Raw genomic sequence first — 121,896 nt, 5'->3', positions numbered from 1 at the left:
ATGGGTACCCACAAATTTGTAAATGTGCAAATAGCTACTGTTTCTAAACTTTATATTTTGTTCTCACTTCAGAAATACATAGGTGACTTTCATACCAATTTTTCTTTGTTTATATTTTTCCAAATCAATTGCTATATACCCGGTACACAATGAAAAAACATTGCAAGACGCTGCTCAGTTATTGGCTCTGGGTTCCTCGGGTTCTTGGTGAACCTACAAGTCCAATATATCCCCACAACCAGAAGGGCCGAACAAATGTTACAGTGTATTGATTTTAAACATCTGTCATACTTAGTAGAAGTGACAGGTGAAAACGTTGGCACAAATGGCTGTTTTTTGTAACTAATTTTCAATTTTTTTCTACTATCAACTGTTAGTTTCTATACAAAAACCTTGAAGGATATACACAAATGACCCCTTGCTGAATTCAAAATGTTGTCTACCTTTCAGAAATGTATAGCTTTCCAGGATCCATCATTGCTTTCATACCCATTTTTACCATTAACTAGAAGGAGGTTAAAAAATTGAAAAGATAGGCTATGTCCTAGAAAAATGGCAAAACTGTGTAACAAATGTTGTTTTTCTGACAAATGTCTGCTTGTCCCTGAAAGCTAGGATGATTGTGATCTCAGCACCACTACCCCTTTGTTGATACCATTTGCAGGGACAAAACAGACGCTTTCATCTGTAGCACTTTTTTGCTGTATTTTGGCTAATTTCTGGGTCCCCCCCAGGGGAATCCACAAACCCTGGGTACCTTCCGAATCCCTGTGATGTTGGAAGGAAAGGACACACATTGGGCGTGGATACCTTATCTGGTCAAAAAGTTACAGGGGCCTAAGCGTGAACTACCCCAAATAGCAAAAAAAGGCTTAGCCCGGGGGGGGGGGGATGTCCTAGCAGTGAAGGGGTTAAGAGATTGATAAAGAAAGAAGCATAATGTGAAAAATACATTTTTTAAATGTTCTGTAAGGTGAAAGAATTTTAAAATGAAGGATTGATTTTTGGGAGCAGTGCAAGTATATCAAACAGAATATAGTGGGGACAATGAGTGGCTTTAATTGAATTTAAGAAACATTCCATCATTTCATTATAATTAATATGTTGTGTGACAAAAGCTTATTTCTGTATTTTTTGTGCGTTGTTTTGTGGTTCAAATCAGAGAAAACGCTTAGACTGGAGTCCCTGGCTTCCAGTAATAACTTAGTGGAGATTCCCGGATTCCTATAATGATACAGTGGGGTGCCTGAGTATCAGTAATGATTAAGTGGGGTCCTCAGAAGTCAAAATGTTAAGAACCACTGTATTAGATGACACACATTCATTTTGCAGATAAGACATCAAGCAAATTTAGGACCCCACCTGGTGGCAATGAGAAGTTACTCCAAAATTACTGAAAAATATTATTTTAAGTGTAAGCGGAATACATGCTCCAACAGGAAACTTCTATTTTGATTGAAAAGCTGGAAACCCTGTTCCTACGTTTTCTTTTAGAATCACTGAGATGGAAATATCTGAATCCACCCTTAGCTGCCACATCCTGGAATGAACAGGTGCTCTCAGAATGGTGCCAAAATATTGTTTTGAGAGCCCTCCAGTCTGTTAACATAATTCATGCTAAAACAACACTCCTTCTAAGAACTGGATTTGATGATATTGTTCAATGGCATCCTGTGATCTATCCCTGGGGCAAGTTTTAAGGTTTCTTTGCACAATCAGGAAATTACCAAACAGGATCTATGGTAACTATATAACCTTCAGTAACCCAAAAGCACCAAACCATCAGAACAGAATCTTTCTGAAGGAACAAGACATCTCACCACTAACCCGGCTATCAAACAGTGAGTAGTAACGTTTAAAAAGTTATTTGTGAAATACTGGTGTGTGGATGTTGTGTATTATATATGAATTGGATTTTTGGCAGAATTTTTTTAATGCTGCTCAGTACTCAGAACATTTGAGAAAGTGGATGGGCTCAATGTTTTTTTAAATAAAATATGTATAGCCCAAATAGGAGATTTCTTAGATTGTGTTAAAACTTTTAACAATACTCAGATTTAATATGAAGTATACATAAAAGTGATGAATAGAATGCTTGAATTAATCTCAGCCCCTGGTAATTACTCAGCCGTATCCCAGTCCATCGTTGATTTTGCACACCCTTTGCCAGGTCCTCCCTGTCAGGTCCTCCCTGAAATGCAACACAAGCAACCCAATTAGTACCAGTGATCAATAGTCGCTAAGATTAATTCAAGAATTTCATCACTTATTTGTATTCTTTAGTTTGTCAGTCTAAGTGGGACGGCTATACTCAGACGTGGTTCCTGTGCACACTGTATCACTGGAACCAAGCTATACCTAGATGATGATTCCTAATCAGGGCAAAACCGGTCCTGGGCTGCTTGTGTTCCATTTCAAGAAGGACCGGTCTGGCTTTTCAAGCTTGACTGTTCCAACTGGAGCAGAGTCAATACTGATTTGCATATTACCAAGTCCAAACTGAGGTGGCATGGTGTGCAGAATAATGATGGCTTGGCATATTGCCCAAATTAATTACAAATTAATTCAAGCATTCCATCCATCATTTAAAATGTTTAATTTCTCTTTATTTTTTAAATTGCCTTTAATTAATGCACCATATGGCGCACATACTTTTTTACTCCATTTCCCATGTTTGAGCCTGGGGACATACAGTACATGCAATTATTACTCAATGTAAGCTTTTATCAACACTCTCATGATTAAATACATCAGTTCCATGAACTTAGGGCCTGATTTAGATCTTGGCGTGCGGGTTACTTCGTCGCAACGGTGACGGATATCCCGTCCGCCGAAATATAAATCCCATTATATCGTGTGGTATTTTTATTTTGTCTGATGGGATATCCGTCACGGTTGTGACGGAGTAACCCATCCCCCAGGATCAAAATCAGGCTCAAAGACATGTTCTGGATGGTTGCACTCTATCTAATTCAAAAACATAAATCAACACTTAAGTATAAATGTAAGAACCTATAGGTTATTACGTTTCAAGGGATACGTATATGTAATGCTTAACTTAGTCACTTAGAGAAGCTAGAAATTTCCTGCAAAGCTTAGGTCAAATGTACCACGTTAGCCAAATGCAGGAGCCAAATGCAGGAGCATTTGTTCAAAGAATCATCTATTTACAAATGTAGTTTGTGAGCACTCAAACTTCTAATGTAAGACATAGTCTCCCCAACAGTTTGAGGGTTTCTGATGTCTTAAATATTTGAGGAGCTGGAACAGAGCTATTTTACCAATTTGGACGGTGGTAAAGTACAAAAACCTACACTACACATAACCACCACAGCAAAATACCACACAACGAGTATGCACCCACATTCTTATCACACACAATCACCTCTGGAGATCTGCTTCCATAATACAGTGGTAAAAGGTGCTTACACCAAGCATTGCCTTACCTTACCACAAGGGATGTCAAATAGTGAAAGTGAAGCAGACACAGCAGTATTATTTAAGAAATGTTTCTGCCACAGTTTTGGGATGACTGGTATCTTTACTAGCTGGAGACCTGGAACAGTGGTATTTTACCAACTCAGACAGTGGTAAATGGTTGCTTGTCACTGGAACTTTAAGAAATGTCCTACTTGTGGCTTGAAGTGTAGCAGTATTTGTTGAGATCTGTAAAGTGATTACAGACCACATAGAACCAAGTCATACATAACATATAAATAATAACAATAATAGTAAAAGTAATTCCAATGTCTATAATGCTAATAATATTGATCCTAATACTATTACTACTACTGCTACTTTTACTAATTATAATAATAACAACAATAATAAAGAGACTTTTGAAAAACAACATTTTATAACAGGAGCAGAACTCAAGGCAAATCCATGAAAGAAACTGAAGTCTCTGAGCTTTTATAGATGCTTCAGTGATACTATCTAAACTAAAAAGAATTGTGAATTTTGCAGCAAGGTATGAAAATAACTTTTGGGAAACATTTTCGAGAGGGTGCTAACTTGTTTATGAAATATTGTGATTTATACCCTAGGGGGTGATTTGAATCAAGTGCATAATTAGTCCAAGGGCACGCATAGGGCCCTATTCACAGGCAAAGATAGAAAAGTAAGGACGGAGAGTCAGGTCTCTGTTTGAGTGTATTTTTCAATGTTTTACCTTTTTATAAATATTCACAGAAGTAGTCCTCAAAAGCTGATCTATGTGCATGTTTCTAGATGTATTCCAGGAATGTCAAGTGACTGCTACCCCTATGTAGAATTCTCCATTGAAGTGGAGTATGCAAATAGTGAATGCAGCCATGTGGGACAACTCACACATGTTGTCCTCTGCAGGGAAAAAGTTCCCCTTTGGAGAATGCTCTTTCCCTTCACTTCCACTAAATTCGGATATAATCTGTGCTCCATACCTTCCTGGAAGGGGAATCATGTCAAACCTATTCTGGAGTAAATCTTTGATCATTAACACATTTAGGATTAGAGGGGATCTGAGGAAGCCAGAGGGTACTAATCCCTCAAAAAGAACAATTCTTATCACACAAAGTACTCCCGGCTATACGTGAAAAAGAGAAGAAGAAAATAGAGGTAGTGTAATGTTTATGTGATCTAGGGATTTATCGGTTTAATCCCTAGCACTCTTCCTTTTTATCGTGTCCTTGTGACCACCCAATAAAATTCTGTTGATCCAGAGAGGCACTTTTAAATCACTCACTAATTTTACTTTGCACTCTGCCCCTCGTTCACCTATACTTTTATACGCTCAACTTTGAGAAAACACCTCAGCTCCTACCCTCGGGGAGCCGTAGCCCACACCACGCTGTGAGGAGGGAATCCATATGATGAAGCATGTCACCCAACGGTGAGTGAAGGTTCCTGTCCTGAAGGAAATTTCTCCTTCCATCTTTTCCATAAACAATACACTACCTCTATCTTCTTCTTCTCTTTTTCACGCATAGCCCGGCGTACTTTGTGTGATAAGAGGAGTAAATCTTTAACCATTACTGAGATGGAAAGGAGTCCGTTTGGGGTTTGAGAATGAACATAAATGTAAATATTTGTGTGCATCCTCCACTTTCAAGGTAAACTGGATTCTCCCAGATAAAATATAGGTAAAATGGGCTGCTTAGTGGATTGGAAACCTAGTCCTTTTTAAAGTGCCCATAATTCGAGACCTGGTTTTGCATGGCTCAGTGACAGCAAACAGTTCTATAAATGCTTTGCTCATGTAGTAAAAGAAATGCAAGCCTGAAATAAGTTGTAAACGTTCCTGAAAGTCTCTTACAACACATGACATTGTTGGCCCTATTACATACTGTCTAGTACCCAGAATGTGGCATCACAACAGAAGTATTGCAGGACTGTCATATAAACTTTACACTTTGACGTTACAAAAGTATCTTTGCATTTGCTGGAACACTGCTCACCGCTGGGGATCCTATGGGGGTTCACTCACTGAAGGGAGTTTCCTGTTTTACAAGATGGCAAGCTTCATGCAAAACATGCACTTCCTCGGACACAAACCTCACCATGTGACATTTATCCAGGAAAGAAAAAAATACTTTGGGTTGGACATAATTTGTCTCCCTAGAAGTGGCTTTAGAATGGGTCTGTGAGGGGAAACTTAAGATTTCACCTCCTGCCACTGAGCCCTAAGGATACTGTCGCTCTGATATATGAAACTCTGTTTATAAACCAGAAGATTTAAATTGCAAACAGGGCTGTGTTTTGCGATGCTGCTGATATAGTAATCAGGAGCACTAAAGTCTATATGGGTAGACGTTTGCAAAACCTTAATCCTTGTGAAAATTGAATCGACAAGATGCATCTTGTGTCCTCTCTGAATGGCTGCAAATGCAGAACTGTTGTCTTGCAAGGGACAGCATACCTCTGTCCCTGACTTCACATTCTCTGTCTGGAAACACATTGTTTTGTTTGAAAATTAGCCTTTGCTCTTTCAAGGAACATGAGCTGCTTTCAATAAAACAATTACTTCAGACAGGAAAGATATCTGGGGCCTATGTGACTCTCAAATATGAGGTAGATGCCTCCTTGACACTATTTGCAATTCTGAAAGAAGTTATTAGTTGGAAACACTGGCCCTTAAATAAGCAGGCTTAGAGCCTCCAGCACAGATTCAGATTGTAATGCCCCTAGGGGTTTCACCTTGATCTGCATGGCAATATACCAGTCACTCAAGGGGCAAGAAGGACCTCACCAGTTTGAATGCAGTCAACGAATAAACTCACTCTTGCTTGGTTCTCCCGGACACAATACACAGCCGGAATGTAGGGAAGAGCTCCATCACACTGTCAGGTTGTGGCATTTGAACCACAATTTCCTATGGGCATTCTCAGGAGCACCCATGCTCACTTAAATAGTGTGTCTATATGGCCACAACTAGGATGTGTTTTATGTCTTAAGGTGCACAGTCAGGAGTTTGCACCTTGGGGAGGTCTATGGTATTGCTAGTGATTCCAGTTCAAAGAATGGTGAAACCATGCACATTAATGGCCCAACAGAAGAAACATAAAAAAATTTAACTTGATGATTTTCAAATAGTAAACAAACTGTTGATCTCCTTTTCAGAAATGAATACGCTACTGCTAGCAGTGATTCTGGCTTTGGGACTGCATTGCTCTACTGCAGAGGTAAGAAAAATAAATATTATTTAAGGTGTGATCAAAGAAAAGGAAACACTTCAGAGCACATAAACTCACTGAACTAATCACAAAGCTACAACTAAGCAGAGTCCTGCGTTGTTTAGGGATATATCTGGTGTTTCTAGTTTTCAGACCTGGTATTTCAGATAAAACAACCCCAAAGGATTCTTTTAGCTTTTTAGGAACAACTGAAAAGCACTGACATTCACTGTATTTGTAATCTTTGGTACTATCTGTTTTCAAAACAGTATTAGTGCAGGCCTTTTTCTAAGCATCTTTCTGTGATGGATGCTGCTCCAATGATCTACTTTGGCCATTGCAAATCACTTAGAATGCAATTGTGACCATCCACAAGGTGCCTGGACCTCCATGCCCTACTTCCTTTCCAAATTGTAAGTCTTGGTCACCTCATATGGCTTTAGTTCGCTGTTCACTTCATGTTTCTGGATAGTTGTTCACAGCTGAACTCAGAGCAAACCCTCAATCTAAGTCAAGGGGCACTATCATTATCATAGAGTTTTACTTTCTGAAACTCAGATATCAGGATTGTGGAAAACAAACATCATTGTGCTTATTGATGCCTTCAGAATCAATGTCCTTCAATAAAGAGCTGCACCAAAGACACCTGTTCTTAGTTTGACACTGTTTTAGTGTTAAACACATGCCAATGCTTTGCTTCATACTGGAGGGTCAAGCACCTTATCAAAAATATCTCCTGTGTCCCATGCGGATGCCTCAAAGGGTTCTGTATGCCAGTTAACTGAAATGTATGCACTGCATTTGGTGAATACATTTACTCAGAAAATCCACAAGTTAGAGTACATGCTGCTGACCCCATAATTTCAACCAGAGCAATGGCACAGGCACCTTCTGAGCTTATGCAGCGCCATGAAGTTTCCATCTTGACTGCTTTTGTATACACCAGAACTGTTTGTAATAATGAAATAGGGTGAATTCGGCAGGAATAGTACATTTATTACCACTGTCATTTCTTGGTGTCTCAAGATAAAAAACAAGGCAGTGTGACACTGACTTGCAATAACAAAATACTAAGCACCCACAATATATATTTAAGATAGAAACTTTGCCTTTTTTCTGAAAAATAGAGCAGCAGGAAGATGGTTAAATATCCACCAATAACATTGTATCTGCAGCAATAACATGTTAATGAGGTGCAAATACTTCTCAATCCATGCACATCCTTGACATTGGGTTGGAGCTGGGAAAATGAGCTTGAATAAAAGAGAAATGAGACAGGCAGGGAGGTGAAATAAATAATGAAAGGTTACCAGCGTTAGAAGCTGAAAGGAAGTGACAAAAGGAATAAATGAGGGAAGAAATTAAATAGAGGCAAAATCCTTTATAAACACTGAAAAAATCTATTTAAAAATGTTCAAAACTAATGGCCCGTTCCGGTCAGCTCCTATCCAGAAAGTTTGGGGGTGATTCATCAAGCGGGGGACGAGAAAAAAGGGGGTCCCAAAACACATTTTCCCCATGTTATTTCTCATAGGAAAGTTTAGACACGGCTACAGCCCGAACTGCTGAATGGAATTACACCAAATTTTACAAAAAGGTAGCCCTTGGTTCAGAAAGCGCCCTTTTTTTAAATGGTGTAAACCTGTTCAGTAGTTCCTGAGAAATTCAAAAAAGAGTGGTGAAAAATCATTTTCCCATAGTAAACTTTAGACAATGTTATAGCAAAAACTGCTGAACGGAATTACACCAAATTTGGCAAAAGGGTACTGCTTGGCTCAGAAAGCGACCTTCTTAAAAATGGTGTAAATCCGTTCAGCAGCTTTTGAGAAATTAAGAAATAAAGATAGTGATATCTAGAGACACGGAGGATCCCCGCACCCTCCCGATCACGATCTTAATGCTAATTGGCTATCAACAGTCCAAACCAGAAAGTGTTGGCAGCCATCTTGTGCCTCGGTAGAACCAAGGTACAAGAAAAGAGAAAAACAAATGCGCAAAACACAAAAAGGGTACAGAGTAGAAACACCCTGACCCCCTAGGCCTGCTCAGGGGGTCCCACAAGGACCCAGCCCCCAAAAAAGCATTTTTTTTTATTTCGGGGAAATACGTGGAGCATCATTTAATTGAGGCCCCCGGGTGGGACAGGTCCCAGGGGCATTTGCTAAAAATGTATGCAGGGGTTAGCGGGGGCCCCCGCAGTCCCAGGGACCGTGACCCCCCGGGGCTTGATTACAGAGTTGCGGGGGCCAACAAGCCCACCAGGTACTTCCAGTAAGCGCCATGGAGCTGCGTTGCAGAGTGTTGTAAAAAGGGGCGTTACCTCTGAACACTTCTCTGCAACGCAGTTCCCTGGCACATACTGGAGGTACCTGGTGGGCTAGTTGTCTCCCAGGGAGCCTCAGGATTGAAGAGGAATTAATTCCCCAACTTAAAACGCGCCACAGGGCGTGTTTGCAGACATGTTACCTCAGGCCCCACCCCCTTCCTTCACCATTGTGCAAACCCGCCCCCTGGCGAGTTGTAAGTCGGAGAATTAATTCCACTTCAATCCTGAGGGCCCCTGGGGGCCAACTAGCCCACCATGTGCTTCCAGTAAGCGTTGCAAAGAGGTGGTCCAGGCAGTGCCCCTTTTTACACCTCTCTGCAATGCATCTCTGTGGCGCTCACTGGAGGTTCCTTGTGGGCTAGTTGGACCCTAGGGACCCTCAGGATTCAAGGGGACTTAATCTCCCAACTTAAAACGGCCACAGGGCGTGTTTACACAGTGGTGAAGGGAGGGGACCGGGCCTGAGGTGACGTGTGCAAACACGCCCTGTGGCGCATTTTAAGTTGGGGAAATAATTCCCCTTCAATCATGAGGGCCCCTGGGTGCCAACTAGCCCATCAGGTGCTTCCAGTAAGCGCCACTGCGCTGCGTTGTAGAGAGGTGGTCCAGGCCATGCCTCTTTTTACACCTCTCTGCAACGCAGCTCTGTGGCGCTTACTGGAAGTACCTACTGGGCTAGTTGGACCCTAGGGACCCTCAGGATTCAAGGGGACTTAATCTCCCAACTTAAAATGGCCACAGGGCGTGTTTACACAATGGTGAAGGGAGGGGGCTGGGCCTGAGGTGACGTGTGCAAACACACCCTGTGGCGCGTTTTAAGTTGGGGAATTAAGTCCCCTCTGATCCCGAGAGTCCCTGGGTCCAACTAGCCCACCAGGTATCTCCAGTAAGCGCCACAGACCTGCGTTGCAGAGAGGTGGTCCAGGCAAAGCCCCTTTTTACACCTCTCTGCAACGCAGCTCTGTGGCGCTTACTGGAGGTACCTGGTGGGCTAGTTGGACCCCACAGACACTCAGGATTCGAGGGGACTTAATCCCCCAACTTAAAATGTGCCATGGCGTGTGTTTACACAGTGGTGAAGAGAAGGGGCGGGGCCTGAGTTGACGTGTGTAAAGACACCATGTGGCACATTTTAAGATGGGGAATTAATTCCTCTTCAATCCTCAGGGCCCCTGATGGCCAACTAGCCCACCAGGTGCTTCCAGTAAGTGCCACTGCGCTGCACTGCAGAGAGGTGGCCCAGGCCAAGCACTTTTTACACCTCTCTGCAACGCAGCTCTGTGGCGCTTACTGGAGGTACCTGGTGGGCTAGTTGGACCTCAGGGACCCTCAGGATTCAAGGGGACTTCATCCCCCAACTTAAAACGTGCCACAAGGCTTGTTTGCATACATGTCACCTCAGGCCCCCCCTTCACGACTGTGCAAACCCGCCTTGTGGCACATTTTAATAGGTAGTTTTAATCCCCCTGCCCTAATATGTACTAGGGTCTTACAGAGGAGGTCATGCTAATCACAGGGGTACCCCAACGCATAGTGTTCCCTAGAGTATGTAGGTGTTTTCACTGTATTCTAAGCGTCATAGCCCTGGCTCTAGGCCTGGCTAGTCAGTCAGTTAACACCAGTACCCGTTTGAAAAAGTTGTGGGCACAGGATGATTTTGCAACAAGGCCTCTCTCTGCTCCTCTGTTGGTTCTTTCTGCACGTCTTGCTTCTTCCTGCAATTTTCTTTGTCTTTGTGGACTTCTGTTGCCTCTTTCTGCATTTCTTTTGCTTCTTTCTATGCGTTTTTTCTTCTTTCTTCACATGTCCTACCTCTGTAGGCATAGTTAGAAACTAGCATTTAGAAAACCTATGAAATTCACTGAAAAAACCATAGGTTTCAGGCACGTTATAGTTAGAAATTAGCATTTAAAAAAACGTCGAAATTCACTAAAAAAAACATAGGTTTTAGGGAAAGTTATAGTTAGTTGGACATTTCACTTGTACAAAACTATAGAAATTCCCGCCTTATAGTTATAGTTAGTTCAGCTAACTATAACTCGCGCCCCCGCAATGCACTGCTGATGACATCACATATTACATCACTGATGACATCACAGATGACATCTCAAATGACTTCACTGACAACAGCACTGATGACATCATCCATGTGATAAATTGATGCATCGTCTCACACCCTAATATAACCTTTGATACACTCACTCTAAATTACAGACTGTCATTCTCAAAACCATAGACACTCCAACACCAATAACTACATACTCACTCACTGATTCTTAGGTTTACACACACATCCACTCACTCACCCATACAATCACTCATACTTATGGTAACTCAGTACACGACTATCATATGCACTAATACACCTATATAGAAACTCACACACCACCATTCATCCATGGAGGTACTCACACACCTAGTCAGTCATGCAAATAATTAATCACACTGCCATTTACTCACGTATACAGTATACACACACCAGCTCACTTACTCATACAAATACTAGCACATACTTACGCTCTTATACAATCACTGGTACAAGCACAGACTCATCCATACAGCCACTCTCACAATCACACACTCTCACTTATAGCCATTTATATACTCCAACACACATATATACTGACTTTCACATATGTAGTTACTAACACATATACAACTGAGATATACATTCACTCAGTAACACACCCGTACACACACTCACCCACCCATACAGTCCATCACTGATAAACTCTTGAAACCATGCACCCAGTGAATCACCCACTCACACATCTATGTACAGAGTCACACACACCCCACCCACACAAACACTCAGGCACCCATAGAGATACTCAGACAACCAATCAATAACCCATATCGACACTCAAGTAGCTATTCGCAAAGCCATGCAGCCGCTTACACACCAACAGATAGATGGATACAGACATTCACACAGTTTACTCACTAACCCATGCATTCAGTAAGATAAGTTTAATCACTCACTTATAGAGTCAGTCACGCACCTACTAAATCATCCATTCAGACACTTATACACCCACTCATTCTTCAATACGCCTTTCCCTATATATATTAAACATATCTAAACTTTACAGAAAGACACAATCACTGGATGATGTCATCAGTGATGTAATTTGAGATGTCATCAGTGATGTCACTGACCATGTCATGAGTGATGTAATATGTGACGTCATCAGCAGTGCATTGCGGGGGCACGAGTTATAGTTACCTGAACTAACTATAACGGGGGGATTTCTATGGTTTTGTACGAGTGAAATATGCAACTAACTATAACTTTCCCTAAAACCTATGGTTTTTTCAGTGAATTTCTAAGGTTTTTTAAATGCTAATTTCTAACTATAACGTGCCTGAAACCCATGGTTTTTCAATGAATATATATATAGTATTTCTTTACCAGAAACTGGGCTAAAAGCCAACGAAGCACTGTACAGGATCAAAGAGAAGTATAAAGTAATCGAGTTACAGGATCAGTAGCTAGCATGGGGATGGTTAATGCATTGTGATTAAGGGCCTGATTACGAGTTTGGCAGACTGGTTACTCCATCACAAACATTACAGATATCCCATCCGCCGTATTACGAGTTCCAATATATTTCATTGGATATGATGGAACTCGTAATACGGCGGACAGAATATCTGTCACATTTGTGATGGAGCAACCCGCACTCCAAACTCGTAATCAGGCCCTTAGTGTTCTTTAAAAAATTGAGCTTTCAAATCTTTCAAAAATTGGAGCAGCTTAGGGGCAGACCAGTTGGATATGGGGATGTTGTTACTGATCCTGGGTACATAGATGGAAAAGGCCTTCTGGATTGTTTTTTCTCTTTTTACACTTCATAATTTGCAATCTCATGGTGTCTTGGATGTGGGTGTGCCTGTGCCTAGAGTCACTAAAGATGGTGAGCGTGTCTGCAAGATAAGCAGTGGTGCCAGTCGTGATGGCCTTTTAAATGATGTAGCTAGTTTTGAAGATGGTGCAGGCCAACATAGGAAGCAGTTGGAGCTCCATCAGGATGGGGAAGGACGTGATTATATTTGTCCAGGCCTTGGATGAGACATTCTGTGCTCTGTAGAATGTCTTTAAGGGTTGCTATTGTGGTGCCTGCAAGGGCATGATGATGATATACATATAAAAAAAGATCAGGCACGGATTACATATTCAGAGCACTGTCTCTGTATGCATTGGATTGCCTCTCTAACTCAATGCACTTGGAGCAGTCCAGAACAGCTTGCTCTGTTGCGCTAAAAAATAAATTGTTCTCAGGGCTAGTGCAACCATTGACAGTTTGTGCCTGTGCTAAGGTGAGCTTGTTAGTGGGAGGCAGAGTCTGGTTTGAAACTAGAACTCTGACTTTCAGTGGAGACAGATGAGCTCCTGTTTGAAGAGGGGGTCGGTATCCACCTATCTAGAAGGGTATTTGAAAATCTCTCTGGTGGCAGCCCATCCCTTCCTTAGGATGTCCATTGGGTGCACACTGATCGTGTGCCAACCCTAAGTGCCGCTCAGTCAGCACACCTTCCAACACCTTCTTTGCCTCTGGTTCCGTGTCTGAATTGTGGTGCAAAAAGTAAATGGGGGAACACCCCATTGTAGTAACTCTTTTTCAATATGTGTGCCAGTGTGATTCATATTATAGAAGGGGCAAAACAAGTGTCTGTGGAACCTCCTATAATGCAAAAGTATCTGAGGCACAAAATGAGGGTGCCAATGTGAGTTGTAGCCCCTCAGCACTTTCTCTGTTTGATGGATTTGTGCAGATGAATTTATCTTAGATTTGTCGTTTTTATGTTCATTGAGTCGCTTTTCCCAATGGTGCAATAACCGTAGGTCTTAGCCTGCCTCATACATGCTAGCAACACAGTTTTACAGCTTCTGTAAGTGGGCTCTATGTATCCTGCTGGACTGTAATACTTTTTTGGGCCTCTCTGTCTCTGCCTTGTTGTTTTCTTTCTTGCTCTTGGCATTCTCTGAGCCTCTGTAAAATGTATCAAGCCTAGCTCAAATTAGGAGTCGCATACACAGAAACAGGCGTGCTTGTGTCAGGGTTACTATTGTTATGCAGACTTTAACCTCATTAAGTGGTCACAGTCAGAATCTATTTAAGGAATGTTCCAACTGATCATGGCAAAGTAAACAAACATCTCTACACCCAAGGATTCCTTGCAACAATATTTTAAATATTACGCTACCAGGGTTTCTTTTTAAGGATCCTGGTCAATAGCCATTAGGGTATGGTCCCTCCGAGGTATCAGCTATTCAATTCCTAGAACCCTAACCGCTAGCCCTGTGCTAGACTTCGGTAGTAGCATGAAGTTCAACCCTGGAGTATCCTGCAGGCAGTACTTAATTTCATTGCTGCAGCATTAATCCCCTTTCCCTCTTTATATTAAACCTGTTAAAGATATAGCTTGCCCCTTCCTGAATATTGTGTGTCCATCTCACTTTTTAGGCCACTTGATGATGGAGCAGACGAGAGACCTCTTCCTCAGAGGCACAATCAGGACTCAGCGGTTTGCGTCTATTTAAAAACAACCTGCAATAAATGAGCAAAAACATATTATAACCTTAAAGCTGATGTAGCAGTCTCTACCTGCCATTGAAGGAGTGCTCCAGCGTTATCAAGGGAGTGGGCCTTGAATGGCCGATAGAGCCCGCTACGGAGGCCTCCAAAACTATGAGAACATTCTGCCCCTAGAGGGCAGAATGTTTTAATTTGTAAAACAAAAGCCTCATAGAGTCCTTGGGGGTTGAAATCCCCTCAGGCTCCATGAGGCCTTTGTTCGCAGCAACATTGGAATGTTGATGCTCCGGGCTTCTATGAGCCATTTGAAGCCCAGAGCACTCCATTGTCTTCGAAGAAGCGATCAACATTCCAATGTTCTAATGTAGGCAGGAACCTAGATGAATGGACAAACAGGACGAATAGAGAAAAGGAAATAGGTGGGCAAGGCAAGCATACTGTGAAGACCCCGGGAGTAACTTAGACAAACCAATACCTACTCACTCTCTGCTAAGCACTCAAAAATGAAAGCAATACACACCTCTCTGTCCTTGGCGTAAACACAATATTTACAGCATCAGTACAATAAATTACAAATGATAACCCCACCTTAAAATTCTCCTGTTACCATTAACTGCACAGTCAAGAACGGCTTGATAGTTGCACTCGTGCTTCTCAATGCAGCTAGTCATGTTTCATTTGGAAACCCACAGAACATTGCCAGATAAAGAAATAAACGTACAAATAGCCAAATTATCTACTGGCGGTCGCCAGTAGATAGTTATAGTTAGGACCGTGTTTCCATAGGAAATCCGCAACATTCTATTTAGAATAACTTTGGCGCCGGTTGACGAATCCTCGCGAAATTTTCAAAATAGGTGTGGCGCTCCGCTCCGCTCCGCTCCTACCCTGAGAGTCTCGGGGGGATTCGTCAAGCGGGGGCTGAGAAAAAAGGGGGGTCCCAAAACGCATTTTCCCCATGCAATTTTCCATAGGGACCTTTAGTCCAAGGTACAGCCCGAACGGCTGAACAGAATTACTTGAAATTTGGCAGAGAGGTAGTCCTCAGGTCAGGGATGTGCCTTTTGCAGGTCTGGTGTCAATCTGTTCAGTAGTTCCTGAGAAAATCAAAAGTAAAATCATATATATATGTGGGCGGAGCCTAACCACACATCTCATCCTGAGATCTGATTGGCTGTCAGCACTTCATCCAAGAAGTGTTGGCAGCCATCTTGGGACCAATATACATGATAGCACCTCATTAAAAAGCATTGCAGTTAATAGAAGGTTTTAAGACTTTAGTTACATTATAAATCATTTGTTGATGGTACCATACTCATTTTAGGAATTGTGGTATGTTCTAAGGTGATTTCACCATGTGAAAAAGCCTTCTGCTGGGATATCATGATTGAGAGAAAAATATTTTCTCATGCTTTTCCCACAGAGGTTTGGAAGGTGATCTATAAGCTAAACTGAGAGCTTATTGTCTGTAAATTCACATTATCTTCCTCAGTCATGTGAGAATGAAGTCTGACATTCTCAGTAAAACATGTACATCCAACAAGGGCAGAGACTGTCAGTTGATTCCTTTGTGTTCTACTGCAGCTTCCCAGAGTGTTCCAAAGAACAACTAGAGCGCTAACAGTCCTACTTATGATAAACGTATGGCACACCTGAAGCCATCTTGCTTGGATTAAAGTGGTAACTCTTAAAACATTTAAATTAAAAAGGAACAAAATGAGGGGGTTCATTTTTCCATAAAAAGTATGATTAGTGCTGCAGAAAGAAAAATTAGGGCACATTTTGAGTGACTTCTCAAATCCTCTTCTATTTCATTAAAAATTCTGACATGCAGACTGAAACATGCACTTTCAATACCAGCAGCAGTTTTCCCTGGTGAGCAGTAGCTTTACTACAGTGATCTAATGAGCAAAAAGAGTGCTAACATTATGAATTTATGGCAAATGTGTGACACATCTGAATGCCTTTGGAATCAAAGTAAAAAACTGAAAGTATTTCCTACTGAGGAGACTGCAGTAAATGAGGAAATTAGGAAACTTCATAACAAATAAGTCTGCCAAGATGGCCACCGGAGACAAAAGAGCCCAAATGTAGCCCAAAATCACCCAGATGTAGGCCAAATATAGCCCAATGACAGAAGTGTGCAAAACACTTATTATTTTGTGTTTTTGCAGTGTTAAATCGTGCAGACTTGTCAGGTATTGGAGTGCTTTACATGAGCATTGGTTACATCACACAAGAACAAATTCATTTTGGTTGTAGACATGGGGAGACTAAGTGATTTGACCAGAATCACAGAATGTCGAGCTGAAGCCGAAACTCCAACCTGGTTCCCCAGTTGCAAAGTCTGCAGTTCTGGAAGTAACACCACATCCTATCCCCTAAGTGCAACATTTAATCAAGTGGTCAACTGGATAAAAAAACATAAAGGTAACAAATAATTTAAAAGTGCTTTCTTGCTATTTGAAAACTCAGAAAATATGTCCTTATTTTAGTCTTTTAGAGCACTAACCATAATTTTGATGCCAATAAGACCCTCTCATATATGTAATTTCTAAAGGAAATGCTCTAGGTATTACAGTTTTGATTACATCAAGATGACGTCAGGCGTTCCACACTTTTGTAATAAATATAGAATGTTAGCAATCTAGTTGTTCATTAGGATACTGTTGAGAGGCAGAGGCCAGGGGCACGGACTCTGAAAATTGAAGGCAGGTAGGAGGGTGCAAAGGCAACAATTTAACCACACTGAGAAGGCAGGAAGGGCCGTGGCAGCACAACAGACTATGGAGGGCAGTGGAAAGGGGGGCAGGGGCAACAAACCAACAATACAGGACTTGCAAGAGAGGCTGTGGCAATGTAATAGACCATTGTGGGCAGAAGGAAGAGGCAATGGTAGTACAACCATACATGCCAACAGACCCGATTCAGCCAGGAAACGTCCAATGTTTTTAAGCTCAAATGGGCTTTATGTTATCTGTCTCCTGTCTACAATTTCCTCTTTTTCAATGTAACTCAAAGGGGAAAATCAAAACCCCAGTTTTTTTTCAAAATCTCCCTCTTACCAAGTTCAAAATGTTCGCAAGTATGGTACATTGGATCATGGAAGGAAATGGGGTAGGGACATGGACTTGGATAACAGAGGACAGGAGGGACATGGAGAGGTGCACCAAACTGACCCTGCAGGGCAGGCATCAGGGTTTGCAGCAGCACAATACACCACACAGGGCATGCGGGACGGGAGTGCAGCACAACAATCCATAGAAAGCAAGAGGGAGGGGACAGGACCATGCACATGGACAACAGAGAACAGAGGGGCAAGAGGCAGGACCATAATGGACAGACAGGGGAGAAAGCTGCAGCATAACAGACCATAAAGGGCAGGAGGGATGGATCAGGGGCATTACATTGGAACAGACAAGCCAGGAGGGAGGGAGTAGGGGTCTGCACATGTAAACAGAGGGCTGGGGGCAAGGGGGCAGGGCTGGAGCAGCAAGATAGCCATGGAGGTCAGGCAGGATGGGCACTAGAAGCAAGACACACCATGAAGAGCAACAGTGAGACTGTGATGGCATACACACAGACCATGGAGGGAAGGTGGGAGGGGTTCAGGGGCAGCTAACTGACCACACAGGGAAGGTGGGAGGGGCCATGGCAGCACAGAAGACCATGCATGGCAAGTGGGAGGGTTAGTGGTAGCACAATGGCTATGATGGGCAAGAAGGAGGGTGCAGGGGCATGCACAAAGGACGATGGAGGATAGAGGGGAGGGTCAGGACCTGTGCACAGACAAGAAAGTTCAGGGGAAGGGGCCTCACAACAGACCGCACGGGGCAGGCAGGAGGAGCAGTTGCAGCACAACAGACCAGGGAGGGCAGAAGGGTGTGGCAGTACAATGGACCATGTAGGACAGGAGGAAGAGGATAGGGGTATGGCATGTGGACAGGCAGGGTGGAGGTGGCAGGGACAGGTTACAGTCATCTGACAATGCTAGGCAGGTGGGAGGGGAGTGGCAGCTCAACAGATCCATGGAACATGGTGGGCAAAAAGGATGGAGCAGGGGCATACACAAAGACATCGGAGGGCAGGGGGAAGGAGAATAGGGGCAGCAAGCTAAGCACAGAGTTTAAGCAGGAGGTCAATGATAGGGCATAGAATTGGGCAATGGAGGGCAGGAGGAGTGGACTGGTACATCATACTAAATTGAGGGCAGTGGCAGCACATCAGACCATGCATGGCAGGCGGGAGGAGGCTAGTCCATGGATTCACACAACAGAGGATAGGGAGGAGGGGGATGGGGCAGCAAGCTAACTGTTCAGAGAAGGCGGGTATTAGGAACTTTATTGTTTTTAAAACGTGTGTCTGTGCGAACTACTTAAAATATGAACAAGTATGCAGCATAATCTCACTTTTATTCAGGAAGAAGAGGACGTTTGTGACTGTGACTCCGGGCTCACTTGGCAGAAACACCCCCTGACCCTCCACCCCCTATCGCAAAATGTAATGCCCGTGAAAAGGGTAGTTGAACACAGTGTTATATAGAACATAGTCCTGAGAGCACGATTGAAAATGAAAACTAGATATAGTGTATGGTATAAACTATGCACCAAAAAGTGTGATATAAGATGAACCGGGCGTGAAATATAATATGCAATACATTGTGCGCAATGACAGATTCATTGGAGAGCGCAAGATAGCACAGGCACTAGCGCGTGCTATGCGATATGCGCCTTGGAGTGTAATAGGCACAGGGCAGTGTTGTGTAACCTAACTAGTCTCTAAAGTTGTAATATAAGATATGTGCTGGGGAGTGTAACGTTGCATATGCACTGTGACATAGATATGGATCCCAGATTGTAATATGTATGGCATAGCACTATGCGTTATAACATAGGCATCGAGGAAGGCACGTTAGATGGGGCAATATAACCCGTGCGAAGACAAGTGTGGCATGACATATTCACGGGGTGGTGTTACAGTGCACATGGGCTAGAGAGTGTCATAGCATATGCACTAGCTAGTGGAATACAACACAGAGGTGTGTGGCACTCAGCAGGCAATGGTGGGTGTAACACAGCATTGGGCTCTGCCAGGAGCGCGCTGTGACTCTCAAGTGATGTTCGTCCCCTTTCCAGAGAGTAAAATAAAAAGTATTACACATCCGGCAGTGGATGTGTGTTTTATTAACCTTGAGGGGGGTTTCTTGTATAGTTTTGGTCGAATTTTTGTCGAATCCCCTTTCAATGGCTTGGTGTGCATGTGTATTAAATGTGCCCGTCAATAGCTACCCATGTTTGTATAAATTAACGACAAGGGTGTCTACCGGGATTAGGCACGGTAGGGCATCAGACATGTCAGAGCTTCACTAGTGGTGTAAATACATTCCACGTGGATTCATTGTATGCATAGTCGCCTTTTAATGAATATCATGAAAATCTTCATGGTGATAGGTATGTACGGTTTGTCCAGCATGTCCTAGGTGTGTCTATAAATATATTTTTTTTTAAAATAATAAAAAACAGTGGCCGGCCCTGGGGATTGGGGTCAAAAAAATATAATTAGGAGACAGGCCCTGGGGGATGGGGTCATCAGGGCCAATAAATTAGAATAAGAAGGGGAACCACACAGCCCCCCTTCTTAAAAAATTAAAATAAATAAAAGACTGGCATCGTGCCGGAGGCCACGCCCCCTCCTTGCAGCACTCTGCAAACGCGCCCCCTGGCGAGTTGTAAGTTGGGGAATTAATTCCTCTTCAATATTGAGGGTCCCTGAGGGCCAACTAGCCCAACAGGCATCTCCAGTATGCACCAGGGAGCTGCGCTGCAGACAGGTGTTCTGAGGCCAAGCCCCTTTTTACACCTCTCTGCAACGCAGCTCTGTGGCGCTTACTGGAGGTACCTAGTGGTCTAGTTTGACCCTAGGGACCCTTAGGATTCAAGGGGACTTAATCTCTCAAATTAGAACAGCCACAGGGTGCGTTTACACAGTGGTGAAGGGAGGGGACGGGGCCTGAGGTGACGTGTGCAAACACGCACTATGGCACGTTTTAAATTGGGGATATAATTTTTCTTCAATACTGAGGGCCCCTGGGGGCTAACTAGCCCACCAAGTGCTTCCAGTAAGCGCCACTGAGCTGCATTGCAGAGAGGTGGTCCAGGCCGTGCCACTTTTTACACCTCTCTGCAACGCAGCTCTGTGGCACTTACTGGAGGTACCTAGTGGGCTGGTTGGACCCTAGGGACCCTCAGGATTCAAATGAACTTAATCTCCCAACTAAAAACGGACACAGGGCGTGTTTACACAGTGGTGAAGGGAGGGGACGGGGCCTGAGTTAACGTGTGCAAAAACGCCCTGTGGCCTGTTTTAAGAGGTAGTTTTATCCCCCTGCCCTATTATATACTAGGGGCTTACAGAGGAGGTCATGCTAATAACAGGGGGACCCCAACGCATAATGTTCCCTAGTGTATGTAGGTGTTTTCACTGTATTCTAAGTGTCTTTTAACATAGCACTGGCTCTAGGACTGGTTAGTCAGACTCAGTTACCAGCCACCAGTATCCGTCTGAAAAAGTTGAGGGTACAGGATGATTTTGCAACAAGGCTTCTTTCTGCTCTTATTTTTGTTCTTTCTGCACGTTATCTTTCTTCCTGCACTTTTCTTCGTCTTTGAGGACTTCTGTTGCTTCTTTCTGCACTTCTTTTTTTTCTTTCTGTGCATTTTTTCTTCTTTCTTCACATGTCCTATCTCTGTAGGCATAGTTAGAAATTAGCATTTAAAAAACCTTTGAAATTCACAGAAAAAACCAAAGGTTTCAGGCACGTTATAGTTAGGAATTAGCATTTAAAAAACCTCAGAAATTCAATGAAAAAACCATAGGTTTCAGGGGTGTTATAGTTAGCTGGACTTTTCACTTGTACAAAACCATTGAAATTCCCCCGTTATAGTTAGTTCAGCTAACTATAACTCGCGCGCCCGCAATGCACTGCTGATGACGTCACTTATTACATCACTCATGACATGGTCAGTAACATCACTGATGACATCACTGATGACATCTCAAATGACATCACTGATGACATCACTGATGACATCATCCTTGTGATAGAGTGGCAGACCTCCTCTCACCCTAATATAACCTTTGATACACACATTCAAAAATAGAGACTAAACTTTTCAAAACAATGGACATACCAATACCAGTTACAACAACCTCTTCAGTAATTCTAAGATCCACATACACATCCACTCATTCACCAACAGTCCTATACAGTCACTCATACATGTATTCACTCATCATATGTACTCATACACCTATATATCCTGTTACACAATGTCACTCATCCATAGAGTTACTCACACACATAGTCACTCATGCTAATAAAGAATCAAACATACATTTATTTGCATATACAGTTATACGCACACCACCACACTTACTTCTACGGAAACTTACACATACTTAGTCTTGTAAACAAACACTTATAGAAACACATACTTATTCATGAAGGAACTCTTTCAATCTCTCACTCTCACATATACTCACTTATATACACCAATAGTCACATATACTAGTTTAAAACATATGAAGTTACTCATAAACACACTATTGAGACAGTCATTCACTCACTAACACACCCATACACACACTCATCCACCCATACAGTCCTGCACACATGCTGTCTTCAACACATACAAACAGTGAGTCACTCATTCATGCAACTATGCACTACGTAATACCCCCCACCGAACCATGCAGACACTCAGACTGATACTCAAAAAAACAACTAATAACCTATATAGACACCCATGTAGCTACTCACCAACCCATGCAGCCACTTATACACAAAGTGAGAGACTGATACAGATATTTACATATTTAAACATTACTCACTAAGCCATGTATTCACTATGATACACTTAATCAGTCAGTTACACAATCAATTTTTCAAAAACAAATCATCCATTTAGACACTTATATACCCATTTATTCTTCCATCGACCTTGAGATATACATATATAAAACATATTTAATTTTCAGAAAAACACACATTCACTGGATGATGTCATCAGTGATGTCATTTGAGATGTCATCAGTGATGTCATGAGTGATGTCACTGACCATGTCATGAGTGATGTAATATGTGACGTCATCAGCAGTGCATTGCGGGCGCGCGAGTTATAGTTAGCTGAACTAACTATAACGGGGGAATTTCAATGGTTTTGTACAAGTGAAAAGTCCAGCTAACTATAACACCCCTGAAACCTATGGTTTTTTCAGTGAATATATATATATATATATATATATTCACTGAAAAAACCATAGGTTTCACACATGTTATAGTTAGCTGGACATTTCACTCGTGAAAAACCATTGAAATTCCCCCGTTATAGTTAGTGCAGGCAACTATAACTCACGCGACCGCAATCCTCAGCTGATGACGTCAGATATTACATCACTGTATTTAGACACTTATTTACTCATGTCTTCTTCCATTAATTTTTAGCTATACATATATTACAAATATTTTTTTTCAGAAAGACACATATGTCATCAGTAATGTAATATCTGACGTCATCAGCAGAGGATTGCGGTCGCGTGAGTTATAGTTGCCTGCATTAACTATAACGGGGGAATTTCAATGGTTTTTCACGAGTGAAATGTCCAGCTAACTATAACATGTGTGAAACCTATGGTTTTTTAAGTGAATATATACATCGATAGACATCTTTCACATGAGGGACTATGGCCAATTATAAACTGGCTTGCAAACCACTGTTCATATTATGTGGTACGTAAGGCTTTGTAAAAAATACTGCCCGTGATAAGGGATTTGTAGCACTGACAGAGTGGATGCCCACAAAGCCACCATTGTCTTGTTTTGATTGGACCAGATTTTGAGCCTCATGTCTTCACAACCTGTGAGTGAACTTTAAAGGGGCTAACCTGTGAAAGATGTCAAAGCCCAAACAGACATCATCAAACAAAGGAACATTCTGCAATGCCTATTGTTGGTGATATCCACAAATGCAGGACTGGATAAGGGGAACTGTATTTCTTCGGTACACTTTATGTGGTTGACAAAACCTCATCTCAGCATTCTAAACTGTATGCATGCTGTTCTCACTGCATGTTTCAACAGTGCATGCTATTTGGAAGCATAAGATCAATTATTTACATTGATTATATTTTCAGAGCTTTGTTCCTGGACTGGAAACTGATAATGCTGGCATTCAAAAGGCGATTTGCGACAAACACAATGAATTGAGGCAAAGCGTTGACCCACCTGCCAGCGACATGCAAAAAATAGTGAGATACATTTTACATTCAATATTTAAATTAACAAATAGGGATGAAATGTTAATTTCATGGATGTAAAGGAAAATATATTCACCTTCAGTATTTCTAACCTTATAGCAAATGAAATTCTTAATGTCCCTAGTGCATATCTCTAAAGGAGGCTGTTTGATATATTTATTGTAAGCGTTAGACATTTATACAATCCCACATTGAACGTGGATACCCATGCATGCCTGTTCATCTAATATTCTGAGAACACCAAAACCTGTTCTAGCTACACCATAACCAGTAGAGAAAGATTTCTGGTTGGGTAATGGAAAATCATTTAATTTGGTGGAAGTGACAAATTCTATGTCTGAAGATTCCCATTGAGTGAAAAATCCACCACATGGAATTAAATATGCCAAACCTTTGCTCTAGCATATTGTCTATCAAATGAAAATCTTCTCTTATTCAGGCCCTTCTTATCCAATTAAAGTAGTTCCCAGGGGTTAAACATATGTCGGTAGATAAGCCAAACTTCTACTTACCCCTGTGTCGTCAGACCCCACGCCAGACACTGAATGCCCCAAAATACTCCTCTTATCTTTATTTGACCTAAAAAGTTATAAAAGTACAGATTCAAAATTAAATACATTCATCATTAGAATATGTATCATTTGACATATTGTATGCAAAAAAGGAAAAAATTCATAAACCTTTTCAAGTAGAAACCTTGTCACCATATATTACAATTGGAAAAAAAACTTAAGGTTTCAATATAGTTCATCCTGTTGTTAGTGGTCTGCTTTGCCATGAAACTTCCTTGTCTCCAAAGCACTTTGAATAACACTAATTGCAGCTAGATAGCACTTTTCTGATAGAAGTTGCTTTAGTGCCTTCAGCTCTGACCGGCATTGTTTAATGTTAAATGATCTTCAAAGTCAGAAATAGATTATGTTTCCAAGCAGCAGAAAATAATGTGCCAAAATAAAAAACAGAGCAATGTCCTTTGCTTTGAAGGGTCATTGAATTGCCATAGAGTGCGGTTTCTAGAGGTGTGGACAGTACAAGAAAACAAAACAAGGTGGTGTATGTTGTTCAGTCTGAGACGTGTCATGTAAAACCTATGCTGAGGATTTTTTACAAAAAGGAGATAGGTTTCTCGTCCCTTAAATGTCAGTAAATCACTGTTAGAGAGCACAGATGTTTTTCACAACCCCGGGCTCACATTTTCACTATGATTGAGATACAGCTGTTTAACCTTCTCTTTGGTTTAGGCCCCATAGATTCCGGGTCTGAAAAGAGCACTGGAACTCCCAAGATCTAAAAAAATTATTTTATGCAACCCAACAACAGGGACAAACATTCTATTAGCATAGCTTGTGAAAAGTTTGTCCCCTGAATAGCACATATAGAGATCTCCAATAAAAGAGATTGGATTTTAATTTAATCCATGAGATGAGGAAGACCCTGCTCACTGTAGTAGACAAAGGTGGACCACCCACCAGGAACCGAGAGCAACCATTTCCAAAAATTGTTTTCCGCTCTCTGCAGGAGCTCAATCCCTGAGTGCCCCAGAACCCTGCTCCTTACAATACCAGAGATTCACATTTACTAATATGAGTGGGTAGCTTTTCTTTTATCAGCTTGTTCCTCACTTTGAAAGCAAATCTAAAAAGGGACGCAATCGATCTACAAAACTGCTGATGCCATAAGGTGTAAAAGTTACCCCATTTAAGAGAAGAATGGAATGGGACTACCAGATTAGTGAAGATTTGCACCTGCCTAACATGAGTCTTGTCAATATAACAGGCACGCTTTCTTGCGTTTTTTGTTCCACATATCATTGTGCATGACTTAGTTAGATTAGTGGTTAAATCCTGGTCCCTCGGAAAACCTGTAAACCATCCTGAAAGCTCTGGAGACCATTGGCAGTTCTAGTCAATAGGACTGAAGCATCCACATATTTTAGGACAGGAATTGGGAGATTGGAGTACAACTTTCCCAATGCTCACCAGATATTTCTCAAGCTGGTTAATTCACAGTGTGAATAGAAGTTCTGCCAGCACACAGCCTTAGCGCACCCCTTTTTCAGATTTAACAGGTCCCATGCTGTGACATCAGTGTGCATGGCTCAAAGTTGGAAAATGTCATACTCCTTCACCTCCATGATGAATCAGATCTTTGATCTGCTGACTGTATCAAAGGTGCAGTTCAGACCTATAAATGCCAAGTATACCCCACCTCCCTCTGCTTTTGTGTATTTTCTAATCAGAGTATAATTATAAATTGAGATAATGTTCAAAAGTCTGCATCCCCTGGCAAAAGTCAAGCTGGACCTCTGGAGGAATTAAATTGTCTGTGTCTCAAGATTCCAGTCTGGCTATGAATACTCTCTCTAAACTCATTATAGTCCATTTAAGCTAGCAGATTGACCAATAGTAGGTGTGAGCGCCCCTGTTACCTTTTCTATTTACAAATTGGGATAATCGTGGTCTTGGACTAGAATGGGGGGATTCCATTTGCCATGGCAGCCCTAACAAAATTTGTTAACATCAGGGCTCACAAAGGAATGTTATGTTTGGGAAGCCATTTGTTCCAGGAGCTATTCCAATGGTGTTTTTTTACGGTAAGAACAATCACAGAAACCTCAATGAGAGGGTTTAAAATGGTTGTAAGATGTATCTTCCAGGGCACCCTTAAACCCATCTTCATGAGATGCAGCGTAGACCTTGATAAAATGGTCCATCCAGATAACTTTAAGCATCTACATTTAATGACTGCAGTCCTTTAAAAGGAGGGGGTTGACAATCTTCCAGAATGCCCACTATCCCTGCTTTTGCTTGCGGTCATTAAATAATTGCAAGCTTTTTCGTTGATATCACTCTTTCTACAATCCAGTACCTCCTTATGCAATCTCCTGAAACCTCGTACTTCATTGCTCACACATAGCTTTTCTAGGGCTACCTTTACAGTTTTGTAAGCTGATAAACATGAGCTATCAAACCACTGAGGTGTTTTTGGGCCAAGTGCGGTACTTATATGTCATCAAATTTGTTAGGGAGGTGTATATGGATGCAAACGAGTTTAAAATCCTTCAGGTTCTTCCCTGATGTGTAAACAAGAAACATAGGCTTTAGAATTTGAATGAAACAGGTCCAGAGGTAGATGAGTTAGTGCTATTTTACTCCAACGTTTGTTCGGTATGCAATTTATTTCTGCCCCTTCATCTTTCCTTTGCTGGTGACAAACCATGTTCATCCTTTCTTCTGCCACACTAATCTCCCTAATAATTGCCCCCATGGTGCTTCTGCGGTAGCTGCTGATGGATGCTGAAGCCTTAGTAGGTTTTCCTTTCCCCTTGGATGTTTGTAGATTACCTCTTCCCATTCTTGTGCCAAGTCAAAAATCCCACATGCTTTCTATGAATATTAAGGATCGGTACTGAGGGAGGGCCCAAAACAGATTCTTTCAGCCTCAGACTGGCATGTCCCACGTGCGTCTGGGAGTGATGACCACACTTTACAAGGACATTTGCCCCTACTCCTTAGGGGCAGAGTGGGAAACTAGACCATGTAGTCTGCCAAAGCAGACTCCTTGTCTCACTCATTGCGAGAGCAGTGATCACGCTTTCAAGCCTTTTTCTCAAGGAAAGTCTACTTTATTGGCAAAAAGGGGGCTCCTTTAGTCGCTCTAGTCAATCTACTTATTTTAGGGCACTTGTTCAGTTTAATCCCCTGTACAACCATATTACTACCACAGTTGTCATGCCATGCATCCTCCCCAGCCCAGGCTCCCAGTGGAGGACAGACTCAGTGGCGACGAAGTTGTAACTAAGGCTCAGGGGAGTGATACTAGGTCCAACTAGGTTCAACAGAAAGTGTAGGAATCCTTAATTAATTTGGCAGTGGCTGTGGTATAGTCCACAGATGTCCCTTCCTCCTGCAGGCTAAATGGAGACCGTGCTACTAGAAGTAGTAGGATAGGAGGCTCCACGAGCACTGAAATTACCCTCTACAACATCCGGGCCATAAAACCACGAGCTCGAGGCTTATGACGCAACAAGGAATAGAAGGAACAAAACGCCAAATTCTGTGCTCTGAGGCTGGCCAGGTGTCGGGAATTGGGTAATCCAACTTGAGAGAATCAAACGGTGTCAGATGCTAGACACTGATATGATGCGGGTAGGTATGAGCACTGATTTAAGTGGCACATGTAATGTGAAGGAATATTCAAAAATACTCAAAATACATTGTTTTAGTTATGGGAGCATCACTCTCTGAGCTCTAGCCCTTTCAATATGGCCCTTCTTGAGGAACACACATTGACAGGCCTAAGCTCATCTCTGGACATCAATCTAGTAGGCAGTGGGGCAATGTTTTGCAGCTTCTCCACACAGGAAATCCCCACTAGGCAGCAATCAGTTTTCTGTATACATCAACCCTCGACCTGAGGACAGAAATTGCTGAGCCGGATGCATGGCTAATGACAATCAGAGTGATTTCTCCACCTTTTTGAGCTTAGAGACATGGTAGGTGATTCCAGGTCATAGTTGTCTGCTCTGCCAGATCACAAAAGTAATAAAGACCAAAATATATAAGCAAGTTGTCTGCTCTACCACAGCCCAACAAGAAACAGTGCTGGTGGCATTGGTGCAATGTCAAGAAGTCCCTGTAGACCTTGCATTTTGGGCTGGGTCCAGGACTAATACGTTTAGCCCCAGTCCTGTCTGCAGCTGCAACAATGAGCTGAAACATGGATGTGTGGGATGGGTGTGTTCTTTTAAAGTTGTAAATCAAGGAACTTGTGCCCCTAAGTTAAATTTAGGTGTCCAAATGTGTTTGTGACTTAGCCCCACAGTTTGAATCTTCTTCTTCACATAGTAATGTAATTGGGGATGGTCCTTTAATTGCTTCTCCCCACGTAGCAATGTAATTGAGGACCCACCCGGGATCGTATCTTCTACTAACCTCTTGAATGCTGGTAAGCCCGCCCTTTGTAATATCGTTTCATGGAATATTGCGGGTATCTCCTCCAAATTAGGCAGCCACCAATGGTGGGATTTTCTTTCAAGGTATGAGGTTATGTGCTGCCAAGAAACATTGACCAAGGAGGCCACTCATCTAAATGGGTTCAGGATGTTTCACACCCCAGCATTTGTTGGTCTGTTTGGTAAGGGTAAGGTTGGATAAGCACATACATATCGTGCACTATGAATGTAAAAAACATAACAATGCTTGCTAGTGAACATTATTTCCAACCAGTTAATTTGGACATCAACGCTAAACACTCTATTGTCTTGACTAACTTTTATATTAACATGCCTACAGAGCAAATAGGAACTGTTGTTCATAACATGTTGCAATTGTTGAAATCTGTGGGTAGCAATTTGGTAAGAGACATGACGTTAATATTAGTAGGGGATTTTAATCGCGCGCTATGTGCCAATGCTGGGAAGAATTTATGCGGAGCCCTAAATGAAGAAGGGGCATGCATTTCACACTTCCGGCATTCAACTTTAGGGGAGAATTTTAATGAATTAATCTTTAGCCTTGACTTAAACTTTGTTAATGAACTATGCCCAGCACCCATCCCCATGCCCTGGACATTTAATGGTAGAGGGTTTTTTTTCTACTATTGATTATGTTTTAATATCTAGTTGTCAGGCACACTGGTTACACTCCTTCTATGTCTCAGACAATTCTCTTCGTGACCATTTCCCTCTATGCTTGGCTATCAAACTACCTTCTAGCAAAATTAACGTGTCTAACAATAAGGATCAATTGTTAGAAAATCTAGCCATTGGGAGTGTTAATGGGTTTTCCCTGTGCTGGAATATGATAGATCAAGAAGCACTAATTACGACAGTGGTGAATAAGTGTAAGCTTGCTATAGAGACATGCCTGAGTGAAACAGCCGCTCCAGTCCACATCTTAGCCTCGTTCTCCATGATTTCCAATGCAGTAAGAGAGTCCCCCCTCAGACGGAAAAGTAATAATAGGAATCCAAAGGGATGGTTTGACTCGAGGTGTACTCAAGCCTATTCGCACCTAAAAAAAGAGCTGCATTAGATCCCGAGAAATCTGACTATGATAAGGTTGGCCAGAGCAATCAGGGACAGATAAACCACTCTGAAAAAGGAGGCGTGGGAGGCATTACACACAGCCTCTTTGGCTAAAGACAGTGCAGCATTTGGGAGAGCAGTCAAGGCACCATTCCTGCATGGTGAGAATGGCCCTTCCCTCGAAATTGCAATTAGTGAGGAACAATGGATTAACCATTTCTCACAAGTATATAATGGTGAGGTAAACTCGGTTGAGATGGATAAATATGTATGGGAGGATTACATTTTGGAGGCCTTACCCCAGCATCACGACCTACTATTTACTCTGGATGAGGTGGGGCAGGCACTTTCTGTTAGAAAGAGTGGTAAGGCTCCTGGACCAGATGGAAGCCTTGTAGACTTGTTTAAAGCAAATACTTCTCTGCTATAGTTCAGGTGCTTACTGCTAGCTGCAGCATTGCTTACCTGGGATGAATCCACGATTGTGCCCATTTTTAAAAAGGGGGATAGACAGGATCCAGGGTGCTACAGGCCAATATCCCTACTAGATGCAATAACCAAAGTAGCGGGCAGAATAATTTTAGAAGGCGTCCAGGATTAGGCCAAGGAGAACTCTGTTTTATCTGACCTGCAATACGGCTTTTGTTCCGGATTGGGGACGGTGGAGCAGGGTTTAAATGTGTCCATCCTGGTGGGGAAATACACGAGGGCTAAGAAGGTGACCCTGTTTTTAGCATTTGTTGACCTCACAGCCGCGTTTGACTGCATGGTTCACAGCAAGCTCTGGTCAATTTTAGAAGATATTGGAGTTGATGTTCAGATAATTTTTTTTTTAAATGTTTTGATTGCGATGCCAAGGCACGCGTGCGTTGTGGTTTGAAGGGCGAGTGCTCGGCTGCTTTCCCGATCAGGAGCGGAGTCAGGCAAGGCTGTGTCCTGGCCCCGTTCCTTTTAACCTTTATATCAATGGATTGGGGGAGGCCCTTCTTAAAGATAACCGCTGCTCCCCTCAAGTGGCCAGATGCCCAATACCTGCACTCTTGTTTGCGGACGACGCAGTGCTGATGTCCCGCACACAAGTAGGTCTCCAAAGAGTGCTTGATAGTTTTTCTATATGTATGAATGATCTTGGTCTAAGCATAAATTCTTCCAAGACTTTCATTATGCGTTGTGGCCCTGGCATCAAGAAACCTAGAGACATGTTTGTGTCAGGACAGAAGATTGGGGTAGCCAAGAGTTTTTCATATCTGGGTATTTTGTTTGCCCAAACGATAACTGGGCTCATAAAGTTGCAGCTAAAAAATTAGTACTCCTACAAACTACATCCGCCCTCACTACCCTTGCTAGGAAACTGGGCAAAAGACCACCAGTGGAGCTTATCGCTATGTATGAGGCAAAGTGTGTTTCAGCTGTAGTTTGTGGGGCAGGAGTCTGGGGGTTTACTGACATGCTCTCTATCCAACGTGCAGAAAATTCTTTCCTACGATACATTCTAACCATCCCTAATGGTACTTCAGCTTGTATATGCCATGCGGAGTTGGGGCTCCCCATCATCTCTGATTTAATAAAACTTGAGCCCGTGCTATTATGGCATAGGCTCTGGAGCAAAGAAGAGGCAAAACTGAACAGAGATATCGTTTTGGATACCCTGAAACTAGAAAGGGCTTCGAGGATCCCATGGATAAGATATGTCCGTAATTCTTTTTAAGATCTGGGCTATCTACAGTATTTTACTAACCCTAGTACCATTCGGTCAATAACCAGGAAGAAATTAAGAAAAGAGGGTATTTTGCTGTTGGACTCCATTAGAATGTCAGCGGAGATATTAAAACCCACAGTCCTGCACAACCAAATGATTTTAACTTCTTTTAACATCCAACCCTATTTAACCTTTGTACCAGGAGCGCATGACAGGTTCCTTTTAACCTGATTCAGGATGATTTTTTGACAGATTAGTCACCTATCCTAAGATGAACAATTGGGCTCAAGACCTCCAACCATGTCCCTGCGATAACACTTCTGCCCAATCCACGATTCATGTTGTTCTTTTTTGTAAATTTTATTCCTACGTCAGGAGTATTTATTTAGTACCTGTCTTAAAGTGGTTCGGCCTTCGACAGTGTCGACCAGGTTTTTTGGCATCACAACACTTGGACAACGAGCATAGTGTTTTTAGGATAGCAATTTTCTTGGGAAAGTGCTGAGTCAAAGGAAATGTATGCTCATTTAATGCCATATGAAAGAGGCTTATGCTAGCTTACCCCGTCCTAATTAATATTCTTATTGAATTGCGTGTAACGAAGAAATGCATTTTGTCTTTCCGCAATGTGTTTTTAAGACTGTTAGGTATGAGGAAAGTGATGAGATAAAGGAAATATATTCCCGCTTAATTGTTTTATATGAAAGAGGGCTATGTTAGTTTAATAGTGTTTTAACTAATATCTTAACTGAACTATTATTGTATGTAGTGAAATTTTTTTTATTTTTAACTTGCTTTTATGATTGTCTGATATAACAATCGAATAAAGCCTTCTTTTGATTTTTGATTTGATTTGAATAGTCCAAGTGTGACAACAGGAAATGTAGCCAGCAAGACAAGGACTCTATAGAAAAACAAGCAGCTGTTTGAAAGCAGAGACTTGCCATGCATCATAGATGTATTTGAGTCCACTGTTCATCATGACTGGCAGCACAAACAATGAAATAGCACTCTGTGGCTTTTGCCATGTCTTTTTCTTGCAAGCTTTGTTAAGTTCTACTGGAAACTTTTCAACTTTGAAAAGGTACAATCTATGATGTTGCAGAAGGAGAACCAGCACAGACAATTCTGTATTCATGTTGCATTGTATATAAGAAACTCTGCAAAAGTAAACCTACAGATACAAATTATGCATACATTCTCCATAGCGACTATCATAGAAATTACCTAGCAAGGCAGAGAAAATAATGGCACAGACAAGCTTAAAATAGGAATGCTTGCAACACTTCTAAATAGAGAAAATGGACGGTCTCAAAGCTTTTTTGCAAAGAAAAAAACATTGGCAAAGCTAGGTATAAGCCATATGTTTTGGATCTGCCAATCCAATGCTTGTTAGAAATGCATTTGTCAAACTAGCACAGGATACATGTGCTATAATCCTATTGCAATTTTATTGCCAATATTACACCAGCCCAATAAACAATCACGTTGCCACTAATATATGTAAGGATTTGGTTCCTCCTTAGCGTTTGTGCTGCCAGTCATTTTAACCCATTACCACACACTCATTGACTCACTGTAAAATTGTAAAAAATTGTAAATTGATACTTGTATAGCGCTCTACTCACCCGCAAGGGTCTCAAGGTGCTTGTACGAATACCACTGTGGAACCCATCCTGGCTTTCCCTGTGAGGCGTCCACTCCTGGGCACCCCCAAGGTGGAGGCCAGGCATCCTTAGCGTTGTGGGGGCCGTTGTGGAGATTAAGCTAGCTATTGCCCAGAGTTGCAGAGTAGGACTCCATGATTGGAATGGCACCGAGGCGAGAATTATCAGGTCCGTGCAATTTTGAGCCCAAGACCCGCCGAGGTGGGGAATTGAACCCTGGTCCCGGGCTAGACCTCTGCATCAGGGTCTGCCGCTCTAATCATTGAGCCACACTTCTCCACTGTCACACTAACTAACGTCTCACAATAGCTCACTCAGGCCCTGCACTAAGGCTAACTCATACATTCACTCACTGTCTCACACCAGCTAACTCAGTATGCTCACTTGCAGCAAGAAACTCATGCACTCACTCACTCTCAATAACCTCCCACTCACAGAGGCTCACCCTAGAACCTTACTCATGCACTCACGCACATCAACACACATGCATGATTCAAATTTGAAATGTATTTATTCATGCACAAATAATTAAAATCTTTGCATGACAGTCCATACTAATTCTAAAAAATGATATGTTAACACATTTTCACTCAATTTATAAAACTCACAAGGTTTAAAAATCATGGAATGCTAAGTATGACATATTTTATTCTGTGATTTTAATATCTGAATAAACAGGGCCTTTCAGTGATTGGGTTCAGTCTTTTTTCTGCATGTGTTAAAATTGTTCAATTATTACAAACAGGATCATTGGGATTTAGAAAAATGAATAATGGCCTGCTGCATGCCCTGATATTCCATTGATTAAAGGGCTATTGCAGCAGTGTTATTTCATTAGAGAGGACAGGACAAATGCATGACCAAATGAGCATGCTCACTGTAGCTGAGCTTAAACCAGCTCACATATGACCTGCCCTGAAATTACCACATTAATGCACCAGGTTGGCAAGTTTTCAGAGTGCTCCTTGTTTGCAGTGTGCCTAGGTTTGACGCTTCGTTTCTTTTATATGAAGTCTTGAGTGGCACAAAATTGCCCCAGCAATGGAATTCCCTTCCATATTAAAAACAAATGCCCCATCATTATAATCAATAAATCCACAAGAAACAAGCTTATGCTAAACAAATGGAGCCTTTCAATGCAAAGCAGAACTGACCCCAAAAATAGATGGCGTTGCCTCAGCTGATAACCTGCCTAGTAGGCATTGTGCCAGTAGCAATAACCCACAGTCAGTGATGTTACAAAGCATGATGGGGCTCCCATGCAGAAAGTGGTGAAGGCATCCTGAGACTCCCATATCTTACGGTTATACAAGACATTTGTTTGAAACAAGTTCATCTGAAGAGTTGTGGTCCCGTTCACCGCAGAGGGTGCAGGAACCAGCATTATGCCCTTGGCCACAGTGCAGCCTTTCTCATTGCCATGAAAGTGCTGAAAACCCTGTTCTTATGATGGATGAGGTGTTTTTTTGCTCCAGGCTCATGTAACACTTTCCATCTTTTTCCTCCCCTCAGCCTTCTGCTGAAACCACCCACCCTAGGCTTTTATTACGTTCTACTTACTTGGTTCAGCTGCTTGCAGTATAAGTGTCATTAGGATCATCCCTCACTCCTGGTCCTAGCTCATATATGGCCCTATCCCAACTGACTCCTGTAGCATCACCTTGTTGTTTGCTCCTGTAGTAGTCCCTGCTTCCTACCTGGCTCAATAAAGTGCCCTTCCCCACTTTTTTGTGAGGCACTCTACCCTGCAGCCCTGTAATGCTTTCTGTCTCTAGGCTCCATGCTCTCTTCCTTTCTCTAGCCTCAAGCATTGCCCTCTCATCCCTCTGGCTTGGATTATTTACTATATGATGCCGTATTGCCTTCTAGCCACACCCATTAATGTAGTAGGTAAAAAGAACCCCCACACATATCCTGTTTCTTTGTATCTGCTATGACATTTTGTGAATGTGGACCAAGGCATTTGAGATACCATTCTGCACTAGTCCTGCAAGACTGTCTACGGCAAAGGTCTAAACCACGCTTGAAGAGGCGGTAGCTAAGGTTTTGACTACAAGCGTAATAAGCAGGAAAAATCCTATAAACAAAAAGACAAGTCAGTATCCTCATACTTTTATAGTGAATCTGCTACAGACATGGGGGCATATCTACAAGGCGGCGATAGAAAATTATCACCGCTTTTGCGGCCGTTTTCAGCCGAAAAGCAACGATAATTTTATCGCCTAATCAGCAAGGTCACGCTATTGCGTGAAATCTTGCATTAGCGCACAAATTCTTAACATCCAGCTTTGCATCTCTAATGAAATGCAAAGTGGGCGTTCCTGACCTGACATGACTGGAGAAACTCCTATCATCAAGCCCCACGCTATGAAGCATAGCGGCAGGAAAAGTAGGGATAACCCCTGTTATCTCTACTTTCCTTAAGCCTGCTTCAGGACTGACTTAGCCATGATATCCTATGGAAGGTGGATATCATGGCTAAGTATGTGAGGCCCTATCATCAAGCTAACGCCAAACTTTGGCAGTTAGCGCTAGGATTTTTATCGCTTTTGAGATAAGCGTTGCTAATAGCACGCTATCTTAGCGATAAAAATCCACGCTAGCCGGCGATAATTATCCTAGCACTAAGTGCGTTTAGCGATAATTATCGCCGGTTGTTGCTGATATGCCCCATGATGAGTACTTTCTGATCTGGGAAGTATATTGTGAGAGAGGATTTGTCCCAACGTCTTTTTCATTTTGGGGAGTACTTTTTTTTTTACATTTCTTATTTATTAAAGACAATGTATCACAGGCAAAATACATTCCACAAGCATTTCTATCTGTATTTCACCCATCAACAGTGTTCCCACTAAGTACACAGTTCGCTAACAAGATGAACACAGTGCACCTCCTGACAAGCTAGTAGCATGCTATTCTGACTCGTGACAATGTCTAAACAGTGGCGGGTCACAGATCTCTCCCCTGTAGCTGTTCCACTTATTCCACACTTGAGTTCACTTGTTGGGGCAGCCTCTTGAGATATACTGTTTTTTCAGTGAACATACATTGACCCATATCATTTTCCCACAGTCTCAAGAACTGCAGTTCCTGCGCCCCCCACATTGTTGTGATATTACTCTTTGCAATCATCATCCCCAAAGACACCCATATTTTCTCTTTGGTATTTAAGTCAGTGGGGTTCCATTTATTTAAAAGACACAGCTTTATATTGCAATCAGTCGTAACGCCCATCACTTCTGTCATACACCTTTTCATCCTTGCCCAGTATTTCTGGATTGCTTGACATTCCCAGAGCATGTGTATGAATGTGCCATTCTGCCCACATCCCCTGGTACAGTCTGCATCAGTCCTATAGCCCATCTTCACTAGGGTCGGCCAGAGAGGTATATTCTATGAAGTTAAATGAGCCTGAGCCTGGAAGAAATAGCTGTTTCTCTAAGAGAGGCAAGAGCCTCTAGCCATTCCCCATCATCCAGCCCACTACATCATGGTCCCACTTGGTTCTGAGACGGAGGAGGGAGTCAGGCATGTTGTTAAGAAGCTTCTTGTAGTTTAGTGATATTGCCTTTTCGGGAAGGTGTCCATCCAGAATCCTATCCTCTAGAGGGGATGACTCTGGTGGGGTCTCTCCCCTAGGTATTGTCGTCTGTAGCGCATGTTGATAAGCCTAATAAGTCCCACTGGTCAAATCCTTTGGTAAATCTGAGACTACCTAGTTGCACTGTGTCCCAGAGTGAGGTGGCCAATGTAATTTTGTCATTCCAACCCATACTAGTCGTGGTAGTCTGCCACACCCCATGCGGTATGTCAAGTGGGACCGTCAGCTTCAATTTAGAGGGGTTGGCGTACAGCACACCCTTAAAACTCCCACCAGGGAGTAACCACCTATCCATGTTGAATGCCATATCAGTCTGTGGGCCATATGTACAGTGATTTACTGCGGTGAGTTGTGCTGCCCAGTAATATTTTTTTATGTCTGGGAGGGCTATACCCCCATCATACCATTGATATTCGAGGTGGCTTTCCCTTCCATAGGAGCTCTCTCAGGGCACTGTCAATAGATTTGAAATAATCCGCTTTCACCAGTCTGGCATATTCTGCAAGGCGTAAAGAAAAAAGGAAGGGACATCATTTTGAATAAGGCTGCATGCCCCAACAGGGACAGTGGAAGCTTCTTCCAATGAGTGACGTCGCTTCTGAGTCTTTGCAGAGGGGGAGAATATTTTGATCGTGAAAAAGTGTTGAGTCTTTGGACATGTGGATCCCCAGGTATTTGAAGCCCGTTATGGCTTCAGAAATAGTAAACCCCTTGGGTAAGATTGGTGACTGGCCACTAAGGACATAGAGAACCGATTTAGACCGATTGATAGTGTAGCTGGAAAATTCTGCAAAGACTATGAATATGTGCAGTACTCTCTTTAGGGAGGTCGCCGGCGAAGCCAGGTATAGTAAAATATCATCCACATATTGCGATATGTGGTCCTCCCAATTCTCAGTCCATCTTAGCCCTCTAATAATCGGGTCTTTCCGTATCCACATTTCCAGGGGTTCTAGCATGAGGGCGAAAAGCAGTGGGGAGAGTGGACAACCCTGCTGAGTGCCTCTTCCAAGCATGAACGTTGAGGATGCACAGTTGTTAACCACAATTTGAGCCTCCAGGCCGTGTACAGGAGGTGTATCCAGCGTAGAAAGCCAGGACCAACCCCTATCTTCCTCAGTACAGCAAACATGTACTGCCATTCGATTGTGTCGAACACAATGGCTGCGTCAAGAGACACCAAAACGGCATCTTCTCATATCGTGTCAGCCCGAGCGAGCACCCCGTGCAATCTTTGCAAGTTAAGAGAGGTATTCCTGGCTGGCATGAAGCCAGATTGATCGGGGTATACTAGCTTAGTGATCAAAGGCAGCAAACGGGTGGCAAGTAATTTGGCCAGTATCTTGGCTTCTGCATTTAGCACTGAGATCGGTCTGTAGGAGGGGCAGGGATGTTTAGGTTTACTACTCTTGTGGATGACCACAATTGTGGCCAGATTCTGATCTACTGGGTGCGATCCTGCCTCGCAACTTCCGTGGAACATGTTTATCAGATGTGGTGCAAGTTTACTGGGGGTGAGCTTGCCCAGTTCAATAGGCAGGCCATTCGGGCCTGATGCCTTGCCCGAAAGCAGGTCTTGGATAGCTTTCTCTAATTCCAAGATTTCAAGGTCTTTTTCTAGGTCTAAGCGCACGTCATCAGAGAGCTTCGATAAGGGGATATCTTGCAACATCGAGAGTGCTTCTGTTTCAATGTATGTCGTTTGCGACATCTATACCCTGCAGTAGTGATCATGGAACTCATTCACAATGTCTTGCAGATCTGAAATAGTTTGGCCAGACCCCGTTGTGAGTTCCACCACTACTCTGTTTGCCTGCTCTCTGCGATCGAGCCAGGCAAGCAGCTTCTCTGCTTTGTCGCCCACTTTGTACACTCTGCTGAGTGTCGCCCTGTGTTGAGCCTTGGCAGCATCCGTGGCTACCATTAAATAAGCCTTTGTTTCGTGTCGAAGTTCACGCCTTGTCTCATCGGAGCTAGCCCCTTGTAGTTTCCCTTCCAGGTCTAAGATGTTGGTTTTGAGTCTCAGCAGCTCTTTTTTTTCTCTCTCTTAGTGTTGGCAATCTGGGAGAGCCGTCCCTCTCATAACCGCCTTATAGGCCTCCCATAGCACCCGTAACAAATCTATCGAGTGTTTGTTTTCAAGGAAGTAGTGTTCCGAGTTGTTAACAATCTTTTCGTGGATTGTGGGGATTTTAAGGTACCAAAGGTTTATAGGGGCTATCCTTCACCTGTGTGGCTCCCCCACCTCGACCCGTGCCCAGAGTGTAATAAATCTCATGAACTCTCAATTGATCCCCTTTTGGGATCAGATCTTCATTGGAGCAAGATTTCTGACAGATCCTAGAATAGTGACTCTATCAGACAGGAAAAAAGTGAACATTAAGACCAGTTCTCGAAGCTGTTGACAATGGACTACCCAAAGGTGGCAGCTTGGGTATAAATTCAAGGGAACTTAGCTACAAGAGAGTTATTAGTCTGTGGGCAAGATGCCATCTGAACAAATGGATCAGACACATCCTTCAGCACTGGTCTCCTATTTCCCAGGACTTGTCAATCGGGAACTTCTGTGGTGGATGAATTCCGAGAACACATATTAAAAAGTATTTCTGTATGTCCACTGATTCCAGTGAAAGAGGCTGTGCTGCATGGCCTATGCCCAGTAAGGCCAGTGATCCAACAGGAAGGAGCCAGACGTGATCTGGCTGCCTCACCTGGCATTCAGTCTTCGGCTGTGGGAGAAACTGGTGGTAATCAGAACAGACAATATGAAGACCAAATCACATATCAACCATAAGTAGGAAAGAAAATCACTTTCATTTTAAAAGATTACAGAGCAGATTTCTGCCTGGGCCCAAGGCAAGATCAGCTCTCAAGCAACAGGTTACATCAATATAGTGATAAGGAGATAAGGAGGTGGTATTGGGCATAGTAAAGGCGCAAAGAAAATATTCACTAGCAATTAGATTAGTCACACTATTTGGGGACGGTGCTATAAGGAGGAGAGAACCACCAACTACTCCTAATCTGCAGCCAAGGCTGCAACCAGAAACAATACAAACAATCCTTAGCACACGTCAATAATACATAAAGTCCAGTTCAATCAGTAGAGTTCACAAGATAGAGTACAAGTCCATAATCAACATTAGACAGCAGGTTCTTCTTGATATTCTTCACTCTTTAATCCATATGATGATTCATTATTTTTGGTAACTATTTCACGTAGCTGGTCCAAACTTCCAACGTACAAAGCCCAAAGCCAACACGTGTTTTGTCGATTTTACTTTTTAGTACTTGCGACTTTTTCAAGGCTGAAAAGATACAAAGTCATGAAGTTGGCAAGAGTAATACGTTCCAAAATGGTAGCAAGGTGTGCAATGCAGCAGAACAGTAATTCAAAAGTAGCCACAGGGTCCGTGTACAGATCAAAAATAAGTATTCAGCATGATAAGTAAGTCCTTTCTTCTATTCAAAAGTCTGCCACAGCACGACCGGTAATCTTGAGTGCGAGAAAGACAGGCTTTACTCTATCTTGTGAACTCTACTGATTGAACTGGACTTTATTTATTATTGACGTGTGCTAAGGATTGTTTGTATACATCAATGTAGTGACATACAAATTGAGCATGGAGATTCCGTCATCTTGGAAGTTCTGTCTCTTTCCCCAAATAATTGTTCAGATTTGTCAGATATGAGGTCTCCCAGCAATAGATTTGTTTGCATCAGTTTGAAACTCTCTTCTTCATCGATTTTGTTCAAAAGCAAAAGAGACCAAGTCTTTGACCATTAATGCCCCCTTACACCCATAGCCAGTCTCCTCTATACCTTCCCTCTGTTTCCTTTGATCCTCCGATATCTTGTCAGAATGAGGAGAGAGGGTGATCTTGATTGCTTCAGTTTGGCATACTCTTCTTAGTTTCATATACCAATAACAATGAAGACAGAACAAGAATGGCTTCCATTGATTGTGCTGGCCCCTTTAGTTCTCCCTCTTCTCCAGACCGAAGTATTAAAAAGTTTCAGGGTGATTGCCTAAGAGAATAAAATGGCAGGGTCGAGCATAAAGAGGATGTCTGATTCAGTAGATAGTTCTGTTCAGGCTTCGAGGAGACCTTCAACTTTGTGCTTCTATTCTAAGCACTGGTCAACTTTTAGGAAGCGGTGCTCTGCTAGGCAGCTACTTCCACACTCCATGGGTGTAGCACAGACTCTGAACATTCTTCAGGGTGGCGTCTCACTTGGGAAAAGAGTTTCAATCTTAAATATACATATGGAAGCAGTAATGGCCTTCAGAGCTTCCCAGGGTAATCTGAAGGATGACCAGGGGTTGATGTAGAGTCTATTCAAGGTTTTTTTAACATCTGTCTCTGAGTACCCCTTCTCTTTCCAACTTGCAAGCTCTCAATTATTCTACACCCCTGAGAGGCCCTTCTGTTGTGCCCCTTCAGTCTATCAGCATCAGAATCCCAACCCTAAAGGTGCTCTTTTGAGTAGTCATCATATAAGCAAAGAGATTAGGTGAGCTAGGCTAACTCTTTTATCAACCTTCTCCTTTAGGAAATTCGAGAACAATATTTTGCTTTGTCCTGGACAGTCACTGATCCCTAAAATTAACTCTCCTTTCCATCTTCAGCAGGAGTTTATTCTCCTGCTGTTATATCCCATTCCAGAAACAGCAAAGGAAATTAGCCTTCACTCCTTGCACATAAAAAGAGCAGTTCTTGCCTATCTCAAAAGTGTAGAAGAGTTTAGGCTATCTTCATCATTTGTTTATCAATTTTGGCCCAGCCGAAAGACAGTTAAAGTCTTCTGTTCTATCTTTCAGCTGGTGTATTTGTCCTCTAATTTCCTTAGCATACAAGGAATCAGGTGTTCCATTACTACTAGGAGCCCAGGATAGATTAACCTGGGTATGTCAGCATATCTGGTGAGTGGTGAGGGGACATCCTTGACTGAAATTTTCAGAGCAGCCACTTGGGCTCTTTCCGCAGCTTTTATTGGACATTAGAGGATAATAGAATCTCCATAGACGGTGGGGGAATTTGTTTGAAAGTTCTTTTTCTGTGACATGAACATGAAAATTATTATCTGAATATATGCTGGTTTCTTTTAGCAGGGGTGTACGTTTGTCCTGGTATGAATTAACTTAGGTATGTCTCACATAGTTATTAATTCGTTGAACCTGTTCAGTCCAATTGTACTTTTTTGTGCTCGATACAGTGACATTTTAACTCAGCATGAAAAATGCGTTTAATCTCAATGTCTGCTTGTTAAGGTTTTTATTAACCGTACAATAAACATTCTTCTTCTATTATCCAATATGTGTCTGCTCTCGCAGAGGGAAGCAGCCTCACTGGCCTGTAGCATCCTTCCATTAGTGCATCAACATAGTGAGGGCCAATACATGCTTCCCTATCCTACTTTTGATCACAGTACTTACCTAGGTGACTCATACCCTAGTTAGAGAATCACAAGGGGATTCTCCTGGCTGTAGAAGCGTATGGATCAGTGTTTTGTAGTTCACTGCAGTGTTGATGAATCTTTTGTGAGAATGCCCTGTCTTCCCTTCTAATGTTTTAGAATAAGACACTTTTAACAGACTGCTGTGACCTCTTCTCTGCAACTCTTACCACTCTGGCTGTGTCTATAAAAAGGGTCTAATGGTACATCTATAAATGCAAGAAAGGTAGGGGACTGTCCAGGTTCTCACACACACTCATAGCATTGGCATTTCTGCTTGATGACCCAGAGGTCTTGCTCTCCTACCGGCTGGGTCTGGTGGCTCAGTGGACTGATGCATCCACTGTAGGGACCTGTGTTCGACCTCATGGTCACAGGTTCAAATCCCAGTGGATCCACTCAGCCTATTGTCCATGTGAGGTTGATAAAATGAGTACTTTTGTCTAACAATAAACATCTGTTATTCAGCGCCTTGATACCCTTGGGTGATATGTGCGCTTTACAAATACATGTGTTATGCCCCATTCTGGAATAGGATCCGAATCAATCTACAAGAGCATCAGCATATCAGGTCACATAAGGTGACCATCTTCCAGCAGCTCATGAAGGACCTTGTGTCCTACTAGGTTTAGCCCAGCCTTTCTAGGCAGAGAGCGTTCCCAGAATAAAGTTTACCTTGATGGCTGAATCAGCAGGCTGCCTGGAAGCCTTTTATATCTCAGGCAAACTGCACCAGACTAACTACTCAAATACTCAATCCACGTTCCCAATCCCAGGCTGTTCTGTTTATGTCAGAAGTCGATTAATTTCTTTATCTGCGATCATATGGTTTGGTGTGAAAAAGAACGATTGGTTGGAAAGTTACCCTAGCAATTGCCCATTGTTAGACAATTTGCCAGCATTCCTCTGTTCACCTTTTGTGTGTTTTGAATAGAACATGAATAAATTACCATAGAAGTAAAGCTTTTGAAAATACATTTATGTGATATGTTAGGATTAGAGTACATGCTGTACATTTATAGCATACTCCACATCTGTCGGTCCCGGATGGATCTCTGCTTTGTAAGTCTCGTCACCCTAGTTCTGTGCTGCTTTGTGTGATGACATGAGGTCAGCCTGATAGCTAAGCTGTCTAAGGCAGAGCTAAAAATGTGCACTGCTGTTGAATAACAATTGTACCAGAATAAAGATTCCTGCCATATATGTGCTTGCCCTTTCTTTCTTTAGCTTCTTGTGGTTTGTACGGAAGGTATTACTCAGTTTTGGTTTTAGTACCATTGTGACCTATATTTGAGATTCAAATGAATTGTTTGCTAATCATTTATAAACTATGAGGCATTTAGTTTCAATACCCCAACTACATAAAACACAATGTGCATTATATTTCATTGCAGGTATGGAGCAAAGAAATTGCAGCGAATGCTAAAAATGTTGCTGCGAAATGCATTTTCAAACACAGTTCTGATGAGGAACGTATAATTGACGGTAAGTCCTAAATTATTACTCCGTACGGCATATTCTTATTTTTATTGCACTTAAAATTTTAACAGAACTCTGCACGCCATAGTAGCTTCTTCTAAGCGCTTTGGATAATTACTGCCACAAGGTTTTCTAAGAGGTCCGGAGAGAAGAGAAAACAAAGAGAATCATGTTGTTATATATTTTCCTATGGGATGATGATTCTGTTTTGAGGTTTTTCTTCAATGTTGACCTGCCCAGTAGCACAGAAAATATAGTGTTAAAGTAGAGAAGGCCATAGTATGGGATCCCAATGTACACAATGAGTGGATATGCAATGGGCCTAACCAAACTTTGATGGAGGTACCTTTGGGCTCAGTTCAGCTACACCTACAGATTCAAAATACACGAGTCATCAGCCAAAATGGCGGTAGAAAATGGGGGTGTGACATAGTGAATGGGACTACAGTAAATCCAGAAAGTCTCAAAGTTACCTATGCAAGGATTGTATAGACTCTCAAAGTCCTCAAAAACTGCCAGTGTAGTTCGGATAGTACATGAAAGAAGTGTTCCAGTTGTAAACTTTAAAGAAAAGTAATTGATAAAGAAGCTCTGTTTTGATGGAGTACCTGGTGATCTAGACTCAAAATATCCCTCAATGAGACAGATGAAAGGGTTATTCTGAACCCTATTTTACACTCTATAACTGATATGTTTCATCCACCACTCATAGAACAAGTAAAGAATGTAAAAGGAGACTCCCAATGCTTACCAAAAAAAAGAAACTATATAAAATCTGTGAAAATGAAAAATGGTAACAGCAAACTCAAAAGGATGAATTTGAGTTTCAATCGATGAGCTACTCCCAGGAAATGTTTCTCTTTCACTAATGTTCTATATTAAGTGCCAGAAAAGGGCAACAGTTTGATAATTGCAGTTTGGATGACCTCAAAAGGGGGTCTCTCACTGCATTACTGTTTTCGGCTATATAAAAAATGTGCAAAGGCAAATATCCCCTTAGTAGACATAATCTATTTGAATTATTCACAAAATGATTTATCTAATTGTTAGATATAGCTTTATTGCCTTAGATAAAGGAATCAGTTAACGCCTCAACTACAAAGGTACATTTTAACCTAGAACTGACTGAAACTGTTATCCTAAGGTTATGCTTCTCTAAGAATTTTCGGCTTGGTGATGTATCTGCCTTCTGAGACTGAAGTTGATGTTAATTAAACTCATATTATAGAAAGGCATTGTTCTGTCCCTTAACCGTAATGTCCTAAAGAACAATCCAGTCATTACTTTTTTCCTCCAATTTAGGTGAAAACTGGTCTGGGGTTCCTTATGTCACATTCAGAGGGTACCTGGCTTGGAAGTTCAGCTGGACTGCTGATTTGCATTGGCCGGGTTATCTCTGAGGTAACATGTCCCCAGACACTAAATTCTGATCCAACTAGACGCTATCCTAATCAATGTTTAGTAAATTTGCTAAAGCAAGGCAGGATACATATAGACACACAGACATAACTATCAGCAACAGGAGGAGCAGTACAAATATGCCCTGCAGAGGTCTTCACTCCAATTTTCCATATTCCACAAGAGAGCTAGTATACACACAGCCCTGTGGTCTTACGTTGGACCACCAGGCTGTGTGTAACTTGCTGACATCATTCTATCAACATGTATTGCTTCAATAAAGAAGCATTCCATTGACCTCCAGACGTTTGCACCCTAATTCTCTAAAGACAGAGGTCTATATAAGGCATTTATCTACTCTCTCCAGTTATGGACGAACACCGCTCAGGAACTCTGATTGGTTCAGATCCAATTACAATAATATAATTTGAAGATCAGAGCGATCATGTGTACTGATATGCAGGTCTAAAAAGTACCAAGTACCTTAAATGACAGATAAAGACCTCAGTATGACATATTGCAGTTCAAATTATAGAAAAGGGACTGGCATGTAACTTTAGTCCTGGTGTATATCCTTAACTCGTAGTCACAGCTATGTTGTATCAACCGTTACAACATATCTGAGGCTGCTGGGATATTTTCATACTGAAGATGCCTCAGGCACAAGTCCTTGTTCATGCAGATTGGCAGGCAGCCACGCTTCTTGAGTAGCAGCCAAAGCAACTTGAACAGTTGCCAAAGTACCAGTGTAAAACCTCAGAAAGAAACATATGCATGCTGAGTTAATCTGACTTCTGCGTGTGAGGAGCAATGAAGTGTGGTTATAATTTCTGAACTACTTCTTGTTCTAAGTATTCACTTCCATTATTATTTTAACCACGCTCCTTCGTAGGTTAGTAGAGCACACTTCACACACACACACACACACACACACACACACACACACACACACACACACACACACACACGCATACACGCACGCACACACACACGCACACACACACATTAGCACAAGATTAAAACTTAGATTGTATTTGTTTGGTGATAGGGCAAGCTTTGCCATAACATGAACAATTTAATTAGTGGTGCACACACATTGTGCTCATAAAGATCAAAATGGATGTCGCCTTGGTGATGCAGCAATCTTGGAAAAGCCTAGTTTCATTATGGCAATTGAACAGACTGAGATTGACATAAAGGTCTCTAACACTGTTGCTATCTGGTTGCCAGACATTAAAAAAAAGGGTGGAGGGTTGATTAGAATGAATATCTACCCGCACCTGTTTTGAGGGGGAAAACTACATTGCTTAATAAACAGTTTGAAGGACAACCTGGCAACAAATTAAGCTCTCTTTTCCTTCAATGCTGTTGCTGTTGGGGGTGGGGAGGAAAGGACTGGAATGTAGGATTAATAGAGTAAACTGAAATAGATATTAGGGTTGAGGCTATGAAGGATTCCTTTTTTCTTCCACTTTTTTGGCTTTTATATAAATCATATTATATAGGATACATTTTGATGCAGTTGTGGAAGGAGTTTCATCTTTGTGTTTTTAATGGCTGCTTTGAATCTAATAGACCAGCAGATCATATATTTGTAGCTGTAGTACTTACTGCCTAATTGATTTCCATGCTAATATCTATGAGGACTTTATCAACTTTAGGGATTGTAAACTCCTACCATAGACACAAGTGGCTATTTCACCATCTTTATTGCTTGATGGTAGTAAACTGCTCTTAAGTAGTAGCAGTTTTGTAGATAAGCAGCTGTCAAAGAAGGGAAGATACAATGTACAGCCAAAAATTATAGCAACAATCATCAGATTGCTCCTGATAACAAATTTGATTTTAAAACTGATGATTAAATTCTGAATGTGTTAATTATTGATGAATTATGTTTTGGTCAACTAAGCCATTTTGATCCATCCAGGCTTGTTGAAGACTGTCTGAAATGTAAACACTTTCTGCAAACACCTCTTCATGACTGGCAAAGAGAACATTCTGACAAGCATCCCTCAATGTAGGAATACAAATAATGTTAATTATATCATTGGAATTTAATAGAGGATGTGATTCAGTAGCCTGTTGAGGGTTTTTGTTTACTGATTGCACAAGGTACTTTGAATGTTTTAACCACCCCTGACTCTGATATCCCAGAAAGTATCTGGGTTGATAATGTAGCTAAGCCTTTTGCAGGAAATATGCCTGATGGTTCAACAGTGCTACAAGAGGTTGTATGTCAGAATTTCATAGTCACACATACTGACCTACAAACTGTAGAATATTGACTACCACTTTGTCATTAAGGTAGGTATGTAAAGATCATTAGAGATTTACTATTCTTAACTCCACATCTATCTTCTTTAAAGATGCATATATCTTTATTGAATGTAGATGTGAAGTTAAGAATACTAATTGCATTAATGACTTAGTGGTAGCTGGTATTCTGTAGTTGACATTTTTGTAGGGTGATATGAATAACTTAGTATTCTGGTAGTACAACAACCCACATCTGGATGATAATTTATTAAAACATTTGACAAATGATATAACAAAAAATAATGAAGTTTCTCAAATCTAGTTATGCTTCTAACGCAAACTGAATAATCAGCATTGTGATACAGTATCTTCAAAGTTAGTGGGATTGTTGTTCCTTTATTTAAGTCCATTGTGACTGCTTAGCTCCACCTTGGAGGGTTTGCATTATAAGACCTCTATTTAAAATAAAAGGAAGTTGTAAGTCATAATAAAAAAATTCAGGCCACATCTTGTTTACAGTCTTGGAGTATGTTTCCTGCTCCTTCAGGGGACAGATTCAAGCTTTCTGCGCCTGCTTCTGTACTTTCCTCTTGATGGTGCACATAACTTCTTGAAGTCAAAAGGTGAATTCTTATGCCTGTTTTCAGACAGCCAGCTCACGTTTAGAAGTAGTGACAGGTAAGGACCAACCAAGTAACCCCCTAGATTCAAAGCCAGCTTCCTTAAATGTGCAGTCACTCCGGTGTCCTTGGTGAACGTAGACAACCCATATTATCCCCTGTAATCTTTTTCTGCCTGGACATCTGCAAAGCAGTCTGTGTCCTTTTTTGTCAGAGCTGGACATATGAAGAGGCAGGTGAACAGGCAGAACACCCTTTTTGAAAACGTTTTTTGCAGTGGCCTTGTCCTTTGCCACATTTTAATGTTCATGAGTCTATATATTGATCTACTGAAATGAAAGGGAGTTCCTATCAGACACAAAAATGGTATACAATGGCTGATACAGGGAGGGGTCACAGGAGAAAGAACTGCAGAAGGAAATGCAGGAAAGGGGACCTGCCTATTTGATACCTGTTGCCTCTGTCCAGCCCAACCCACTTTTTATGAAGAAAAGACTGATATCAACACTGAATCTGCTGTTAGGTGTGATCCAGCAGAAGTGGTGTAAATGTTACATTCATTCACAATGTCCTCATTACACCATAAACTAAATTTAGATTATTTACTATACCAGAGAGTTTGGGACTATAGAAAGTCTATAACCACTCACAAACATAAGGTCCTCCGATAGATCCTTGTATGAGGTAATAGGGACTCAGATAATTAGAGACAGATGCTATTACCTTCATGAGTACCTGTAATGAAGAAAATGCCTAACTAACAACAATAGTCAAAAATATGTATCATGTCAATAGTACATTTCAAAATAAAGACAAACTCTGTATACTTATCTAGGTACTTTTATCTAAATCATCAAAATATGAATGCTCAATACACAAAACAATGTAAGATTGTCATTTCAAATGTTACAGGTAAAATCACAATAAGAGATACAGTTCATGGTAAATACATCATAAAATCAATAGCTAGCATGAGAGGAGAGAAAGAGAGACACAATATATATATATTGCAATATCAATATGCAATTCAAGATTCATATGAACCTAGGATCAGTGAGCCAATGCACAGTGAGCAATAGTCAGAAAAAGCCAACCCTTCGGCCGAAAAGGTATAGCTTGAGCAACATCACCAGCCAATGAAGTGCAACATATCAGGATAGTTCAGTTCAGGGGAAATTCAAAGTTTGGACTGACAGTATGTCTCGCACAGGATTGCAAGGATATAGCCAGCCAGAGGAGCATTGAGAGTGCAGCAGCAATAAGATCTCCCACTTGTGCTTTTCCCACGGAATAATCTATACCCCAAGATGCTCAGAATTTCAATCTCCAACAGTTTTTTTTTCACAGTTTACACAATTCTACTGGTTAGGATCCATGAAGTGATCATTATCCAGCCTAAATAATCCTTATGTTCAAGAATGTTTTTATTGATACGAGTAAAGGTGTCTGTACATAGTACATAGTCTTAACCCCTTCAGTGCCCGCCCCTTTCCCCGCCCAGTGCCGGCCGTTGCATTAGCGGGCGGGGTCTATGACGAGCTGGACTCGTCATGGGCACAGCGCCACCGCGGCCCATGACGAGTCCAGCTCGTCATGGGCACTGAAGGGGACACATATCATTACATTAGAAGACTGCTACAATCAATTTACATGAATCGGACTTACTAATCAAAAATAAAAAGAACAAATCAATATAAGTAAAACATGATTATCAATAGACTATAGAAATTCTTAGGAACATTTGCGGGAGTCAAGGAGGTTTAAGAACTTCTTGCTGAGATGGCTGTAGCTGGGAACAACGTTTGGCACTTACATCGAGAAATATTGTAACGGGCGACCACAAATCTAAACATTTTGTTGCCATGTGTATAGGGTATACAAAGGAGGTTTCTAGCCTATGATTATGGCAAACAGCATACCACCAGGCCTTATAACACATTTTTGTGGAGTCTTTCCAATTTATGGTAATTTGCTGAAGAGCAACCGCTAATAACAAATCAATAATTTTGACATTGAGCGTAACATTTTCCCAAATAGATGAGAGACTTCCTAAGAAGATAAGAATAAAGCAAAGAGGAAATTTAGTTTAAAAAACCAGGTTCATTTGGGACCATACTTGTTTCCAGAAGTTATGAACAGATGGACAGGAGAATAATATATGAAATAAATCAGCATTAGAGGATGAACACGTCTAGCAAGTATCTGGTACAGTCGTAAACCTTTTACTCAAAGCACTCGGTGTTAGCAAAAGTTTATTGTATATGAAAAACAATGTTTGCGTTATGTTAGCTGCTCTGGAAGCATCTTGATCCATATGTTCTTCCATTGAGACAATGGCCAAGATGTCATAAAATCAAGTTCCCATGCCTCTTCTATTTTAGATTTCTGCCTGACAATATCGTTACCTTGTAAGTAGCTGTATATGGTGGAAGCTTTGTATATGTTTTTTTAACAAAGTGTGAAGTTGTGAAGAGGTGTCCAAAGTGATAGGAATATCAGGTGTAGTAGGCAGTTGGATGTATGTATCCATCACAGCTTTCTTGAGTAGATTATATTTATGATTAAATGAGGCGGGCAAATTAAATAATTGGCTGAGTGAAGAAAAGGGTAAAAAGTCTGATTGTGAGAATAACTGCTGGACCCATAGTATTCCCTTTTGTCTCCAGGTCTTCCAGCAGAAGGGCTTATTCCGAATAAGCAAGTTTTTATTGTGCCAAATTGTTGAATTAAGGAAGGAATTTTTAGTATTGTGAGTAGAAGGATAAATTGACTCAAGAAGTTTGGAGGTCAATTTAATTATGGGAATGGAGAGGGCCTGTGGTTTATGTGAGAAGGAAAGATACTCATGAAAGGAAAAGGGAGATAAAAAAAGATGCTCAATTGAGGTCCATAAAGGGCAATCTACTGTGGAATCAAGCAACCAAAGAGAAGCCTGACACAAAAGAAATGCTTTCTGATATGCCTGAAAGTTGGGAAAATTAACTCCACCTTCTGTTTTAGGGCGTGTTAGTTTTAGCATGGACATTCGGGGCTTCTTATTGTTCCATAGAAAAGAAGAAAGGATGGAGGTAACTTTCTTATATAGTTTAGCGGGAATGGGGACTAGAATATTAGAAATAGTATATAAAACTATGAGCGATAGCATCATTTTTATAGTGTCTAAACGGCCCCACCGGGACAAGTAAAGGGGATGCCATATAGTGGTTAGGTCTGAGATCTTTTGAATGCATTTGTTCATGCATTATGCTACTGTTTCTGAGATTGAAGAAGTGATGTGTAATCCTAGATATTTAATATGATTAGGACTCCATGTAAAATTGGAGGCGCTAAAATCTGATTTAAAAGTGTATTTGGGTAAGGGCAAAATCTCACATTTGTCATTATTCAGTTTGTAGCCATAAATAAGGGAGTATGACTTCACTTCAGCTAAGAAGGCAGGAATTGAGTCATCTGGTTTTGGCATAAAAAGCAGAATATCATCGGCGTATGCTGTAATTTTAATATGGGAATTTAATGTTTGGAAACCATGTAAATTTGGTTTTTGACATCATTTAGAAAGAAAAGGTACCAAAGCCAAATTGAATAGGAAGGAAGAAAGAGGGCATCCTTGACGCACACCTCTGCCTAAATCTAATAGTGCGGAGATCAAACCATTGGTGCAAACTGCAGCGCGAGGGTTAGAATAAAGGAGAGATATTAAGGATATAAATTTAGGGCCCAAACTGAACCACCTGAGGGTATGAAACAAATAAGTCCATTCAACTCTATCAAATGCTTTTTCTGCGTCTAATGGTATTGCCGCAAGGGGTTGTTTTAGGTGGGAAGATTTAGATAAAACGTTAAAAAAAGTTGGGAATTATCTGTTATGACTCGTCCCTTAACAAAGCCAGATTGTTCTTTTCCCAACAATTTTGGAAAATAGGAATCTAATCGTATAGCCAGCATATTGGAAAAGATTTTGTAGTCAATGTTAACCAGGGATATAGGCCTGTAATTTTTACAATATTTAGAATCTTTGCATTCCTTGGGAATAAGGCAAAGATGCGCTTCTGAAAAAGAGCCAGAGGAGCTATTTAAGGAGCAAAAGGAGTCAATTAGGGAGTGTATTTTGGGCAATAAGAGTTTGGAGAAATGGAGATAAAATTTGACGGTAAAACCATTCGGGCCCGGTGCTTTATCTTTTTTAAGGTGTTGAAGAGCCTTTAAGAGTTCTTGTTGTGTTAGGTCTGACTCCAAAGAAGACAAATCCAGAGGAGTAAGTTGGGGTTTTTGGATGTTAGAAAAGAAATGCGACAGGGAGTGGTCTGTGGGTTGTGTTTCGAATTTATATAATGATTTGTAAAAGAGAGAGAATTCATTCAAAATTTCAGTATCTTTAAATTTTAAATCGGAGTTCTCATCATAGATAGATTTTTAATTTGTTGTGGCTAACTTTTAAATAGTTGGGCAGTATTTTTCCTGCTTTATTTTTACCCCAATAAAATTTTGCACTACGTTTTAACAAGTATAATGAGGCATCATCTCTCGATTTCTTGTTGAATTGCAATTTGGCATTTATAAGAGCTGCTAAACAATCTTTCGAGTGAGAAGTGTAATAAGAGTGCTCCAGTCTATTAATGTCATGAAGAAGATCATTGGCAAGTTTACGCACATTTTTTCATTTCTTGGCTACAAAACCAATAATGAAGTCCCTTGCTGAGGCTTTAAAAACATCCCATATAATTGAGAACGGCATGGATTGTGTTTGATTTGTTTCAAAATACTCATTAAAAAAAGTGGTGAAGGATGCTGTAAATTCTGGATTTAAAAGGGGAGCATTATTAAAACACCACTTTCTAGGAACAGTCATTTTAGGTAAGGTGTCAAGGCGAATTGAGACAGGGGAATGGTCTGAAAGTAAAATGGGACCAATTTCTGCATACGAGAGAGTTTGCAAAATGTTATGAGAGACAAAAATATAATCAATTCTTGACTGAGTTTGGTGGGCTGGGGAGTACAAAGTGTACTCTCTAGTGGACGAATTGCATAGACCCCAAACATCAAGAAGTTTATGCTGAACTATAGTATGAACAAAAGATTTATGAGGTTTATTGGGGACAAAAGAAAATTTGGAATTCCTGTCAATAAATGGGTCAAAAATCTGATTACAGTCACCAGCTAATATAAAATTATCTTCAATGCAATGCATAATTTGCTTGGCCATTGTAACCCAAAAAGAGGGTTCGCCACACGTAGGGGCATAGACATTGAGGAAAGAGACTGGAACACCCCTTAGTGACAATTTAACATTGAGCAATCTACCATCATCATCTGGCTCCTGCGACATGAGTGTAATTGGAAGTGATTTACGACACAGTATCATTACTCCATTACGTTTACCATCTCCCTGAGAGAAGAAAACTTCCCCTACCCAACCTCTCTTTAATTGTAATGATTTGACATCTGTAAGATGGGTTTCTTGCAAAAATACTATATCCGCATGTAATTTACCTAAATGAGTTAAAACTCTCTGTCTTTTGATGGGAGAGTTTAATCCCCTAACGTTCCATGAAATCAGTTTTAATGACATAAATTATCAAAATCAAATTGATCTGGGAATACCAAGCAAAAATCCAATTCATGAACACAACAATAGATAATGTAAAAGGAAAATAGAAGGAAGTGAATGGTTGATTCAATCCCATGACAGAATAAAATGGAAAAATCAGATAGCTGAAGCCGGGAGTGAAAGTCGAGTATAGCAGTACAAAAGAAGATAAGTAAAGTAGAGAACTGGTAAAAGGATAGAGAGACAATGATATTTAGAGTTGGAGTGACAAGTAGAGATGTGAGAATGAGACACCAAAATAGAGAAGAGTAAGAAAATGCAAGGCAAAAAAAAACCAAAAGACAAAACGAATAACATACCTGCAAAAAGGGAACATGGATGTGGGGATGGGTGGATCCACTTGGAACAGACGAGACGTCTAATGAGGACTGGACTGAACTGGGGGAGGATCATGCCATAACGTAAACAAAACTGTGGAAGCAAAAAGTAGAATATTTAAAACTAGTTTATAGATTGAGCGATGAACATGAGAAGAACAACACCAAGTAACATAAACTAGGATTATCAAAGATAACACTGAACTGTAAATGTATTAAAGGTAAGTAACCGCATAAAACCTGCATTCAAAGACAAAATGGCATCTTATATATAAATATTAGGACAGTCAAGTAATGTGTGAAGAGGAAGATCTTAAAGAATAAATTTGATCCGTCTTGTGCTAGTTGATGAAACTTTGCAAACGTACTGGACTTTCATATGTTGTTGTTCTGTTGTTATAAGTGACTTTAAATATACATGGATGAAAAAGACCGTATCTGGCTCCCAGGAGCGGAGGTCGGGTCTCATGTCGAGGAAGGCTTTACTTCTGGCTGCAGTAACTTTTGAATAATCTTGTGCAAAGAATAATGTGGAATCAGACCAAGATATTTGTTGAATGGCTTTAGCGGCTGCCAGCACTTTCAACAAATCACTCCAGAAAGTAAAGGATAATTCCTCTTGGTCGTTGTGGAAATGAAGCATTGGTGGAAACACGACCCAGTCTGTGGGCGCGTTGTATATTTAGTGTGGTGTCTTCCGGCAAATGTAGAATCTTGGGAAGGAAGGACTTGAAGAAAGTAATGGAGTCCGTACCTTCAGCCCCTTCTGCCAGGCCAGAAATGTGCATATTGTATCTCCTATTACAATTTTCAAGGTCTTTGACATGCTTATGGAGTGTGGAAACTTGAGAGTGTAAGAAAGTAACACTCTTGGTGGTGTCATTAAAGGAGGAAACATTTTGCTCTACTACTGTGAGTCTCGTATCAAGCTATGACCAATTATCTGAAAGGATTTGCAGTTTGGAGTTGGTTTCTTCAACCAAGGGTCTGAGGGCTCTTATTTCCTGTAGTAAGAGCTCCAAAGAAACAGGAGAAGCCTGTTTGGATGGTGAAGGGGGATCCTTTTTCAAGCGTTTAACGTTTGACTTCCCTGGTGTTGGTAGTGTGGAGTCCATTCTTATGTTGCTGCTTTCTATATCCAGAAATCCTGAATTTTCCAGTTTGGAGAGCTCTGAGAAAACCGTTGAGTTCTTGACAAAAACGCATTTTGACTTTGATGCAATAAAGAGAGACCCCTTTGTTCTGTCCATCCACTCATAGGGTGAGTGAAATAGAGAAAGACTTGAAGGCGGGTTCAAAACTTAATGGTGCAAGAGCTAGCAGTTGAAGAAATAGGGTCAGCTTAAAAGTAAACACAATAAGACAAAACGATATTTCCAAGATGAATTATTAGGTATATTACAGTCCAGGAGGTAATTGGAGACTCTTTACATCAAGAACCACAATAGCCGCTTTTGCAAAGTGGAATTTTATACTTCTTGGTGCGTCTTCATCCTCATATTAAATATATATTCACTGAAAAAACCATAGGTTTCAGGGGTGTTATAGTTAGCTGGACATTTCCCTCGTACAAAACCATTGAAATTCCCCCGTTATAGTTAGTTCAGCTAACTACAACTCGCGTGCCCGCAATCCACTGCTGATGACGTCACATATTACATCACTGATGACATGGTCAGTGACATCACTCATGACATCACTGATAACATCTCAAGTGTGGGACCCCCTAAGCAGGTCTAGAGGGTCAGAGTATTTCTACCCTGCCCCCTTTATATGTTTTAAACACTTATTCCACAGACTTCTTCAGCCTCGCTTCAACCGAGGCACAAAATGGCTGCCAACAGTTCCTGGTTTCAAATGTTGACAACCACTTGACAGCCAATTAGCATGCAGCGCGTGATTGGGAGGGTACATGCAGGGTGCGCTCACAGTGCGCATAGGGTGCACGGATCCTCCGAGGCCATAGAGATATATGTACTTTTAACTGTAATTTTCTCAGGAACTACTCAACAGATTAACACCATTTAAGCAAAAGGCACGAGTCTGAACTGCCAAATTTGGTGTAATTCCGTTCAGCAGTTCGGGCTGTAGCTGCGGCTAAAGGTCCTATGGGAAAATGCATGGGGAAAACGCGTTTTGGGACCCCCTTTTTTCTCGGACCCCGCTTGATGAATCACCCTGAGACTTTCAGGATAGGAGCGGACTGGGGCTGGCCAAAAGTTTGGAAAATTTCGAGAAGATTCGTCAACCGGCGCCAGACTTATTGGGAATAGAATAGAATGTTGCGGATTTCCTATGGAAAATAGGTCCTAACTATAACTACCTACTGGCGACTGCCAGTAGGTAATATAGCTCTTAAAACATGACGCAGAGGCAGGGAAGTAGTGAATGTAAGAGATGTGCCTCAATGAAACCTTAAGCAGAGTGAAAAGCACATGAAGCAGGTGCGCTCTTTGTAAGTGCTCAGATGATCATCATATTAAGCGCATTGGTATTCCACAAAATGGCGACCGCAACCGCATCTCTTCAGAACATGTCAAAAGGGGAGGTGAAACTGGGTTGCTGCATCGCTATGCATCCCTACTGGAGGGAGGTGTTGATACTATGCTGTGCAATAATGTCTGGGGCACTCTTTAGAGGAAGTCCATTTTCGCCACTTGTTATGAAAAGTAAGCGCTCGCAAAGCGCTTCAGGTAAACAAAATGGCGGCCGTAATAGCGCGGTTTTGAAGTTGGGCGTATACCTTGAAATGCGGTCATCTATTGTTCCAAAAAGCAGCAGAAAAGCTCACATCCTTGTAAGTATCTTCTCTGACAGGGATTTCTCTGAGCAGCTTCCCGTGTAATGCCTTCTGAGCGTGTTTCCGCCCCGCCAGTCCGGGGAGTTTCACGCCAACGCCGCCATGTTCGCTGGGCGCCTAGCCACGCCCCCCATCCTAATTCATCCTGAACGTCTACAAAATAGTCTTTTGTTCAACTGCAAGATGTCAAGCCACCTTGGAAGTAGGAAACAATTGAAACGTCTCAATATACGCACGCTCCCTTCCACATTGGCTTTAATTCATAGAGAGACATACTCTAACCATAGGAAGGAAACTCTATGGATATGATGTGTACAACTAAAGCTAATAAATCAACAGTTTTTGGAAATAATGAATGACAAACTACATTCCCTCTGAGGCCTACGTTACAAAAAGAAAATAACACTAACCTTCGCAAAGAAATCATAATATCGTAGTTTTTCTAAGAATAAAAAACACTCTCATTAATAATGTATAAGAAAATAGAGAAAATGCACAAGAAAACGATATACTGAAATCATCATTTTATTTAAACTCATAAGTATAGTCTAGTTTTTGAATTATAGGTTTTCACTTTCTTAATATGCAAGAGAAAACATAATCAAACACTTTTTACTTTAAGCATTTTTCATTCTCAGATTTTCAACAATTCTACTTGTAAGACACTTAGTACATTCATTAAGTTTCTCGTTCGTTTCATAATTATTTCTCAAAACACTAGTTTTCAACCCTTCTGCATGCTTTTCATTGCAGCGTTTGATTACTAAATGTGTCGTGTCTTTTCTTGCACGTTTTCACGTTGCACTTTAGAAACTCCCACATTAATAATTTTCTACACTGTTAGATATGTTTATTAAAACACACTTAATGAGTAGACTTGATCAAGAAGAATTATTCTCAAATAATCATGCTCCATCAGGTGAGAGTAGGCCTGATTACCTGCCAAACCCCTTCATCCTGAGTTCTTCTTCTGACCTCCGCATGGTTTACTTCACCCCGTTTATGGTGGGCCCTGAGGGAGAGGTGTTTTATAAATCCATATAAACTCAAAATTAAGAGGATAACTTAATAAAATACAGAAGGGGTCTGATCAGAACTTTGCTGAAAAGTTGGGTACATTTAATTAAGGGTTAACACTGTGGGAAGCCTAGGTGGTTGGAAGGCAAGCTATATCCTAGGCACTTGGGGAAAAAAAGAGCTAATGTATACAACTGAATCAGAAATCCTTAAAATGGAGAATTCCTGTAACACTGCTATGTCAAATCCATTTAGAGATTTAAGGAATGGATACACTGTCTTGAATTACTGGCTCTACAATTGGTTGAGAGAGAGAGAGACCTGCTATCCTCCAGAAACCAAGCATCTGGTGTTTTCATTCATGCACTGTTAGAAAGAAAATTAAATCAGGGAAATCAAGAAATCGAAAATATACAGTTCCTTGAGATTAACACTGTCCTTTAGGAAATGTCCGTGGTTTTATGTACCGGACCCTTCATGCTTGCAGTGAAGTGCACACAGGATGCTGGGGACAGCGAATGAAAATAGGTGGATCTTTTATATTTTAATGTCGAGTGAGAGATCCCAAAAAAGCAGGGAAACATAAAAGTAGCAAGACAAAGAAGTCCGAAAATGTTGGATATCATAAAGAGGAGTTGTTTTATTAGGCAAAGTAGGTCCCACAAAATCAGAGAAGTCCACTGGTCGATAATTACTTCACTGGCTGAGGAGGCTCATTGCAACAGAAAGAGACAGCGCCACATTTGAGGAGGAAATACACACGTGAGGTACGAGGATATTTCTGTATTATTGAGCCAGATGGCGCAATGTCAGCTTTAAAATAAGATGCAATAATATATTGTATTTTTCACGGAGCTGACTTTTGAAACTACTTTGCTCTGTATTCCATCAAATTCTGCTTCTGTACCTAAGTCAATGGTTTCAACAAACAGAGATGGTTGCAGAAGCAACCTTTGCACAGCTGATTCTCGTGGGAGTTGATGTGTAACAAGTCCCCTAAGAACCACACCCACCAAAGATGCTAATGGCTGATGACGCAGCCTGCATATAGGCACTGGAGCATTTTAATACCTAAGATGAGAAAATGTGCAATTCAATTGACTCCATTAATTGCAGGTATGTCAGATGTCTCCGTGGAGCCTGGGTCAAAAATGTCGTTCTGTGCTGACAAGCCAGTGTCTAATGCTTTAAGCCATGTTAAATGCTAGGAACAGGCAGTATCCATAAATAGACCTTGCAGCAATAAAGCAGGGCCTTGAAAAAGCGAAGTGACCAGTGAACACGGGCCCCTGTAACGGCCTGACTTATTAATTGTAAACTGTTAAAAGAGGCCCTATCGAGTACCCTTTGAAGTTGATAGAAATGGTATAATCCACTCAGACCCATTCTATGAATACAATCCAAGCTTTCAGGTAATTGCAAGAAGGCACAGGCTGTGACGTATGAATGCCATTCCTACTGGTTCCTGTTTCAGCCCTATATGGCCGGCCCTACATTGAGCAATGCATTGTTTACATCAATTACATCAAATTTTGAATGTAAAATGTACATTGGTAGTGGTAGTTGAGGTAACTGTGCGTGTTTTTATTAACGCTGTCATGTTTCAGCTACCGCATGTGGGGAGAACTTATACAAGTCAACAAAACCGCAGCCGTGGGAGCATATTATTCAAGCCTGGTTCAACGAGAACAAGAATTTCAAGTATGGCACTGGTGCAATAAACCCAGATAAGATGGTTGGACATTACACCCAGGTATGCAAACCTTGTGCTCTTTATTTGCTTCTCTATTGGAGTAACTTTGATCTGTTCTTTCCTCAGAAATAAATGTAAGCCAGATTGACTATGGACGCGTGCTTAGTATTTCAATGTTTTCAGCAGTTAATATTGGCACTATATTCTGTATTGCTTTAAAAACTCACAATAATACAATACAAAAATACACATAGTTAATTTGTTTTAAAAAAAAATTGCCAGGGACCTCATCAAGATGCCACTGCAGCTTGCACCACTCACTGTCCCCGCCAGTGCCGCCAGTGCCTGTAACAACACAACTATTAACCATCACACTCCTACAGGTGTGCTAATTCAGACTATTCCAGATCTCCAAAGCTAAAATAAGGGCTTGAGCAGCATGTATTAGTCGTTTTGTATATTGAATTAATAAACTACTGGTGTTGTTCTCATCTCCAAATTACACAAACAACACCACCATGTGTCAGGCTGTCATAAGTGCAGATGTTGAAGTGCCAGTGCTGAGCACCTGAAACCACTAGCTCAAATTAAGCACTGCATATAATAGTGTTTAAGGCACACAGTTTCAGAACACAGGGAGAACTCTGTGTATGTCAGTGCATATTATTATGGAACAGCACACCATTTATCATTGGTGTTTCTGATTCATTAAAAGCCTAACAGAGAACCACTCGAGGCTTGTCTGTGGAAGAGGTGTATGTTGAACCAGACTAATAAAAAGTGTGCACAAGATTTGGCTTGACAGTGCCAGTGCTTAATTGGAGCAGGTTGATGGGGTGGGAGCCACCGCCACTTATGTTTCCGTGTCGAACATTTACTGAAAGCGGTAGATGGAAAAAAACGCAAGCCAGAAAGACACAAGAAGAGAAAGATGGAAAAAACTTTGCAAAGGTAGAAAGCAGGATTCTGCAAGAGTGAGATAACAGAACAGGGAGTGTCTGGTGGTGGATTGAAGAGGCATGAAGTGGATTGAAATCTTGCATACTTGGTATTAGGTTTGCCGATGTTTCATTGCACCAGCTGCAGGCCTATGAGCAGAGAAGAGCTCCACCACTGGCCCTCTGGTGCAGATTTACAAGCCCCTTGTGCCACTGGTACGTCACCTTTTGTGTCGTACCGGTGGTGCATTTTCCTGCTCCATATTTACAAGGACGGGAATAGCCACCCTGCGTGACTTTTCTTGTCCTTGTAAATATGGCCCCTTTGCACGCAGCACTTTGCGTGAAAGGGGTGTTCCATGGGTGTTGCTGTGGATGTTACCACGCAACACCCATGGTACAAGACACATTTCCAGAATGACGAGGAATCGTAAATCTGGAAATGCGTGTGAATGCTACGCCACTGCAGGAGAGGCTTAGGGAGGCGCAGTGAGGAGAAATGTAGTAATTTCTCCTCATTTTCTTTTCCTCTTTCTATGTGTGCTGCAGAACCTCTAATGATTGTTTTTTTGTTCAGAAAGGGTTTCCTTCCTGCACATAAACAATCATTGAAACAGTGACGTTTTTCAACTTTTATGTGTGCTATTGCAGCACACATAGAAGTTGAAAAGCCGCATTTCAGATTGTCTTTGTGCAGGAAGGAAACCCTTCCTGAACAAAAGCAATCTCCCCACCACGCAGCCATCCTTGCCCCAATGTGCAAGGGTGCCTGCACCGGCACATGGCAGCAGTTTGTGCGCCAGCGCAGGGGGAAGCACAGAGATTGTAGTAAATATGTCGCATCCCTGTGCTTTGAAAGTGACTCAGGACGGTGCAGCCAAATGGCTTGTGTTTGGCACTGAGTCACTTCCATTGTAAATCTGCCCCTCTAAATCTAAGAAAATTATCATAGAGCAACCGATAGCCAGTACTGTAATCCCGTGTAAAAAGCAGTCTTCTTTGACAAGAATTACTAGATTTATAATCAGAACAAGAAATCTTGTTGACTCACTGCATAATAAATTCCAATCTGAACTTGGGTAAGACAATTACATTTGCTAATAAACATCTATTCAATTGATACATATTTATTGTGGAGATAGTGATGTGGAAGGGAGGCGGGGGGGTTCATTGTTCTCTCGGCCTGCCCTTACGGGCCTTAGGAAATTGGGTTACTGGTTGGGGGGGGGGATTTTCTTCAGGGTGAAACATGAGCAAACTAGGCCTTGGTGGAGTTTGCGAAGTTCTGCTATGCAGAACTCTGCCAAGTGACCCAAAATCTCCGCCACGCTAAGCGGAGTTCCGCCAGCGGGCGGAATAAGAGTAGCCATTCTCCTGTTATAATTGCAATTAGAAAAATGTAGACCTCAAAGCTGGTGCACTTACTTATTTATGTTCATCCTGCAGCGGAGGGATGCCCCCAGGGCCCTGTTGGTGCTGGTACTGCTGGTTGTAAAGGTTCTGCTTCTGGTTCTGGATGGACCTCAGAGAAGCCAAAAGCATTGTTTGCCGAGAGCAGCTGCAGCTCCTCTGAGTAGAGCTGCAGCAGTGTGTGTGGCTAAGCCAGCTCGGGCCCTGCCTGTGCTGCTGTGGGGAAGCCGGAGAAGCTGAGGCTGGGAATACAGCTAGCGGGGTGATCAGGTTGCCCAGCTCATGGTGACCTGCCAAGAAGCCGAAGGCATTGTTGGCAGAGAGAAGTTGCAGCTCCTTTCTATAGAGCTGCGACAGCAGGGGCGGCAGCATGTGAGGCTGGGCTGGTTCGCACCCAGCCCAGGCCATGGTGGGGAAGCCGTAGAAGCTGAGGCTGGAGGCACAGAGGCTAGCCGTAGCCTCTCTGCTGGGTGCTGCTGAAGTCTCCGCGGGAAGGAGAGGCTGGCTCGGCCTGGTGCCTTTCCTCGGCAATGTGGATGAAGTGGCAGCACGACCTGTAGTGGCATAGCCCACTGTGTCAAAAAACTGCCACACCTCCACCATTTTGTACTTGGGGTGACGTGTGAGGCTGTGCAGCTCTTGGTAGTGGCACAGCTCCAAGTCAAGTTGATCTACGCCACCTGCAGCCATGTGTGTCTTGCTCTTCTGAACAGCAGGACTTCTGGTGTCTGTGTCAGTGTGAAGGGTGAGGGCCAGCCTGTGCCGGTAAACTCCGCTATGCAGCGGTGGGACAGTTTTTGCCACACTTCACACTCCAAGCGCAGCGCAGAGTAACAAAAACTCTATGAACTCTGCCAGCAGAGAGGAGTTTACCTTTCACACCTAAATCAAACCGTAAATTCACCTGTGTTAATCCTCTCGTAGCTTGGCACAAAAGCAGTCAGGCTTAACTTACAGGCAATGTGTAAAGTATTTATGCAGCACACAAACAGTAATAAAGTAAAAACACAACACAAACTAATTTCACACTAATGTAGACAAATAGATTAAAATGTAATAAAGAATTTGACAGCAAAAGAACAAAAATACAATCAGAAGAACCAGAGATATGCAACTTTAGAGGTTTAGGGAAAAATAGTGCTTAGCAGCACAAAGCAAATTCAGGCCGCTCATAATAGAGCACGGGCCAGATACAGGGACCAAGTTAGTCCAGCTGGGAAATGAACCTTAAATTCTGGTAATGGAGCATTGTGCTGCACAGCAGCAATCCAGAGGAGCAATGTGAGGTCTACGTTGAGGAAGCACAGTGCAGCAGCAGTTCCCATAAGCTCAGATAGCAGCAGTACAGGCTTGCATCATGGCTGCATCAAGCTGCAACTGTACCGATGAGGTGCTGCGAAGAGCTGCGTCAGGTTTGAGTTACACTACATCAATTCTGGTAGAGACCACAGCTGGGTCCAGGGGCAGAGGTCTGGATGAATGGAGACTTTTCTGTACCAGAGGTTCTGATCAGGAGGCCATCCAACTAGCCCTTGTAGTCATGCTGGTTGCCCTGGGTTCAAAATACTGGCCCAGTCCTTCTGCAGGGCCACTGAGTTGCAGGGCATCAGGGCAATCCTTCTTGAAGCAGAACAGCACAGCTATCCTTCTCCTGAGTCTTCCACAGCTCCAGATGTGTACTGAAGAATTGAGTCTGAGGGTCAACTACTTATACCTGTTGCCCACTTTGAAGTGGAGACGCTTCTAGAGTCCTCCCCTACGGCGGTGACTGGATTTTCTATCCTCCCTACCCTCGACCCAGCTTGTCTAGAGGCACAGAAGAGTAGTGTGAAATACCTTGTGGGTGTGCTAAGGCAGAGTCTTTGTGATGTGCAAGTGTGGTAGGATATCAATCCTTTCCCTCATCCTGACAGAGATAGCCCACCTTTACAACATCCTTTCTCTTGCTATCTGGGAGTAATGCACAAAGACCAACTGCCAGCTACACATAGTCATGTGACCCAGTATACAGGCTGCAGGCACCAAATGATTGGGACATGACAATGTCAACTTTTTAAAAGTGGAATTTTTAGAATTACAACTTAAAATCCAACTTTACCATTGAAGAGAGTTTTAAATTAGAATTTCTATAGACCAAATTCAGCTCCCCTCCACTACCTGCTCCAAATTGAAAGTTATCACTAAATGTAATACCTTTGACCCACCTGTTTATTTGCCGATACAGAACTACTGCTACGCCCCCTTCCATGGCAGGATATTTTAACAAAGAAACAGCGCCAAAGGCAAGCCCTTCTTCGCCCATCCGTGCCCGGATTGTGCCTAAGGTCCATCCCCCTGCTGGTTCTGTTTCAGATTGTACTCCCAGATTCTTTTATACCAGAAATGAACTTTTAGCCCACAATGTCTTAGGTAAGGGCACAGGCAGCATACACTTAGACGTAAACTCTAGGTCTGCTTGCTCCATGTTCTCTTGTAAGGACTGTAAGCTTCATATAGCTAAGGAGGGGAGTGGGAGGAAGAGGTACCTTCAGGACAATTCCTCCCTTGGCACTACTCAGACCTCTAGTTCTAATAAATGGTGTTGGGCCTTAATTAATGCTGGATCCCTGATCAAGCATAAGCTCGAAGTTGCTGACTTGATTGAGTCCCAAGCGCTAGACATCTTGTTCATAACAGTAACCTGGGCCAACCAGTCTTCTGGCCCAGATTTTGTCACCACGACACCCCCAAGCTAGCAATCATTTATCGATCCCACATTAAAGCTGCTTTTCTTCCTGTTCAACTCACACATTGTGAGACTCCTTCAGTATTGAGCTTACTAACTGTAATTCCTTTAATGGGTCACCTGGCCCTAGGCAAATCTTTTTCCAGGACCTCAGCACTATCTTGGAATGTTCTGCTAGTACACCAGACCTTACCTTGCTGGGAGACTTTAATTTCTTTCTGGTGGATCCTACTGATAATGACACAAATATTTTTCTTGAAATGACAGCCAGTCTTGATCTTTCCCAGATAATTCTAAGATCCACTCTTTCTGCTGGGTACTATCTTGATGCTATATTTATCAACAATTCTTCTATATTAGTTATCTCAACTTTACCATTACTCTGGACAGACCACCTAGCAGTGAGATTTGAGCTGTTTCTAGCGCAACCCCTTCAACATGGTAGAACACTCCCAAGGAATTGCTTTGGCATCCTTGGCATAATATACATCCCGAAAAATTGAATCAGGCACTGACAGCTTTCTTGCCCTTAATATCTGAGGACCTCGATGCAACATAGGCCACTATGTTTCGTGGCTATCCTCAGCCGTCAAGTCTATAGCCCCAGCAAAGGCCTCCATTAGCAAGAGACACCTTCCCTTAGCTCCTTCGTTTATCGAGGGCCTTAGAACCCAAAAACAAAAATGCAGTAGGCAAGAAAGTATCTAGAGGAAAGAGTATCTTGATTTAGAAAAGATCAGATATAAGCATTAATACGCGCCCTTCGAAGCATTGATAGTGAGAGAGAAGTCTTCCTACTTTACACAAAAATCGAGTCCGCCAAGAATTCAGTTAAATAACCTTTGCTTACGGTAAAGAAACTTGCAACTATAGAAGCAGAGACAGCCAATCTTAGTAAGACTTCTGTAGCAACTTGGCAGGCTTCTTTCAAAATAAAGTTAAAGAAATATACAACAGGTTTTCTTCCATCAAAGTCCCTGCTCGGACAGCACTACCAGTTCTCCCTAAGCATGCTGACACCACCTTCTTCTGTAAATTCAATGATCCAACCATAGAGCAGGTTACCTATATTTTGAAATCCACTAAATCCGGCTCTCTCCTGGATCCCTACCCACCTTCGGTGACCAAGCAGGAACCATAAATAATTGCCTAATCTCTCACAACTATCTTCCACCATATGTTTACCAGTGGTGTGTTTCCTTCCTAATGGAAGGTGGTGCCGAGATTGCCCGTTCAAAAGAAACCTTTGCTTAGTCCTACAACTATCGGCCCATCTCAAGAATACCTCTACCCACTAAAATTGTGGAAACAATAATGAACTTTCCGCTTGCCACATTCATACAATAATTGGTTGGACCCCACTCAATATGGATTCAGAAGTGGGCATAGCACGGAGATGGCTTGATCAAAGAGACAGAAGAAATCAGAGAGACTCTGGATCAGAGAGGTAAAGCAGCCCTCATTCCACACGACCTGTCAGCCAATGTTGATACGGTGAATCATGAGATGCTGGACGGTCGACAATTTGACATCGGAATTGAAGGGGAAGCTCTGACATGGTTAAAATCCTACTTGGTCAGGCGTAAACAATATGTGTCACTAAATGAAAACAACCTCGGATCCCTTCTCACATCCTTGTGGGATGCCGTAGGGCTCTTCATTAAGCCCAACTTTATTTAATGTTTATGTGTCTAATCTGGCTGATCTGATCAGACAGTTCGAATTTCAACTCACTTCTTATACTGATGACACTCAAATCGTTGTTTCCTTGTCAGAAAAAGATGTTGATGCTGACTCTAGGTTTTGGGACGGTATGCTGGCAATTAATACCTGGATGGCCAACAATTGCCTAAATCTAAACTTAGGGAAAAGTGAGGTCATTATATTTGTGAAATCATCTTCATTCTGGTCCCATTCCCGGTGGCCACCTGAGCTTGGAACCCTTCCCACCCCAGCAATCTGGGAGTGATCATGGACTAGAAACTTACCGAAGGTGATCATGTAAACGCCGTCTCCTCATCCGTCTTCTTTACCACAAAAATGCAAAAAAAAAGGTACTTCCTTTCCTTCCATACACCCTGCAAAAAACTGTTGTCACGTCTATGATATTGTCAACTTGATTATTGTAACAGCCCATATTCTAACCTACAACAACATCTTAGCAAACTACAGATTTTGCAGAATCCAGCTGCATGCCTCCTCCTAGGCATTCCCAAATTCAAATTGGTTGCCAGGGGACTAAAGCAGCTAGATTGGCTGCCAATAAGACAGAGAGTGGTGTTTAAGGTCCTCTACATAGTTTTTAAAGCCTTGCATGTCAGTGGACCTCATTACCTCAAGAAGAAATTTACCTGGTATAGGACATCGAGAATCTTGTGATCATCTGCAGCAAACAATGTAATTGCTCCCAAATTCAGTCTTCTTTCTAGGGGAGGCAGAAGTTTTGTGAACAGCACATCACGTTCCTGGAACGCTCTGCCACCTCATCTAAAATACATGAATAATATCTTGGCATTTAGGAAAGCCTAAATAACCTATTTATTTAGCTCTGCTTGAATCTAACAACTTATAGCTATGGCCATTACATTAATTGAGCCTAAATCAGGTTGCTTTTCTAGCTAGCACCAAGACACCTCCGGGTAAACAAGTGACTTATAAGATTATTTAACATAACATTCATAACATAACAGAAGGTAAAACAATGTTATCCTATGGGAGAGGTAGGCATTGCAGTAGTGGAAAAAAAACGTAAGAATTTTTCACTAGTTAGACTTTTTTAAAACACTTCAGCCTGCCTTATGGGCTGTTTAGGTCCTGCCCTAAGGGTGGCATATATGTATTAAAAGGAAGGTTTAGACCTGGCAAAAGGTTTATTTTGCCAGGTCAAAATGGCAGATTAAAAATGCACATGGCAAGCCTGAGACATGTTTAAAAGGTTACTTAAGTGGGTGGCACAATAAGTGCTGCAGGCTTACCTGCAGCATTTAATTAACAGGCCCTGGTACAGGTACTACCACTTTCCTAGGGACTTATAAGTAAATTAAATGTGCCAACTGGGTGGAAGCCAATGTTTCCATGGTTGAGGGAGAGAACACAAGCACCTTAGCGCTGGTTTGCAGTGGTAAAGTGCAGAGAATCCTAAAAGCCAACAAAATGGGATCAGAAAACAGGAGTGTGAAGGCAAAAGGTTTGAGGGTGACCCTGCAGAGAGGGCCAAGTCCAACAAGGGCCCTATGCTCCTTCTGCAACTTTCATTTAGAGATTTCGACAAGGCAGCTCACACCATTAATACCACTAGATACTTGATCTGCCATGTTTTCTCTTTCCCTATAGGACGGACATCTTAAGGTCTTGGCTATGACAAGCAAAACACACAAGATGATGGGCGGAGTGTTGCACATTGGCAAAACATTCACCCCCAGCCACAAATCTGGGTTTAATCCATAGTTATTTTTCTCACCACGCCACCCCAGTTCAGACATGGCCATATGCAAATCAGTCTTGACCCTGTGCCTCATGGGAACAGTCCAGCCCGAACTGCCAAGCCATGTCTTCCCTGGACCGGAATCAAGCATCCTAGGACCGGTTTTGGGGTTTCACCCCTTTTCAGCCAGGATAGCTTGATTCCAGTGGCGTAGTGAGCACGGGACCCACGTCTGGGGATACCCTTCCCACATAGGGCGAACAGCAAAACACACAAGATGATGGACGGATTGTTGCACATTGGCAAAACATTCACCCCCAGTCACAGATCTGGATTTAATCCATTGTTATTTTGCTCACCACGCCACCCCAGTTCAGACATGGCCATATGCAAATCAGTCTTGACCTTGTGCCTCATGGGAACAGTCCAGCCCGAACCGCCAAGCCATGTCTTCCCCGGACCGGAATCAAGCATCCTAGGACCAGTTTTGGGGTTTCACCCCTCTTCAGCCAGGATAGCTTGACTCCTGTGGCGTAGTGAGCACGGGACCCACGTCTGGGCATACCCTTCCCACATAGGGCGAACAGCAAAACACACAAGATGATGGACGGATTGTTGCACATTGGCAAAACATTCACCCCCAGTCACAGATCTGGATTTAATCCATTGTTATTTTGCTCACCACGCCACCCCAGTTCAGACATGGCCATATGCAAATCAGTCTTGACCCTGTGCCTCATGGCAACAGTTCAGCCCGAACTGCCAAGCCACGCCTTCCCTGGACCGGAATCAAGCATCCTGGGACCAGTTTCTGGGTAACACCCTTCATCAGCCAGGCTAACTTGAATCCAGTGGCAAAGTGAGCAAGGGACCCACGTCTGGGCATACCGTGCCAACTTAGGGCGAACAAAACAAATACAAGAGGATGATGAACGAGTGCTGAAACTTTTCAGACACTCACCCCTAGTCACAGATCTGGCTTGAATTCATCATCATTCTTTAGCTCACGTCACCACCTCAGTTCAGACCCAGCTATACGCAAATCAGTCTTGACCCTGTGCCTCATGGGAACAGTCCAGCCCGAACTGCCAAGCCAGGTCTTCACTGAACCGGAAACAAGCATCCAGGGACCAGTTTCAGGGTAACAACCTTCATCAGGCAGACTAGCTTGAATCCAGTGTCAAAGTGAGCAAGGGACCCACGTCTGGGCATACCATGCCAACTTAGGGCGAACAAAGCAAACACAAGAGGATGATGAACGGATCGCTGAAACTTTTCAGACACTCACCCCCAGTCACAGATCTGGGTTGATTCCATCATCATTCTTTAGCTCACGTCACCATCTGAGTTCAGACCCAGCTATATGCAAATCAGTCTTGACCCTGTGCCTCATGGGAACAGTCCCGCCCGAACTGCCAAGCCAGGTCTTCCCTGGACCGGAATCAAGCATCCTAGGACCGGTTTTGGGGTTTCACCCCTTTTCAGCCAGGATAGCTTGATTCCAGTGGCGTAGTGAGCACGGGACCCACGTCTGGGCATACCCTTCCCACATAGGGCGAACAGCAAAACACACAAGATGATGGACGGAATGTTGCACATTTGCAAAACATTCACCCCCAGTCACAGATCTGGATTTAATCCATCGTTATTTTGCTCACCACGCCACCCCAGTTCAGACATGGCCATATGCAAATCAGTCTTGACCCTGTGCCTCACGAGAACAGTCCAGCCCGAACTGCAAAGCCATGTCTTCCCTGGACCGGAATCAAGCATCCTAGGACCAGTTTCGGGGTTTCACCCCTCTTCAGCCAGGATAGCTTGACTCCTGTGGCGTAGTGGGCACTGGACCCACGTCTGGGCATACCCTTCCCACATAGGGCGAACAGCAAAAACACACAAGATGATGGACGGAATGTTGCACATTGGCAAAACATTCACCCCCAGTCACAGATCTGGGTTTAATACATCGTTATTTTGCTCACCACGCCATCCCAGTTCAGACATGGCCATATGCAAATCAGTCTTGACCCTGTGCCTCATGGCAACAGTCCAGCCCGAACTGCCAAGCCACGTCTTCCCTGGACCGGAATCAAGCATCCTGGGACCAGTTTCTGGGTAACACCCTTCATCAGCCAGGCTAACTTGAATCCAGTGGCAAAGTGAGCAAGGGACCCACGTCTGGGCATACCCTGCCAGCTTAGGGTGAACAAAACAAATACAAGAGGATGATGAACGAGTGCTGAAACTTTTCAGACACTCACCCCTAGTCACAGATCTGGCTTGAATTCATCATCATTCTTTAGCTCACGTCACCACCTCAGTTCAGACCCAGCTATACGCAAATCAGTCTTGACCCTGTGCCTCATGGTAACAGTCCAGCCCGAACTGCCAAGCAAGGTCTTCACTGAACCGGAAACAAGCATCCTGGGACCAGTTTCAGGGTAACAACCTTCATCAGGCAGACTAGCTTGAATCCAGTGTCAAAGTGAGCAAGGGACCCACGTCTGGGCAGACCATGCCTACTTAGGGCGAACAAAGCAAACACAAGAGGATGATGAACGGATCGCTGAAACTTTTCAGACACTCACCCCCTGTCACAGATCTGGGTTGATTCCATCATCATTCTTTAGCTCACGTCACCATCTGAGTTCAGACCCAGCTATATGCAAATCGGTCTTGACCCTGTGCCTCATGGGAACAGTCCAGCCCGAACTGCCAAGCCAGGTCTTCCCCGAACCGGAAACAAGCTCCCTGGGACCGGTTTCTGGGTAACAACCTTCATCAGCCAGGCTAGCTTGAATCCAGTGGCCAAGTGAGCAAGAGACGCACGTCTGGGCATACCACGCCAACTTAGGGCGAACAAAGCAAACACAAGAGGATGATGAACGGATCGCTGAAACTTTTCAGACACTCACCCCCAGTCACAGATCTGGGTTGATTCCATCATCATTCTTTAGCTCACGTCACCATCTGAGTTCAGACCCAGCTATATGCAAATCGGTCTTGACCCTGTGCCTCATGGGAACAATAGGGTTAAAAAAGTCCAGCCCGAACTGCCAAGCCAGGTCTTCCCCGAACCGGAAACAAGCTCCCTGGGACCGGTTTCTGGGTAACAACCTTCATCAGCCAGGCTAGCTTGAATCCAGTTTCAAAGTGAGCAAGAGACCCACGTCTGGGCATACCCTCCAACTGGGTATTGTGACGTGGAAACGCAGTTGGTGATGAATAACAAAACTTTGCTCAGAAACTTCCCACTGAATTATTGCTAATGAAAACTGCAGACCCACAACTTGCTGCTTCTGTTTACAGTCAATTTTTCTCGATAGTTTGCTTAGTCAGTTTGCAGCATCCTGCAGGACAGGAGTGCGACTGCTGGGTTTACAATTGTTTCCTGCTCCAATAAATAACCCTGACGAGTTTCACATTAAAGGAGGGAAGCCAATAAGTGGTGCTTCGGGAACAGTGTGCTCGAGAAGGGAGCGAGGCAATCAAAAGCACGTCCCATTCGACCACTTTGCATAAATAAATAAATCACTGCGCAGGATGAAATGGAGCTACTCTGAGGGGAAAAAAGACCTCTCCTGCTCATGTGCAATCCACACTCCGGAGAGGGTGAGTCATGTGGTTTCCCGGGGGATCTAAGGGTGCAGGAGGGTCCCAGGTTACGGAAACATAAAAAAATGGTGACACCATGGTGACACAAAAAATAAGTAGCCCCTTGACATAACCCATGAATGCTTAGAGCGTAATTAGACTGTAGTTGGTCGGTGCTGCTTCCGATAAAACGGAAGGGATGCATTGGGAGCAACAACCATTAAGGAGCCAGGCATTAAGAGTAGCTCAGGACTTAACCAATGGGCAAGCAGCAGGCGGGATTACACTCGCTATACTGCTTACTTCAGGTCTTACAGACAGCGCATGCACTGCCTAGGTTCGACCTAAAAATGAAAGCAACATTTTTTCCTCTTTGTCACAGACCTTTATGGAACCCACAGAATGTCAGAGTGCTGAACCATCAGACAGGAGATGTTGAAATCTATATTATTCAACTGTGTAATTCTATTTGGAATAGCACCAACAACTTGTTTCCTTTTGCATACGCCTAGAACGTTCTATAGCTGCAGATTTCTCTGCTCCGTGGCTGAATTTCGTAAGCCACACAGTTATTTAATTTGCAACTAAAACTGCTTTATTTAATGCACGGGAAAACATGCTTTGTAAATATATCAGTCCATGTTTCTATATAGTGTTTAGCCTGTTTCAAGCACACCCAGTTTTAGAGGGTAAAGTAATCTTAGCACAAGGAAACTTGAAGAGGAGCAAACCTGTGATCAAGTGGGTAAGCCAGGATTATAACTTGTCGCATGGGTCATTAGGGGCAGAATTTTATCTCTAAAAGGGTGTATTTTAAAAGTGTAAGTCATGTCCTTCCCAAAGAACTTCTCGTATCCTTATGCTTTGCGTGCTGGTGCCACAGGGTACAAAGTTCTAAGCCTTTCTCTATGTTCCGTCTTAAATGAGAACAAGCAACAGGATGGCATAAGACAGAAATCTTCTCAAAGCTATTTCATGGAAGACGGATTCACTGACTTATTGGTGGGGCCCAGCCGGGTCACATGGGCAGTTCCTTCGAGGTGACCCACGGGATGCCCTCAGTCCTGTGTCCCTTTTGGATTAGGAACCAGCCTTTGAATGAATGACGCAGACTTCGAGACTGTGGATACGTCACTTGTTTATTAATTTTGTATGGCACCAACCATCTAGTTCTGACCACCTAAGCTGCACCCCATTGAACACAGAAAGTAGGAAACAAGTCATTGAAAGTGATCAGGGAAGTGGTCTAGTGGCTACAAATGTCATGTTTGGGCATTGGGAATCACGTTTGAATCGCGACTTCGGCTCAACATCTTGTGATTCTAGGCAATTTACTTCATCTCCTATGCCTAAAAAAGGGGAAAATCATATATCTCATAGTCTGCTTCTGTTGTAAAGTGCTCCAGTTCTTTTGGGCCACAAAGGTGCTACACAATGTCCTACAAACCATAAGGAGATCTAATTAGCATAGACAAATATGTCATTTCATTACTGGTGTGCAGTGGTGGTCGCCATGGCTCGCAGGTGGCGGGGCGGGCGCATGAAGGGGGTACGGGGGAGGAGTCAGACGGGGGAGTCGTGCGGAGGACAATATCTTTAAAAATATATATATATATGTCCCTTGCCGCCTGGTCCCGCGTCTCTGCTCCTGCTCTCCTCGTCAAATTCGAGAAACAGGAAGCACAGCTAGGCCGTAACCGAGAATCCTTGCTTCTTGTAAGCAAGTACTACAAGTGCAAAGTGCGTGTTTATGCACCACTTGCAGGTTTTCAAAGCACATAAATAAAAGTAATTGTCATTTACAATGCCAATAGCTCAAACCTTTTGCATTGCAAATGCTTGTTTCTACTTTCAGCCATGTAGCCAGAATTCACAATGCTGTACAACATAGCCTAAAAACTTTGACAAGCCAACAGATTTTGAATAGGCTAGATATATTAGCTTTGCCAATGCTTGATAGGTTTGTCTTTAGCAAATACCTTTTGATTTTACGAACATTTCATGAGTAATGTACTTACTTATAGGGTCTTTCCGTCAGCCTTCTTCATCCATTGGTCTATTGTTAGGTCATTCACATTTTTTTTCTGCCTGCTACAGGATATAGCATGGGGTAATGAGTCAGCACGCTTCAACCATTGGCTAACTTCACAGTGAAGGACGGGATTCTTCTCTTTCACAAAAAAGCTCCTTTCAGTGCAGGGACTACTCTGGCCATATGTGCTTTTCGAGATAAAAACATATTTTATTTCAGCCAGTTTTTTTTTTAGCTTGATAAAGTCCCAGCAGCTATCCCAACAATAACATTTTGCAAAACCATGAAAAAACAAAGCATGCATTGACAAAGCCAAAAGAGTGGCATTCAATGCCAGACCTATTGACTTTGCCAATACGTGTTTTATTTTAGGCCTGGCTTTAACCAAGACCCTTTGATTTTACTAAACTTATATGTATAATATGCTTACGGGGGCTTTCAGGTAGCTCTCTTCATCCATTGATCAGCTATTATGTCATTTTCATTTTTCTTCCACCCACTAGAGCAAACATCATGGGTCACTGGTTCAGCCCACTTCAGCCACGGGGTAACTTTACTGTGAGTGGCAATATTCTGCCCTTCACAAGCAGCACATCCACACATACAGTAGTTATCTTACGTGCAAGGGAATGTACTTTAGCAATTTGTTTTGTGATTAGTCTTTTTTTCTTTAGCTTCATAAGGGCCTGGTAGTTGAAAAATGAAGTTTTGCAAAGCCATGGCAAAACAAAACAAACATTTGCAAAGCCAAAAGTCTGGCACCTAACACCAGACCTATTGACTTTGCCAGTTATTGTTTATTTAGGTCTGGCGTTAGGCAAGACCTTTTGATTTTAGTAACATTATATATCTAATGTAACAACTTATCATCTTGCCCTCTTCATCCATTGGCCTTTTGCTGTGTCATTCAGATTTTCCTCCGCCTACTAAAGCATACAGCATGAAGCAGCACCCACTTCTTCCATTGGCTAACTTCACTGTGAATTAAGGCATTCCCAAAGAGCACATCCACACACAAAGTAGTTTCCTTGTGAGCCATGGACTACTATAGAAAATTGAGAGCCCAAAATATATATATAAAACATTGTTGATTTTAGCTTTTAGTTTTTTGCATTGGTGAGGGCTGAAACTCAGATTGTTTTCCTGGGCCATGCCAAAGGTTCTAACATGACTTCACAAAACACAGACACATCGGGTCACCATGATAGCTTTTAGCAGCTGTGTAACAAGTCAGACCATAATAAGCCACTCCCATTAGCAGTCAGGACTTGTACCTTCCGCTAGTGACAGCCAGGCGCGGCTGAAACAGGTAAGAGAGTTGGAGAGGGGCAGGGGTGTGGGGAAGTCGACAGATGACAGAATAGGGAAAAAAACCTAAATAAATAAATAAACCAATTACCTTGCCCTCGCAGCATTGCCAGCTCGGCTATGCGGCGAGCGCAAGTTAAGTGGTTTTTACTCATGTATTTATTTATTTTATTTTCCATATTCCATTGTCTGTTGATTTCACCCCGCCCCCACCTCACCGCTCCTACCTGTACCGGCCGCGCCTGGTGTCAACTAGAGGAAAATACAAGTAATCAACCTTTTTATTCAGAAATTCAACCTTCTTTGCTGCAGCAAGATGTTACAAACACAGATCATATACGATATGTCATTATATTCATGGAAACGTTGCCGGGAAACTGGGCTGAATCTGGTGTGCTTTCTGTTTCAGCATTCCAACACCTAACCAGTAGATGAGGAAAGACTAGCTGTTAGGCTAGGGTGGGAGACCTGTAGGAGAGATTGAAATGATTCACTTGCTGTGATTATGCACCTAAGCTTTACAAGGAGGAAGACAAGACGGGTTGACTTACAGCACGGGTCCTGAAGCAAGAGCAGCCTTGTACCCTATAGTGGCCTTAAAGTGGCCAGAGGGTACAGTGACGTCCAAAGAGTCGAGCACCAAAATAATGCTCTATGAACATCTGGCAGTGTTGTGCAGGAAACTAGCAACTCAAACTGGTAAAGAGTGGCATGACTTTCTTGACATTGTAGATGTTCCTAGGATCAGTGGGGAGCAGAATGCTGAATTGGAGTCTGAACTGCAGGGAGAGGAATCGGCAGAGGCCATTAGAAGTATGCCTTGACGCATATCCCCGGACACTGATGGCTTAACATCAGAATTGTATCAGACCTACAAGACTGCTAGACTGTTGGCAAGGTTCACTGAGGTCAAGGGCGTAGGCATATTTGCGCCATTCATGCGCAAAGCACTAATTACCATGGTGCTGAAACCAGGTGGGTCCCAAAGGTTCTAACACACCACTGTCATTGATGACCATGGATGTGAGTGTTTTGTCAAAGGGCTTGGCAACACACCTGAGACGGGTGATGATGCTGTTGATTGGTGATGATCAATTTGGGTTTGTACTGGGTAGGGGAATGCAGATGAATTTACAGAGACTTTCTTGTGTCCTGCTCATGACCCAGGAGGAAGAGATGGAAGGTGCTGTTGCCAAGCTGGACATTGAGAAAGCATTTGACACTTTAAATTGCGAATATCTTTGGGCAGTGCTGAGATGATTGGGATTTAGACCACAGTTGTTAGTACGGGTGAGACTACTATAAACTAAACCTGTGGCCAGAGTTCACACTGGCGGATTAGTATCAGAGAAATGGGATAGATGAAAAGGCCCAAGACAGGGATGCCCCCTGTCCCCTATGCTCTTTGCCTTGGCAATGGAGTCACTGGCAATATATTTTCAGAGTCAGCTAACAGAATGGGAAATACAGATTGAAAACAATATACACATTGTTTCAATGTATGCCAATGACACCCAAGTGTATTCGAAGCATCCACGTGACCGATGCTCCTGCTGCAGGCACTGGACACATTTTCTGCTGCCTCAGATCTCAATGCCAATAAAAACAAAACAGCGCTGTTCCCACTGGCCAGTTTGGTGGGCAGGGATCTCCTGCCACTTCTTGATGTAGGCTTATTCTGAGAGTCAAGGGTGTTTGGATACTTGGACGTTAAGGTAGCGCACACCCCAGAATATCAGTATGCATACAACATGAATAGGGTAATTCAGGGTCTGGGAGAATCCCTAAAATTCTGTAACAGTCCACTGTTGTCGGCTGCGGAGCTTAACAACCTCGTTATCTCTTTGTTGTAGGCTGGCAGGAAACACAGGGCATGTGTGGAGACCCTACAAATGGATAGAGAGCAGGGAGGCTTTGGGCAACCGGACTTGAGACAGCATTATATTGCTGGTTTACTGCAGTACACAGACAATGATGTGCTGAGGGACACATGCGGGATCAAAAGCTAGTAGAGGGAATGATAGAAGGGAGTTTACTCCCTAGGTATCCTTTGTGTGGATCCTATATAAAGAAAGACTGACCATTTGTGGTGTGACAGGTCTTGTGAGCCTTGGAAGTGGCTATTAAACAGTTCTGTGGCACTCTACCTATGCCAGATTGTTGAATATATCATGGCTATGACCAATCCCTCACATGCAGAATGTGATGAGTGTGAGACAATGAACTGAGGGGGATGCCTGACACTGGGAGACCTGGATGGCACATTTATTACTTTTGAAGATGTGAGACACACATTTTTGGGCTGAGGCAGTTTCTCCAGCTTGCAAAGCTCTCTAGTATAATATGAGAGATCTGGACTGACTTTGCTGCGGAGTCACCAGCGACACATCCTTTGGAATTGATACATGATGCATGGTCCAGCGGAGCTATAATTTGGCAACTATGTGCAGCTTTAAAAAAGGCACTGATTGATAGAGAATGGGTCAATGTGTGTAGTTTGTTGCAGATGTGGCTAATAATTCCAAACTTAAACTGACTCAGTTTTACATCACACATACTTTACATCCTGGAGGCAACAGAGAATATCCCCATCTAAGTCAGCAGCTTGTGTAAGGTGTGGTGCAGGTTGAAGTATTTTCCTCATTTGACCGGTAAATGAAAGGGATATTGAACGACAGTGGTATTGTGTATTGGGGAGTGATAACCGTACATGTGGAGGAGGCGATTAAACATTGCCTTTTTTTAATTAATACCTAGCATGACAAAAGGGCATTGAATTAAAATAGATATGCTCACCCGGGATTAATATTAGCCAAAAGGCAGATGGCAATGCACAGGTTCTTGACAGCATCACAGAGACTGCTCTCCTGGTGTGCAAATACGTACAAATGGGAGGTTACAGAGGAGCATTGTGTACGTTTGGTGTTTATAGATGTGCATGCAGAACAGGATTTGGGGTTTGGGAGAAAATGATTCCCCAGCTGGTTCATGCCTTACCAGACTATCATACAATTCTAGGTACTCAGACTGATAGCTCATCAGGGAGAGAAAAATCAAAGTGAATAAGTGATCACCAAAACATTTATGTTTGCTGCGACCTTAATCTGGTTTAATCCAAATTTTACTCTGGATACTAAAACCCATTGTCTGTCTACTCTGGTTGTTTAAATGAAATGGACAGGTTGGGGTATTATAGGAGAAGGAGACGGAAAACAGACTGGATTTGGGTGATGAGTGACCTGCAAGGACCTCCTAGGCTTAGGAGAGGAGTGTGGCCTGAACCACGTGTTGTGTATTCCATTTCTGCTCAGGCCTCTGATCTAATGGGAAAGACATAGTCGCATCATTTTCAATTAACAGAATACATTTTTCTAAGGTGCACTGAAGTTCTAAAAATATGTTTTATTAATTGGTCATATTTATTTTCAAAAGGGTGCTAGATGTTTGAAACACTAGCTAGTGTGTACTGTATCACAGACACTGAAAGAAGAGGAAAAGGATCATGTGTTTCATGTGTTTCAGCCAGGATGAAGCAGTACAGGACCAGTATAGGACCATTATATCCAGCAACATTTAAGGATTAATATGTAGAACATCATTTCTGTGGGCAAAGCTGTGCATCTGGACAGTCCCAGGATTGGGTACGGTCCATGCTCCACCCTAGATCACCATCTGGGATGGCCTGAAGTTAATGTTAATTATAACCACTACCCTCCTACAAATATTCATTACCTGTAACATGAAATATGTGACCGATTAGTGTAGTGTAGTTCCTATATCCCTGATAGGCTATGCGCATTGGAATAACATACACTATAGATGTGACATAAGACTAAGGTCAGTATGTCTCTATCAAGTATATTTAACTTAATTACTTGTGTGTGCCAGCTAACTCAGAGGTCACTAGAAACTTCTCGAATATACAAGAAGGGAATAGTCTCTGACAACCGCATAAAAATGCCAACTTTGTTTCCCTTTAGAATCGGTACAGTCTCAGAATCGTGGAAACAATAGATACCAGTTTCACTCGGGCATGCTTCGTTTCTACAGAGTTGCACAGAAATAGAGAGACGAGCGTTTCAATAAAAGAGTTTATTGAACAGTCTTATTTCTCATGCAAGAGATATGAATTGCTACAATCGTAAGACAGACTACGGAGTACAATATGTACGAGGTTAGCAGTAAGATAAAATAATACTGCAATAGCATGGTTTGTAGCTATGACATTTATTAATCAAAATACATACATAAATAACATAAGCTAAAATGTGATACTCATCTGATGCTTCTAATTTGTTCTACCCCAGTGTACCTAACCTAAGTGCAGTACCAGGTTTGAAGTAGGTGCCATTTCTAAAGTATAGCTAGCTATATGTTTAGTTTAGCCAAGTGTTGTCAAAGGTTTCTGTAAGTTCTAGTCAGCTCCATACCTTAGAATGAGAGAGGTTGGAATCTCTTTTCTGGACTTGATAGTCTAACCCCCCGCAAGGGAAGTCAGAGAGCACTGTAACTGGATTCTCTGCGAGGAGGATGGCAGCGTCAGGTCAGTGCATCAGGCTGGAAGTCGATCTCCTTCTGAACTTGCCGTGGTGAACTGCGTAGTCTGGGTTAAGTCGAATCCTCCGGGAACCGCAATTTTCTAGGGCAAGTGCTGATATATTTATACCTTGAAGGTATCTAGGAATGCCAGTATTGACGTAAAAGTCGGGCAAAGGAACGTCATGAATGAACCCCTAAGACATAGATGTTCATGCATACTTAATGAGTTCCTGGAGAAATCAATATTCAAGCTGAGGGAAAATCCGAAAGACTTAAGGATCTAGTTTCCCAAGAATTCGTTGTAACGTGGATGGACGGATGTAGGTGGCCATGCCTGTATTTGGTTTGTATGGACAATGTCTAAATAAGGGCCGGAAGTCTATGTCCAAATAAGGGCAATGTGAATTGTACCTATATAAGGGCATACATCGGGAAAACTATGTACTGAATCTAAATCTTCACACAACAAAGCACACACAAACATTTTCTTCAATTAAAAATCAGATCTCAAGACTCACAGTACTTGAGACCATTCCTGGCCCGAAACATAAGTCAAGCATTCAAGCATTTTCGAAGCACAGGACTGTACTATGTTGGCATGCATCAAGTCCACATGTAACATTATCAAACATGTAGGAAAAGCATGCTCACACGTCCCCCAGTCTTGCCTGAAAATTTGCATCACTCCAATCTATTAGACAATCCGCAAGTTTACACTTCAGACACTATTTATTAAAATGTACTTATCTATATTTATAATGTAACTGAAATAAACCAAAGTATATGACCTTTCCTACATTCAGAAATAATCATGGACATCTGTGATTGACCAGTGACTGAGACCAATTGTTTTTTCTTGGTGCAATACTTCAGTGAACCATTGTGCACCAAGTTGTGTCCTGCTTGCAGGTCTGCAGATGTTCTTGTTTGTGTGGGATAACTTTCCAATGATGGACTCATGTGCACTATGGGAATGATTATAAATAAAATTTGCTTTAGGTAGCTAGTTTCACCATTTCACACCCCGTTCATGCTCTTCATGCGCTATGACAAGTAATATTATAATAGATAGTTGCTCTCACACAACAGGACATCATCAAATCCTTCAATCTCACCAGCTCCAACCACACTCACGACATCTAGAGTGTCCTCAAACTGGAAAAGAATTTGAATATGGACTTCTCTGACCTAGGCTCCTGACTCTTAGCAGGGAACCAATGGATGTTGTGTAATCAGCTTAAGCTCAACTCTTCAAAAACCAGAAACCCTCATCCGGGGAAGTTGGTCCCACTACCCCACTGGAACTAGAATCTCCACTGACAACAAATTAAGGAACTTGAGAAATGATCATACATTTTGATTCTCCATTCTTGTCTAGCTGACGTGGGTTACCAAACCCTATTAACTCACCTTAAAGACCTCATGTAATATATTTTTACACACCTTGGGGCAGATTTACAAGCCCCTTGTGCCTCTTTTACGCTGCCGTTGCGTCACTTTTGTGACGCAGCGGTGGCGCAAAACCAGCGCCATGCTGCGGGGTATTTACAACGTGACGCATCTGGGAGATGCGTCACTTTGTAAAGCCCTGCGCCAGAAGTTGGCGTTCCTGTGTAGGGGGGGCGTTCCGTCGCAGGAACGCCTCCTAAAAGTGGCTGAGTGATATCTACAAGAGGTCAGGTTTCTCATTGCGAGTGGTCGCGTACGCTCGCGACCGCTCGCGATGAGAAACTACCAGTCCGCGTTGAGAAAGCTGCCGCTCGAGTAAAAATCTACTCGAGCGGCAGAAAACTACAGCTCGCACTGTGGAAAATGCCGTTTTCAATGATTGCACAGTGCCGGATGCTTGTCCGCACTGTGCAATCATTGAAAACGGCATCTTGCACAGTGCGAACAGGGAACTATGCAGTTCGCGAAGTGCTACACGTAGCTCGCGTAGTGCGAAGTGCACTTTGCGTAGCTACACGTAGCGCTACTTCCCGAACTATTGGAGGTATGATTCTAAGGTGTTTGACACCTAACACAACTAAGCCTGGGCAAAGCACTATGCTACGCTCGCGTAGTTTGTGAAGTTTGCGCTACTTCGCACTACGCGAATTGGACGTAGCATAGTACAAACACGCTTAGCGTAGTGGTCATTTTTTGCTTGCTCGCTATCCTCAACGTCAAGTTGGAAACTGCGAGCAAGAAAATAGACATCCCGGCGAGACTTTTTCCTCGTTCGCGATCAGCAACATCAAGTTGCCGATCGTAAGCGTGGAAAATAAACCTTCCGGCGAGCTTCTCAACGCGGGGAGGTCAGGTTTCTCAATGAGTGGTCGCGTATGCTCACGTCCGCTCGCGATGAGAAACTACCAGTCCTCATTGAGAAAGCTGCCGAGTAGAAATCTACTCGAGTGGCAGAAAACTGCAGAAAACGACCGCTTGCACTGTGCAAGATGCAGTTTGCACTGATTGTACAGTGCGGACAAGCATCCGATACTGTGCAATCAGTGCGAACAGCATTTTGCACAGTGCACTAAGCAGTTTGTGTAGCTACGTGTAGCTCGCGTAGTGCGAACTTCACTTCACGTAGCTAAGTGTAGCGCTACTTTCAAACTACTCCCATGGTTAAACACAACATGTTTCTAAGCAGCCATTTTAATGTTAGCATGTACCGCAAGGTTTAAATGCACTTAAACATATATGTCTGGCTGCATCACAGACAACCCCAGAGAATGGTCTTTGAAGGCTGCAGAGGGGCTCTGCTCATGCAGAGGCACCCTCTCACGTAAAGCCCACCACCCTGCGTTCAGGATTGTTAAGGCCTGCCATAGGGGTTACTGATAGGTATTTAAGTGCAGTGATTTAAATATATATAGTGAACCTATATCAGCTTGCACAGTCTGCTGTAGCAGGCTGGTCTTGTCAATCTGGATGGCCTCTCACGGGTGGTATAATATCTGCTTCAGCCCATGGGAGGCCTCTTGGGTACCTATGCCCTGGCTACATGGTGTACCATATACTAGGGACTGATAAGGGTACACCAGAATCCAATCTGGAGTGTATCCAAAGTACATGCATATCAATTTACAGGAGAAAGCAGATAGACCGGGGCCCTGGATAGCAGTCAGACCAGGCCAAAACAGTGTGACATCAACAACATGTGGGAGTAAACACAAGAAGCAGATACTACTTTCCTACACAACCCCCCCAAATGTAAGGACATTAAACTAAACTTGACCAGTTGAGTTGTCTTGTTATAAGTGGAACTATCTGGGGAGTCCATCTGCATTGGCATGGTTACTCCCAGGTCTATGTTCCACTGTATAGTCCATCCCCTGTAGGGAAATGGACTACCTCAAACGTTTGGAGTTTTCACCCTTCATCTGTTTTATCCATAGGAGGGGCTTATGGTCTGTCTGAACAATGAAGTGAGTGCCAAACAAGTAGGGCCTCAGCTTCTTCAGAGCCCAAACCACAGCAAAGGCTTCCCTCTCAATAGCTGACCAATGTTTCTCTCTGGCGGTCAGCCTTCTGCTAACAAAAGCTATGGGCTGATCCTGGCCCTCTTCATTCAGTTGTGATAACAGAGACCCTACCCCTAACTCAGATGCATCAGTTTGAACAATGAATTGTTTGGAATATTCAGGACTTTGCAGAATGGGAGCAGTGCACATTGCCTTTTAACAGCTAACTTTCCACTGAACTTTCTTAGGCATTCTTTTGGAAGTTAGATCATTCAAAGGGGTCACTATGGAGCCATAACCTTTGACAAACCTCCTGTAGTACACAGTCAGGCCCAAGAAAGCTCTGACCTGAGTCTGGGTGGTTGGAGCAGCCTAATCCATGATGGCTTGGATTTTGCTCTGCAATGGTTGAACCTGTCCTCCACCTACTAGGTGGCCTAGGTATACAACCTTGCTCTGCCCTATCTGGCACTTGGTGGCCTTGCTAGTGAGACCTTTTTTCTGCAGGGCCTTCAAAACATTACTCAGGTGGACCAGGTGATCCTCCCAGGTGGAGCTAAAGACAGCAATAGCATCTAGATAAGCTGCACTATAGGCCCCCACACCAGTGAGAACCTTATTCAACAGCCTTTGACATGTGGTATGTGCATTCTTCAAGCCAAAAGGCATCAACACAAATTGGTAGTGCCCACTAGGGGTTGAAAATGCTGTTTTTGGTTTTGCATCCTCAGCTAATCTGATTTGCCAGTAACCAGCTGTCAGGTCAAATGTACTTAAGAACGTGGCTGAGGTCAAAGTATGAATTAGTTTAGCTGCCCTTGGAATTGGATGAGCATCAATCCTAGTGACTGTATTGAGTCCCCTGTAGTCAACACAGAACCTCATCTCTCTCTTACCACCCTGGGTGTGAGGTTTTGGTACTAAGACTACTGGACTAACCCAAGGGCTATCTGAGGGCTCAATCACTCCCATTTCCACCGTTTTCTGGACTTCAGTCCCGATACAGTCCCTGACATGATCAGGTTGCCTGTATATCTTATTTTTAACAGGCAGACTGTCACCTGTGTCCACCTCATGTTTACACCAGGTAGTCTGACTTGGAGTCAGTGAAAACATATGTCTGTACTGATTGAGGACTTTCCTACAATCAGTCTGTTTCTGTTCAGTGAGGCTGCCTGCCTAGGCTACTCATCAACTGAGTCATCATCAGGGTTCTGTGAGAGGAGATCAGGGAGTGGATCACTCTCTTCCCCCTGTTCCTCATCAGTAGCCATGAGCAAGCCCATGAGTGCCCTGTCCACATATGGCTTGAGTCTGTTCACATGGAGCCCCCTGTAGGGACTCCTGGGAGTCCCAATGTCCACCAGGTAGGTAACCTCTCACTTTTGCTCATGAATGGCATGGGGCACACCCCACTTGTCTTGGAGAGCTGCTTGGGGCACAGGCTCCAACACCCATACCTTCTGTCCTGGCTGGTACACTGTCAAAACAGCCTTTTGCTCATGCCAGGCCTTTTGCAATTCCTGGCTAGCCTCAAGGCTTTTGTATGCCTTCTTCATGTATTCAGCCATCCTGGAGCAGAGACCAAGTACATAGTCCACTATGTCCTGTTTAGGTGGTTTGAGAGGTAACTCCTATCCCTCCTTAACCAAACATAAGGGACCCCTAACTGAATGCCCAAACAGAAGTTCAAAAGGGCTGTAACCAACCCCTTCTGAGGAACCTCTCTGTAGGCAAAGAGAAGGCAGGGCAAAAGGATGTCTCATCTGCGCCTAAACCTTTTAGGGAGACCTTTTATCATGCCCTTGAGGGTTTTGTTGAATCTCTCAACTAACTAGGGGTGGGCGAAATTTGCGAAAGCGACTTTAAAAAATTATCGCGAAAATGTTCAAAATGATCGCAAACAAGCGGAAATATCGCGAAAATGCCGATCCGGTCGCGTTCTCCATTTTGGTAGCCATTTGCTCTGTCTCGCGACAGTTCGCGCCCGCAGCAATGTCATTAGTCGCGCGATCACGTCTTTCTTTTCGCGATCATGCACCACGTGAAGAGTGAAAACAAGATGGCCGCGCCCGCGAGCAACCGCATGGGTAAGTTGGCGAGCCGCGACCACGCAGAAAATACCCCGAACAGGCAGGAAAAAAACTTCCGCATTTTCGCAATATTTCCGCTTGTTTGCGATAATTTTGAACATTTTCGCGATAATTTGTGAAAGTAGCTTTCGCAAAATCCGCCCACCCCTACCAATTAATCGAATAGCCTGAGTATCTGCCAAAGATGGCGAAGATGTCCCATACCGCTGCGAGTGAGGCTTTCGGGGATGCCAGGAAGAGTAGTATGTCTTCTGCATACAACGTGTCTGCCCATTTAAGCCCTCGAATCCCTGGGTCCCTCCTCACCCAGGAGGCAAAGGGCTCTAAGGCCAAAGCAAACAGGAGGGGAGAAAGAGCACACCCCTGCCTTGTGCCTCTGCTAAGACCGAACACCTCCGACTTTTTGTTGTTTGCAGCTATCTGGGCTAGTGGTTTCGAACAGAGGAACTGCACCCACTGGATGAATCTGGGCCCAAATCCCATTTTCTCAAGAACCGCAAATAGATAAGGCCATTCAAGCATGTCAAATGCCATGGAAGCCTCCAGTGATACCAATATCGCCTCCTCCTGTATGGTTGTCGCCCTTCCTATTACTCTGTGTACTCTGCGTAAATTCAACCCGGTGTTACGCTGGGGTATAAAGCCGGATTGGTCCGGATGTGCTAAATTATTAATTACCTTGACCAGTCGAGTGGCGAGGAGTTTAGCCAAGATCTTAGGCTCGGCATTCAGGAGGAAGATTGGCCTGTAGGAGGAACAATCTGTCTGAATCTTCCCATCCTTGTAAATTGTCACTAACGTCGCTATCCTTTGATCGCAAGGGAGTACCCCTCGTTCTCTACTCTCCTCAAACATTTTACACAAATGAGGGGCAAGAATTTCCGGCTTAAGTTGATATAGTTCGATCAGCAAACCGTTAGGTCCTGATGACTTCCCAGAGTTAAGTCCCCTGATTGCCTGTGCCACCTCATCCGGTGTGAGTGCCCCTTCCAAGTAGTCCAATTCCGACTCTGAGAGTCTTGGTAGTGTTATATCGCATAGGAGGTCCAGGGAGTCATGTAATGGTTAAGGGTTGTGTGAACAATATATGTGTTCGAAGTGGGCTGCAAAGGTATTTATAATTTCTTGGGGGTCTGTAATTGTGCATTCTGCCTTGTCTTTTAATTCAGGCATCAATCTGCTTGCCAGCTGTCTTTTGTCCAACCATGCTATCAATTTCCCGGCTTTATCCCTATGATCATAAATTCTACCTAGCGTCTCTCTACCCAATTCCTTGGCCCTGTCTGTCACTAATGCCGTATAGCTATCCCTCTTCAACTGTAGGACATGCAGGGTCTCTGGGTTGGAATACTCAGCTGTTTCCTCTTCCAAACTGGAGATGTCTGCCTCTAAAGCTTCCACTTCCCTAACCTTTTCTTTCCTCACACCCGCTATTAGGGAAAGGGCTTGGCCTCTGACTACTGTCTTGAATGCTTCCCACAGTGTGCGATGAGAGCCCACCAACCCTACATTGTCTTAGAAATATTGTTCAATCACTGTTTTCAGCGCTTCTCAAACTACTGGATTGCGGAGATGCCAAGGGTTGATGGGCCCTACTCTTCCCACTCTGTGTTGGCCAACCACCAGTTGGACCCACAACGGGGATTGATCGGATATACCCCTCGCCATATGTCTGACTTCTCGTATGTGTGACAGTTGGTCTGGGGGAACCAATAAGTAGTCTATTCTGGATTGGCTGTTGTGAGCGCCCGAGTGGTAGGTGTATTGGGTGGTGTCATGGTGAAATGATCTTCATGTATCCTGCAACCTCAGTGCCCTCAGAAAGTCTGGTAACCAGCGGTTAGCAGATCGGAGCTCTCGTGGAGGGTTTATATCTTGGGTGCCATTGACCACCGCATTGAAGTCTCCTCCCACTACTAGGATTCCCTCTGGTACCAACAGCAGAATGGAGCCCAGGTCTTTAAAGGTGGGTCCCTGGAGGCACGGCGGTACATAGACTGACATGAGGGTCAACATACCACCCTCCCACTGTCCCGTGATACCCGCGTATCTCCCCCCTCTTGTCCACCCATGTGGATTTGACCGTTAAGGGAAAGGAATTACGCAGTAAGATACCAGTTCCTCTCGACCCCGAGGTGAAGCCTGAATGCACCGCGAGAGTGTATCCCCATCTTTTGAGGGCGTTACAAGTGTTCCCCACCAGATGAGTCTCCTGCAGTAGCACTACGTCAGGGGCATGTCTCCTTATATACTGCAGCACTACTGTTCCCTTCACTTTGTCTCCCAGGCCGTTAACATTCCAGCTCATCAATTTAAACCCTTTGTCCCATTGCGTACTCATTGACATTTACGTGTCACCTATATGTCTGTGCTGCTGGACCACGTTGCCCCAGTGATTCATAAAACATAAAAATAACTCCACTGTCGACAAGACAATGACTTCAAACAATTGAAAATTCTGAACCATTAACACCCCTTCCCAACTACCCCCCCTCCCTGCACCCCTGCCCTCTGGGTTTTAAACTGCCCATGATACAACTAGCAGAGTGCCTGTCGCCCACATGCACTATCTAAATGAAGATGCAGGGTGCGCAGTGTATCTCCCCCCCTTGTTAATACTAAGATGAGAGCCTTCAGGTGCCTATCAGTCCAGGACCCGCATGAAGAAGGAGTTATCTTGTCGGCCAGGAAGTATTGGTGCCCCAATGCCAAGCCCTTGACCCCACCAACAACATTTCAACCAACCCAGCAACATCCATGTCTAATAGCGTCCTTGTCCCAAGTTCACCTCAACTACGTACATTACCCCCATGAAGAAATAACACAGTGTTCAGCGGCTCTCCAACCAGTCTGCTGCAGCTTCCGGGTGCTCGAAGAACCAGGCACGACCATGCGCCTCCATACGGAGCTTGGCTGGGAACATCATGGCATATTTGTATCCTTTGTCTCTTAGTGTTCGTTTTATCCCCAGGAATGAATGTCTTTGTCTCTGGACCATCTGGGTAAAGTCCAGAAAGAAAGTTAGTTCCACATTGTCGTATCTGAGCGGGGGACCCGCCCTGGTATGTTGGAGTATCACATCTCGGTCTCGGAAATTCAGGACTCTAGACAAGATTGGACGCGGAGGGGCTCCCGGTTAAGAACGGCCTTCCGGGACCCTGTGGGCTCTTTTGATTATGAAGAATTTCCCGAGTCTTTTAGGTTGTAGATGGTTCAGGATGAGGTCTTCTAAGAAAAGATCAGTGGCCTGCCCTTCTGATTTTTCCGGGACCCCAAGGATACGGACGTTGTTGCACTGTAGACGCCCTTCATAGTCGTCCAGCTTGGTTTCTGCAAATGTCCGAAAGGTTTGGAGTTCCTTCACATCCCTCTGCAGCTGGGAGGTATCTTCCACAAGGCTTGCAGTAGTAAGCTCCATCTGCTTGACTCTCTCGCTATTTTTGATTTGGTCCGCTCGGAGTAAGTTGACTTCCACTGCGAGGGCCTCCATCTTGTGTTCCAGTGAAGACTTGATGCCAGCGATAGCTCCGCCACTCTTGCCCATGGGTCAAGGCGCACGCAGTGGAGTTTTGGGGAGAGTGTAGCGGTCCAGTCTGTTCTGTTGCACAGATTTGCTGCCCAGTGACAACGCCATCATGCTACGACCTCCTGTATCAGTCTTGCCCACGGGTAGATCGCTCTGGAGTACGGGGTCAGCACCCCCACACCGTTTGAGGTCTCAGATAGTCCCACCACGATGGATGCACCACCAGAAGGCAGTAAGCTTGATGTCCACACCAAGGGTCTTGTATGATGTGCTGTTGTACTCACGTTGTGTGTGGCACCGGCTCCCCCCTATCTGCGGAGTCACACACCTGCCGCCTCCCCGGTTGTCCCTGCACATGGACTGGGGATCAGGCTGAGCCGGGTGGTAGGACTTCATGCAGCATACTTCTTTGATGGCGGTAGGGCAGGGTGCGGGTGTTTCTAATTGCCATTGTGCCTGCATGCAGTCCCGTTTGTCTAGCGCTTATCGTTGTGCACGCTCAGAGGTGCGGGCCCCAGAGGAGGTCCGCCTCCTCCCACACTGTCTCAGAGGTCCGCCTCCTCCCACACTGTCTCAGGCTCTGGGGGGATCCCACCGCAGGCCGCAACCCAGTCCAGCATCGGCCCCCCTATCGGGGGTTCAATTCAATCCCCTGTAGCACTCACAGAGCCCTCTGCTCTGGGGACTCACTGCCACGGGCCCTAAGCAGTCCGTACGCCGACTGACCGCAATCTCGTCCTCTCACCTGATCCCAGACTATTGCACCGCAGCGGGCTGGACAGACGTTACTGTCTCGGATGGTAGGCAGCGCTGCAGCAGTCGACTTTATTCAGGGAGCGTCAGACGGCCTCCGCCCACCGGGTCAGGCTGCCCGATCATCCGATGGTGCAGTCTAGAGTAAGAGGAGCACGGGCCGCCAGGCAGCACCCTGCCCAATCAAGCACACAAGTCCCTGGCGCCTCTCCTTGCATAGGCCTTGATAATTTTGTAAGTAGTTAAGAGGCACTCCAGTACATGATTATATAGTGACCATAACACACAGGGTGGACACTGGGCGTGTTAGTGAGAGTGGGCAGCGCGGTGACACAAAGGTGCAGGGAACAGCGTGAACGGCAATAACAAGTATGGATAAAGTGGTCAAAATTGCAAGTTCTATACAGTGTTTATGTACAAGACATTCAGGTAAATAGATTGACCACAACAGTGCCTGAGTTCTAGACTGGGTAGTCAACGGCGTTTCGACCTGAATGATTGCAGGTCATCATCAGGATAATGGTCATTTAGTTTAAGGGCAGTGCTCTAGCAAAGAGAGTCCATGGTAAGGATAAGAGCGATCCAGGATTAGTCAAGATCAGCGGAGCGTCAGGGAAGCGCGTAAGTGCCAGGAGAAAGGTCCTGGCGCGTGGTCAGCAATGTATGAGAAGCCAGGGAAAGCTGTGTCAATGTAGTTAGACTCACCGGTAATTGGTCTTGGATGACGGATTTGGGGCTGAAGTGTGGAAGTAATCCAGGGACGGAGTAGCGCGATGGCAGGAGACGGTTTCAGTCGCCGTGGCAGAGGAGTGAAGCCTCTGTGTTAAGGCCGGGTCGGGGACGAATAAAGCGTCCGTGACGCTACTCCATCCCTACAGAGAGGAGGTGTACAAAAAACACATCTTCTCAACTGAAGAAACAGAAAGAAACCAAGGCATGTTTAGCTGTGACATATACCATGCCGTGACTTATTACAACATCAAGAAGGAAGAAAAGGAGGATAAGATGGGTGACAGTGATGGATACGTCCAGCATAGAGCCAGTCCTAAATAATCAAACCACTCCAATCAATTGACTTCATTGTCAGAAAGGAGCAAAACCTATAATGTCAACAACCTAAGTTTTGACCAATAAAATGTGCCTCATGAACAAAAATGCAGAAAATGATCAGTAGAAGAATAGCTGAGTTGCAACAGATCCCTGATCTAAGGGGCTGGGACACAAAGCAAACCCTAGTGGTTAGTGGAAGAAAAAAACTAAAAATGACCCCCTCACAATGGGAGATGGCTACACTGATGAGAGGAGCATTGCTTTTTTTATTTTCAAAAACAAAATCCCACTTTGGAGATTTGTTTTTTTAAAAAGAAACCTTTTTAAACTTTACCACTCGACTTCATGTTTGACTGAGCTATTCACCAAAGCTCCAATACATTCACAGGAACCTCCGTCATAGTGGCTCTCAGGATACGTCTGGCACTGCCACTAGGAAGCATGGTTCACGTTATAAGAAGAGAATTGAATCTTGTTGCCTGGAACTCATTGGCGAACTCCTGCTTTTTTAAAATTTCCAATAAGCTAACTATGGATAGCGAAGTCCCACAGGTGTCTAAATTGTGCTGGGAAGAAATTTGTGGTAGCCAAAGAAGGTGGTCAGGGATGAAAGAATTATGATAAAGGAGCTTAAAAAAATGCATTTCCATTGGGGTACAAATGAAATCTGATCTCCCTTTCCCAGTTAACTGGCTTTGCAAGACTCTGTGAGAAAGATTGACAACTCTCTGGACGTGGCCTATCTGAGGAAAAAGCTTTCCATCAGCTTCTCATTAAAAGCTGTTGGCCAGGATCTGATTTTCCTCTACAGTCCCCAGATACCTGACCCTAGACTACAAAACACTTGTGTGATTTGGAATGGTAATGGATTTGATACATGCTCACTGAATGCAAAATGCTCCTTGTCTTATATACTTATGGATTGTGTCTTTTATATATCTGCTTGTATTAAGTGTTTAAGACCCTTATTTTTATATTACCAAACATTTCAAAGGTTGGAGTCACTGGAGCTGCTGTCTGAAATACACTATTTGGATGTGGCAGTAGGAATTGCACGTTTTATTCTCACTGCCAACCAGAATTGTGAGGATGTATTTCAATAAGGTGTGCAGTTTTGGGGGGTTGTGGGTGTTAGTTGATATTAAAATGTACAGGTATTCTATTGTTTTCGAATATTTATTGACAATTGTCCTAATAAACTTTATTTTACTAGTAGTACTACTTGACAGTGGTTCCTGTGAATTTTAGAAATGTCCATCGGACTGCCAGACATTTCTAACTTTGGCAAACTGTTACTCATTCAGGGTGGTGGAGAAATTTACACTGTCGCTCTGACAGGGCACTATCCGTCTGATATTACTTTATACATCACATAAGACTGTATTCTGTTAAACAGTGGTAAATTGATTCAGTGAAATATCATGATAGTCGGGGAAAAAAAATGCATTGTCACAAACAATCTGCTAAAGATGAGCTTAATTTGAGGAATTTGATGACCACAAAATAGTGTCACTTACAATATTTCGAAAGACTAAGTAGTGTTATGATGTGAAAAATTAGAGATTAACTGGAAAAATGCCAAAACTCTTAAAAAACAAGAAATTATTAACACATTAATGTCATAAATAGAAAATTAACTACATTTTGGGATAAATATAAAACCTGATGGAATGATTAGAAAGAAAAAAACAAGTAGGTATATCCAAACCATAGAGTAAATATAAATGTTAAAATTCATGTATTGAGTATTTGTATTTTTAAAACATGAACCTGCATTTGAGGACATGCCAATGCTCCAATAATAATTATTTATCTTTAACTGTAAAGGTCGTTTGGAATGAAAGTTCCCAAGTCGGATGCGCAAGTCAGCAGTGTTCTGGTTTTTTTCTGGCTGTTTGCCAATACGCCCCTGCGCAAGTATTTTTTTTTTTTAATCTAAATTGATTTATTTTTATAATATTGCCATTTTGATGAGTGTAATAAGTGAATCTTAACATGATATTGAATGTTATAATTTATAAGGATAATCTGAATAACCAGTTTTATCAGCCTGAAAGCTAGGGCTGAATCTTTTTTTGTTTAGTTTGTTTTGCTGATGCATGCTTTTATATTTGTATTATACTGTGCCACAAATGTGCCACCTCCATGTTGGAGGTACACACCTATCTTTAATACACTTATGTATTTTTTTTAAGTACTTTGATAATTCTTAACAACGATTCCTGCAGTTTTCAATTTGAATTGTTTTAATTGATTTACATGCATTTGTGTCCGAAGACGTCAAGAAATAAAAAGACACCATGCATCACAAACTGTATTAGAAGAAAAACAAATAGTTCCAAAATGTAATGATACTCATTACAGAATTCAATGCATAACCTACAAGAAATGAACAATAACCCAATCAAGTTCCCTAATAGTGAGCATACGGGCAGCTATTGTTTAATTACATTTAAATAAATAAGGATTAATGATTAAGAAACTATCATACCAAGTATAAATTATATTATATTAAATTGAGCTATTTAAACATACAGTGAATTTTTCAGCATCAGTCATCAAAGCCATTACATAGGTTGTTCTGGTTACTGGATATATATAAACACTTAAGGATTGGTTCTCAAACAGATATTCCCACCTATGTGAAACCTAGAGCATGTCACCAGTATATCAAATGTGTTATGTTGGCTTACAATAGTGTCATGTTCAGTACATCAATATGAGCACTAAATCCCAAGGTTTTTCTGGTTATGTCGATGTGAAGCTACTACCCTACTATGAAGTACTTAGGTTAATGTAGTGGATGTAATATTATTGTAGATGGATAGTACTGATCTTGATGTACTGAGATAAAACTAAAACTTGCTGTGCAAATGCATCTTTTTGTGAGGGTAAAATCTGATTCAAGCATTCAGCCGTGGTGGAGTTTTGAATGTGTAAATATCGCTTTCTCGCAAGGAAATTATGTGGAGGACTTAACACACAAGTAAACTAGCTTACAGAGGCCTGTGTGAAGATGATTCATGGTAGGTCCACCTAGAAAAGCTGGTGAAGAATTTGTGAATATACACAAGTATTTTGCAGATAGTTCTCATTTTCAGGTCGAGCCCTGAGACAGTGCGCAAGCGCTGCTCTGTGGTTGATCTGTGGCAGTTGACTACGTGAGGGAAACCCCGCCCACTCCCCCACTCACTTTTTTATTGGCTTGTGTCTTTTTCCTTTCTAAATTCTGCCTTCCAATTGCTTAATAGGCTGCTAGTCCCTCCTTATGAAGGCCATGTCATCATTTGTATCCTTCCATGGCTACTGGCCCCTTTACTTCGTGATTCATGAGCACTATTTTCTTCCCATGTCCCCCTCCCGCTGTTCGTGCCTTCTCTCCTGCCCCCCACTCCAGTTGTTCATGCCTTCTCGTACTCCACCCACACGCACTCCTGTTTGCAATGCAATAGGTATTGCGTAAATGTGAGTCCAATTGCATTTCAAATGCTTGTTTATTTTATTGGTGCTTGCCGAATGTCACAACTTGTTTTTATTGCTTCTCCCTTCCGCTTCATGTTATAAGGCCTCCCCCCACCATCCTAACACAAGTGTTATCCTTCATCGAACCCCGATACTCGAAGATTGCGACTCTGTGTGAAATGACACCGTAAACGATGCGTCGTGAAACTGCCGTGTTTAGTGAGGCACTGGAAGGGTTAATGGGAGCACAGTAAATGTGTTCCAGCACGCCAGCTCATACAAAGTCCATCTTCTTGGTTGCCGGCGTCTCTTAATTCACTCAAAAATGCCATCTCCGTGTGTGAGAAGGTGAGAGCTGTGGGTAGCCCCCGGGGGAGGGAGGAGGGGTGCCAGCTATCTGGGGCCATCCTGCCTTGGCTTGTCGCCTGGGAACTGAGACACCAACCATGCAGCAGAACCGTTGCTTGCTCTGCCCTCCGGGACTCATATCCCCCGCCTGCTCATGCGGGAGGAGGGTGAGCGAGCCGCACCCAGTCTGTGCCCACTGCCTACTTCCTACTCCCAATTTCTAAAACCTTTCGCTTTAGAGCTGAACTTTCCCATCCCCTTGAAAATATCTATGCACGATGACAGGATAAAACCCCGGATATTCGTCATCCCTCCCAGACATCCTCACATAAGCGCATCTGAACCACTCTCACTGCCAGTGCAGTCAATAAAACGCTTACTGTAGCCCCCTTACCTCAAATCCGCGTGCTCAATTATTTCAACATGTGTCACTTTTAATTGGCTTCTTTTGTATCTAGCGGACTAGACCCAGGTAGGCATCAAGAGCGCTAAATAAAACACTCCGTGTGTTTGTTTGAAACTTCTTTTGTATATACATTGACATTCAGGTGGGCATCAAGAGGGCTAAATAAAACACTCCATTTGTTGTCAATATTCTCCCTTCACTACGCGTTCCGTGGGTTCGGCTGGTACGACTCTGGGATTCCACCTACCCTAGAATGTTCTTGATGTATTTGGGGCTTCCAGTCTGTTCCTGGTGTCATTGCCATGCACAACTGCCAATATAGAGATTAGACATTTTAACTGCAAGCTGTACTTTTTAGGCGTGTTTGAGCCACTTCATTGTTATTTTTTTGTCCACGATTAAGAGAATAAACTTACTAACTGGCAAACTAAATCAAAATAATGCACAGGCACAGATGCCGAGCTGTAATTCATTATCATGGTAGCAATATGAACATGTGACTGTCCAAACCTGGTACAACTTTACATTGGAGACCTCAGCTGATGTTCAGGGAGGCTGGTGCGTCCACCTGATTAAGACATTAGTTCTTGAACAAGGAGATGAGTGTCCTTGTGTTCACGACCGTTGTCCTCAAATAAGAAAGAAGTAACCCACTGAAAAGCACCATAAAAGCATACCATGTACAAATTCCATTATAATGAATACTAACACGATTGAGCAATTGGTCTGTGCAGCTTGACCACACTTATAGGAACCACATCTGTATACTCAGTGAATCAAAAGTAATCCAGGCAGCTAGACACGCCAACCACTACACCCTTAAGAAAAACAGACCAATTAAAAACATGCACAAGCATGACTCCTTCACACTGCACACTAGGACAAAATACCTTGCACTTGCATGACATAGTGTACCACACAAACTAATGTTAAACAGCTGGTTTGGTGAAAATGTGTAAGACAGTGAATGACCCAACAAGCAGCCATCCTCACCCCTGACACGCTGCAGAAACAGGAGTATCTGCACATAGGAAAAACATATCAAACAGAGCCTGCTCCCTGCTCCATTCCATCAACTACAAATGCTTTGACTCTGAATTCAAACATAACCAGCACTTAATTTGTGCCAGTGGTTGCTGGTGGCAGGCACCAGCACTTTTTTGGGGAGAACCGGGTCTTATGTTTCACCAACAGATTTACCTGGGAGTAAGACAAAAAAAACAGAAACGGGAAAAATAAGGAAGGATTTGAAATAGGATATCAGTGACAAAGGTAACAAGCATTTACAGTGCAATAGGTATCACATTTGCGACAGTTTGAGCAATTGTCATTCTAAATGACAATACCTTTTAATTATATGTTTTGAAAACCTGCAAGCAGTGCGTAAACACGCATTTTGTACTTATACTCCTTGTTTACCAGAAGCAAAGCTGGCAGTAAAACAGGCTGTTCTCCTAAGCAACAACTATACCTACAAAGTGGGTGTTTACCCACTGCTTGCAAGATTAAAAAACTCTCGTAAAGAGCTCTTTTTTCTCTCTCCTACATTCTGACAAAATCGCTCAGATTTGTACCACTGCAGTGCTGCGGCAGGCCAATGAGAAAACTAGAGGAGTTTTATTTGACTGCAGTGCCTAGGGTAGGACACAAGTCAGGTGTGGATGTGGGTGTACTGAGTCTGTCTCCACCCCCTACCTCCACCCCTTTTACAGAGGGGTCTCCACTCTCTCTGCCCAAGACTGAGAGGCATCACCCTGGGTCCCAGCACTGCAGATGTTTACATTTACTAATATTGTGAAATGTGGCCTCGGGACAGGGCGCCGGGTCTGGAGGCTTAGTGGACTAATGAGTCCAATGTAGGGGCCTGTATTGGACCTCATGGTCACAAGTACAAATCCTGGCAGGTCCACTCAGTCTTTCATCCTTCTGAGGTCAATAACATGAGTACCACAGAGGTTGGAAACAATAAACATCTGTTATTCAGCGCTAAGATACCATTCTGGGTGAACATGCGCTGTACAAATATACATGTCTTAAAACCCCCTTTATGTGCGAGGGGTCCAGTGAAAGAGGGCGGGGGCAACTCCTTTTTTCCTAATGAACACCCTGCTTGTCTTGCTTATTCTCTTGACGCAGTTTGAAGATCTAATGCCAGACGTTTCTCAAGTCTCTTTCACAACAGTGTCCCTTACGCTACTCCTGAGCTGCGTTGAAACTGATCAATGGTAAACCTGGATGTGGTTTACAAAAAAGTGAACGAAAAACGACCTTTCCCCATTTCTTTGTGAGTGTGCACAATGGTTGTTTTTTGTAAAATAGGCTGGTTACATTTTAAATAGAGCATATATAACCATTTAACTCTACTTATTGTTGAATGAACACTACTTAATCTCTCCTTACTGCTTTTCCCAGAACTTGAGCACTTGCTTTGGATTTTATTAGCAGATAGGTAAAGCAATAAAGCAGTTTGCAGAGCCGCTGTGAATTCTGCGAGATGCCACTTGCAGTTGTTTATATGGCCATGGATTGAAATGCTAAGGTATCTTGGGGCCAGGCCTTGTCAGACGGTGCACAGGTATGTGGCACCTGCAGAAAAGCCCGCTCAGCGGCTTTCCCAAAAGGACCAGCTGTGTGACCTCTGAACTGCAGAACGTTAAAAGGCAGAGGTCAAAGCGACTAGCCCTTCTGTCTCCCTGCAGCTACAGTGTCTGCCTTGGGCCCAAGATGAGAAAACACCTTAAGGCGGCCATTAAAGCAACCCACCCGTCAACTTTGATTCATAAACAGCCACATTACTGGGCAGCAGAGGCTGTTTTGTGGTGCTTGTCTTTAAAGGGGAAGTTGCACCCAACATGCTTTTTAGGCCTCGCTTGACCGGTGTGGCTGTTGCTGTACTTGATTTAATCAACAGAAAAAGAACTTCACAAAGTACTGCACAGAGGGCCATTGGCTCTGCCCACATGTTAATCTTCCTTCTCACTGTATTTGATCGAGCTGGATTTATGTGCTTCCCGCTGAAAGGGTGCTTGTAAGTCACAGTAGGCCTGAGGCTGTTATGGTGACAAGCCAATTCATTAAGAATGTAAAACTGATTGATTCATTGGGAGTTATGCCAGATCCAATAGCTCTGATCTGAATTATTTATTGTGAAAATCATATGTTAAAGCCAGTAGGCCCTTTGGGATGTATTGTCCTTAGACTGAGTTACAGCCTGTAGTCAGGAATTGTTTGGCACAAATTTCCCCAGATTATTTTAGTAGGCAAGGGTCTAACTGACAATGTTTTATCTAATTTCTTTGGTTTTTGGGACCTGGATTAATAGAGCAGCTCTGTGCAAGGGTTTATGTAATCACTAGATCATGCGCAGTCAGAGGTAATAAGAGAGGGACTGCAGCACTGTAATGAATCAGGACTCCATGGCAGTGCTGCAGTAGTTTAAAGGAGGCTGTGGAAACACACATCTCTGCTGATGGGTCCACTGTACATCATGGAGTATTGCTGCTTTAAAAATCTGCTCCTATTTCTTATTCATAGCACTTGCTGACACTGATCGGCAGCTTCATAGAGGTTGTGGAAACAAATATTTTCATTGTTGTCAAACCCCCCCACGCCGCCCTTTCACGTGCATTAAGGCAGCGGCACTTTCTTTAGAAGATTTGATAAACAGATGCTTTTTTTTGGAAAAGCCCCCTATGCCGCGGTTTCACTTTAATAGCTTCCACACACCTTTCGTTAGATTCTGATTTGTTACAGAAGGGGCGCAGCCTTCATGCACGTGAAAGTGCGGCATGGGGGCTTTGACAACAAAAAACATATTTGCAATGTAACAGGCCTTGCATTTGCAAAGCCAATAGCTCAAACTCTTGTAAATGCGAGACCTATTGCATTGCAAATGCTTGTTTAAAAATTGTCATAATTTTAATTCTGATGATGGAAGGAGTACATATTGCTTTAGAATGGGCATGGAAATGGAGCACCTGGCAAAATGTTGGTGGAGCAATATGGCTAAGAGGAACTAAATCACAAAGCTCCTTGGCTTTGTATTTCTACATGCAGAAATGTAGCTGTGCATATTTCAGTGTCCTCCTGAGAATGTGTCGCAGTTGTGGATTTCCAAGAAATTTCTTGATAAATTCCCAAGAAGAAAGAAATTTGCATAAAGGTAGTCAGTAGCCTACATCAGAAAATATTTTACTTTTCCGAAAACAGAAGGGTAATAAGAAATCATAGGTGTGAAAAAAGACATTGGAAGCTACATTACCAGTTTCGACTCCATTAATAATGAATATATTGAGATTGACACTTTACAATCTCAAGTTTTTGCTGCTAAATGTAAAATGAATGGGCTGCTAATATCAAAAACACGTATTTTTTCTCAACAGATGCTACAAATAGTATAGTCTGGATATTGGGACTTGTTTGTATACAACTACTAAGCATGTCAAGAGATCGGAATATGAGACGATACAGGGGACGTCTGCTAGAAGCTGCTATGTATTTAATTGTATATATTTTTTATGTAACTAAGCACTTTCACGCTAGCACTTTTTTGCACATTTTGCACATTTTCGTATATCAGTTAGTGATGTAACAGACAAATTCTAGGAGTGCAAAACTAATGTTGTCAATAGGCCTGAATTTTATACATATTAGTTAGTATAACTCGAAATTTAGCACTATGCTATACGTTTTATTTTCGAGATATTTTAATTCCAAGTATACAAATTTGGATGATTTCTGTATGTGAGTTATGAGCCTATGAATTGAGCCCTATGCTTTCATTCTGCAGTTAGTAGAACAAACAAGAAAACGCAATCAGTAACACATAATATGTGTTATGATTGGTTCGGTCTTTATTTTAAAAAACAGGCCTATTTCTATGTTTTCACTCTATCTTAAACTAATTTGAATATTTGTATCATGTGCTTTAATTTTGACACTACATATATATGCACTGATAGGCCCAGCGCGTCATGTGACTACACTTAGGGGAGCTACTCACAGCTAGTTAGAGAGGGACCAGCAGCAGCAGAGCTACTCATTGGAGAACTCTGGAGTCCATTATGATAACGGGCGAATCGCCACTGCCCGTCTGGTGGTGACGATCAGTCCACAATTTCCCACCACCCACCTACCATTTCCCCCTGCCAAATTACGATGGCGGTGAGGACCCCAGCTGACGGAAAGACAGTCCGCCGGTTTTCCGCCGGTCAGGCAGGCGACCGGGCAGAAAAGGACATCAATATGGTGGCGCTGTCTGCAAGACACCACCATCCATATTAGGATGGGCGGCAGTGCAGGGCTTTCCATGGCGGAGATCCCGCCATGGAAAGCCAGGCGGAGTTTGCTTTCGGGGGCCCGTTGAGGGCCCTCAGAGGTTGGGGGTGCAGTTGGGGTGCACCCATGGTACTCCCCTCCATTTGCATGCACAATGTGGCAGGCACCGCGCGGTGCCTGCCACATTGTGCATGCAAATGCACGACATGCATATATTGCATTGTGGCGGGTGCTGCTTAGAGCACCGCCTGCCACAATGCAACATATGCGGGATGCCACCATGCCACCATCCTAATTTCCATGGCGGGACCGTCACACCTATGGCGGTCGGTCCTGTTTTCCCGGTACGGTGGTGGCATCGGAATAGGCCCCCTATGTTCTAGGGGTGTTGTGCTGGCATTCGCCATTTGTTGATGCTTCACAGCTATATAATTTCTTGCCACATTCCTATGGCAATAACTAAATAGATTTGCAGTGGCTAGAAGCCCTGGCTCCCTGAAACTATCTTTACAGAACGTCCTGAACCATTGGAAGCCACATGGAACCAGCTCTGATTTCATTGACTTATTGTGGCTGAGAAGAGTTGACGTTCATCTCAATTTTCCATTAAGGTTACTGGTAGAAAGGGCAAAAATATTTGTAGTCTTTCTTTAACCCCCACAACAGGACAATGTTTTAATGGTCAGACTCTAATGAGCCATATATATATATATATATATATATATATATATATATATATATATATATATATATATATATATATATATATATATATATATATATATATATATATATATATATATATATATATATATATATATATATATCAAAGGTCTCAATGCCCTAAAGTGACTGAAGAAAGAAACTCAGTGTTCTATGAAACTCCCAAAAAAATACAAAAATAAACAAACTTCATTTATCTAACTCGGATATTTGCTTACTATTGTGTATGGAGTTAGGGTCTTTTGCCGTTTTGGGTCTTTGCTGTTTTCTTTCAGATTTTGAATTTGTGGGGTCAATTGTTGTTGGGCTTCAGTTCTAAGACTGTGACTAAAATAGATTATATCACACATGTACTCTCACCAGTTGAGAAATTAAGGGCCACATGTACAACTGAAGCATTCTGGCAACTTTTTGTGACTCACAATTAGGAAGACACAAAATGCGATGTACTAATGTGTCTCAGACAATAGGGTCTTAAATGAAATACCTCATTCATATTCATGAGGTAGGTCACAATTTACAACTTTTTGAGAATTGCTTAAAAACACAGGGATGGTGGCCTGCTGGGGACAGCAGACCACCATGTCTTTGTTTCCTTTTAAATAAAGCTTTTTTTGTGTTAAATGCAGCCTGTTTTCCTAAACGGAAAACGGGATGCATTTCAAAAAGAAAAATCAACACTTCTGTTACATTTTTTTAAATTAGGCAGTGGTCCTTGTGACCACTGCCTGCCCTTAAAAAGATTTTGCTACCATTCACAATCCCCGGGGGACCCCTTCCTGTTTACGACTGGCTTACCACCTACTTGAAGTAGGTGGTAAAGAGCGATTGTTTTGCGACCGCATTCCGGTCATAAAATAATCCTACATCCCCCTGAGACACCCTTGGCACGCCCCTTCCTAATACAGACTCACAAACCCTATTTTGCGAGTTGGTAATAGGTTACAGACTCACAAAATAGGGTTGGTGCATGCAAAAAGGAGTTTTAGCAATCGCTAATGGCCTGATTCTCCGTTAGTGGCTGCTAAAACCCGTCATACATGTCCCTGTAAGTGTTTCATCTGCTCTGTCTTTGGTTTTAAAAGTTATTGATTTATTGAGTTGGTTTGGGTCACGGATCTATTATGATATCATTGTTTACTAAAGTTGTGGTCCTTTACAGATAGGGGATACGGGTGTTAATATTGTCCAAATCTATTGAATGCTTTGTGTGTGCATAAGCTCTCTTCTTTGAGGGTCCCACTAGGACTGATGGATTGGAGTATGTCATTGGCCCTTGTAAAAGATGCCCAAGAGGCATAGTATTGATTCTCGGCTAAGTCCTCATTATTTGGCCATAAGTGCTAGAGCATCCTTCCCCCTCTTCATGTCTATGTGATTCAAGTAGGGAGGAAAATGACACTCTTTGTTATTGCTATGGACTTATTCCTCAATATGGGATGCAGCACAGTAATGTTTTAGGTAAAACAGAGACAGTAATAGGCACCAAAGAGACGTTACCGAAATATCCGTGACACAATATAGACCATTACAGTCATCTGATAGCAATATTAGGCCCCATGGAAAACTAGCATTAATAACTATTTGGAAAGATTAGTACAAGGGGCCTCAAGACACTGGCTCTCATACACAGACCTTTTCCATTATCAGCTTACTTTCCCATCCTCACACATGCAGTTTCCTACTTCCCTAAATCCACGCAAGACACCATCACTCCATCGCCACTTTTACCCAACTTTTATCTCCCATTTCTTTTTCATCTTTTCCCCCACTCAGATGTCCATGGTATTGCTCGCACCAGGCATAAGCTCCTGAAATGTCCCCATCAAGTCCACCTCCTCTCGTTAATACAACCACCCATCCTCTACATCATCCACTGATGGAGAATAAACCCTCCATTCTCACACCTCATTTGCAAGGCTCAATCCCTACCTATATAGCATCACCAGCCATACACATACCACTTGTAGAAGAAAAGTTTCGACCCAGTATGCCATCAACCAGAGTACCTCAGAGCCAAATGCGTACAGACACAGGTAGAAAAATGTGTTTTACAGAAAATTGCAAAATGTGATAACTATATTTCAGGTAAGTCAGACCTGCTCTAAAAACAACTTTGTGACTCGAGCCGAAATAGTTCTATAAATGGGATGGGCAATGCTGAATCCTGACCTGGATATGCCCCTCAATTTTTATATTTCTTTTCAATGTTGCAGGGGAAATTATGAAGATAGACTTAATACACCATACACAACAGGTATCCCATGCAGTACATGCCCTGACAACTGTGAAAAGGGACTCTGTAGTAAGTATATGAAAAGTATTTTTATTTACATTGAAGATTTTAAGTTTCAATGAGTCTGCTTCATATCCCCACAATAAACGCAAAATACGAGCAAGGATGTAACCAGAATGTTGTATTATAAAGTCAAGCTTATATATCTTTTTACCAATTGCATTATTTTGTATTTTAAAAAACATCTGGTTTATTATCTCTTCATTAGCCTTAGACTTGTATAGAATGTGTCTATTCCCTCTATGTGGTATTTGAGGATATTGCTTTTTTCCCAATGTTTTTCAACAGAAAGAATCTTTAGGCATGAGTATATTTATGTCAAATGGTGTAAATGCATGATTTATCCAAAATACAACTTAAGAATTATTTTAGCACAGAGAAAAAGTCCAGAGAAAGCAAGGTATTACTTGAATGATTTTTTAATGAATTTTTTATGGAGGCAATGCAATATCTATCAAGCCAAGTCAAGTAAAAATGCAACGTTTATTTAGACCGTTGGCCTTCAAACAGCATGAATAGCATATCAACATCTTTTATAAATTGCCTAAAATCATCACAATTCCATCAATAATTCCATTGAGTAGGTACCTCTATACAATAAAAGTAGAAGCATCACAAATGTCCATACAATGGATATCACAGTAGCATTATTTCATAATGTAAACATTATCAGCACATCCCTACTAAAAATAAAATAAAAGTTAAAAAATGGTTTAGAGATGTATATTAATAAATACGTCCAAAATGGTAGATTTCAACCTTTAAAATCACAATAAGCCCAGTTCAATTAGCACCTATGCCCCTAGTTCTTTTTCCATAAAAAAGCGTTTCACAGCCTTCATATATCTTCCAATTGCAATGGCAATATCAAGTTTAGGCATATCAGTGAGGAGGTCTATAGCGTGGGCCCATGATTCAATACCATACTTTAAAAAAATGGGACGCAAGAATAATATCCAAAGGGCTAAAACTGTAATACAATCAACTAATATGTGCGAAATATCACATTTTGTTCCTAGCATACATGTATAATTACCATTGGGCTGCATCATTACTGCTCTTATTTTACCATTTGTTAATGCCAATTCTTAATCTAACAATTTCGCACCTAGCCAATGATTAGGTAACTTTTCAAGATATGGTTACCAGGCTTCATTCTGCCAGGTCATCCTCATAAATTGTACAGATTTGTTCTTGCTCAGGTATTCCACATCTAACCTCCTAGCCAATTCCTTCCCTTGGGATCTCAGTAGACACTTAGTAGTTTCTACCTGGAGTGAGTGTGGACAAATTCTCACATTCAGGTTCTCACACACCGTGTACAATTTCTTACTTGTCTCCGTGTCCCATTTTAAACTACTAAGCTGAATCTCATTTCTGCACTATTGAGAGACCTTTTGTACTGCTCCTGGATCCTGGGGTTTCCAGAACCTGATCAGTGCCATTTGAGCTTGCATACTCCATGATATTATTCCTAGCTTAGCCCTAATGGCCTGAATCATTGCTGAGCCTGGAAACGACAGTAGGTGTTTGAAACACTTTTCTTCATCTAGGTCCCAGCCATATTTACCACTTAGGTAAAGACCTTCTGCTCCGTCCAATACTTGGGAGGGTATCATTGCGCTATAGGTCTTTAACAACGGTCTGTGGGACATCTCCTCATAATCCCAGTTACATTTTTTCAGCCCACAAACCGATGTGATGGGATGCTATCCTTCATTTTGGACTATCCATCATTTCTTAAACATGTCTGCTGCAATCTATCAGCCACTGTGGGATTGCAGAACTTGATACCCAAAAGTTTGAGTAACCTTTATTTTAGGTGACAAAGAAAGAAAACGAGGCTTGTTGAGAATTGAATAGCCCTGAATTGTACTAAATATAACTGCAAAGTTTAAATCTATGTTGGCGAAATATATCCATAAAAAGTAACAATTGCTGTTAAAGGATCTATGATTACATTTATTGGCGCTAAAGCTAAACTTGAACTAAATAGGCATGATAACCTGGATAGAGAGAGAACGAACTTGATGAGCTATCATTAGGTCCAAATACTCTGTTGTACACTTAAACTGATTCTGTAAGGAATATGTTGGCTCATTCTCGGTAGCTTGACCTATGCAGCACAGTGTCCTCAGAGAAAGAGCTCGCGAAATATCTACAACAGCTAGTTACACAACAGTACTGGTACGTCAAAGTGTAAACAATTTATCAACATACGATAAGTCTAACACGAAGGAAAGATGAATATTAATGAACAAAAAAGAAACAACGGCAAAATAATAAATAGAAATAGAAATAATCCAAAGTCACTAAATGGTCTTAAAGTATTGCTCTAAGCCATGGTGAGCCACCAAAAGAAGCAATGTCAAATCATGGCTAATTGGTATGATGGCTCAAAAACACCAACTAGAGCCTTAGAGTTTTGGTTATAAAGTCCTACAGCCAACTTGAGGGTGTCAAGTTTCTCAGCGGGAAATGAAAAACAAAGAGAGTTGCAGACGTGGTGCTCAGGTGATGCTGCATGGCAATTGTTTACTGAATGCAGAATTTTCTAAAGCATGGGCCTGATGCCAGTTCAACAGACACAGCTTGACTCAAAAACGAACTCAACGGGCAGAGTCCTAATATGTCCAAGATCCAAATTTAGGAAAACATGTAAAATAAATCCTGAGTACAAGCTGTAGGTTTCTCAGGAGTCGTTCACATGAACCCAATGCAGTGCCTTGGCTTCGACTCCTTTCTGCAGTTGTCTTTCAAGTTCTTGTGTTACCATTGGAGCATGTTGTACTCTTTTACCTAGGTAATGGGTAAGTGTCTTCTCGTGTCTGCCTTAGTTGGTACAGGATTGCTGGGACCACAGCATCCTGGGCCAAAGTAAACTTTGCTTTAAAGGGCTGTGCATTAGGTGTTGCTGTGGGTGTTTCTGGCAACACCAATGGCGATTTGACACTGCCCCAGATTTACAAGGAATCATAACTCGGAGGCAGTGCCAAAAATACCTTTATTTATCCTTGTTTTTCCTATTTCTATGTGTGCTGCATAATGCAGCACACATAGAAAGAGAAAAAAGCCTTTTGGTACCCTTGCACCATGATGAAAAAGTGCCTGCATTGGCGCATAATAGCCCATTGGGAAAAGTCAGGAATCTGATAGATACAGCACATTCCTGTTCTTTTCTTTTAGCCATAGGGCAGCACAGCAGGTAGGCCTCGGGCACTGCCCTACGGCAAAATTATGTAAAAAGGCCCATGGTGTGGGAATTTCCTGCTAAGTGACAGAGAAAAGAAAAAGAGCGGAACTGTCCTCTGCAGGACAGAAAGTGATGAGTGTACAGTAACAGAAAAGGCCCAGAGGGACAGAATACAAGTTGCCACCCCATGCTTCCAGTCACAAGCTCCTCGAACCAGGGACCACCTGACGCAAGGCTCTCTCTCCACCGCTGCTCATCGCTTTAATCCTCGGAAGTACAGATGGTCAGCAGGGCTTTAAAGTCTAATGCGAAAACTCCTAAATGTTTATTTAAATACCAACAGAAGGGAAAAACACAGATAAATGGTGCAGTATTGCGTTACCATCAATCATTACCCACTTTACTGATGACCAGAGGCGCATCTGTCATTGGTGCAGCAGGTGCAGTGAATGGCCCTCTGCACCTCAGTTATGACTGCATTTTACTAACTAACGGGAGGTGGAGGCTCATTTCCATTGCATACATAAGGCCCATGATACACTACTAGGCCACTGCTGCTGACAGCATCTACAGACAGCAATCTCAAATACCGCCAACATCTATTTAGGTGCAGGCTCACATGCACAATAATCATTTGCTTCACACGCTGCAAATACATGGACATATATTTTTCTGTATACAAATAATTGTGCTGTTCATCCCACATTCCTCTTGCTAAATGTTTGATTTGTTCTTTCCGCAGCCAATTCCTGATCACTGGAGAACAAGGCTGCTAGCTGCGGGGATGTCATTCATGGGCAGGGCATGAAGGCAAACAGATTGATGGAGCGAAACCACCTGCTACAGCATTTATTTATATTCACCACAGATGTCATGTCCTAAATTCTTCAAACCTGCACTCATTTGAGATGTTCTGTGATATGTTACGGGAATTATCTAGTTCCTCAATATTACGCATTGTTCCTACATTAGTCTCCTAGTTGCCAGGACCCTGATTTGTAGATTTGATTTTCCTGGTAGTTGTGTCAGGTCAAAGGCCTTTGAATCACAATTTCCTCAGAGGGCCTGGAAGAATGTACTTTTACACTGTAAAGCATATGTAGTGATTTATTATGTCAAATTTTATTCGTAGTGAATTGTGAACTTCTACACTTATTTAAAATGTTACCTGTGAATGTGGCAAAAGCATATAAATGTGTTGCAAATACACACCTAATCGTGAAAAAAAACAATAATAGGTAATCAAATAATAAAAAAAAGAAGGTCTTGGCACATGCCGAATCAATTTCGACAAAAACTGCTTCCATGGCATATGTGGAGTCAACCGATCTGTAGGATTTCATATTTTTAAACAGTTTCCCGTGTGTGTGGCTTTGGAAGAAACCATTGTTGGCAATCTTCTCAAATTGTTCACGGCAGAATTTTTTTGTTATTGAATGACTGGATTAAGCATTATACAGATAGAAAATAGTATTAAAATGTGATATTCGTGACAATCAGGCAGCCCACAATGTACATGTCCATCGCCTGAATAATTTTGATTGCAAACAAAACAAATACATTGTTTGCTTTGCATTACATTTTAGTAAACCATTCCGGGAAACCACTGATCTAATCATACATCATGATATGAAAATATTGTTCTCATTACATTCAGAACTTCTGTATTACCAAACTATGTTATTATAATGATACAGCCCTTGGTATTGTGGTTTTGCCATTTTATAATGCTGCAAATGACATATGTATTGTTATTACTACACAATTAACAGTACTCAACATGTTAGCTTTGGTAGAACTGTGGTTGTTTCAGACTTAATCTGTGGTCTTTGGGTCCAGCAGAGATCATTGCAATACATGCTTAAGTTACTTAGTTCTGTCACTGGAATATGTTTTACATACTGCACAGATATGTTATGCTATTAGTCTGAATATAAATCAATGCTTGTCTTATAAGAAAATGTAATTATATAGAATGACTCATGCTACTGAGATTAAGTGTCCAAACTCAGGGCACTTCTTGTTTTTGTGTATTTCAACCAAAGTTTGATGGAAGCTCACTGTGCTGATACACTGCTTAACAAATTAAGCATTCTTCTACTTGTGCTTGATCTGCCATCAGAATGAGATAAAGTCGAAATTATTAGAATTTTGTGGTTTTTACTAATTGGCATATCTGTGTCCCCCACTTTACTTTTTCATCGATGAATTAATAAACTGAAGCTTATTGTTTTCATTGTTCTGTTTAAAAATTTTTCTCCACTGATTCAGCCAATAAATTGTTCAGCATTTTCACCTGATTTTGTGTATTCATTAAAAATATCTGCGGTTAGTTTATTATGAAGTGACATCCATTAGAGCTTGGAAAGTTGGAAAAGTTTGCTTGTGAATCTGTGTTCTTGGATCATGATAGTATTGCAAACATGGTCAAAGCCAGCCGGTGTGGGTTATAAATGAAAATGGAAACCGAACAATGATGAAGCATGATACTGTAGGGTGTGTGAGGGCAGTATTAAGAGATTCATTGTCTTCCCCTTTTATGTCTTTTATTTTGGTAGAATTGAGTTATACCATTCTTATGTTGGTAGGTGTACCAATTGCAGTACCTCCCTGTTCCTCAATCAATGCTTAAACACAGAACTTTATTAAACCATGTGCTCAGAGTTTCAGTTCTATGTTTTAATAAGTATTTTTCGAAGCCAATAGTTCGGTTCCCATTTTCATTTATAACCCAGACCGGCTGGCTTTGACCATGTTTGCAATACTATCATGATCCAAGAACACAGATTCACAAGCAAACTTTTCCAACTTTCCAAGCTCTAATGGATGTCACCTCATAATAAAATAACCGTCAAATTTGAAGTTTTCATTCAATTATGGTGCTCTCAAGGATGATTTAGAAATGATTTGTCCAGAGTAGAAGCATAGCCTGTGGAGTATGACGCATGTTGGAAAGAGCTAACTAAGTGCATCTAAAGTATCAACAGATGAGTGCTTGGAAATCAGTTGTAATGAACAACAGTCTTTACAGTATTTGATAAAGGCTGGGGTCTTAAGGTTGAGCGAATATTCAGATGTATATTTAAGTCATATAAAATTCCTGGACGGCTATTGTGTACAGTGAAGTGCATCAAGTATTTCAAGCCCAAGTTAATAGAATTTTGTCTACTGCTATGGTGTATTAGTGAGATTCTAGGGAATTAAAAAGAAGGTATATGTTCATTCTTCAGTGGATGAAATACATCTATGGAGAACATCTTAGAATGTGTTCCTTATATTTGACCAGACCCATTCAAACATCGCCATTGAGGATGCACATGCATCTTCAGCAGCCATCTTTGAAAGAGTTTGCTCAAATATTATATACCCATTTTACATTGACCACCATACCTGTGTGCACATACACTTGTGGGTGGTCATCTTAAAAGATGTATAATCCATTTTAAGTGGGACGTCTGCTGAAACTGTAGCAGGTGAAAAAACATTAAACAAGCATTTGCAATGCAATAGGTCTCGCATTTACGCAAGTTTAACCTAATGGCATTGTAAATGACAGTGCCTTTTATTTATGTTTTAAAAATGAAAACAAAAAAAAAGAAATTGTTATTTGCAATGTCAATAGCTCAGACTTGTGTAAATGCGAGACATATTGCATTGCAAATGCTTGTTTATTCTGTGTTCAGTAAAAGACAACTGTCTTAATAAGCATAAAAGTGAAATTAAAAACAAGTGCCCTTAAGCGGCATAATAATTTCCTTTGGGTATTTGAAGTAGCTCGAAGCTAGCTCCAAGGATAAGCTGGAGGCTTAAGGAAAAACCTTCACAGCATTTAAATCATGAGGTTCTATGCCGAACTGAATTGTGTTTCTGTGAAATCCTATTACAGAAACCAGGATGTGATGAGGGGCACTAAGGGCGAGGGGTCAAAATAAACGCACATTACACTGTACATTTGTCCATTAAAATAATTTCAATTCAAGATCACTTCTCTACCTGCTTGTACTGCTATACAACTGAAGTAAAATAAATATGACGAGCTGTTTCTCAAAAGCACGGTGTTACATATGTCTTACAATGGTAATTGAAATGTTGAATGCAAAGAAAGACATCCACGTTCTCTGCTCTTTACATGTTTAATCCGATCTTTTAGAATGCAGGTGTGGGAGCTATGAATCAATCTTTTAGAATGCAGGTGTGGGAGCTATAATTCAATCTTTTAGAATGCAGGTGTGGGAGCTATAATTCAATCTTTTAGAATGCAGGTGTGGGAGCTATAATTCAATCTTTTAGAATGCATGTGTGGGAGCTATAATTCAATCTTTTAGAATGCAGGTGTGGGAGCTATAATTCAATCTTTTAGAATGCAGGTGTTTGGGCTGTATTGACCTGGTGCCCATGTCTTGTTGGGTTTTATTCAGGTTGTTCGAATACATTTTCAGTGGTTAATCTACTGTCCAAAAAACGGTAACATACATCTCATATTTTTCCTTGTTTCTTTCTCTGTTACTCCTGGCACTACCTGGTAGTAAGCCAATGCTTTCTTACTCCTCACAGATATTCATCAGAGTACCCCAGTTAAGTGAATTTTAACACCTTAAACTTATTGGCTTATTTAAGAGGTGGTTTTGCGTCCCTCTGGCGTGGTGCAAGAGTGACAAACCTTAAGTCGGATTTATTTATCCATTCAAGAACACTTTACATTGTCCTTCATGGCTACATAAATCTAGAATAAGGCAGTGCAGCACAAATTGCTGCATTGCCTTACTCTGCACTGGGAAGGCTTTCCATGCGTGTTGCGTGGGTGTTCCCACGCAACTCGTTTTTTACTCATTCCCAGATTTATCAGAACTGGTAGACCTGGTAATGTGCCAAAAAGTACGCCTTCTCAGGTGAGGCGTAACAAGGAGAAGAACCTTTATTTTTCCTTGTTACTTCGTCTTTCTGTGTGTTTTTATACTCTGCAGCACACATTGAGGAAAATGCCTCTCAGAATTGTTTGTGTGCAAGAAAGTGTTCCTTCTTGCAGAAAAAAAATCCAACATGCAATGCAGGCATCATTGCACCATTGTGCAAGTGTGCCTGCGTTGACACTAGGCTGCCAAAACTGCACCAGCGCTGGGAAAAGGCAGGAATGACCGTATTGCAAAATACAGCGTATTCTTGCCGTTTCTCTGTCATGCAGCGCAGCAAAGTGACCTGATGCGTTGCACTGTGTGACAACTTCGTAAATAGGCCTGAGTGTTTATTGCTTCATCTTTACATGCATCTCAAAAGTATGAATGTCTCAATTAGCTACTAACAGGGTGGACTGGCCATTCTACCACTCCTGGTATTTTCCTAGTGGGCTGCTGGCCAGGGGGTTGCATTCAGAGCAGGATGGGCCGCCATGACCCAAAAACAAAATGCCCCATAAACTCGTGCTATTCACGGCCTCCTGCAGTGTTGTGCTACTTTCAACATTTTTGCCATTGCTGATTCTGATTTCAATTCCGGGCCTGTAGCTCTCAGAACTACCTGCAGACACGTCACCCTTGGTAATACTCTTGGGTACAGTCTCCCCCAGGTAACAATGCTGTCGTTATCTTGGGCGATCAATATTAAATCTCTCTCTTTTTTACCCCTCTCCTCACCTTTGGAGAAAGGCCAAATACTGGTATTGCACTGTGTATAAAATAGGGTAATTACCAAGCGTGCATTGTAAATATTAAGAGCATAATTCCTTAATCTGGCACGTGCTACTTTATAACAGCTCGCCTAGGAAGCGTACAATAGGACTTCACAAGTTGTCAAACAGTAATACACAAGTTATTAAATGCACACCGATAAACGTGGCGCGTAAAGGCATGGCTCCTGGTCATTAGACGTGCACTACCTGTAAGCCTCCTTATAACGTTAAACATACAAGGGCATGTCTTGTGTATTTTAAACAGAGAACAGAAACTGCAGCAAACACACAAGCAATACATGGCGTCCACTGTTATAAATAAACGCATTTTAGAGTGGAAGGCCTGCAGCAGCGAGCCCTGCGCTGCACTATATGCTGAGTTGTGCCACAGACAGTGTAAAACAATACACAGGGCTTGTGTTGACCCCAGAATACCACAGGCTGGGAAAGCACTGCTTGGGGAGTAGCATGTTGATTATCCATACACCGGCTCCCTCTGCAGCCACCCAGTTCAAACAATAAACGAGGGCATCAATAAAGGCAGGTCTGTCATGTGTGCCCCCCCCTTCGCCAACACGAACACTCCTTCCATGCCTACGTGACTGATATGCAGAAGCAGCTCCTCCAGTTACTGAACAAGGAAGCACCCTTGGGTAACTGGCTCATATCTGAGGTCAGAGGGAAATAAAATAATATACGTATAAAAACAGAACTGCATTTGTTGTGCAAAACCTCCCTGTACAGATAGAGAGCCCTCGCTCTGAACAACAACAATTTCCAGGATCTTTTTCTAAAAATACTTCGCTAGATTAGTTAAAAGGCTTTAGCTAACATGAGACCGGGATCACTGTGTGCAGGGAAGGCAAGGGGGAGGGGAAGGGGGCGGGGAGCAGTAGTCCCATGGAACCTCCTGTCATTTCCCCCTAATTCTATTTTACTGTATTTTTTCATTTGAAAAGTCCCAACGTTAATTCTACTCTCCATTTAATAAAGCGTGAAACTTAATTAGTGTATTGCTGGCGCTATACTTTTTTTAAAAATAAATGAAATGCGTGTTTTAATCATCTCTGTAAGTGTTCAAACTCTTGTTCCTTTTTGGAAAGGAAAATGATCGCTGCCCGCCGGTTTCTCTGAGATCGCCTTCATTTAACAAGGAGGTTACAAGGAGGGACTAAGAGGCCTCATTTTCAATCAGAGGCCGGCTTTTACCATAAACGATGACACCAGCCAATGAAAAACATGGACGGGGCTTCAACCCCACTTCTAAAACCTACACTACTTCAATATGCCTCGCATAGCTAGCAGCGCATACGCGCTGCAATGCTGGTCTGCAAGTAAAAAGTACAATGTTGCATAGGGGAAGGGAACAACAAGCAGGTAGAGGCTGGAGAGCAGGGGTGGGGTCCATAAATATATATCTTTGAAAACAAGAAGAATGGAGAGAGCAAAGCAATTGATGAGCTAGGGGGCAGAGGCAACAAAGACAATGAGGGAGAGCAAGGTGAGGCGCAGGGAAGCAACACTTTGTGCGAGTCGTGGGGGGGATGCAGCAGACTGGGAAGGTAGAAGAGATAAAGCAAAAAAAAAACACATCCACTTCCATGGAGTGCTAAAGTAAACAAAATGTTCTTATTGAATACCCACCACATCAGAAGTGGAATAATATGAATAACCAATCAGAACAATGTGAGGCCTAAATGTTTCTGGGTGGGACAAAAAAAGAGGAAAGAACATCAGAGAATCAGGAGGGGCTAGTGAGACAGTCACTTGAGGTCATCCAGTTGTGTGAAAGGGCTGAATGAAAGCCTACTCTGTGCATAATGGAAACAATAGGTCTGGCTAACAAACAGCTAAAGGTATCAGTAGTTCAGAACTAAAATGATTGCAAACTGGTCAAATAAATGAGAGTGCCTTTGACAGATTCAAACAAGGAACAACACTGTAAATGCTGGGAGTAGCATGCTCCCTTCTTTCACCCTTCCCATAAATGGTGTGTCTGAACTGCTCTGACTTCATTTGAAGAGCTTCTTTAGGAGGTGTAGTGCCCAATAGGGGCTGTTTTTATGGTTGCATTTTATGTGTTCTGAAAGTATATAAAAAGCACACAAACACATTATGGAAATTTTAAAATGCTTTATTGATATAATAATTTTCACATTTGATTTCATAATGTAATCTACGGTTTTTCTATCTGCCATCTGTACATATTTGTTCAACAGACACAGCTTGACTCAAAAACGAACTCAACGGGCAGAGTCCTAATATGTCCAAGATCCAAATTTAGGAAAACATGTAAAATAAATCCTGAGTACAAGCTGTAGGTTTCTCAGGACTCGTTCACATGAACCCAATGCAGTGCCTTGGCTTCGACTCCTTTCTGCAGTTGTCTTTCAAGTTCTTGTGTTACCATTGGAGCATGTTGTACTCTTTTACCTAGGTAATGGGTAAGTGTCTTCTCGTGTCTGCCTTAGTTGGTACAGGATTGCTGGGACCACAGCATCCTGGGCCAAAGTAAACTTTGCTTTAAAGGGCTGTGCATTAGGTGTTGCTGTGGGTGTTTCTGGCAACACCAATGGCGATTTGACACTGCCCCAGATTTACAAGGAATCATAACTCGGAGGCAGTGCCAAAAATACCTTTATTTATCCTTGTTTTTCCTATTTCTATGTGTGCTGCATAATGCAGCACACATAGAAAGAGAAAAAAGCCTTTTGGTACCCTTGCACCATGATGAAAAAGTGCCTGCATTGGCGCATAATAGCCCATTGGGAAAGGTCAGGAATCTGATAGATACAGCACATTCCTGTTCTTTTCTTTTAGCCATAGGGCAGCACAGCAGGTAGGCCTCGGGCACTGCCCTACGGCAAAATTATGTAAAAAGGCCCATGGTGTGGGAATTTCCTGCTAAGTGACAGAGAAAAGAAAAAGAGCGGAGCTGTCCTCTGCAGGACAGAAAGTGATGAGTGTACAGTAACAGAAAAGGCCCAGAGGGACAGAATACAAGTTGCCACCCCATGCTTCCAGTCACAAGCTCCTCCAACCAGGGACCACCTGACGCAAGGCTCTCTCTCCACCGCTCCTCATCGCTTTAATCCTCGGAAGTACAGATGGTCAGCAGGGCTTTAAAGTCTAATGCGAAAACTCCTAAATGTTTATTTAAATACCAACAGAAGGGAAAAACACAGATAAATGGTGCAGTATTGCGTTACCATCAATCATTACCCACTTTACTGATGACCAGAGGCGCATCTGTCATTGGTGCAGCAGGTGCAGTGAATGGCCCTCTGCACCTCAGTTATGACTGCATTTTACTAACTAACGGGGGGTGGAGGCTCATTTCCATTGCATACATAAGGCCCATGATACACTACTAGGCCACTGCTGCTGACAGCATCTACAGACAGCAATCTCAAATACCGCCAACATCTATTTAGGTGCAGGCTCACATGCACAATAATCATTTGCTTCACACGCTGCAAATACATGGACATATATTTTTCTGTATACAAATAATTGTGCTGTTCATCCCCCATTCCTCTTGCTAAATGTTTGATTTGTTCTTTCCGCAGCCAATTCCTGATCACTGGAGAACAAGGCTGCTAGCTGCGGGGATGTCATTCATGGGCAGGGCATGAAGGCAAACAGATTGATGGAGCGAAACCACCTGCTACAGCATTTATTTATATTCACCACAGATGTCATGTCCTACATTCTTCAAACCTGCACTCATTTGAGATGTTCTGTGATATGTTACGGGAATTATCTAGTTCCTCAATATTACGCATTGTTCCTACATTAGTCTCCTAGTTGCCAGGACCCTGATTTGTAGATTTGATTTTCCTGGTAGTTGTGTCAGGTCAAAGGCCTTTGAATCACAATTTCCTCAGAGGGCCTGGAAGAATGTACTTTTACACTGTAAAGCATATGTAGTGATTTATTATGTCAAATTTTATTCGTAGTGAATTGTGAACTTCTACACTTATTTAAAATGTTACCTGTGAATGTGGCAAAAGCATATAAATGTGTTGCAAATACACACCTAATCGTGAAAAAAAACAATAATAGGTAATCAAATAATAAAAAAAAGAAGGTCTTGGCACATGCCGAATCAATTTCGACAAAAACTGCTTCCATGGCATATGTGGAGTCAACCGATCTGTAGGATTTCATATTTTTAAACAGTTTCCCGTGTGTGTGGCTTTGGAAGAAACCATTGTTGGCAATCTTCTCAAATTGTTCACGGCAGAATTTTTTTGTTATTGAATGACTGGATTAAGCATTATACAGATAGAAAATAGTATTAAAATGTGATATTCGTGACAATCAGGCAGCCCACAATGTACATGTCCATCGCCTGAATAATTTTGATTGCAAACAAAACAAATACATTGTTTGCTTTGCATTACATTTTAGTAAACCATTCCGGGAAACCACTGATCTAATCATACATCATGATATGAAAATATTGTTCTCATTACATTCAGAACTTCTGTATTACCAAACTATGTTATTATAATGATACAGCCCTTGGTATTGTGGTTTTGCCATTTTATAATGCTGCAAATGACATATGTATTGTTATTACTACACAATTAACAGTACTCAACATGTTAGCTTTGGTAGAACTGTGGTTGTCTCAGACTTAATCTGTGGTCTTTGGGTCCAGCAGAGATCATTGCAATACATGCTTAAGTTACTTAGTTCTGTCACTGGAATATGTTTTACATACTGCACAGATATGTTATGCTATTAGTCTGAATATAAATCAATGCTTGTCTTATAAGAAAATGTAATTATATAGAATGACTCATGCTACTGAGATTAAGTGTCCAAACTCAGGGCACTTCTTGTTTTTGTGTATTTCAACCAAAGTTTGATGGAAGCTCACTGTGCTGATACACTGCTTAACAAATTAAGCATTCTTCTACTTGTGCTTGATCTGCCATCAGAATGAGATAAAGTCGAAATTATTAGAATTTTGTGGTTTTTACTAATTGGCATATCTGTGTCCCCCACTTTACTTTTTCATCGATGAATTAATAAACTGAAGCTTATTGTTTTCATTGTTCTGTTTAAAAAATTTTCTCCACTGATTCAGCCAATAAATTGTTCAGCATTTTCACCTGATTTTGTGTATTCATTAAAAATATCTGCGGTTAGTTTATTATGAAGTGACATCCATTAGAGCTTGGAAAGTTGGAAAAGTTTGCTTGTGAATCTGTGTTCTTGGATCATAATAGTATTGCAAACATGGTCAAAGCCAGCCGGTGTGGGTTATAAATGAAAATGGAAACCGAACAATGATGAAGCATGATACTGTAGGGTGTGTGAGGGCAGTATTAAGAGATTCATTGTCTTCCCCTTTTATGTCTTTTATTTTGGTAGAATTGAGTTATACCATTCTTATGTTGGTAGGTGTACCAATTGCAGTACCTCCCTGTTCCTCAATCAATGCTTAAACACAGAACTTTATTAAACCATGTGCTCAGAGTTTCAGTTCTATGTTTTAATAAGTATTTTTCGAAGCCAATAGTTTGGTTTCCATTTTCATTTATAACCCAGACCGGCTGGCTTTGACCATGTTTGCAATACTATCATGATCCAAGAACACAGATTCACAAGCAAACTTTTCCAACTTTCCAAGCTCTAATGGATGTCACCTCATAATAAAATAACCGTCAAATTTGAAGTTTTCATTCAATTATGGTGCTCTCAAGGATGATTTAGAAATGATTTGTCCAGAGTAGAAGCATAGCCTGTGGAGTATGACGCATGTTGGAAAGAGCTAACTAAGTGCATCTAAAGTATCAACAGATGAGTGCTTGGAAATCAGTTGTAATGAACAACAGTCTTTACAGTATTTGATAAAGGCTGGGGTCTTAAGGTTGAGCGAATATTCAGATGTATATTTAAGTCATATAAAATTCCTGGACGGCTATTGTGTACAGTGAAGTGCATCAAGTATTTCAAGCCCAAGTTAATAGAATTTTGTCTACTGCTATGGTGTATTAGTGAGATTCTAGGGAATTAAAAAGAAGGTATATGTTCATTCTTCAGTGGATGAAATACATCTATGGAGAACATCTTAGAATGTGTTCCTTATATTTGACCAGACCCATTCAAACATCGCCATTGAGGATGCACATGCATCTTCAGCAGCCATCTTTGAAAGAGTTTGCTCAAATATTATATACCCATTTTACATTGACCACCATACCTGTGTGCACATACACTTGTGGGTGGTCATCTTAAAAGATGTATAATCCATTTTAAGTGGGACGTCTGCTGAAACTGTAGCAGGTGAAAAAACATTAAACAAGCATTTGCAATGCAATAGGTCTCGCATTTACGCAAGTTTAACCTAATGGCATTGTAAATGACAGTGCCTTTTATTTATGTTTTAAAAATGAAAACAAAAAAAAAGAAATTGTTATTTGCAATGTCAATAGCTCAGACTTGTGTAAATGCGAGACATATTGCATTGCAAATGCTTGTTTATTCTGTGTTCAGTAAAAGACAACTGTCTTAATAAGCATAAAAGTGAAATTAAAAACAAGTGCCCTTAAGCGGCATAATAATTTCCTTTGGGTATTTGAAGTAGCTCGAAGCTAGCTCCAAGGATAAGCTGGAGGCTTAAGGGAAAACCTTCACAGCATTTAAATCATGAGGTTCTATGCCGAACTGAATTGTGTTTCTGTGAAATCCTATTACAGAAACCAGGATGTGATGAGGGGCACTAAGGGCGAGGGGTCAAAATAAACGCACATTACACTGTACATTTGTCCATTAAAATAATTTCAATTCAAGATCACTTCTCTACCTGCTTGTACTGCTATACAACTGAAGTAAAATAAATATGACGAGCTGTTTCTCAAAAGCACGGTGTTACATATGTCTTACAATGGTAATTGAAATGTTGAATGCAAAGAAAGACATCCACGTTCTCTGCTCTTTACATGTTTAATCCGATCTTTTAGAATGCAGGTGTGGGAGCTATGAATCAATCTTTTAGAATGCAGGTGTGGGAGCTATAATTCAATCTTTTAGAATGCAGGTGTGGGAGCTATAATTCAATCTTTTAGAATGCAGGTGTGGGAGCTATAATTCAATCTTTTAGAATGCATGTGTGGGAGCTATAATTCAATCTTTTAGAATGCAGGTGTGGGAGCTATAATTCAATCTTTTAGAATGCAGGTGTTTGGGCTGTATTGACCTGGTGCCCATGTCTTGTTGGGTTTTATTCAGGTTGTTCGAATACATTTTCAGTGGTTAATCTACTGTCCAAAAAACGGTAACATACATCTCATATTTTTCCTTGTTTCTTTCTCTGTTACTCCTGGCACTACCTGGTAGTAAGCCAATGCTTTCTTACTCCTCACAGATATTCATCAGAGTACCCCAGTTAAGTGAATTTTAACACCTTAAACTTATTGGCTTATTTAAGAGGTGGTTTTGCGTCCCTCTGGCGTGGTGCAAGAGTGACAAACCTTAAGTCGGATTTATTTATCCATTCAAGAACACTTTACATTGTCCTTCATGGCTACATAAATCTAGAATAAGGCAGTGCAGCACAAATTGCTGCATTGCCTTACTCTGCACTGGGAAGGCTTTCCATGCGTGTTGCGTGGGTGTTCCCACGCAACTCGTTTTTTACTCATTCCCAGATTTATCAGAACTGGTAGACCTGGTAATGTGCCAAAAAGTACGCCTTCTCAGGTGAGGCGTAACAAGGAGAAGAACCTTTATTTTTCCTTGTTACTTCGTCTTTCTGTGTGTTTTTATACTCTGCAGCACACATTGAGGAAAATGCCTCTCAGAATTGTTTGTGTGCAAGAAAGTGTTCCTTCTTGCAGAAAAAAAATCCAACATGCAATGCAGGCATCATTGCACCATTGTGCAAGTGTGCCTGCGTTGACACTAGGCTGCCAAAACTGCACCAGCGCTGGGAAAAGGCAGGAATGACCGTATTGCAAAATACAGCGTATTCTTGCCGTTTCTCTGTCATGCAGCGCAGCAAAGTGACCTGATGCGTTGCACTGTGTGACAACTTCGTAAATAGGCCTGAGTGTTTATTGCTTCATCTTTACATGCATCTCAAAAGTATGAATGTCTCAATTAGCTACTAACAGGGTGGACTGGCCATTCTACCACTCCTGGTATTTTCCTAGTGGGCTGCTGGCCAGGGGGTTGCATTCAGAGCAGGATGGGCCGCCATGACCCAAAAACAAAATGCCCCATAAACTCGTGCTATTCACGGCCTCCTGCAGTGTTGTGCTACTTTCAACATTTTTGCCATTGCTGATTCTGATTTCAATTCCGGGCCTGTAGCTCTCAGAACTACCTGCAGACACGTCACCCTTGGTAATACTCTTGGGTACAGTCTCCCCCAGGTAACAATGCTGTCGTTATCTTGGGCGATCAATATTAAATCTCTCTCTTTTTTACCCCTCTCCTCACCTTTGGAGAAAGGCCAAATACTGGTATTGCACTGTGTATAAAATAGGGTAATTACCAAGCGTGCATTGTAAATATTAAGAGCATAATTCCTTAATCTGGCACGTGCTACTTTATAACAGCTCGCCTAGGAAGCGTACAATAGGACTTCACAAGTTGTCAAACAGTAATACACAAGTTATTAAATGCACACCGATAAACGTGGCACGTAAAGGCATGGCTCCTGGTCATTAGACGTGCACTACCTGTAAGCCTCCTTATAACGTTAAACATACAAGGGCATGTCTTGTGTATTTTAAACAGAGAACAGAAACTGCAGCAAACACACAAGCAATACATGGCGTCCACTGTTATAAATAAACGCATTTTAGAGTGGAAGGCCTGCAGCAGCGAGCCCTGCGCTGCACTATATGCTGAGTTGTGCCACAGACAGTGTAAAACAATACACAGGGCTTGTGTTGACCCCAGAATACCACAGGCTGGGAAAGCACTGCTTGGGGAGTAGCATGTTGATTATCCATACACCGGCTCCCTCTGCAGCCACCCAGTTCAAACAATAAACGAGGGCATCAATAAAGGCAGGTCTGTCATGTGTGCCCCCCCCTTCGCCAACACGAACACTCCTTCCATGCCTACGTGACTGATATGCAGAAGCAGCTCCTCCAGTTACTGAACAAGGAAGCACCCTTGGGTAACTGGCTCATATCTGAGGTCAGAGGGAAATAAAATAATATACGTATAAAAACAGAACTGCATTTGTTGTGCAAAACCTCCCTGTACAGATAGAGAGCCCTCGCTCTGAACAACAACAATTTCCAGGATCTTTTTCTAAAAATACTTCGCTAGATTAGTTAAAAGGCTTTAGCTAACATGAGACCGGGATCACTGTGTGCAGGGAAGGCAAGGGGGAGGGGAAGGGGGCGGGGAGCAGTAGTCCCATGGAACCTCCTGTCATTTCCCCCTAATTCTATTTTACTGTATTTTTTCATTTGAAAAGTCCCAACGTTAATTCTACTCTCCATTTAATAAAGCGTGAAACTTAATTAGTGTATTGCTGGCGCTATACTTTTTTTAAAAATAAATGAAATGCGTGTTTTAATCATCTCTGTAAGTGTTCAAACTCTTGTTCCTTTTTGGAAAGGAAAATGATCGCTGCCCGCCGGTTTCTCTGAGATCGCCTTCATTTAACAAGGAGGTTACAAGGAGGGACTAAGAGGCCTCATTTTCAATCAGAGGCCGGCTTTTACCATAAACGATGACACCAGCCAATGAAAAACATGGACGGGGCTTCAACCCCACTTCTAAAACCTACACTACTTCAATATGCCTCGCATAGCTAGCAGCGCATACGCGCTGCAATGCTGGTCTGCAAGTAAAAAGTACAATGTTGCATAGGGGAAGGGAACAACAAGCAGGTAGAGGCTGGAGAGCAGGGGTGGGGTCCATAAATATATATCTTTGAAAACAAGAAGAATGGAGAGAGCAAAGCAATTGATGAGCTAGGGGGCAGAGGCAACAAAGACAATGAGGGAGAGCAAGGTGAGGCGCAGGGAAGCAACACTTTGTGCGAGTCGTGGGGGGGATGCAGCAGACTGGGAAGGTAGAAGAGATAAAGCAAAAAAAAAACACATCCACTTCCATGGAGTGCTAAAGTAAACAAAATGTTCTTATTGAATACCCACCACATCAGAAGTGGAATAATATGAATAACCAATCAGAACAATGTGAGGCCTAAATGTTTCTGGGTGGGACAAAAAAAG

The 121,896-nt window shown here is 42.3% G+C and overlaps 1 protein-coding gene across 1 annotated transcript; it reads left to right on the top strand.

Annotated features, from left to right (window-relative positions):
• Positions 1 to 1,710: 1,710 nt before the first annotated feature.
• LOC146822021 (cysteine-rich secretory protein 2-like) lies at positions 1,711 to 108,312 on the top strand. The gene is made up of 8 exons (XM_085613122.1): positions 1,711 to 1,841; positions 6,598 to 6,659; positions 23,709 to 23,822; positions 43,678 to 43,768; positions 59,386 to 59,531; positions 92,140 to 92,225; positions 102,745 to 102,833; positions 106,760 to 108,312. The coding sequence occupies exons 2-8, from the start codon at positions 6,600 to 6,602 to the stop codon at positions 106,768 to 106,770; spliced, it is 597 nt and encodes a 198-aa protein (XP_085469248.1). The 5' UTR covers positions 1,711 to 1,841; positions 6,598 to 6,599; the 3' UTR covers positions 106,771 to 108,312.
• Positions 108,313 to 121,896: the final 13,584 nt, after the last annotated feature.

The sequence above is a fragment of the Triturus cristatus genome, chromosome 6 (genome assembly GCF_964204655.1).
Source record: "Triturus cristatus chromosome 6, aTriCri1.1, whole genome shotgun sequence".
Taxonomy (NCBI): domain Eukaryota; kingdom Metazoa; phylum Chordata; class Amphibia; order Caudata; family Salamandridae; genus Triturus; species Triturus cristatus.
Note: the sequence above shows the minus strand (reverse complement) of the source record. Positions and strands in the feature narration are given on the sequence as shown.

Coding starts and splice junctions, on each gene's coding strand:
- LOC146822021 (XM_085613122.1), top strand. CDS start 6,600: ATGAATACGCTACTGCTAGCAGTGATTCTGGCTTTGGGACTGCATTGC. Junction 43,769..59,385: donor TGAGGAACGTATAATTGACG/GTAAGTCCTAAA, acceptor GTCATGTTTCAG/CTACCGCATGTGGGGAGAAC. Junction 59,532..92,139: donor TGGTTGGACATTACACCCAG/GTATGCAAACCT, acceptor TTAACTGTAAAG/GTCGTTTGGAATGAAAGTTC.